Raw genomic sequence first — 139,185 nt, 5'->3', positions numbered from 1 at the left:
GAACTTGGTTCTGCAGGCGTGTGGATTTCTAGATCAGATCAGCTCCAGGTGCTGTGCACAACCTCCGCCTCCTTCCTGTGGGCTCTGCTCGGTCTTCCACCCCGGTGGGGTCATCTTGGGGTGCACACACACACACACACACCCTGCTCCCAGGCTGCCCGCTTCGGGGAGGATGCAGTGAGGTAGGTCATGAGCTCTGGACCTATCAGCCCAGAATGGTGTCCCTCCCCAGCCACTCATTAGCTGGAAAGAAGTGAAACCTCTCTGGGCCTCAGTTTCGCCGTCTGTAAAGTGGGGTTTAGCAGAGAATCCACTCTCTGGCGCGCTAGGAGGCTGCAGTGAGAACCTACTCGGAGGCGTGCCTCTTCCCTTGGCTGCTTGGTTTTCGCCCCTCTGCCCCTGAGCCTGGTCTACACCCGCGCTGAGGCCTCTCCCCGATCCCCCGCTTCCCACCCTCCTACCCACCGAATTGATGGCCAGAGCGACGTCCCGGGTGTCTCCCAGCTGCCTCCCGCGCCCACGGTTTCTCGAAAGCTTTAAAAAATGAGGCTCCCTCCGGGGCGGCGGGAGTGGTCGGGGAGGGGGGTGGCGCCTGCCCGCTGGAGCTTCCCCGGTGGGCGGCGGCGGCAGCTCCTGGCCTTTTCGGAAGATCTGCGGCTGATTATTATGGAAATCGGGCCCCAACAGCACGCCTGGTGGCGCGGGAGCGGGGAGGCGCACGCGGCTCGTCTGCCGGCGGCGCGGCGGCCAAGGGGGAGCTGGGGTGGGCGCGCAGCACCCCCGGCGCTGCCGGCACCAGGCGGCCTATCCGAGCCCCGGAGCCCCGGGGGGCTGTCTGCCCGCGCAGGACTGATGGGCTGAGCTGCAGCTGGAGGGTCTCTGGGGTCGCATTCGGTAGCCTGTACGTGCGAGAGCTTTGAGGCGCTGAGGTCCATTTCCGCTGAGACCTGGGCACTTGGGGCCCACGGGGCTGGGTATTTTCAGTCCAAACAGAGGAAAAGTCTGTGCACTCACATCCCACCCCTTGCCTTGGGAACAGAATTGGGCATAACCACAAAACCCATTTATTGAGCCCCGAACACTTACGTTGCATGGGTTAAGCCCGCTGTGGCTGGTGATCTATTTAAGATTTTCCGCTGATGTGGGCATTATCACTCCCATTCTACAGATGAGAGAATAGAGACGCAGGTGAAGCTCACAGGGCAAACACTTGAGAGATCTGAACAGGAGACTGTCTAAGGCCTTTGGCCAGTTCTTACACCCTTGGTCTTCATGTCTCCAGCTGACGGATGGACCACTTGAATTTCCAGCGGCCGCATCCATCCCTGAACGGCCCCTGCCTCCCTGGAGGGGGGGGGTGGTCTCTGCAGATAGGAGACAGACAACATGGCTGTGTCTGGGGCAGAGCTGAGGGTGTAGAGTGATGGCTAGTGCAGAGAGGCCCTGGGTTCCTTCCTGAATATGCCCTGTACTCCAACCAGAGAGGGTTTGAGGTAAGCCAGGAAGGTATCCTCTCCCCACCCCCGACCCTCGACTGTCAGAGTGCATGAAATTTCATCATTCGAAATCCAATTCCTTTATATTTTTTACATTCTGGAGAAGGGAGACAATCTCAGCTTAAAAGTGATAGAGGAAATAAAAATGGAAAAGTCAGATGGATTTGGCCACTCTGTAAAATGACCAGAAAAATGACCTCAGTAGAAAGGCAAGTAGCAACCTTGGAAAATTTTTTGTAGCAAACAAGACCAGCCATGAGGTCTGTTATCTTTGCTCTGTAATAGGCTCCAGCAGACCATGAGGAAAGACAGAGAAAATCTGCCAGTACGTGGGCAAAGGGCAGGAGCTGACAATTCACACTGAAAGGGAAACAGAAATGCTTTACCACCACATGGAAAAAAAAAATCATTCCCGCTTAGAGACATAAAAGGCAGGAAAACTTTAATAAATGCAATTCTATTCAAATTAACAAATATTTTAAAACATGAAGTTATTTAATCTACCGCTGAATAAATCGATCTGTAACTGAGCTCTTGTGACACACTTTTAAGAGCTCTCCAAATGGGAGCTGTGCTCATCCTCACAATGGCTCCAATTCACAGATGAGGAAACTGAGGCCAAGAGAGGTCAATTACACAATTTGCCCAAGGTTCCACAGCCTGTGAGGAGCTGAGCAGAATGGCTTGTCAGATTTCAAAGCAGGGGTATTTAACTCCTAGGCCAGTGGTTCTCAAAATGTGATCCTGGCCAGGAGCGTCAACTTCTCCTGAGAACTTGTTGGAAACACAAATTCTTGGGCCCACCTCCAGCCCCTTGAATCTGAAACTCTGGGGGTGGGGCCCAGCAGTCTGTTTTAACAAGCCCTGAAGGGGATTGTGTGGCTAAGATTGGAGAATGATTGCTCAGGGCTCCAGGGGAGTGTTCAGAAATGGGCCTTGCTTATGCTGAAGAAGTCCTGTTGTCCCAACTCTTCTGAAATACGAAGGGACTATTCTGAGGCTGCAAAATGGCCAGTAATTACACTTCTGAGAAGCCATGTGGGCCAGGTTTTATTCATGGAGCTATTAAGATAGTGGATTTATAAACGTGTAAAACTGGGAACAATCTGAGTCTCCAACAATAGGGGATTAGGGAGAAAAGCCATGACTCATCTGCTGGATAGACTGTTGTGCAGTCATTGAGAAAGGAGTTTGTGGAGAATATACAAAATGGTACAGGGAGGGTGAACAACTTGTCCTGGTTTGCCCTGGGCTTTCTCAGTTTTAGCTCCGAGAGTCCTGCATTCCAGGAAACCCCTCAGTCCTGACAAATGAGGACAATTGCTCACTCTAGTTATAACTGGCACTACTGCTGCAGCCCTAGTATTTCCCTTCTCCCTTCTTGATGGGCAGGTGGTAGGAGTGTAATTCTCTGGCTCCTTGAAGTTAGATGGTCATGTGACTTGCTTTGGCCAATGAAATGTAAACAGAAGTTATATATCATGCCCAGACAGTGCTCCTGATGGTCTATGTCAGGATGGCACCTCCCCAGTGTGAGTCCTTGAGTGACTGTGATAAGCAGAAGCCTCTGTCCAGCCCCAACTGAGCATATGCTGTAAGCAAGTCATAAACCCTTATGTGTGAGCCACTGAGATTTGGGGGGTTATTTGTTACCACAGCATAACCTAGCCTGTGCTGACTGGTACATATGGGGAAATACTGATTCCATGGTGTTAAGGACTTGTTAGAAACTTGTCTGTGCAGTAGAATCATTATAGAGAAGTAATACATAAAGCATACAGGTATGCTGGAAATAATCTGAAATGTTTATGATACCAGGTAGAAGAATTCTTGATCTAAGTTTTTTTCTTTCTTCATCACTGTATTTTCCAATTTTCCAATAAACCATGAGCATGTTTTATTATTTTTTGATAGGGGACATTTTCTTAAAAAAATTTCTTTGGGTCAAAACTGGGTCCTTTCTGGGCTCTTATTTATTAAGTGAAAATTTTTTGAAGGAGACAGGAAGAGAAGAGAGTTAAGCTTTAGTTTCAAAAGATCACGGGGACTGTAAAGGTCATGGAGTCAATCCTCCATTTCTGCTGGAAACTCCTTGCAGATTCCTGGATCCTCCTGACCTCAACAACTCAATGGAAACAAGTTGATCAGATGCTGCTCCCTGGCAGGCAACTCTGGGCAAGTCACAAACTCACTGAGCTTCCACATTCTCATCTGTTAAATGGGAATAATCCTGTCTACTTTGTGAGCTACCGAGAGGATCAGATGAGATGAAGGATGCTCAATAAATGCTGGTACCTTCTGCTTCTGTCTTCCTCATGGAGTCTCCGTGGTGGGTGACTCCTTTGGACATGTCCCTTTACCTCTGTAAGCCTTGGTTTCATCATGAAGAAGGGGAAGGATGATTTTAATAAGCTAAGGCATCCCTTTGCAGAAGCAGAGAGATGGGGAAAGATAGGGCTTGTGGGTCTTGGAGTCCAGCAGCAGAATCAAATCTTACACCCTCCCTTAAGCCTGGTGCCCCTGGACCACAAAGCTAGCTCTTCAAAAGCCAAAACTGTGAATGCTTAAGATTGGGACAGAAGTAGATGCTGAATGTCTTTTGTCAGTTCTGGGGCCAGCACACCTGATTTCTGAAGCCTCTGGGAGTCTTGAAGGAGCCCTAAAGGCTGGTGTGGTCAAGGAGGACTTTCTGCAGGAGGAGGGCTTCAGCTGGTCCTGGAAGGTTGGGATGGGAAGCCCCTGGCACCTGTGGTGTTTCTGTCCAGAGCCCTTGCTCTCAGCCTTGCAGGAAAGACCCCAGTATCATGCAGTAGTAGCAGCTAATATGTGGAGGGTGTGTGGATGCATTTGTGATCAGTCCACATGACGCCCCTTTGGGGAAGGACTTGGGGAGACTCATAAAGGGGAGGCATTCATTGGAATTGGGCAGTGGTAGAAGCTTGGAGCCCTGCCTGCTCTGGATAAAATAGCTGCCTTTTGCTTCTCCGTGATTAAGCAACCATGGGTCACATCCCTTCCAGCCCACAGGACCACCTAGTGTCCCCACTTCCTTGCTGGCCTCTTGTAGATCTGTCCAATATCTAGGGCAACCATAGGTCTTGGCATCCTGGGGAAGAGCTGGTCGCTCCTGTTGTCCCAGCATCCCCTCTAATCCAGCATTCGAGCCCCTGAGAAGGGATGATTCTGTGGCTACCGTAAGCCTACAGAGGCCTCGAGTCAGACGGCCTTAATTCTATGCTGGCTCAGATCCTTCTAGCCATGTGGCCATGTGGTCCTGTGAGCCTCAGATCCCTTATCTGTGAAGTGGGGATAATAGTGCCTACTTTGGAGAGGGTTGGGAGGTTGGAAGGCAGCACGTTGGCAGAGGACGTGCTGGCACGTTGGTGCTCCGCTATTGGCAGGCTTGGTCATGACATATTGATGCTGGGCATGGCAGTGGTGGTGGTGGGGGGCAGGGGTGTCTGGGTCAAATCTGGAGCATTGGGTTTTTGTGGGCTGGGTTTGAGGGTCATTCACTGCTAAGAACTCACAGGAGAATATAAAGGGAGACCTCCATAGAAACCACCTTGGGGGCAAAGGTGGCAGAGGCCTCTGCCCCTGCCTTGCACAGGTGGGCTTGGGAGGGACAGGGAAATCTGTGACCCATAGAAATTTCCTCCTGCTCTGGGGCTGTCCTGAGGTTTGAGTCAATCCCTGGGCTTCTTTGGTGAACAAACTCCCATCCAGTGCCACACGGCTGGGCCTGGATCTCATCAGATCATCCTGGAGACTCTGGGGACCATGACTGCTGGTGGGGAGCGCCTGGCCTCCAGCTGTAGGAGTTGCTGCCCCCAGTTTTGAGTTGAAAAAAATGAGGTCCAGAGACTGGGGGGTATCCAGTCCAGAGCCACACAGCTGGGCATGAGGGGGCTGGATTTTGAACCCAGATCTGCAGGCAGCCCACGTGCTTGTCAATACAGGTTGCCCAGGACTGGATGAGCCCAGGCTTGGGGCACCAGCAAGCTGGGGATAGAAGGGGGAGGTGGGAGGACTTGGTTCTGAACCCCGGGCCTGAATCTGTGTCCTGAGGTTCCCCATCTGGAGGTCCTACAGGGCCCCCTGCTCAGTGTGACCTCATTCATTGGCCCTCTCCCCGCAAACCTTCACTCCCACCTGCCTATGCTGAGCCCCTGGGGGGCTGCTCTCACTTTCCCACAAGCCTTAACCTTTGGGGCCCATCAAGCCCATCCCCTCTTCCTCCTCCTCGTGCCCACGTCCAGCCCCTGTCCCGTCCCTTACCCATTTCCTCCTGCCCCCTGTGCCTCCATGTGCCTCCCCACTCCATCCCCACCAGCAGCCAGTGGGACCACCTACTAACAGCCTCCAGCCCCGTGTGTCTCCTGCTGCGGCCCCCTCCCCAACTCCTGGTGCCATCCAGATAGACTCACTGTTATCTGGTCAGCCTGGTCTCAGTTTCCACGTAATGATGTTCCGGGCACAGTTCCCCCTCTATGCCCAATGAACAGTTCACTGATTTCCAGCTGTGCCACACTGCTGTGCAAGGCTCTGCATTTCCCTGTGTAGTCCATCACATCAGGAATGTCCCCGCACTGCCTGGCAGATGTCCCTGCTCTCCCCCTAGAGCCCCTCTTCCTTTGGTCCTCCCATGTCCTGCAGGCCCCCTTTCCACACCCTTACTGCAGCCCCCAGCCCTCTGCCCCATGAGGAGGTCATTTCTCCCTCCTCTGTCTGCCCTGCCTACAGCCTCTGACTCTAATTCATTCTTGTTTCTCCCAGAGCCCAGAGCCATTCTGGAACCCGGTACTGGAAGAGTGTGTTCTTCTGAAATGAGGCCCCACGGAATCTGGCTTTTCTCCTGGAGGGAAGTTGGTGGATTTTAGGCAGAGGAGGCTGTGCTCATGGCTGTCTGGAAGAAGCCAAATCAGGTAGGAACGACACTGCCAGACAGGGAGGGGGAGGAAGGACCTTGACTCAGTGGGACTCTGTCCTCCCTGGTGAATGTGGGTCCAGAGAGGGTTAGCCACTTGTCCAAGATCACATAGCAATTTGGGGCCAGGCCAGGACTTTGACTGAGATGTGTCTCATTCTGAGGCTTTGCTCTTCAGACATTCTGGGGAGGTCCGGGATCAAGGCAGGAGATACGTGCTGGAGTGGCTGGGTCTCCGCTTGCCCCCTGAGGACCAGGTTCTCAGGACACTGGGGGTGGTCCTCCTATTGCGGAAGGGTGGCTCCAGGCTGGCAGAGCCCAGGCAGGAGGCCTGTCTTTGATTCTTTGATGCTCACACTTTGTGGACCCCCGGGGAATGCCTGAGTCATCGCTGAGCCGGCAAACATATTTAGCTCCTTTCATAGTCTCTGATAAATCAATTTCTCCAGGTCTCTCACACCTGCTGCTCGACTCCTGGCTGCCTGCCCCCCATCTCCTGCCCCCAGGCATCTGGGTGCAGGGCCCCAGAGCCAGCTCTGGGGTGCTCCTACTCCCCAGGTGCTGAAGGGGTCGTCCTTGCCCTCTCCTACTCCATCCCAGGGCATCCTGTGCCAAACCCTTGTTTTGCAATGGCCTTGTTCAGCAGCCCCGTTACTGGATCCCTAGGCAGAGCTTCATGACAAGGGGCACAATGGCCTCAGAGACGCAAAAGATGACAGCATTGTGCATACAATTCAGCCCCTGCCAGGGTCCAGCCCTCCTCAATCTTTCATCCTCTTGGCTCACTGAGGCTTCTTTTGGGAGTTCAAGGGAGTCCCAGAAATACATTGTCTTGTCACACAGCCTTGTGTTGGCTCCTCCTGGCTAGAAGAGCCAGGCCTCCACTTAGCTTTCATGGACACCTCTTCCAGGAAGCCTTCCCAGATCTTCAACCCCTCCAGCCCCGCATGAATCTTTCCTCTTCCAATGGCCTAGCTGGTTTTGTATCTCCATGAAAACATATATATATGTTTTCTGAGGCTCAGAATGCTTAGGAAACTTGCTTAAGACACAGGGTAATCACTTTGCTGTTCACCTGAAACATTGTAAATCAACTATACTTCAACTTAGAAAAAAGACACAGAGTAAAATTGGGCCTTGGGTGGCTCTACTACTGCCCCCTGTGGCCTATTATGGTAAGTGGCTTTTATGGCACCTTCTCACTTGCCACCCACCCCTGCCACACACAATACTCTCAGTTCACCCCAGGGCAGGGGGCTGCATTGTACCCATGTCCGGGAATCCACAGGGAAGTCCCTGTTAAAGGTTTGTGTCCTGGAGCTCACCTGTATGAACCCTTCAGGGAGGAAGATCACATCTAGAGAGGGTTAGCTGCTAGTTCAGGGTCCCACAGCCAGAACGCCAGAGCTAGGGTATCCTGACTCCTAGGCTGAGCGGGGGGTGACTGTGCCTGGCATGAGGGGAGAGGGGAGGCCTGTGCTCATCTGTTCCCGTGGGTCTCTGTTGGGCTGTTCAAACCTGAAGGTCCTAGTTGACCAGGAGCATCCCTCTCCAGGATGGCAGGGCCAAGGCTGTACTCTGGGCAGAGGCCTCATCCCTGCAAGGGCAGCCGGTCCTATCTCCAGTCTGGCTGCGTAGTAGAACCTCTCATGCACGGGTGGTGGGAGCCCCCTGCTGCCCAGAGTGAGGAGTGGTGGAAGGGTGGGAAGGTGGGCAGAGGCCACCCTTGGGAGGAGCAGGGGGGCCTGGGCCAGCAAGTCAGAGCCGGATCACCCTGCATTCCCAGATTGCGACGTGGCCCTGCCCACCTCTGCAGCCCAGCCGCCACTACCTACCAGCACAACTTTTGGCACAACGCCTTGTGCCTTCAGACATTTGCACCTGTTGATGCTGAGCCCAGAGGGCCTTTTCAGTTGATTTTAGTCTAGCCAAGAGATATTGTGCACCTCCTGTGTGCCAGGCACTGAGCAGTGACTGTTCAGCCTGTGGAGAGTTCGCAGTCAGTGTGTGTGTGATGGTGGGGGGAGCAGACATCAGGTGCCCTCACTGCAGGTGTGTGTCCTTTTCCTCACCTGGCTGCCAACACTCAAGCACAGCTCCTCCGAGAAGCCCCCCAGGGTTGTGCCTCTGCCCAACCCAGCCCAACCCAGCCCAACCCTCCAGTGGCCTGTGTGTTCCACTATATAACAGCATGGGTTGGCTGGGGCTGTCACTGCATGTTTGCACTTGTCTTCCCCAACAGATTTAAGCTCCTTTTGAGGGTAAGGGCTTTACTTTGATCATCTTTGGATCCCTGGTTCTGTGTGTGGAGCCTGGGATATAGCAGGTGCTCTATAAGCCCGGGTCGAATGAAAGTATGTCTGGAGAAGTCAATCAGTTCAGTGCTTTAAAGTCGTCAAAGTCCTGTCTCCAGTCTGTCTGCGTAGTAGAACAGAGTGAATCAATGGTGGAATTTCAGGCAGGGGGCTGGGTTAGGTTGTGGGGGCTGGGTTAGGTTGTGGGGGCCACCTCAGTGCTCTACACATCTGACGGCGCTTTCTGGAGTCCTAGACTTCAGGACCACCAGAATGTAAGCCTATGCGGGCAAGGATTCTGTCTTTTTCCACCAGTGCCTGTACTGTAGGTACTTCATAAATAGTGCAAAAAGTACAAATAAATGAAGACGACCAAATGCAAGCCCCTTTGTAACACCTCAAGTGATCATTGGAGCTAATTGATACTTGCATCCTTCCCCAGACAGGGAGCTCATTACCTGTCTCCTGAGCAGCAGTTCTTTCTCTCTTTAGACAGTGCTGCCTATCTGGAAGTTCTTTTGTGTTTCCCTGGCCCTGGCAGAACAAGTGCATCCCTGCCCCTGCTTTGAGGGATCCCTGAAGCAAATCTAGTGCCTGGGAATGTCTGTCCAGCACAGTGGCCCCCATGCCCGGAGGTGAGGGTCCAGGGCCCTCTGAGTGCCCACTCCTCCCTGTCTGGCCCTTCTGTCCTCCAACTGGGAGAGGGATGAAGGTGAAGGGCCAGGGTGGGGTCAAGGAGGGCAGATGTGGTCATAGGGAGGACAGGGCCCCAATCATGAGCTGAATCATGAGCTTTATTCTTGATTCTGAATAATTCCCAGAACAGCCACTCATGCCCCGAAAATCCCTCATTCCACCCTCTCAAAGATGGGGGAGGAAGCTGAGGACCAGAGAGGGGAAGGGACTGGATTAAGATCATACAGCCAATGTATTCCAGTGGTAGGAGAGGACTTCAGAGCCCATGCCCCCTAGCTGCTCCTTCAGGGGCCAAATGAGGCAGCAGAAGTGGCGCTCAGCTCCCAGGCTGACAAGGGGTCTGGGGAAGACCTCAAAGGTCCTGTCAGTCTTCCTCCTGCAGACACCCAACCAGATCCTCCTCAGTGCAATGTCATCACCAGATACTTGCACACCTGCAGAGACAGGGGTCTCACCACTCTCAAGGCAGCTACTCTATCCTGACCCCCATGGAGGGCATGCATGTGTGTGTGGGGGTGGAGGCAGAGAAGTTGCCTTCCCTCCCCTGGGGAATCCACCTTGCTCCAGCTCACCCACACAGGCTGGCAGTGGGGCAGAGGTAACCTCATATCCTGTATACCTGCCAGGGAACTTCCCTCCAGGGGCTCCCCCAGGGCCTGTGCCAGGGGGTGAGAAGCGCAACTGAGAAGAAACCTGTTTGTGGAATCCTCCTCCAGGCTGGGCCCTCCCAGGAGACAGAGCTGCCCCTGCCTGTAGGCTGGGAAGTCAGCTCCGCTCTTGGTGGTGCTACTGCAGAGGGTCTCAGGATGCTGGGACCCAGCTGGGGCAGCTGCTCACCACCACGGGATCCCTGGTCAGTGGTCCAGCAGGGAAGCTGTAGCTGAGACTCTGTTTCAAGCTTCTGGGTCACTCACTTGTGTGGCTGCTGCCTCCAGGCAGCCCTCCTGGTAACCACAGCTCACAAAACTGTCTTCTTGGCTTCTTGGTTGTACCACCAGTCCTGCGTGAGTACATCTGTCTGGGATGCTCTCCGCCATTTTCTTGAGGAGTCCCACCTGCCTCTCCTCTAAAGTGGACATCCTTGAGGATGGAGCCACTCTGCTCTTGTCAACCCAGCAGACTTCAGTCCAGAGCCCCTCTCCCAGCTCTTTAAACAAGTGCAGACATCTCCAGCCAGAAGCTCCTTGGGAGATGCAGTGCAATCCTGGCCTTCTACCGAGACGAAGCAGTCTGAGAAGAAGGAGGTGGCCAGCTCACGCACTGCTGGGACCTGCACTGGGCTGTCGCCGGCAGGTTGGAGGTTGGGAGGTGGGGGGCACAGACCCAGAGGGCCAAGACATTCCTATCCAAACACCACAGTTTTCTAGGAATCAGAGAGGGAGTGTGACTTGGCAGAGGGCACACAGCAAGTTGGAGACAGAGCTGGGACTGAGACTGTGGCATCTGGGCTCCTGGTCCAGTGCTCTTGGAGTCTTCCAGAGGTCCTGTCTGTGGGTCCTGAGATGCGTATGTGTGTCCCTTGGGCAGGGAGGGCCAAGTCCCAGCTGAGGATGGGGGAGGTACCAGCCGAGAAACCCCCTAAGCAGAAGGAGGCATCGCCCTGGGGGGACGGTTGGAAGCACTCAGGCCCCTGGTGCTTTGAGGTCTGGCAGCATTTTAGAGTGCAAGGAGACATGTGACAGAAGAGGAAATGGAGGCCCAGAGATAGGACGGCGTGCCGGATTGGCCAGTTTCTTTCGGCTGCTTTCCTTACCCCTTACTGCGGTGGGCTTGGGGTGGAGGCGGAGCCTTTCCTGGGTGCCCAGGGCCCTGGGCCTCGTGGTTGGGCTGTGAGCCCTCAGTGGTTCTGACCCATCCTCCTGAGCCCAGCCTCTCTCTCCTGTCAGCTCCGAGTAAAGGGGGAGAAGGAGGATGTCTGCGGCCAGAAAAAGGGTGCCTTGGGCTGGGCAGTACATCTCCAGGGACCATACGTCATGAGGCTCCCAGGACGCCTGGCACCACCTCCCAGAATCTCACTGCTTGCTGGCAATCTTCTTCTTCCGAGCAGAGACCAGGTCGTAGAAGGGGACGCGGGTGATGCTGGCTCTGGAATAGAGCAGGTGCAAAGATTTCAGGGCTGGGAGGGCTGACAAGGGGCACCCATCTCCCAGGGATTGTAACAGGAGTGTGGGTCTCCCAGGGAGGGGTCGCCCTGCCCCACTTGGGGGAAAAGTCCAGATGGCCCCAACAAGAACCAAGCCAGGGGTGTTCAAGCTTTGCTGGCCTAACCCAGAATCCCACGGGCAGGGCCAGAGTAGGTAAAGCTGAAGGCCGAGAGCCTCGGGAATTCTGCCACCAAATGTCTCTGGACCTCTCCCCAGGATCCCATCAGACTCTTGGAAGGAGGTGGTGGGAGCCCAGGTGGAGCCAGCAGACTTGCTTGTGGGTTGCAGCTCTGCCCCTCACTGGCTGTGTGGCCATGGGCAAGGCCCTTCCCTCTCTGGGCCCCAGTTGTCTTCTGTAAAATGGAGGTGAGAGTGGATTTGGCTTGGCAGCCTCACAGGGCTGCAGCAAGACCCTAGGGAAGAGACCCTATACGTCCCTGGGACACGGCCCCCAGCCCATCGACCACTCCCATGTCTTCTTTGGCCAACAGGACCCGCTGTCACTCACGTCTCCCCACTGTCTCAGAGTCAAGGTTGTCATCCTGCCCCTCACCTGGCTCCCCTCCACCTGTCCCTCCACTGCCTACCTTGGCACCTCAAAACCAGCCCCTGTACTGTGACCTTTCTCACCTGGCCACACCCTTTCTCTGTTTACCAGTCAGTGGCTCCCCAGTGCCCCCAGGAGAAATGCAAGCTCACTGCCATGGCCACCAAGGCCTGCCATCCTCTGCAGCCTCATCTCTCACTGCTCAGCCCCGACACTGCACAGCCAGGCCCCTGCACTGCCCGGCACTGCCCAGCCACACACTGCCCAGCACCGGACACCCAGGACTCTGGGGTACTGTCCAGGTAGGCCACACACTGACCTGCCCTCTGGTCTTTGCCTACACTGCTCCTTCCACCTAGAAAGCCCTTCCCTCCAACTCCACCAGTTCTTCAGGGCTACTTTGGATCCTGATGCTAACAAGAGCATCATTCACGAGCACTTACTAAAAGCCAGGCGCTGGGCAAAGAGCTTGACACGCAACATCTCCCGTGAAGTTGGTGCCTTGTTCTCCTGTGTCCCAGGAGCCTGGCACTGAGCCGGCCCGGAGGGGATGCTCACAGGATATGGGGGGAAGGGATTTACATGCCAGAAACAGGAGGGAGATCCTGGAGTTAGCCCTGGAGTTAGGTCCCGAGAGAAGCAGGAGCTTCTGGAAGGTGACAGGAGACCCATCCCCACCGGCCCTACCACCGTTACCGTATGGCCTCGATCCATTGGTCCCGCTCCTCGGCGCTGGAGGCCGAGATCCGGTAAGACTCATGCTTGCCCTCCACCACTTTGCCGTCACCATCTGTCTTGCAGGCCTTTATTTTCTGGCCCCGGGAGCTGGGGTTGTAGAGCTCCAGGCAGAACTGTGGGGAAGTGGCCAGGTGAGGGCAGGGCAGGGGCGGGAGGAGGGCCGCTGTACCGGGCTCTCTGCAAGGCTCAGAGAGGACTAGACACTTGGGTAAGACCAGTGCTTGGACAAGCAGCAGGACACACTCGACCCCCAGGCCTTCCTGTGAGGGGCCAAGGGGCAGGAGCTGCAGCTCCTCATGCCAGGCTCCATCTAAATCCATGATTCTTCTTAAAATCTCCAGTTGACAGAAGGGGAAACTGAGGCTCAGAAAGGAGCAGGGACTTACTGAAGGTTCCTGCACCAGTGTCAGAGGCAGGCTCTGAGAGACAGTGAGACCATATTCTCTTGATGCCATTGACCTGCCCCCGGGGTCCCCACCCCCAGGAGGGAGACTGGGGCAACCCTGAGCCTCCCGGAAGGTGTGATGGGCACAGCCTAGCCTCCCCGAGAGCCCATCCCAGCTGCCTTCTCCTCCCACCCTGTTTCAGAAATTTCCCCAGCTGCTCCGGCCTCAGGCCTCCACCCTGACACCTACTGGCTTCTTGGGGTCGTCCACCTTCTGCACTGAAAGGTTCTCAAGGGGTATGATTCCCCGTGGCTCCTTGTCCTGCAGGGGAATGGGAGGGAAGTTCAGGATCAGCAAATGGAGTGACCTCGGGGGCTCCCCAGAGCCCAAGATGAGTGTGCCCACCTCCCCAGACTCTTTCCAGCCCTGGAGGGGTAGAGGGAGCAGCATGCGAAGAACCCTGGCTGGGAGTTAGGAAGCCCAACTTTAAGCCTTGGCTCTGCCTTGGACCATGGCCCAGCCCCTCCCCTTCTTTGTAGCTCAGTTTGCCCCATCTGTAAAATGGGTGTGGAGAAAGACTGAATGATCTCAAAGGGGCCCCAAGCTCTGTTAGTCGACTGCTTAGTGGGAGTCTGGAAGGGGGCTGAGGGAAGGGCAGGGCAGCATCAGACTCACAGTGGTGAACTCAAAGTAGTAGAGGCAGCTGTCCGTCAGGATGAACCAGCGCCGTTTCCACGTCTTCACGCGGCCCCCTGCAAGAAGTCCGTGGCGGAGTCAGTCAGCCCTCCTCCCTGGGCCACCGACACTTCCCTCCATGGAAGAGCAGGGCCTTGCGTGCTCTCCCCTGGGCTCCCGCCCGAGGCTCCTCATCCCCTACCTGCCACACCTTCCTTCGTATCTGTCCCTTCCCCACTGAAAAACCCAGTGGCTCCCATTACCCCTAGGCTTCCCCTGAGCTGCCTGACCCAGCATTCAAGGCTGCTCCATGATCAGGCCCCGGCGCAGGCTGGCCTCTCCCCGCACTTTCCTGCTGCCCTCACCCCTCATTTCATCCCTTGGCCTCCTCCCTGCCTGGCACTGTGCTGTGCATTTTATATGCCACCCCAGCCCCTCTCTACAGGCCAGAGGCCCTCCCTGCCCCCTAGCCATATTGAGGGGAAGCTCCCTGAGCCACATCCTGTCACACTCCCTCCCCCATCTTTCAGGGACACCCAACCCTCTGCCCACCAAAATCAGCCACTGGCTGGCTGTGTGGCCTTGGGCAGGGGCCCTAACGTCACTGGGCCTGGGTTTCCTCGGCATCACTCCAGGAAGAAAGACAGATCTGCGGTTGAAGTGTTTATCTATGAATCTGTCAGCTTCTGGTCTCCTCTTCCTGCTCATTGTTCCCCTCCCCATCTGTCCCCTCATTCCCGGGACAGACAGATGGAAGGATGCTGTGCTGGGGGTCAGGAGACCTGGGACGACCCGATTCCCCCCAAGAGGCTGCACATCAAGTGTGTGCACGGGTCAGCCGTGTGCTGGTGTGCAGGCACGTTCGCGCGTGTGCGCATGAGCGCGGGTCTCACCCAGCTTGAGCAGCCAGCCCTCGCGGTCAGGGTTGAAGAAGGTATGAGTGAGGTCATTGCCGTCGTCCTCGGGGATGGAGAAAGGCTCGCTCTTGATGCTGTCGAAGAGGTTCTGCCCGGGAGAAGGGAGGGAAAGACCCGCTGTGGCGTTCATCCCAGTCTAGGGCCTCAGTGGCCGTGGCCAGGTCACGTCCCTCTGGGAAAACTCTTTCCCCTCCTGTAGCTCCGCGTTGGGCCTTGGCCTTTCTGTCAAACCCCCCGTCCAGGCCCACTGATGCTCCCCTGTCCCCACCCCCATGTCATGTTTCCCCCTGCCTCCCACCACTTTAGAGCAGAGGGTGGGGTCAGCGCCACAGAGAGACTGTGTTCCGCTGCCTTACACATGGTCCCCATGCTGGCAGTATTTCGATGTCAGTTTGCTTTCTGAGGCTGACCTCCCCAAACAGGTGAGGAATTCTCCCAGGACAAGCCTGGGTGTCCCAACCCGAGAGCCTCCCCCAGGGCCTGGCCTAAAGCAGGTTGGCAACTGTTTGCTGACCGAGTGGTTCCCATCTCCCACCCTCCCACTGGAATTCCAGCCAGTGGCATGGGAATGCCACGGTTTGGTGTCAGGCCGCCTGGGTTAAAATCCCAGCTCGGTCACTGGATGGCTGTGTGACCCTGGGCATATCCCTCAACCTCTCTGAGCTGCTGTGTCTTCATCTGAAAAATAGACAGAACAATGCTGAGTTCCAGGGTCCTAGGGGGAGTAAATGGACTACACTGGGGTCGGAGCCCCTCCCCGCCCCCAAGTCAGGGGAAGATGATAAGGAGGAGAAGTCCCTGCCTTCATCCAGACCACGCAGCGCCGCTCTTACAGGTCAGATGAGTGAGTTGGGGCCATCAACCCCATGTCTGAGAGTGGTGGAGACAAGGAGGCTCAGCTGGGATGTGTACACACACGCACATGTTCACCTGTGCGTGCAGGTGTGCACACACACAGACACAAGCACACACATTCTCTGGGGCACAGCAGTCAGGGGCGGGGCCTCCTTGGGCAGCATCCGGGGGGGAGGGGTCTCCTCTTACGTGCAGTAGCTGAGACTTCCAGGTGTACCCTGGCCAAGGGAACATAGAGGAGCTGCTAGGGAGTTGGAGATTGGCTGCTCATGTTGTGACTCAAGGTGGGATGCTGACCTTGGCTCTTAAAGACCCCTCTCCCAGGCAGAGGGCAGAGCCCTGTTCAGGGGGATGGGAAATCCCCAGGGAGCAGATTCCAGTTCCCCATGGAGGACTTTGTAGCAGTGAGAGTGGCTGAAATAAGGAAGGAGCAACCTTGTAGGGTAATGAGTTCCTTGTCACTAGAGGTATGCAAGCCAGGGCTGAGACCTTCCTGTGGGAGAGTTGTAGATGTTGGCAACAGATCACCTCTGTGTGTTTTGAACCCCCTGCCATGGGGCACCGTGTTCCGTGGACATTCCTGCCCAGATTTCCAAGTGTTTGGAAAAGCATTCTAAATTGTCTATTAAACCAGAGACAATGCCGGGTCTCCACTGTCCAGATAACTATATTACTTCCTTCTGTTGCATTTGTGTGTGCTGCCGTTCAGATGGGTTCTTTGAAATTTTAAATGAAAAATTTCACAAGTACCATTTGATTTCCCAAAGGCGTAGAAATGGTGTGTGCTGGTTTTTAAATGTCTTTTCTGACCCAGGAGCGTAGGGGTGGCCATGGGTACGAGAGCGGGGGAGGAGGGTGGCTACCGGAAGCAGGTTTTCCTGGGTTTGATGAAGGTATCTATCAACCGGTGGACTCCAAGTCCCCGAGCTTAGCTGGCTGTTGGCAGGGGGAGGGGACTATTTCTCTTTTTAGAGCCCGGGCACCCCTAGAGCAGCCAGGAAGTCTGGCCCCGGGAATTCAGAGGCGGCGCTGGCTGGTTGAATGTGGCCTGTGGCAGCAAGGCCTTGTCAGCAAAGCTGGCAGCCTAGACAAATCTTCCGAAGGCCCAAGGAGGCCGGCAGTGGGGGCAGACAGGGCCTCATCCTTTGTGGCACCCACAGGGAGCCCCCGGCAGTTTCTGCCGGTGCCCTACAGACCGCAATTCTGCCCCCAGAAAGAAAACAGCTCAGTGCACCCGTGTTTCCTGTAATTTGTAAACACCAGCCTCCTTCCACCGCCCCCGCCCCCCGTAAGAACACTCCTGCACCCACTGACACCAAACCACTGGGCCAGCCTACCTTCTCCCGGCTGGTTGGATGTGATCAGAAAGATAACCGCCATCTCCCGGTGGTTCTCTAGCCTTGCATCCACCCCTCCCCACCCACTCCATTCTCCCCTGGGGAATCCTGCCCCCACCCCGCTTTCTGTGACCCACACCAGCCAATAAGCCTTAATTCTGGGGCTCTAATTGAAACTGTTAAGCAAGATGGAAGCCGGGAGCTGCCTGGGCCATCTCTGCCACAACCTGGGGAGAGCCCGTTTAAGAGGGAAGTCGACATGGAGGAGAGGATTGCTCAGAGAGGGAGAGACCAGAATGAGCCCTGACCTCACTGGGCACCTAGATCTAGCTGAGCCTGAAGCTGACCATCAATTCCAAATCTTTTCCATTATGAGAGCTGAAATTCCTCCAGCCAGGAAGTAACCAGAAGCTGGGAAACACAGTCAAAACCTCCATCCCTAGAACTTGCCTTCTGGTCTCTGCAGAGGGAAGGGCTCTGGAGTCAGATAGACATGAGTTTGAATCTGGACTCTTCACAAGCTGAGACCCCTGGCCAGCTACCACTGTTGAGCTCAGTTTCCTTTGCTGTAACCTGGAGATGGTACCTACTGCCCAAGGTTGTCAGGATTACTTAATAAAAACAGTCAATGGGCCCAGTACCTGGTCAGTTCTGATGGAGATGCTTGGACAAGAACCCAGGAGGTCCAGCGCTGGGCATAGCAGAAGATGCCCTGAACTGGGAGATTGTTCCCCTGCCTGGACTGCGGTTACTCCACTTGTGACATCAGAGGTTGGAGAGCCCTCCTTCTGTCCTCTTTCCTTCCCCTTCTCTACCCAAGCTCCCTTTTTGGGCAGCTCTGTCAAGGTGAGTGGTGCCAGGCACCTGAAGTGCATTGTCTGCTTCTCAGGAGAATAACGTGACACCAGTGTCATCAGCCCACTTTGCAGATGAAGAAACTTGAGGCACACACTCAAAGGCACACAGCCATAAGGGCAGGGCTGGGATTTGATTTCCCATCCTCCACGTCCACACCCTGAGTCTCTTAGGCGCTCTGCCCCGTCCCCATCAGGATGGTCAGGGCAAGACCAGCTCAAGCTGCCTGAGCCCCAGCTCCCATCATGCACCTCTCTGAAGCCTTCCCTAGCTGTGCACCCTTGTGGTCATGGGGTGACCTCTCTTTAGGTAATGTATCTGTGTCAATTTCATTTCGTAAATCAGGCCACTTAAAAATGTTGTGTCCTCAGCGGGGACCCGGGCTAGAGAAGCTTCATGGAGAATCCTTCTGCAGAGTTGCAAACTGAATCTCTGAAGGTGCTTAAAATCAAGTCCTTGCTTTACACATGGGGAAGATGAGATCCTGAGAAAAGGCGAGAAGACCCCCAGTCCACAGCAGCTACCTGGGAAAGCCTTGAACACGAAGACCAGGCCAGTGTGGCTCACTTTGTGCCCAGGGCGAATTCTGGATTAGTTAGTCCAATGACACTGGTGCTGTGCTAAATACCTTACGTTTCTACACTAATCTTCTAAGCTGGGAGCTCAGAGAGGTCAGGCCACTTACCTGATGTCACACAACTAGAAAATGGGGGAGCCAGGTTTTGGATGTGGCTGTGACTCCAGCGCTCTGTTCTCTGCTCCCCACTCCCCACTCCGTTCAGTGCCTGCCTCTCTTGGCTGCCAAGGAGGATAATAAACCCTTCCCAGACCTCCCAGGCAGAGTTTGAAGCTAAATTGAGATAATAGACCCGAATGCCCTATGAGAAGAAAGTTACAAGCTCTATACAAATGCAGTGCATTGTTATTAACAAAAGGCTTGAATTGGGAAAAATAGCTAAGGAGGGAGATGCTGAAGGAGGCTCTTTGGGGGCTGAAGCAATAAAGTGGCACCTGGGAGATCCAGCAGGACGGGTGCTGGCATGCCATTAACCCATTATCTGCCAGACAAGGTGTGCGCATCTTCCCTCCCTGAGTACCACAGTGAGTTACCAGTTCTCAAATGCCTTTCACATTGCAGGCATTTCACTAAGTGCTGGGGATTTTAAATTATTATTAATTATTCTTAATCATGACGTAAGTCACCATTTAGAGCTTGTGCTATGTACCTGGCATGGACTATGCCCTTTACAGTTTTAAATGTTACTACTCACAGCAGCTCTGTGATGCAGGCATCACCATCCCCGTTCTCCTGGTTGAGGAAATGGTGGCTTGGAGAAGGTGAGTCATTACCCAAGGTCACCCAGCAGGCAAACAGAGAGGCGGGATGTGAGCTCTAACCTACTCTCAAGCCCTCCTTTTATGTTGTCCCTCCACTTCCACGATGAACTTTCTCCTCTGGGGACCAAGGAGGGTGGTGGCCTAAGGGTGTGGCTGTTCTCAAACTCTGAGGGGCACCAGAATCATTCCAGACCCAGGCTCTCCCCTCACCAGGCTTCTGCTGAGGGAGGTTCACAGGGTGCTAAGCTGTGGGGGTGGCGTTCACACCCTCTCCTCCCCTCCTGCAGGGCTCTGACCCAGAGGGAACTGAAGCTCTCTTGAGCTCTGAGGCATCTGTAGCCCTGGAAATGAATTGTTAATTCATTTTTGCGGAGCCAAGCTTTGAATCTCACTCCTGTGTTTATAAAACAGCTCCTGGTTTCACTTTCCCCACAGGAAGCAGGCAAACTCCTGTCATTACAAGCCCTGGACACTCTGGCCCCACCCTGCCGCCATTACTATCTATACATACCCAGCTGACTACTCTGGATGTCCTTTCCTTTCCCAACTAGGCCAGGTTCTGACCCCTTCCTCTTTCTGGAATGTCCTTCCCTTACTTTTCCTTTGGGAAAACTCCCATTCAACCATCAAGGCCCAGTTCAAAAGTCACCTCCTCTGTGGAGTCTTCCAGGATAGCACCCTTCCCCTGCCCCCAGGAGAGTGATAGTAGAGCCCTCTGTGTCTCAATAGCTACGTTACTATGGTCAGCACAGCATGAATCACACAGGGTTATAATTCACACATGTCTCATCATCCCACCAGACCCTGAACTTGGGTTGATTCATCCCTGGGCGCCCCGTGCCAGGCACAGGGCCTGGTGCAGTGTGGGAGGGGTGAGGGCTGTTTGGGGAGGAGATGGGAGGCCTGGGTGCTGCTTGACTTCTCGAGCTGACGTGCGGCAGGTGAAAGATTCATTTCTTCCCCTCTGAAGGGGGGAGGGGCTGGAGCAGAGTGAGGATTTTCAGCTCTGACCCACTGAGAATCAAAGAATCTGAGATTCTAAGAAATAGACCTAGGCTGCGTGAGGAACTTCCTGGAATGTGTGAATGATGGGCTTCTAGAGTTCCCCCAAAGGTTGTTGTGAGTCTGGTAGGACCTCCTGGATGTCCTTGGACCTCCTTCTTGAGATTGGGGCCACTTGGGAAAGCTCATCTTGGGACCAGTCTCTTTTGTGATGGTCCATCTCAAGACAGTTACCAACCTTGGAGGTCCATCTCAGCAGCTCTCCCTCTTGGAGTGGTCTATCTTAGGGGAGGCTCTCTTGGGCCATCCACCCAAGGACAGGTGCCTCTTGGATGCCCGGGGCCAGGGCTGGGTGGGGCTACATCCCTCTTACCCGTAGCTGTTCCTCAGGCAGGTCACTGCCATCATTGATGCCACGATTCATGGACACAAAGCGCTCGAAGGGCGGCCTGTCCCGGACGTTGGGGTTGTGGAGGCTGGTGTTGAGCATGATGATGGAGAAGGACAGGACGTAGCAGGTGTCTGCAGGATGGGACAGCAGGTCATGGTCCTGGTGCTGGTCACTCTCCCCTCCTCTGCCCTAACCCCTTCTAGGGGCCAAGAGTGCTGTCTGTATACCTTGAAGGTCCACCCTGTCCTCCTGCCTTGGCATTCAAGGTCCGGCCTCACCTCCCACTCTTACGGGGCTCCCTGCTCCCAACAGGCTTCAGCTGTCAGCTTCTGAGCCCCTCTGAGTCTTCCTGCCGCGGCACTTCTGCTCCTGCTGGGCCCCCTGCCAGGCACACCCTCCCTTTCCCTTTTCTACCATTTAAACCCTCCTGCTCTTGCGGCTCCAGCTGCAGCCCTCCTCCCTGCCGAGCCCTTCCAGCGCCCCTGCCCACTCTGTTCCCTGCCTCCTCGGAACCCAGAGAAAGCTTATTGTCGGCAACACTGTTCAGGGCTTTGTCACGTGCTGCTTGGTAATCTTGCTGGCATTGTGGGGCTCCCGGCGCCAAGCTCCTGTTCCATTATTCAGACTTTCATGTGCTTGGGAGGGCGGCTGGGCTGAGCAGTTGGGAGGGAGGTGATCACTATTCTGTGGTGTTTTAAAGCCCTGAGTCCAGAGCAAGGGAAGTCCAGCTGTGTCCCCAACTCTCTGGTTGACCTTGGAAAGTACCTGGGCTCCCAGAACCTTAGCTTCCCCATCTGGGACATTAGGAGGTTTAAATTTGCCCAGTAATTTTTTTTTTTTTTGTGGGTGGGGAGGTAATTAGGTTTACTTATTTATTTATTTAATGGAAGTACTGGGGATTGAACCCAGGACCTCATGCATGCTAGGCATGCATTCTACCCCTGAACCATACCCTCCACTCTAGGAGGCTTAATTTGAAGAGTCTTCATGTTCTAGAACGTCGATGATTCTAGCTCTGATGTCAGTGGCACCTAATGTTGTTGGTGTTTGCTCTGTGACACCATGAGGTAGGCCCTGCTCCCACCCCCATTTTACAGACTAGGAAACTGAGGCTCAGGGAGGGTCAGTTACATGTCTAAGGTCACAAAAGTAAGTAGAGAGACTGTGATTCACATCTGGTGCTTTAAAATTCCTTTCTTCCTACAAATATTTATTGAATACCTACTAAGGAATGCAGACTGGGGATTCACAGGTGAAAAAATCTGGACGGTCCCCACCGTAGTTGGGACATTTAGACTTGAGGAGCTGACAGATAATAAATAAGCAAATCCCTAATTTGTCTATAACTACAAGGTAAGACAAATGCTCTGTAGGACTTGCCATAGATACACTGCCAAGAAGCCCCCTTCACTTCTCTTGAGTTTGTGTTCAACATGGGAATGAGAATACTGCTGACCTTGCAGAGTGGATGGAAGGATCACATGGCTTTGCGTGTGTAAAGCACTTAGCACACGGGGAATGCTCAATACATGGACTTGATGATTATTATGGTAACTTCAGATCCAGAGAAGAGGCCAGGACAAGCCTGCGGTGATGACTTCTCGCCCACTGTGTTGGGGGATATGGAGGACTGACCTTTTCTGATGTCCTTCTAACTCCCTTTGGTCCCTCCATCCTGCTCAGGCTGTTTTATACTTCTGTGCCTTTGCTCAAACTAGAACTCCTCCCTAAAAGGCCTTTTTTCCCCTTGACCTCCTGGAGAACTCCTATTCATCCTTCAAAACCCCATTCAGACCTCATTACTTCTGGGAAGCCATCCTGGACATGCTGACTCCCCCACCCCTGCCCTCAGATGGGGTTACTGCTGCCTTAGCACCTTAGTGACATTATTTCCTGCCTCTTCTCCCAAGGATCATGCCCCGAGGCAGCTCTGCTCAACAGGCACCTAGCAGAAGGCCTGACACAGAGCTGGGGCTCAGTGAGTGTTCATGACGGGAATCTGGGCTCCCAGGGTCTGGGTGCTTGGGAGAAATCTGAGGGAGTAGAGAGGCCATGGTGCCTTGGAAGGCAGACTTGGGCAGGCAGGGTTCCCCCAACACTGGCACCTGTGGACTGGAAGACACCTGGGTTGCAGAGGCAGTATCGGGTTGCAAAGGTCTCCATCATGCGGTCGATCTTCTGTGCCTCACCTGGCAGCCTGAAGCTCCATAGGAATTGTCTGGGGGATGAACAGAGCCGTCGGCAGTGAGGGCAGGGGGTGGCTCTCAACGGGTGTATGGGGGGACCTTTCCCCCCATAAGCCCCTCTGCCTCTCCTAGGCTTAAATCTTTATCCTGTTAATGGGAGAGTCTGTACCTGTCATGTAGGCTCATGGGGAGGGGTCCGTGGAATTTGTACTCGTGAGCAACAAGCCTTCAGGAGGGACCCAAGAAATGCCTTTTCTTCTAGAATGCAGGTGCTCCCCTCTGCTCATCTGAGGCCCAGTCCACCTCAGCCCACGAGGGGCGTCTCTGCTGACTCAGTTTCTGAGGCCCCTCCCTGCCTGGCTGTTGGGCTCTGGGCTCTGACTGTGGGACCCTGAGGGAGTGCCTTCCCCTGGCCGGGCCTCCTTTTCTTGGAACTGCATGATTTCCACAGCTTCCAGCTAAGTTCCCCAAGGGCAAGTGCTGTGCCTGCTCCTCTCACATCTCCTGCTGGTTCTCGCACAGGTCAGGGTACCCGGTGACTAGCTGCTCAGTAAAGGCTTGTCAAATGAGTGAAAGAATGAACAAATGAATAAATGAATGAATGAATGTTGGAGACTCCCAACCACCTACCCCTCTCTTTTAAAGAGCATGGGAGTTGGAGGGAGGCCACATTGCCTGGATGGTGGTGGCTTCTTCCTTCTCTGCCTTGCAAACTCCTACTCATTCGTCACAGCCCAGATCAAATGCCCCCACTTGGGAGGTGATTTTCCAGGAATCATCCACAGCAGCAAGACTTACTAAACACTCACTAGGGACCAGTTCTAAGCACTTTCTCATTTCATCTTTACAACCCTATGAGGTTGGTACTGTTACTATCCCCATTTTACAGATGAAGAAACTGAGGCACAGGGAGGTTTTTTTTTTTTTTTTTTTTAATGACTTTCCCAGGGGATGAGCAGCAGAGCTAGGAGAAAAGGGCAGTCTGGCTCCAGAGTCTGTGCTCCTAACCCATATACTGTGACGCCTCCCATGGCTGTAAAAATGAGTAGCAACGGTAATACCCTAATTAGAAAATGAAAAGTAATAATAAATGCAGCACACACTAAGCTGTATTAATAAAATAAATAAAACAAGCACTAATCCAAAAAGCAGTGGGGATGGCAGTAATAATAGTAATAATGATTACAATGATTAAATATTATTATTATAACGGGGCAATATAATGATACTAGTAGTATTAATACTAGTAACCATCCAGGCGCTGGTCCAGGCAGTCCCCACCTAGTACCTCACCTCACCTCGGCTCTATGTGGGGGGGATACTGTCATCAATTAATTTTTGTTCCTGATGCTTTGTTTGTGCTGATAGCCATGGGGATGGTGGTGCTCCCAGTCCCCCAGCCATGCCACCCTCGGGGATCAGGCCCCTGTCCCCTGGACCACTCACCTGAGGGCCTGGACGAGGTTGAGGTTGGCGAACTCGTGGCAGTCCACAAAGGCCTGGAGGACCTGCAGGTTGATAGGGTCCCTGGAGAGGAGGCAGAAGGGAAGGATTTGTTGGCACCCACCTCCTGGAGGGGGTTGAGGTGGGGGCAAAGGAGGGGAGAGACATCCTCTTTCCATATCCAGCCGCCATCTGGTCGCTCACATCTGTCTGAGCCCACATCACCGTCCCCCTGACTTCCACGTGAACACCCATGTCCTACACACAGCTGGCCCGGCGACCACGGCTCACCAGCACTGTTCTCACCCAGGAGGGGAGCTCTGGCTTTGGAGTAGCTTGCCCTGAGTCAAAGCCTTCCTCTTTTACTTCCTGCCTGTGTGACCCCACTCAAGCCACCTGACCTCCCCCAGCCCCAGTGTCCTCATCTGTAACATGGAGAGAACCATGCCTACCCCCATTTCCTCCCTCTTCCCAGATCTTAAATTGGAAAGCACTGCCCATCTTACCACCTGCATCCCCTGCTGGCTTAGGAGGAGTGTGTCCTCTGGGGAGCCTGGAAGAAGGGTTGCTGGCTCCCTAGCCCAGCTCCATGCTTGTCCCCTATAGTCTATCCCCAACTCAGCACCCAGAGGGGTCCCCTCAGACGACTCCTCTGCCCAAAAACCCTCTCTCGGGTGCCACCTTGTTGCCTACTACTTCCTCCCTCCCTTGCTGTCTTCCAGTCTCACTAGCCCCGCTAATTCTTGAGCAGGCTTCTGCCTCAGGGCCTTTGCACATGCCCTTCCTTCTGCCAGGAATGCTCTTCCCCCAGATGTCTACACTGCTCACCTCCTTTAAGTTTCACTCAAAGGTCACCTTCTTTGTGAGAGCTTTCATGTCCACACTATTGAAAGCCACAGCTTTCGACGCCTGATTCCCAGAGCTTCTCCTCCCCCTTCCCTGCTTTATTGGTATTCCAAAGCACTTCTAGTATTCTAACTTACTTAACATATTTTGGGATCTGTCTTCCCCACTAGAATGTACCTCCCCGAGGGCAGTCAGTTTTGTTCACTGGTGTAGATCCAGGGCTTAGAACACTGCCTGGTGCACAATAGATCCTAAAAATATCTACTTGTTTTCTAAATGAAGGAAAGAATGAAGGCAGGCAGGCTTTGGCTCAGAATCTGGAGGGAAGTGATCAGTTGGCCCGCTGAAGCCCCAGAAGTTATGACTTGTCTAATATGATGCATTCCCATAGTTACCTACACATATCTGTGCACACCTGCACACCCTCATTCCCTGCCTCCCTAAGGCCCTGTCCTCCTTACCTCTCCCCCAAGTAGGTACCAATGGCCGTCTTGTTGAGGCCTTCACCCTTGTACAAGAACTGGGCAATGTCTTGGACGTCATGGGTCAGCAGCTTGTGCTCAATGAGATACTGGATGCCCTGGAGGTAGTACACAGAGGCTGTGAGCAGCCCCACTCAACAGGAGGATGGGAGGAGGATGGAAGGGAGTCCCTGTGGCCAGCGCCCTGGGGCCTGGCATTCTGGCATTGGCATAGCTTGTTCTGGGAAGTTCCCTTTGTAAGGTGATGAGTTCCCCATCAGCGGAGGCATGCAAAGAGAGACGGGGTTCCTGCGATGAAGCAGGTTCATGCCAGGTGCTCCCCAGGGTCCCCTTCAGTCTGACACATTTTGATTTTATGCGTCAATGATTCTATGAATTGATAATTTTAAGATGGAATGATTCAGCCATTCATTTTGTCCCCTTAAAATTCATGTTATTTAAAAATAGTATTTCATCTTTTTTTTTCTTACAAGTAATCTATGTCCATTGTATAAAAATTAGCAAAAAGCCAGCTTAATCAAAAGAAGAGGAGATTGCCCGGTCCCACCACTCAGAGGGAGACACTTTCCTGGCGGGGCCTGTCCTCTGCTTTGTGTGTGAAGATGGGAGTGTGCCTCGCCTGATTTCCTGCTCGAAACCTTCTCTTCTGATTTGACAATATCACAGCCATCGCTCCCCACAACCCAGGCACTCAAAGTCTGTCATTCTAATTTTAGGAGTTTGAGGGGCTGGTCTCTGGTTTTCTGTGATGATTCCTTTGTGTCCCTGTTCCTTTTGGAGAAGAGGCTGCTGGAAGATGGGGACAGGCTGTGGAGGGCTCTGAGTGACAGCAGATGGCCCTGGGGACTCCTCAGAGGCCCCTCCCAGGCAGGGGCGTGCGTTAGTGTGTATGTGGGTGTGTTCCACGTGGATGGGGGCATGGGTCCGGTTTCTGTGGCTGTGGGAGGTGGATGGGTGTGTGAAGTTGGTGGCCTATGATGGAGAAGAGAGGCAGCCTTCTAAACCAGAGCAGTAAATTTCCAGGGACCCCTTGGCTGCCCTGACCCCACCTCTGTGTGTCAGCTTGTGGCTTCCTCCTGTCTCTGTTTCTCCCGGAAAGGAGCCCAGCTGCCACCTAGCTGGGCGAGGGGGGTTGCTCTGAGGCCAGTAGGGGGCGGGGCGGAGGATGGGGGTTAGAGCACAGCTCAACCCTGAGCTCCCCGTGCTCTGCTCTCTGTGCCAGCGTCCCAGGGCTGGCTCCCTCTAGCCGAGAGGCTGGAAGACGCTTCTGAAGACTGAGCCCCAGAGTCTAAGGGCCCCACTGTGCAAAGTCCTACTCACAGCGGGGGAGACAGAGGCCCAGAGCCAAGGGACCCCAAGTCTGCAGACATCACAGACCCCACCCCATCCACCTGGCTCCCACCTCAGGCCCTGGGGCTGCTATGCTGAGGGGTTAGCAGGGCCCCAGCCGTGGACAAGATGCTGAGCCCAGCTGGGCCTCAGTTTCCCCATCTGCAGAGTGGGTAGTTGTGTCAGTTGAGGGGAAGAAGAGGGCATTGTGGAGGTGCCCAGCCCACAGCTCCCCCGACCCCCTGACGCGAGCCCCTGCGCTGCCCACCTTCACCGGGTCCATGTTGAACTTCTTGCGCCCGATGCACAGTTCCTTCTCCTTCTGGGCCATCCGGCTGTAGACAGGAAGATGTCAGCTTGGGCAGCCCAGGGCCCCAGGGCACCCCGCCAATCCCGGGGACGCTCTCCTCAGCTAGAGCCAATATTCCCTAAGAGCCTGCGCAGGAATCACCTGGGAGAAGGTGAGAAAGGCAAGCTCTGGGCCCCTCCCTGAGCTATGAAACCAGACTTCCAATGGGCCCAGCACCAGCACTTTAACCAGTTCCTGAGCTGTGGCCTCAGGACCCAGAGTTGCTCTGGGGGGAGGATTTTGAGGGGCCCTGTGCTTGGAGTGGGAGCAAGATACTGGGGAGGCTGGGGGTGAGGGCACAGGCTCTGCAGCCGGACTCCTGGTGCAAATCCCACTCCAGCGTTTGCTGGCTGAGACACTCAGGGCGAGTTGCTTCACCTCTCTGGGACTCAGTTTCCTCATCTGTAAAATGGAAGTGACTCGGGGGGGAGGGTATAGCTCAAGCGGTAGTGATAGAGCTCATGCTTAGCATGCGTGAGGTCCTGGGTTCAATCCCCAGTACCTCCTCCAAATATAAATAAACCTAATTACCTCCCTCCCCCTCCCCCCAAAATAAAATAAATTAATTAAAATAAATAAATAAAATGAGAGGGACTCCATCACCTGCACCCCTGCATTGTTGAGAGGTTAAGGCGTTGGAATAGCTGATGTCAGTTGCTCTGTAAATGTTATGTTGTTGTCATCACTGGGGCTGGAGTAGGGGATCTGGAGTCATGTGGGCCATGTATGTACGTGTGTGAGTGTGTATGCGTGTGCATGTGTGTGCGGGCTAGAGAGGTGGCAATCAGAAGCATCAGAGAATTGAGGGGTGGCAGGGGCAGGGTGGGGATCTCCTGGAACACCATATGTAGCAGACAGTGCCCTGGGGCCCTAGGGGATTATTCAGGGACCAACCTTCTCATTGCACAAAGAGGGAAACTGAGGCCCAGAGAGGCGAGTGGACCAAATCTAGGTCACAGAGTGGGGGGAGTCTTCCCATAGAAGAGGCAGGGTGGATGATGCCCTACGGGTAAGGGAAGGTGGACCAACCTCAGCCTTGCCACGGGCCAGGCTCCTGTCCCTGTATGGCCCTTGGCTTCCTCGTCCTTGTCCTTGGGGCTGAGCTTTCCTTCTCCCTGGCCCCTCCCAGGATGATCCTGGCCAGCCATTGGTCAGAAGTTGGGTCAGAGACTCTGGGTGGAAGTGGTGGGAGGATGGGGTTGTTGCTGAAGAGAGGGGCTGTCTGGAAGCAAGGACCAGACCAGACCACGGGATGGAGTGTCAGGGCCGCCCTGTTCCTCTCTCACTCCCCTGCCTCCCCTTTGGGGGCTGGATCTCAGAGCCCAGGCATGGCCTCTGTTCATTCAGTCACTCGTGGCGTGTGGCAACCTTGGGAAACCACTGTGGCAGCTCCCCAGGCTCCCCTGCCAGGCCCCTCACCTCTCCTCTGCCGTCTCGAAGCAGTCGATTTGGGCAAACACGTCCGCAATCTCGTCCTTGAGTTTCTGTGGGGTGGTAGGGGCATGACGGGGGAGGGAGAGTCAGAGGGTGGAGGGAAGGGGTCCACCACCTTCCGCCCTCCCACACAAGAGCTCCCAACCCTGGGTGTGAATCCCAAACCTGTCTGCCTTGAGCCACTACTGAGGGACCTTCCCCTGGCAGATCCCGTTCCCAGATGTCTTATATCCTCAAAATCCCAAGCCAAACATATAGCCTCTGTTTACATTTAAGTCTCCCAGGGCTCCTGTGGGGTGAGGGAGTCCCCAGTCACCACCCTTTTCCCCACGCTATTTCCCGCCCTCCCATCCCTTGCCTCTGCAGCTGAAAAGTGTCCTGCCCTTGAGCCAAACCTTCCTGACAGGCCCTTCTCCACCCAGCTGCCACTTTTCTGAAGCACAGCTTGGTGCCTGCCTTTCTTCTGCTCAAACTCCGTCCATGGCTCCCTCCTGCCTCCCCAGTCAGGAGGCACAGATTCCTGCCTTCTGATCAGGCCCCGCCTCCTCTCTGGTTTCCCTCCATCCAACCATTTCCCCTGTCCCTCGCCCTAGATCCAGTGCCCACGATGAGCCAGGTACCATGGGTACATGAGGGTGCAAGACAGCCCAGGCCGTCTTCTCAGGGGCTTTGCAATTCCAGTGGAGTTTACAGGAGAGGACACTGATGTGCAGAGAGGTGAAGTGATGTGTCCAACATCTGACTCCAAGCCTGTGCTTTCCCCATGCCCCACCCCCAAGTCTTTATCATCTTGACCTGGCAAGAGGTGCCCAGTGCCAGTGGAGATCCTCAACTCTGCCAACACCAACACCAGGCAGATGGGGAGAGGTGGCAGCTGGCCCAGCATCCCCCCACAGGGCAGCAACATGAGCATCTGGCCGGAGCCCCCAAAGGCACCCCTCTCCTCCTCCAAGATCTTTGGGATGAGGGTAATCCTGGGGGCTTGTCCTGGGACCTACGGACAGGATGGGGCCTGGAGCCTCTATCTGAGCCCAGTCAGCTCCTGTCCATGTGATCTTGGCTGAATCCCTGAGTGTCTTCTCCACAAATAAAATGAGGGCTCACTAGCAAGTGTTAATTGAGCACGTACTATGCTCTGACTATTGGGCTGGGGATACAGTGGTGGGAAACAGACCCAGGCTCTCCTTATGTGGAGCTCACAGGCCTGTGGGGTTGGGATCATGGGGGTCACGGGTCCAGTGAAAGGACCATGCAGAAGCAATCAGAGTAATGATATAGAAAGAGCCTGGCATGTGGTAGGTGTAAATCACATGCTGAGTGAATGACCTTGTGCCTTTGACTTTCCCTAGAATCTTAGGGGTACATGGGGTGGGATGCGGGTGGGGCCCCAGCAACTATAGCCTGGGGGTGGTGAGGGCGGCATCTAGGAGGAGAGACATGTGAGCCCAGAATGAAATAAGGAGAAGGCAGAGCCATGAGGAGGGCTTGAGAGAATCCCAGGTGGAGGGAACCGGGAGTGCAAAGGCCCAGGGGCAGGGCTGAGCACAGCACAGTCTGGGAACAGAAGCAGAGCATGTCTCAGACGGTTGCTGGGAATCAGACGAGCTAACCTCTGAGAAACTGGTGAATTGGCAAGTGCTGGGCACACATTGCTGGTGTGATCTAGAACAAATGGCCTACACTTTAGGGGGGATGAAGCTGAGGCCCAGGGTGGGGATGTGCCACATAGGTGGCAGGAAAACCTGACATACCGTGAGGGGGACAGAGCCCCAGGTGGAGCTTGGCACACAGTAGCTGCTTCATCAGTAGCCCCCTTTCTGTCCCCCACTCTCCTGGCTGTCTCTGGGCCCTGGTGACTGGGCCCAGGAGTGGGGAGGCCCCTGGGAGTTCTGTTCTCTACTCCTGGGGGCGGGGGCGGAGGCTACCTGTGAGCTCTCAGCCCAGGCTGGGTCAGGAGTGAGCGCGGAGGTGCGTGAGTATGTCTGAGTGTTGGCTTGTGGGTGAGTGTGGCTTGAGGGCGTGTCAGCACGAGCCTGTGTGTGGACAAGAGCATGTGTATCTGTGTGTGAGGCGAGCACACCTGGATGTCCTCCAGAAGCTGCTTCCGGTGCCATTTGATCTGCTGCAGCTCCTCTGTCTCCACGCTGCTTAGCTCCCCTGGGTCTGGAGAGAGAAGCACCAGTGGTCACTGGCTCATCCCTGCCCTCCTCCCCATCACTGGGCTCCAGCCACCCCAGTCAGCTCTCACTCCCCCAGGGCCCTCTTCCCTCCAGAAACCCATGCCTTGCTTGCCCTCTTCACTTTGGCCTTGGCCCAGATGTCACCTCCTCCAAGAGGCCTTCCCTGACTGCCCTGTCTAAAGCAGTCCCTCCCCCACCCTCCTCTCCTATCAGCTTTATGTCTCCTCTACCCGTCTGGGTACAGACCCCCTAAGCCATCTTGTTTACTTGCATCTTCTGTGTTCTACTCACTTCGCTCTCAGCCCCAAGAGAACAAACCCTTCAACAATTTTGCTTGCTGCTGCCTCCTCAGCCCCTAGAAAGAGCTTGACACACAGCAGGTACTCAGTACAACACTTGCTGAAGGCGTTTGTCCTTCCCTGGAACTTTAATTTACTCCTTCACTGGATCACACGTCTGTTGGTTATTCACTCATTTATTTGCATGACCAGGAAGTGGCGTCTCATTGTGCTTCACATCCCATTGGCCAGATGCAGTCACATGGCCACGGCTACCTGCAAGGGAGGCTGGGTAATGAGCCTTTAGTGGGGTGGTCCTGACAGCCTTACCCCGTAAGATGGGGAAACTGGATGGGGGGGGAGGGGACATTTCACAGTTCCTGCCCCAGACACTGAGGCTCAGAGAGGCGAGATGACCTGGCCAGGGTCCCGAAGGGATAAGTTGCTGAGCCAGGGTGGGACTTGGATTCAGCTGCCTACAAAGCCTGGGTTCTTCCCTCTTCGCCTGGAAATGAATTACAGGGGACACGGGGGTGCTGGTGTTCTGTGCGAGGTGGTGTTGTGACCATTTCTACAGCTGAGTCAGCTGAGCCACCTCTACCCCACGCCAGGCTTCCTGTCCCATCCATGACATTCTTCTGGTCGAAATCTCCACAGACCTCTTATTCCTTAGAGGGAAAAGCCCTCCTCCTGGTCCTGGGGCCTCTATAGTCTCCCTGGCTTTCCCAGTGAGCCTCGCTCCCCATTCTCAACAAGAGCCGCCAGTCCAGCCTGCCCGCCCCACACTGCCCCCAGTAGTCTAACTCTCAGTCTTACTTCCCCACCTTTGCCTCTACAGCTTCTCCACCCTGGGATGCCTTTTCCTGTCTGCCCACCCAAATCCTCCCGACTCTCAAGTCCTAGCTTTGGGAAGTGCCTAGTCTTGTTTCTTAAAGGTTTTACAAGGACAGATGTGATCCTTCCCAAATGAAAGCAGAGACACTATCGAGGGGTCCCTTTCCCGACTTCCCCCTCCCATGGACTGAGCAGCCATCCCGGGCTTTGAGGTGGAAGCAGGTGCCAAGCTAGGAGGAGCCCGGGCTCCGAGCAACCATGTGGAGAAGAGTCATCATATTCCCCTGGGCCAGCTACCCACTTGGACTTTTCAATGAGAGAGAAATAAGTCCTGAGAATGTCTCAGTCACTGTTTTTCTGAGTCTCTTAGTTACAGCAGCTATACCTGAAACTCAACAAATACAGCGTCCTTGTCTCTGAAACATGGACCATAACCTAGATGGTGGTTGTCTGGATTAAAAAAGCTGAATTTTGCCAACATGCAGCAAGGATCTGACATACGGTCAGGGTGCAACACATGTATAATAGACGCCATCCAGGTCTCCCCTTCGGGACCAAGGCACCCACTCCCTCAGCTGCTGGGGGTGAGTGTGTATCACCTGCTGATGGCCCACAGCTGAGTCCCTGCCCAGGAACTTAGCCCAAATGAGCTGCTTTGCCCAAGGATCTGCCCCTCCCACAGGGCAGTCGCTGCATAAAAGCCAAGACCCCTTGATTGGTTTTTAGATCCAGGCTCTACTGACTGAAGAAGAGACCAGGTCCACAAAAGCAAGGCTCCTGAAACATTTTAGCAAGTATATATGGTAATGATTCCCCTGGTCAAGCAAGCAGGGTGGGTCTGTCTGACTCACCAAGTTATAAAGTCAAATGTGCCCAACAGCAGTCCTTTGTAAGTGGTTCACCCAGAAACAGGTGTAAGCAGAGACAGAAGGCTCCAGTAAGCCCCAGGGATGGGTGACCCAGACCCGTATGTCATCTACTGCTGTTGCAACAGATCCCTCAGCTCACACCGTATCTTCATGGATGGGTCCCTTGTGACCTTCTGATAAAGAAGAAAAATGCCTGGACTTGGTTCCAGGATGGATGGCTGGAACCATGGGTGTGGTTATGAGTTAAACTGGACAGTTACTGAATTACAGTTCTGCTCAAAGTGACCCAGAAAGACAGTGGGGAGAAGTCCTCCCAATGGGCAGAGCATTGGGCAGGGCACCGAGTCATCTGTTTCATGTGGAAAGGGAAGTGGTGTGAGTACGAATACATAAGCATTCATGGGCAGTGGAGGATGGCTTGCCTTATTGGTCAGAAAGAAGGAAAGAAGGAAGACTGGGAACAGAGAGGTCTGGGGAAGAGGCAAGTGGGTGGCCCGATGGGAGTGGGCACAGAGTGGGAAGATGTTTGTAAAGCACACTGATGTTCCCCAGCAAGCACCCACCACAGGGGAGGCGCTAAACCACCAGGCAGACAGAATGATTCAGCCAGTTGACATCAGCCAGTCTCTGACTGACCAGCCCAGTGCTGGTGCAGTGGTACCCAAATGAAGTAACCATTGGCCCCTGTGGAGGCTAGGTGTGAACTCCATCACCCAGGCTCGCCCTGCCACTGGCATCACCCTGCCACTGCTGAGTATCAGACCTGCCAGCAACAAGGACCCATCGTTCCTCCAGAAGACCAACCAGCAACTTGGTGGCAAATCATTTGCATTGGGTCCCTTCCCTTCTGCAAAGGCCAGTGATTCATCTCACCAGGAATCCACACATGTTATGGATATGTGGTGGCCTTTCTCGCCCACAGAGCCTTGGCCACAGGGCAGCGCTGTCCAAGGGTTGGACCTGCTGACTCAGAACACTGCAAAACCTCACATTAGACCCAGGGACCCTCTTTCCAGTAAAGGAGGTGTGGGAAGAGCATGTGGCCGTGGGACCCGCTGGTACTCTCACGCATTTTACCACCAGAAGACACTGGCCTGATCACTGGCCTGACAGGGTGATGGAGCAGCCTACTGAAGGTGCAGCTGAGGTGTCAGTTTGGAGACGTTATAATGCTTGGACAGGGCACCATCCTCCAGGATGCGTCATACACCCTAAGTCAATGACCATTAGATGGTGCTCGGTGCCCAAGAGGCAACCTACACGCATTTAGAAACAAGGAGCAGAAGGGGCTCCACATACCTTCTAGTGACCCCCTTGGGAGTTTTCCTTTCTGTCCCTGTCACTCTGAGCCTGCAGGTCTAGAGATCCTGGTTTCCAGGGGAGTGAGGGGAGGTGGCACTTACCCCAGGGGACAAAGCAAGAGTCTTATTAATCTCTAAGTGCAAAAGCACCTGCTCCATGCCAGCAGTGCCACGTAAATTGTGTCATTTAATCCTCGTAACTCTTTTAAATGGATCTTTTTCAGTTTGAGACATCGAGGCTCAGAGAGGTGAAGTGACTTGCCAAGGGTCACACAGCAGGGAAGTAGCAGTGCTGGGATCAGAACCCCAGTTTGCCAACACCTAAGCAGAGGTAGATTCTGCATGCCATTGGGGACATGCAGGAACGGAAGGCATGAGGGGCCATCCTTGTGGAGACAGGAGCAGGGTCATAGCAGGGGAGGCCGCACCAGAGGTGGGACCTGGAACTCCTCTGTCAGGAGGGGAGGGAGGCTGAGATCCGTGGTGGAAAAATCCAATCACCTCTAGCTGACTTTGGGGTGAAAGATCAGGCTTTTGTGTTTTGTTTGTTTGCTTTTCGTTGTTTTCCTGTTGGCTGGGGCTTCTGTTCTGAAGCCCTGCTTCTGGCCCAGGGCACACCTGCTGGTGGAGGCCACGTGGATTCCAGGCAGGCTGCTTATTGGAGAGAAGCCAGGTGGGAATTTCGTGTTTCTATGGATAATCCCTAATGTGGACGGTCAAGGGGTGAGCTCTGGGGCTCCCCTTGGGTCCCAGGCCAGCTTCTCCTCCCTCCTCAGGAAAGCTCCCCTTTCCCATCCCGGGCCCAGGACTCACACGCATACCCTCAGCCTTAAGCCCCTCCCAGAGCTTCAGACCCTTCCATCCCTCTGTGTCCTGACCATCATTTCACTTGTCACTGGGACTAAAATGGAACTCCTAGAGCTTCCCCTCAACCTGGCCTTCTCCCTGAGTCCTCAAGCTCTGGGAATGGCCCCCCAGGGACTCCAGGAGGCACCTTGACATGCACCTCTCTCACCCTCGTGTCTCCTCCATCACTAAGCCCTGTCCACCTTCTTTCTGTTTCCATGGCCCCCACCCTCACCCAGACCCCCGGCTCCTCTCTCTGGGTGACTGAAGGCCTCCTGATGTCCCTGCCTCCACTCTGCCCTTTCCAGCCAGTCTCCTATGGCGTCCCATTGTCCTGACGATAAGACCCACCAGTCCCCGTGGTGCCCCACCCTCATCTCACAAGGCGCCCACCCCTGCCCCCGACTTGAAGCCTCCTGATCGCCCTTCTTTTGCCCCCATGTGCTCTCTTCCTCCACGGGCCTTCGCACCTGCTGTTCCCTGTGTCTCGATGCCCTTCCCTCTCTTCTCTGCCTAGTGGCTCCTACTCATCCTCTCCATCTCCTCGCAGGGGCCCTTCTGTGCTCCAGCTGGGCTCCCCCTCTCCCTCACCTCCTTCCCATCCCTGCAGCAGATCTGGGATCTTGCCTGATGAATAAGCCAAGCTGTTAGCGAAGGAAAGTCCTGCTGGTTGGGCACCTGCTCTGTTTCAGGCCCCGGGGGCTCCAGGCTTTTGCCGCCCACTAGCTCCTTTGAACCCGACAACAGCTCTGAAGGGAGGGGTTTCCAGTCAGTCTGCAGATGGTGCGCCAGAGGCTCAGACTGGTTAAGTGACCTGCCCAAGGGGGCACAGCTGGGAGGTGGCAGAATGGGACTCACACCCAGGCCCATCTGGGGCTCTGAGGCCACAACCCTGACACTGATCTTCCGAAGCCAGACATCTCCATGCAAATCATCAAAACCCCATCAAGACACTAACCTTGGATATTCTGACACAGAAATGCCGACCATGGCTGATCACCACTGAGAATGAAGATGGAGGCAGGATGACTGATGCTTAACGATCCCAGCCCCTTTCTCTTTTGGGGTAAGAAATAAAACGAGGCCCACATCGTAGAGCTGGGGACACAGTTTTCCCAGGAGAGTGGGGGTGGGCAGCGAGGGCTTGTTTGCCTTTATTCTTCATGCAGTTCCTTTCCTGATTTGACAGGTGCATTCGTGAACCCTCTCAGCCCACTGTCCCCTTCCATCTGGTGACAACTGGCCAAGCGCTTTGAACCCATGAGACAGTGCTGACAGCCCCTGGCCTGCTGCACCCATCGCGTGGTACACGGGGGCCTTGCGACCCTGCACCTATTTGTTTAAAAGTGGGGATTTCGCCCCATTTCAGAGCTGAGGGCGCTGAGGTTCAGGGAGGGTGACAAGGACACAGTCTGAGGGTGCTCACCTCTGATTCCAAGCCTGGTGATGATGGCATTTCAGGCATTGGTGCAGGTTGTGTGAGATGGATTTTAATAATAATAAAGTTAATGATAAAAACACAAAGATATTTAAATGATAGTAACAACCGCTGCCACCACAAACTCCGTGTACTCCGCCCTAGGCTGTGCTGTCCACCTCGCACAAGGGCCTGAACACTGACACCCCCACCCCCAACCACGACTGCGGCCGGGTGCCCTCCGCACCCAGAGCCCCGGCCGGCTGAGTGTGCCCAGGTACCGCCCCAGCCATCTCCCCAGCTCCTCTCTACTTCCCCTTTGTCCTTCCTCTTTCCCGTTGTATTTTTAGAAATCTGCTCACAGCCCCACTTCCAGGACAGCTGGCCGGCCTCGCTTCCCCTTTCCAGGCCAGGAGGAGGGTGCGATCCTGGGGTCCTGAAGGCAGAGGCCCCTCAGAGTCTGGGTGTGAGGGACACTGGGGCAGGGGGCGGCCCTCAGAGCTTGCCCTGCCCCAGCCCTCAAGGCCCTGCGGGGTGCATCGCTGCATGTGGCTTCCTCCCCAAGCCCAGCTGCCTCTATTTTTAACCCGCCGTCTTACTGCACCAGCCCCAGGACTGTCTTTGGTCACGCTGGGGCTTTGTTACCTGGACTTCTCAGCTTTTCAACAGACCCAGGGGGAGGGGACCTGGTTCTGGGTGCGACACCCCCAGATAGAGGAGGGGAGGCAGCTCCCAGGGGCCTTTGGCGCCATCCTGTCCTTCGTACAAGTGGGGAAGCTGAAACCCACAGAAGGAAGAGGACACCAACACTGGTAGGTTGGTGCCAAGCTGGGATCTGAGCCGGGTCAGGCTGACTCTCCATCCCCGTTCTTTCCCCACTTCCCCCCACTACGACCGGGGTGAAGATGCCACTTAAGAGATGACAAATCTGGGCTCAGAGAGGGGAAGTCACCTGGCTGTGGAGGAGTTTTGATTAAGACCGAGTCTGAGGAGCAGAGAAATGACCTTCCCTCCTTCCCTCTACTTCCTCCAGGAAGTCTTCCCATATCTCCCCTGCCCCGGGTGGAAAGAGTCTCTCCATCCCATGCTCCAGGTCTCTGCCGGTTTGCACATCTGCCCTGGGTCACTGTCCTGCAGGGTCTGTCTCTCCCTCCTCCACACCGTGGACCAGCAGCCCCCCACAGGGTTGGGCCCACGGCTGGGTCACTGCTGTCCACAGCACTGCACAACTCAGGGCCTGCACACCAGAGGACTGCTTACAGAATAAGTGAAGGAATGAATGAATAGATGAACCTATCAATGGAGTCCTCCAATCTCCCAAGACGCTGCCTGCAGCGACTCAATTCAACCCCTGTCCTTCCAGGCCAGCCTGAAGAGATGCAGTGACTCACCCTCTGGCCTCCCTCGGATGCCCCGCCCCTCCCCTCCCCAACGGCCCAGGCTAAACTGGGGCTCTCTCTCCTCTTGCCTTCTTGTCCCCATTCTGCCACTCATCAGCTGCCCGACTTTGGGCAATTCCATCCTTTCTTCCAGTTCACCTCTGAGAACCTCAGTTTCCTCATCTGATTATGGGGACAACCATCCTAAGGACTTTAGTATGTGAAGACCCCAAGGAAAGAAGCAGTAATGGTGGAAAGACAGGCAGTCTGTCGGGGGATAACTTCACTGTTTCCTGCCACCCTCGCGTCTGCTGAGTGACCTTGAGCCAGGCACCACTCCTCACTGGGTCTCCTCTTACCTCCCAGCTGCCCCCTAAGATGTCTTCATGGAACCCCTATAGTCCATGAGCCACCTGCCCCCAAGAGCCCACTGGAGAAGTATGGGGTTCAGGGAGACAGCCTGGGACAGGGAGCCAGGAGGTGGGGAGTGGTCCTGCCTCAGCAAGACTGGGCCCCTCTCCAGGCCTCCTTTGTTCCATCTGTAAATGGGGGCTGTTAAAATGGATCGGTGGTTCTCTAACTGTGTTCTCCAGAGCCCGTGGGGCGAGGGTGGGGTCAGACTGCTCTGTATTAGGTTTTGCTTGAAGAAAGGGTTCTGTTGCTAACAGGGTTCATGTTATCTGAACCTGGGGAATGGGATGGCTCCTAGCAGCTCTTGTTTTCTGGAATTTCAGGCCATGCTGGAACATTCTTAGATGCAGGGTGCAGAGACCTGGCCCCTCTCCTCTCTGCCTCACAGAAACACAACACAATCCTGTCCGCTCCTGTCCAAACTGCCAAGAAAAGAACAGCCTTCTTTTTTTTCCCTGCAGACACACGGTCCTGCTCACCTGGCAGGGTCTCATCCATGGTCCCATGTTGCTCAGACTTGGGCCTCTCTACTGGCAAGAAGCAGTGTCTTCAGCCACCCCACAGGCCACTGTCACCACCCCCAGAGGCCAAACAGGGGCTGCAGGGCCCTTGTGCCACCCAGGCAGTTACATCCTCCCCGGCAGCATCAGCTTCAACACAAGCAACCTTTCTCATGTCCGCCTCCGGGCCTTTGCACAGGCTGTTCCTTCTCCAAGAATGTTCTTTCCCCAGATACTCACATGAATCACTCCCTCCCTCCTTCAAGTCTCTGCTCAAATGGTGTCTCCTTTTGAAGCCTTCTTGACCACTCTCTCCCATCTTCCTTATCATCCTTTACTGTTCTTCATTCTGCTTGTCACCACCTGACATGTTATATTCAGACATTGACTGTCTGTCTCCCCGTCTAGAAGGTAAGCTCATGAGGGCAGGGGCAGTGCCTGCTTTGCTCCCTGGACTCCCAGCCCCTAGAACACAGCTTGGCACCGAGCCTGAGCCCACAATCATTCGTTGCCTGCTTCTGCATGTCCCACCTGTGTTTCATCTAGTTACACACCGATGCCTGTGAGGCAGGCACTGTTAACCCCATTCTACAGAACAGGAAACTGAGGCCCAGACAGGTTGGCCCGGGTGCTTACCTGGGTGGCACAGGTCCATTCTGAAGCCCCCGGGGAAGGGTGGCCTGCAGACCAAGCTGCTGCTCAGGCTGCCCGGCCGGGATGTGTCACCTCAGCTACAACAGGCCCCTTCCCGTTGGCCCCGCCCAGCCCAGTGTGGGGAGGAAGTCCTGTCCTGCCGGGGTCTGGTGTGTAGGCTCTTGACGCAGCAGCACTTCCTAAAAACCAGCAGAGGTTTGAGTAGCGGGGACTCTTTGCATTTTGGGTGTGGGCAAGGGAGGGACAGAGGCAACGAGACAGAGAGAAGGATGGAGGGAATTAAAAAAAAAAGACAGTGAGACAGAAACTCACACAGACACATACACACAGAGGAAGATGTTTACTGGAGGACAGAACCTTTTCCAGGGGTCAGTGAGGACTTACTCAGCAACCTCACTGCATATAAGCTGAAGAGTCACTCCACCTGGACAGTCCAAGCTGAGTGAGCCCCATTGATTCCACCCTACAAACTCTCTTTTATCAACTCTCCTTTGAAAAAGAAAAATTAATTCAGTGCAAGGAAAGACTTTATTTCCCTCAGTGAAATGCCTGGCTTTTTCCTGTCTAGTGATCAATTGGGCAATATGTTCAGTTTCTTTTTTCCCCTGGGCTGCTAGGAAGCTCAGTCAAATCTGCAGCTCCTTTTTACAGCTGTTCTGTTGTAGCATTCAGACTTTGAGGCCAGACTCAGCAGTGTGACTCAGGTCTGCCACTCAGAACCTGTGTGAACTTGGGCAAGTCATTTTACTGCCATGAGCCTCAGTTTATTTAACTACAAAAGGGGAATGATAATACCCACCCCCGGAGTTATGGAAAAGATGGAGGGAGACAATAAGATGTAAGATGGAAGAGAATAAGATGGAAGAGTAAGATGCTTGGATATTCAATAAACACCCTCTTTTTTCTCCTTGTGGTTTAAATTTTGGTTTTTGGTTAAAATTCACAATTTTATTGCTTGTGCTTTTTTAGCAGGCTGATTCAAATACTTTATAGAAAAAAGTACAGTGTAAAGGAATATCTATAAAGTAAATGCTCATTCCTTGTAACTTTGTGGCACATGTCGGTTTATTCATCTCTTTCCCCACAAGTCTCGAGGCCCCATGAAGACAAGGTCACCTTTGTGTCCCGTGTCTGGTAAATGCTGGGGACCTAGAGGGTGTTCAAGTGTTCACTGTTCAAGTGTTCATTCATTGTTCAAGTGTGCAATGAATGATGAATGAATGCGGGAAGGGCACACGGGGCAGAAGGCGTGGTTGATGCAAAAGCTGGCTGCAATTTCCACCCTTCCGTGTATCCATGCCCCTTTGTGCTATGAGGCTGCCACTCCTCTCATCAAGAGGTGGAGTCTGTTTCTGCTCCTTTTGCATCTGGACTGGGCTGTGTCCTTCTTTGCCCACCAGATTGTGGCAGTAGTGATGTTACATGACTTTCGAGGTGAGACCTTAAGAAGCCTTGTAGCCCAGCTGCTGGGGCTGGCCTGCTGAGGACGGAGACACGCGGAGAAGAGAACAGAGCCTCCTTTCTGGAACACGCTTGACTAATTTGGAGCTTGAGTGAGTGGCCAGCTCAGGACCCAGAGTCCGGGCCCACTAACTGCTGGCCTGGTGCTCTCAGGACTCTTCAAACCCACCCCCCATCCCCTGCCCACCCCAGTTCTTGTCTAACTCAAGGTTATTTTCTAGGAAACTTGTTTAAATATCTTCACGGTAAATTAGATTTTTTCTCAACAAATCTGGGCCCAAGGCACAAAAAAAACATTTCCTGGGTCACTTAAAATAAGAGAAACAGGGAGAAAGGTGTTATTCCCTGTGCAGAAAATTGTTAACAGCAGATCTGAGACTGCTATCTTTTTATTTTTTCACAAAGATTTTTTTTATTGAAGTATAGTTGATTCACAGTGTTGTGTTAGTTTCTGGTGTACAGCCTAGTGACTCAGTTAGATATATATAATTATTAATTTATATGTATTTATTATATATTTATTTATTATTATTAAATAAATATTTATATTTATTTATAAATATGTTTATATTTATATTCTTTATATATAAATATATATATATTTATATTCTTTTTCATTATAGGTTATCATAAGCTATTGAGTATAGTTCCCTGTGCTGTACAGTAGGACCTTGTTGTTTATCTATTTTGTATATAGTAGTTTGTACCTGCTAATTCCAAATTCTGAATTTATCCCTCCCCTCTCTTTCTGCTTTGGTAAACTTTGACAAGTTTGTTTTCTATGTCTGTGTGAGACTGCTAGCCTTTAAAAAGCCTGCTTGCAAGTTTGGCCCTCGGCTGGCATCTGGGAACTTGGATTTCGGGCAGATTCCTGCCGATCCCCAGTATGAGTGGCTCCTGGTGCCCACACTGTGCAGACACCGTGGCTTATGCTGAACACCGCTTTCCTCCTGGGACTCTGGGATTTGGGTATGTGTTAGGCAGAGTGTGCCTACGTGACCAGTCCCCAGCAAGAACCTCGGGCGCTGAGTCTCTGCTGAGTTCCCTGGCTGACAACACCTCGCGTGTGTTTTCACAGTTTGCTGTTGGAGGAATTAAGTGCCTCCTGTGTGACTCCACTGGGAGAGGACTCTCGGAAGCTTGTGCCTGTATATTCTTTTGCTGTAATAGATCACAGCTGTAGCTAGGACTATATGCTGAGTTCTGTGAATCTTCCTGATGAATCAGTCACTGAACTTGGGGATGGTCTTGGGGACCCCTGACACACGCTCTAATGCTGCAGCCAGGCCCAACAGGTGTGCCTTACCCAGGGCCACAGTTTGGCATCTGGGACTTCCCTTTTTGTCTGAAGGACCGGTTGAATGGTTCAGTTATGATTACCATCTCATTCTCTAAGACTCAACTCAAATATCACCTCCTCTGTGAAGCCTTCGGTGATTACACCTTCCTTTCTTCTTCCCCCACAGTCCCGATCATGACTCACAGCTTATACGCAGGCAGCCTGAAAGGGAAGGTACTCTCACTGTAGGTGGCCAAGAGTTTCATAGAATCAACAGTAGGGGAGCTATGGAGACCTGGAATCAGATCCCGACTCAGCGTCTGCTAGTTGTGTGTATGCCTCCCCTTTGAGCCTTGTTTTTTGTCATCTGCAAAATTGGGGCAGATAAGATTAAGTTTGCTTACATGAAGCAGAAAACCCAAATAACAATAGCTGAAACAAATTAGAGGTATTTTTATCTCTCATGAGAAAGCCCAAGGTAGTTAATACAGGACTACTTCATAGCAACCTGGTTATCAGGGATCCAGGCTCCTTCTGACTGCTTCTAGCCTCAAGTTCTCCTCATAGTCCAAAGTGACTGCCTGATTTCCAGCCATTGCGCCTGAATCTAAGGTAGGAAGAAGGTTGAAGATGGGAAGGGCTCCTCTTGAAGGGCTCCCCTTAAAGGGCTCTTCCTGAAGCTCTTTCTGGCCTGAGGTCAGGGTCTCTGCTTCCTTCATGTACACTAGGTGGAGGTCCATAGTTGATTATGGGACAACACACAACAGTCCTCAAACATGGGGTCTGGGAGTTCCCCAACAACTACCACTGCCATTTATGGAATGCTCACTACCTGCCAGGTATTGTGCTCAGTGCTAGCACATCATCTCATTTAATCCTTTCCACACCCCAGTGAAGTGTATTATAATCCCTGTTTTATAGATGGGGGAACTGAGTTCAGAAAGGTTAAGTCACTTGCCCAAGGTCACACAGCCAGGAAGAGGCAAAGCTCAGATTCAAGCCCTGTGCTGACTTCATTCTCACTCTGAGTTGTGCAAACATCATTTCGAACATTTAGAAAGAAATTCAGTGGCCTGCCTACCCCTTAGGGGAGAGATAAAAAAAAAATCCAGTACTTAAATCGAATTGTAGCAAAAGCACGGACCGACACTTTCTGTTTGTCCCAAAGCTCAGAATTCCTCACCTGGACACAGCTAGCTCGAGAGAAAGAGAACTGGATGGAACTTAGAGGTAGTCTAAATCAATGACCTTGTTTTACATGCAAGATAACTCAGACCTGGAGAGGGAGGGGACTTAGTGTGCATAAGGGACAGAACCTGCCCTTGAACCCCTTTGGGATGCAGAGTTACAGTACTCCATCCATCCATCCATTCACACATCCATGCATCCATCCACACATCCATCCATTCATCCATCCATCCATTCACACATCCATCCATCCATTCACACATCCATTCACACATCCATCCATCCATCCATCCACATATCCATCCACATATCCAACCATCCATTCATCCATCCAACCATCCATTCATCCATCCATCCGTCCATCCACCCACACATCCATTCATCCATCCATCCGTCCATCCGTCCGTCCATCTATCCATTCATTCAGTTGGTGTTCACTGAAGTCCTACTACATGCCATGTGCTGTTTTTGGCATTGGCACATGACAGACAAAAATCCCGACCTTCGTGGGGCACATGGTTAAGTCAGCTGTGTTGGGTGGGACATGGCAGGTGGTGGGCAGGATGAGTGTCTGGGATGAATCATCTCTGAAGTCCTTCCCCTTCATAATTTTCTCTGATTTCTCATTTTTTCTCATGACTCGGAACTGGAGGCAGCCTCTGGTGGATGTGGCATCCTTGCATCTTGGGACTGCTGAGAGTCTGGCCTGTAAGACCAGAGCAACAAGCAGGGCTCCAGAAGCCCAGGGCCTTCCAAACATGCCTGATTTCCATCAGATCTATCACTCCTCATCTGGGTTTGGCCACAGGCCCTTTGGGAGCCTGGAGGACAGAGGGACAGAGGGAAGCCAGACACGGGGAGGCTCCACGACTCAGCCAAAGACAAGGATGAGGGTCAAGGGCAGTGAAGCACACTTTCATCTTCAAGTTCACATTTAGAAATTGTCCTAATGAGATAATGGCACACACGTGGGAAGGGGTGAGCACGTGGACGCTCCTCCCAGCATCACTGATAACTGGGAAATTTGGGAGGAGTCAAGTGCACAGCAGAGGCTAAATGGTTAATAAATTATTTTGTGTCCAGATGATGGGCCAGTGAGTCATCAAAGAGAATGATGATAATGCAGAATTCAAACATCTTTCATTTTTAAGTAAGCATAACTCCACCTAGCTTAAACTGGAATTTATTGGCTCAGTTCCTGGAGAGCCAGGGATGGGGTTGGCCTTGGGCCTTGGGGATATGGATACCAGAGATTCAGAATGTCCTTGTTCTTCTCCTCCCTGCCCCCCCCCCCCGCCCCCGTCTCTCTCATTCTCTGTCTGCCTTAGCTATTTCTGTCTCTGGCTTCAGATGGGATTTTCTCCATAGGGCAGCCAACCTAGCCACAGAAAGCTCCAGGCTCATGTCAAGTTACCTTTGACTTCATAAAGAGGGCCTACCCAGAAACATTCTCAGGGAAAGACTTTGATTGGTTAGGCCTAGGCCATGTGCCCAGCTCTGGACCAATCCCTGCCACATCAACTCAGCGAGGGCCTCCCAGAGCAGGGATGCCTGTTTGGAGTCTTGGATATTTGTACAAGGAAGCAAAGAATCCTCTGGAAGTTCAAGCGGGAGTTTGTGCTTCAGAGAAGGTGAGGGAAGGAAGGGTGTTCCAGGTTGAAGGAACAGCACAAGCAAAGACTCAGAGGCTTGAGATGAAATGGAGAGTGAGACCTGAGATGAATCCAGGCCTGGATCTGCTTCTGCCTGGGGTCTGTCCCTCCCCTGGTCCTCCTCCTGCTGCCAAGCCTCCTCCCTCCAATCAGTGGCTCCCTGACCCCCACTTCCCCTTTCCAACCCAGGCCACAGTAGTTTCGGGACAGTGGTTTCTGCTGGGCACAGGAACACAAGCTTACACATCAATTGCTTGCCACACACACACACACAGGAGGGGACCCAGGCTCCACCCTCCTCCTAAGTTCACTGGAGTAGGGGGTTTGGAGGAAGCAGAAGGTCTCCAGTGGGACCAGGTGGCTGTGTCACAGGGCAGGGCGGGGCTGAGGTCTGAGACAAGCCAGAGGCTGTGTCTCCCTGTGTCCCTCCTCCCTCATGGTCACCAGATGGCTGCAGCAGTTCCTGGCATCTCACATCTACTTGACCCTGCCCTCCGGGACTCCGCTCACCCTGTTTGGCTAGGGTGGATCCATGCTCACGCCTGGATGCAAGGGATCCTGGGAAACAGAGTGCCTGGTGTTTGTGGCATCTAGATGGGTGGTGGGCTTCCCCAGCCAGGGAGGGGGTTGCTAGTAGGAACGAGGGAGATTCCACCACGGGAATGGAGGGGGAGCCAGGAGGAAACCTGGGTGTGGTCAGAAGAGGGCCTTTTAAGAGGTGGTCATCAGTGTCTCCAGCGGGGTTGGGGGGCGGGGAGGAGGCGAAGGTCCCTGAGTGTCCATTGTGTTACTGCTGGGGGGCTAGGGTGGGAGGTGGCCAGGCAGGGGCAACAGGCGGGAACTGAGGAAGTGGAGGCAGTGAAATGGGTGGCGGAGGAGTGAGGGATGAGGTCCGCTGGAGCAGAGCTGGTGGGTGGAGGAGGGCACCTTTAAGAAAGGAGTGGCTTTACTTGAACTGAGCCCCCAGAGACCCGGGGCATTTGTGCCTGGAGAGGGTCCCAGGCAGGGGGAGAGGGTGGCCCAGAGTGGAGGGGAAGCCCAAAGGGGAAGGCCAGAGGAGTCCCCTGGCCCGAGGGCACCAGGAAACCGAGGCTCAGAGAGATACCACTGGTGCTCACTGGCGCAGCCAGCAGTCAGGGATTCGAGCCTGGAGTCTGATTCTGACTTCTGCGTTACTGTGGTTAAGGGCCTGTCATCTTTCTGGGACATCAGTCCTACTTATTTTGGAGGTGGCTTCTCTAGAGTTTTTGCCAGCCTGTTGAAAGATGGGAATCTGATACTTCAGTATGTAAACTTGGGTCAGGTTCATTCTACTGTGGAGTCTCCTTTTTGGCTCAAAAGTGTCATTATTAAAAAAAAAAAAAAAAAAGAAGAAGAAGTAATGGCCTATAATTGGGCCTGCAGAGCTTAACATTTCCTTGTTCAGGTCTCATGCTCCAAGGGCTCTCTTTCTTTTAAAAAAAAAAAGTGTCATTATAGAACTTTAACAAAATGATCTGTTTACACGTGTCCGCGGGGGCCGCCCTCAGTCCCCTTTTCTGCCATCTTGGTCTCATCTATTTGGCTGCTACGCTCACGTCTGTGGGCCCCGTGGCCCCCGCCTGGGAGGAGGCCAGGACTACCCAGCTGCTCATTCTGAGTTCGAGTCCTGGCCTGGGGGGTTGCCACACCATCTGGAATCACCCCCACCCCAGGGCAGAGGGGGCGCTCCCTGGAATCTCCTGCTTTGAAAACCAACTGGTCAGAACCATTTCTGTGAACTCGGAAGTTGGGGTTGGGTGTATTAAAATGTTACCTGGGATTTTGGTTTTATTCAGGTATGGTGAGGCCCACAGAACAGGTGATGAGAAGATATTTTGTCATCTACACAGGTCCCAGGAGGAGGGCACATGGTGGGCCAGGCAGGACCACATGAAGAAGCATCAGGGCCAGTCAGGAGGCAGCAGAGTGAGGGGAAACCGTAGACAAGAGCCTTTACTGTGGTTTTTCAGGGAAGAAATGGGCGAGGCCAGGTGAGGACTGAGCGGGCTTAGGGTTGGCTACGTGGAAAAATTTTGGCAGGCTCTGGGCAGTGGGAGTGGCTCCACCTTCCTGGTACCTGGCCCTGGGATGATTAGGATGGAGGACTCTTGCCTCCTGGAGTATAAAGCCAGACAGAGGAGGCAGATGGGGATATGGACTCAGGATTGGTTGGTTTGCAAGCAGCTGGCAGGGCTGTCATTTACTATCCCTAGAAATTAACTGTGAGAGGGGCTGTCCCTCCCCAGCAGTGAGGCCCCAGCTGCCAGAGCATCAAGAATGCAGAGAATAAGGAAATGTGATGAGTATATAAGTTCACCCACTGGGTTAGTTTGGTTCTCTGCTGCTTCCAAGGCACTTAGAACAGACTTGGTACATAATAGGTGTTCAATGGATGCTTTTTGAAGGAATGAATGCCACACTATCCTCAGGGAGGCTCAGGCTGTCTATGAAGGGCTGATGTGTGTCGCAGCTGGGAGTTCTGGCCTCCTCCTGGTGTTAGCCTGTAGCTCAGTGGGCTCTGGCTTTGAACCTCAATGCCTCCGCCTATGAGCTGTGGCAGCATCTTCCTGGCTTCAGCATTCTCATCCGTAAAATGGGGATTCTGCAGAATGTCCTACCAGAGGGTGTGATGGTAAAGTGTCTCGCCTGGAGAGGACCTCAGTGGAGGCAGCCACTGGTCACTTGTCAGTCCCGCGTCAGTCCCTCCAAGGCTTGTCTGGTTTCCAAGGTGATCCTGGGCCCTGGCAGACAGTAGGGCCTTGCTTTATTGTGTGTTTTCCCGAGATTTAGGAAAGATTCTCTTAGGCAGGGGACCCCAAACCTGGATTTGACCCTCTGGGATCCTTTTAGGATACAAACTGCCAGGCCACCGACTCCTGAGTCTATCCTCTGATGGAGGGTCCTGAAATTGTTATTTAAACATATTCTCAGAAGTTTGTGACCCCATCAAGGGAGCTGTTGTCCTCCTATCCCTGTAATAAAGTCAGGGTACACTCTGGGCACCAGAGCTCTGGGGTCAGCCCTTAGCAAGGAAGTTATTACAAGAAATAAGGAAACCACTCCTGTGTTTGCTGTTGAAGGTATGATGTCACCGAGCACTTCTTACATCATGAACTCAGTGGGTTCTGGAGCTTTATTCTAGTGTGGTTTAGAAAAATGCAATTCACCAGGGGACTGGCCTATTTCCCCTTTTCCAGTAAGGAGAGCTGAGTAACTTGTCTTGTTTCCCTTTTTACTCCAGCTGCCAGGAAACTCAGGCAAATCTAAAGCACAATTGCAGCATCATTTGACATATTTTCCTTCTCCTTTTCCCTAGTCCTGATTTTCTACTTTCATATTCCTAGCTTTTTGTATATATGGGAGATAGTCTGGGAGATACAGATTCTCAATATAAAAGAAAAGAAGGAAAGGAAGAAAGAAGGAAGGAAGGAAGGAAGGAAAAGAGACTAAAAATCTCAGGCAAAATCCAAGGAGAGTGGTCAGGGAAAACCAGACAAAGTGTTGGCCTCCAGTCTGCTGTGTGCCCTGGGGTCGCTCACTCACACTCTCTGATTCCTTCTGACCTCCTGACCCCTTCTCAGTCTCCTCTGCAGGCTCCTCTTTCTCTGCATGTCCTGAAGTGCCAGTCTGTTCTGCTACATAACAACTTCTTAGTTTATCTAAACAATATTTATTTTGCTCACGAATCTGCAATCTAGGCAAACTCAGTAGGGACAGCTGGTCTCGGTTCTACTTAGTGTTACCTGGGGCGGCCCAAGTTTGGGCCTGGGATATCCAAAGGCTGGCTGTCTTGCAAGTTTGGTGGCGGGTCTGGGGGCTCAAACATCTGGAACTCCTCGGCATCTCTCTTGCTCTCTGTGGCCTCTCCACGTGGTCCCCCCCACCCCAGCACGGCAGTTCCAGGGTACCCTTGGGAGCCAAGGTGCACAGCCCAAAAGAGAAAGCCAGGTGGAAAAGTATGCCTTTTATGATCTGACCTCAGAAATCTCTTAGTATCACTTCCACTGTAGTCACAGGGTCACATTGTAAGAAGAGCACGTGGGATGGGAGATGTTGGTGCCGCCATCTTTTGAAACTACCACCTGCCACTCTTCCTCACACCAAGAGACCTGCCGGGCCCTGGGGACGCGGACACAGCGGTGTGTAGGGTGCCAGGGTTCCCCCAGGGCTTGTCCCAGCACCTCTCTATTGTACAAGCCCACATCCCCCACCAACGTTTCCGCCCTGTGCTCTATTCTGATCCTTACCTACATATCCAGTTTCCTACCTAACAAGTCCATCTAGGTGTTTCCTCAGCTTAGTGTGTCCCAAAGTGATCCCTCAGGTGTCTTCCAGCTCAACCAGTGGCAGCACTGTCCCCCGAGTCACCCAGACGGGACCAGTTTAGATCCCTTCTTCTGCCTCCTCCCCGCCAGCGTAATCAATGTCCCTTAGAGTCTGATGTCCCAAGTGACTCTCAGTGCCATGCATGGACTCCTCAGGCAACCTCAATTCCACCTCCTTATTTGGGGTCCTATCACCTTTCCTTTTGTGACAACCCTGTGGGTCCTTTGGCCTCCAGCCTTGCCCCGCCCCCAACCCTGACTTTCTGCCCTCATGGTTTCCAGGCTGATTTTTCTAAGACATGAATCTGGTCATATCACTCTTCTGCTTAAAAACCTTCAGTGGCTCCCGACTGCCTTCAGGATGGCATTGAGACGCCACAGCATGACCCACAAGACCCTCTGGAGTCTGACTGCTACCTGCCGCTCTGCCTTCTCCCCTCCACTCTGCCCTGCAGCCTATGGGCCATCTAGCTTTATCTTGACCAGATCATATATGCTCATGCCCCAGGGCCTTTGCACATGCTCCTCCTGCCACCTGATGTGCTCTGTCTCCTTTCCATCTCTGGCCAACCCCTCAAGCTTCAGGTTTTGGCTTACTGTGTTTCCTTTGGGCAGTTTTTCCTAACCCATATGCTCGTGGCTCTCAGCACACCCTACTGGAATCCTAAGACCCATTACCATAATTACTTGCTCAATATTGTTTTCATTGCTGGATCATAAACTCTGTGAGGGGTGGGGCTGGATTTATCTGCTTAGCCTGTGGCACATGGTGATGCTAAGCCAGTATTTGTTGAATTAATAAATGGCTCGGATGGGGTGGGTGTCAGAGTTTGACCAAATTAACTCTAAGGGTCTTTTGATCTCTGACCTTCTACATTCTACCACTGTAAAGTTTCATCTAACCGAAAGGCAGATGGCCAGCCGGCACCTTTCCTCCATCTGCTAACCATGGTTTGGAAGTGGTAACGCTCCCAATGGGGCCCTGGGGTGAGATAAGCTGAGTCTATTGGCCATTTCCACCCATTTTCTGGCGTTAAGCTTGAACTCCTCGCCCTCACTTTGAGACTGGTCATCCTCATACGAGCATAGCAACTGTGTTAACCAGAACCTTCAGCTCTCAGGCAGCCGGGTCCCTTGGCCAGGCTGGGCCGTGGGAGTCACGGCCAGGGATGTTGAAATAGACCAGCCTGTGACTGTGATGAGCTGGCATCCCTGCATCTTAGAATGTTTTGCTGGAAGGTCCCTTAGGGTGTCTGAGATCTCCCCCTTATGGTTCCAGAAGAGACAACAGTGGCTCAGGACTTGGGGCCTCGCAGGTGGGGGTCACACTGCTGGGGTGAGGGCACCGGATGGTGCTGGGCAGACCCACGTTCCCCTGCTCTCTCTGTCCCTCCTGGCTGTGTGACACCACGCGAGCCTTGGTCTCCAACCCTGCAGAATGGGCCTATTTGCTCATTGATTCCCAAGAGCTGCCCACAGTGCCCTCCGCAAGGCACAGTGCCCTGGGCACCCAGTGAATGCTTAGCGCAGGCCCAGGAGCCCAGCAGACATGGCCAGGTCCCCCCATCCCCTCCAGCTGCCGCCCACAGGTACTTTCCCTCTCTGGGCCTCTGCTTCCTTTTCTGGAAAATCGGGGATGATCACAGCAGCTCCCATGAGGGCAGGTGAGAGGGATTTCATGAAGAATCCACATAAGGCAGCCGGCACCCAGCGTGGCTGTGGGAGACCCAGGAGGGTCTGACTCCTTCCTTTCCCTTGTCCTCTTCCTTTGTTTCCTTGGAGACCCAAAGCAGCCCACGAGCTCCACCCTGTGGTGGCCGGGGGGATGCTACCCAGAGGAGCCAGGGCCTGGGGCTCCCCTGTGTGTGTGTGGGGGGGTGCCTGTGGGCAGTGACTGTAGGCGGGACCAGGACTGGGCACAGGCAAGAGCAGTGGCAGCACCCCCGCCCCCCCCCCCCGACTCCCGCCTTCGCTTTCATTTCCCATCGCACCCCTCCCCAGCTCTCCGCTGCGGGCCTCAGTGTAGGGGTGGGGGTGGTTGTGAAGTGATGGGTTAGAGGCAGAGGGTGGGGGTTAGGGAGGTTCTGGGGGGTAGGTAAGGCCTGGACTGTGGGAGGCAAATGAGGTTGTGTGAGTGCTGGGTCAGATCTGATCTTTATTTAAGTTTTAAAAATTTAACTTTATTTTGATATCTTTTCATGGCTTTTTTTTTTTTTTGGCATTGATTTTGATTTATAAAGATATCACTTCAGGGATTATTTCTCTTGATTAATGACTACCTTCCCCTTAGATTCTGCGCCCCAGGTGAGTGCCCCACGTATATCCCCCTAGCCCTGCCCTCTTTTGGGGAGTAGGTGGGAGGTGGCTGGACTACAGCTGGGAAAGCCTCACAAGGAATCCTCCTGACTCTGTCCAGTGACTGGTCCACCCTCCCAGCCTCCCTCCATCACTCACCATCCATTCTTCCAAGCATCCCTCCACCATCTGTCCGTCTGTCTGTCTGCCACAATGATTAAGAACTTGCATTCTGTACAAACTTGTAGTTGCCGGGGGTGAGGGGATAAGACTGGGAATTCAAAATTTGTAGATACTGACAGGCATATGTAGAATAGATAAACAAGAATATACTGTATAGCACAGGGAAATATATACAAAACCTTGTGGTAGCTCACAGTGAAAAAAATGTGACAGTGAATATACATATGTTCATGTATAACTGAAAAATTGGGCTCTACACTGGAATTTGACACAACATTGTAAAATGACTATAACTCAATAAAAAAAAAAGTTGAAAAAAAAGAAAGAACTAGCATTCTGCATTTCCATGGCTTGAGTCTGCATCCTGGCTGCCTGTCCTGGGTGACCCATGGCATCCACTCAGCACCTATACTTCCCATTTGTTATAGTTTTACATGAAAAAATGAACCATGTAGTAGTTGAATCCATTGTTTAAAAAATCCACTGAGCTCTAATCTTCACAAACATTCGGTGAAATATATATGTTTATCCCCAGTTTTACAGATGAGGAACTGAGGCGGGGAGTGCAAAGTGTCTTGTCCAGGGTCCCATGGTCTGTAAGTGGTAGAGATTTGAGACGCCACAAGCCTGAGTCACAAGGCCGTGTCCATCTTTTCACATCACTGCCTCTTCTCAGGATGGAGAGAGATCCAGCCCTGCCCAGGCGAGAGTGTCCGATGGGGCAGACCATCCTTGTATGACTCTATGGGCACGTGATGAGTTCTCAGAACAGGTATGCAGGTAATGATGGATTCCGGGTGGGAAGAACCAGCACAGAGACCACAGAGGAGGAGGTTAGGCAAACTGGCTTAGAAGAGAGACTGCAGAAGAAGGAAGGGCATCGAGTGGTGGGAACAGCATTGCAAACTGCAGAGGTGGAGGCTGAGCAGGCGACTTCTAGGCACATCCATCGGCCACGGCACATGCTGTTAGGGACGTAGTTTGTGTGTGTGGCTTTCGTAGGGGGTGAGGGGGTGAGCCTCAAAAAAAAAATGGGGACCAGACTGTGAGAGGTTTTGCATTCCAGAACACAGCTGACACCTCTTGTCTTACCTGACTGGTAATAGGTAAGAAAGGACCCACCTTCGGTAGGAAGTCTCTCTTGTGCCAGACGCCATAAAGTCGTGTTCACACCTCTTGTCTCAAGTGCCCCTCGCCGCATCCTTCTGAGACGGCGTTGTGATCCTGTGTCATGGATGCTTGAGGCGGAGACTCAGAGTCTCCGTAACTCCCCGTGGGTCACACAGCCAGATGTGGGGAGCCAGGAGCCAACCCAACTTCCGATTTGCAATTTAGAAAGATTGCCCTGACTGTTGTGTGAAAAAAGGATTTGATAAGACAGATTAAAAGCAGACAGACACAAACGTTTTTTGACAAAGGGGCCAAGACCATTCAGTGGAAGGAAAGACAGTGTTTCCAACAAACAGTGCTGGGAAAACTGGATCTCCATGAACAAAAAAATGAAGTGGGTCCCTTACCTAACACCACATACAAAAAATAACTCAAAATGGATCAAGGACCTAAAGGTAAGACCTAAAGCAATAAAATTCTTGGAAGAAAACGTAGGACAAAATCTTCACGCCATTGGATTTGGCAATGATATCTTGGGTAAGACAGCACAAAGACACAAGTAACAAAAGAAAAAATACACAAATTGGAGTCCATGAAAATTAAAAAAATTTGTGCCTCAAAAAACACTATCAACAGAGTAAAAAGTCAACCCACAGAATGGGAGAAAAAAATTGCAAATTATATATCTGATGAGGGATTAATATCCAGAATGCACAGAGAACTCCTAAAACTAAACACAGAAAACAAAAAACAAAACCCCACACAACCCAATTCAAAAATGGGCAAATGACTTGAATAGACATTTTCTCAACGAAGATAGACAAATGGCCAGTAAGCACAGGAAAAGATGCTCAACATCACTGATCATGAGGGAAATGCAAAACCACAGTGAGATCCCAGCGCACACCCATTAAGATGGCTGTTATTTTAAAAAGCATGCAAACAAAATAACAAGCGTTGGCAAGGACGTGGAGAAATTGCAGCCCTTGTGCACTGTTGGTGGGAATGTAAAATGGTACAGCTGCTGTGGACAACTGTATGGGTTTCCTCAAAAAGTTAAAAACAGAATTACCATAAGACCGAGCAATCCTACTTCTGATATATACTCCAAAGAACTGGAAACAGAATCTCAAAGAGATATTTGTATACGCATGTTAATAGCAGCATTATTCACCATAGCTAAAACGTGAAAGGAACACAAGTGCCCACTGATGGATGCACGGATAAGCAAACTGTAGTGCATGCGCACAACGGAATATTATTCCGTCTTAAAAAGGAAGGAAATTCTGCAATGTGCTGTAATACAGATGAAACTTGAGGACATTAAATTAAGTGAAAAAAGCCCCAACAGGACAAATACTGTATGATTCCACTTAGATGAGTTACTTTGCGTTGTCAAAATCACAGAGACAGAAAGTAGAATGGTGGTTGCCAGGGGCTATGGAGGGGGGGGGGTCCATTGTTTAGTGCGGACAGAGCTGCAGTTTTACAAGATGAAAAGAGCTATGGGTGGTGGTGCTGGGTGCACAATATTGTCCATGCGTTTAATGCACTGAACGGTACACTTAAAATGGTTAAGGTGGTAAATTTTATGTTACCGGTGTTTGTTATATATATTTGTGTACAACAAATTTATGTGTGTGCTATAGGTGTTTACACATAGCGTGGTGTCATGGATTTTCAGATCTGGAACTCCACAGCAAGGTCCAGTTTGGAGAAAAGCACCTGGGCGTTATCACCGTGCAGGCGACCACAAGGTCATGGGACAGTGTGAGCTCGTTCACGGAGGCTTTGGAGTGAGAAAAGAATTGCTCTCAGATCCCAGCAGAGCGCAGTATTATGAGGTCCAAGCTGCAAGAAGGGTCCAGGGATGAGGATGAGGTCAGAGAGGCAGAAGGACTGGAGGAGAGCCAGTTTCAGGGAGGGTGAGGGCAAGATCTAGAGACATCTGCTGTTTGTGCTTATCTGGCATCTGCTCTACCTTATCCAGAGAGGGTCTTTCCTTTCTCTGGGGGAATCTCACACCTCCACTTTCAGCCCATGTGATTTATGAGGCTGACCGCATCCCTAGTTCCAGGAAAGGGGTGGAGAAGACATGACCTAGGTCCAGTTAATAATATTCCATCTCCTGACTGCGCTGATTGGTTCAACAGTGGCCCCAGGAGTGAGTAGGGCCAATGTCTCCCAGCTCACCAGGTCTGGCTGTGTGATCCGGGGGGACAATATGGAGGTTCCTTAACCAACAAAAAATAGACTTAAAACAGAGAAGGAGCCCTCCATGGAGGCTGCAGGGCGCTGGCTCCGTCCTGCCTGTCTAGAGCAGCATTCTTTCCCTGGGGGACCTCTTGCTTTAAGTACCGTCTGCACCTGGACAGCTCCATGCTTACGTCTCTAGTCAGATCCTTCAATAGACACATCATCCAACCCCACGCTTGGCATCCCCACGTCAGGCAGGCTTCTCAACTGAAATTTCCAAAATGGAAGCATCAATTCCCAATCCTGCAAACCCTTTCCTCCCAATCACTCCCTCCTGGTTAGACTGAACTTCCACCTGCCAAGTTGCTAAGGATGAAAATGCCACCATCCTTGACTCCACCAGCAAATCCTGTAGACTCTGCAAAATATATCCTGGGTCCAGTCCCTTCGCACATCCCCCACCACTACCTCCCTGGTCCAAGCCTCCCTCCCTGCTCTTGCCTGGACACCTCAGTGACCACAGGGTCTCCTAGCTTCTGCCCTTGTCCGGTCTATTCCTCACATGACCATCAGAGGGCGCCATCTAGTGTCAGATCCCACACTTCCCGGGCTCACAGAATGAATGCAAAGCTTTACCAGTGCCTCACAGGCCTTGCTGCCCAAGATTACTCGGAGCTCCTCCCCACCTTCGCCCTTAGCAGGTCCCTCTTGCAGTGCTCCTCCCCAGATCTTTGAGAGCTCAGTCTGGTTCCTAATCAAGTCGGCCTCTTCCTTTCTGTGTCATTCTGTCCTCCCGGGACTCCTTTGTTATTTTTCCATGGCACTTCCCCACCTGTGCTGTCATTATATTTATTCTCTTGTTTATAGTCTGTGTTCGTGCTGGGCTGTGATGTCTCCCTAGCAGGGACTTGGCTTTGTCTATTGCCGTGTCCCCAGCATGTGGCAGCCAGGACGGGTTATTAAATATGTGTTGAGCAGTGCCATCAGCCTAGCGGGGCACAGGGGACCTGCAGGCAGGGAGCATCGTCCCCATCCCCTGGGCTGGGGCCCACTGAAGGTGTCTTCCTTCCTCCTCCTGGCTCAGCATCAGAGCCCCCTATCCTCTCCGCATGGAAGCAGGCAGAGCTGGACAACCTACACCCATGGCCAAGGAGAAAGGCAAGAACGAAGGAGTTAAATGGTCTGGACGTCCACGTGGGAGGGAGGGGACACGGAGAGTCAAAACCCAAGACCCTCTGTTGGAGGAGATAGGGGAACACATCGGATGGAGTGGAGAAGTTGCCCCAAGACTCCTCTGTCCACTGGAGCAAAGGTGTGTTGTACATTGTCTTGTTCTGTGCAGCTCGTGTGGGTGCCTGGGGGCTGGCAGGTGGGCTGGGTGGGGGTCTCTGCTCCTCCCTGTCCATGATAAGGTGGAGGGGCTCTGCTGAGGAGTGGGGAGGTAAGTGATGGGGGCCAGGGGCCCACGGGGACACCCAATGTGGAGTCTTGGGGTGAAATAGGATCTTGCCAGGCCGGAAGAGGAGGACAGACTTCAGGGAGATAGAGTGGGCAGTGGAGGACCTTCGAGGGGTCTGGCCTGGCAGCAGCAGAGGGGTAAGGTGGGCAGGGACGGTCAAGGAGATGGGAGTGGGCCTTCTCTGGGGAAACAGGATCCCGTGGACATCTCAGAAAGCTCAGGGACACTGACATATCAGGATGCCCCTGGGGAAACAGGCTGAATTCTAAACCAAGCCGTGGACATGAGAGAAGGAGGCCGATTCAGGGACTACTCAGGAGGGAGGACCCCCGGGCCCTGGATGCAGGGACTCTGGGGTAGGAAAGCCTAAGGGTGCTGCCTGGTCACATGGGCGAACGTGGCATGAGATGAAGGCCACTCTCAGTCAGCGGGGAGAAAAATACGCTTTTGGTCAGTGGGTAGACATCTGGAAAAAATAAGGTCAGCGCGGTACCTCACATGGTACAGCGGGATAACGTGAGATGTATCAGATAGTTGAGTCTAAAAAGCTAGACCACGACAGCAAGAAGAAACTGTAGAAGGATGTTTTCTTTTTTTTAATTTAATTTTTTTATTGAAGTGTAGTTGATTTACAATGTTAGTTTCAAGTGTACAGCAAAGCTATTCAGTTACACATATACACACATATATACATATATTTTTAGATTCTTTTCCATTATAGCTTATTACAAGAGACTGAATATAGTTCCCTGTGCTATACAGTAGACCTTGTTGTGTATCTATTTTATATATAGTAGTGTGTATCTGTTAATCCCAAACTCCTAATTTATCCCTCCCGCACTGTCCCCTTTGGTAACCACAGTTTATTTTCTGTGTCTGTGGGTCTATTTCTGGTTTGTAAATAGTATTTGTATCTTTTTCTAGATTTCACATGTAAGTGATACCATATGATATTTGTCTTTATCTGACTTACTTCACTTAATATGATCATCTCTAGGTCCATCCATGTTGCTGCAAATGGTATTATTTCATTCTTTTTTATGGCTGAGTAATATTCCATTATATACACCACATCTTCTTTGTCCAGTTATCTGTTGATAGACATTTAGGTTGCTTCCATATCTTGACTACTGTAAATAGTGCTGCTATGAACACTGGGGTGCATGGGCCTTTTTTTTTCATTCTTAATTCTTTTTTTTAAATTGAGTTATAGTCAGTTTACAATGCTGTGTTAGTTTCTGGCATACAGCACAGTTTTTCAGTCATACCTGAATATACATATATTCATTTTCGTATTCTTTTTCCCCATGAGCTACTACAAGATCTTGACTATATTTCCCTGTGCTATATAGTATAAACTTGTTTATCTATTCTATATATACTTGTCAGTATCTACCAGTTTCAGGCTCCCAGTCTGTCCCTTCCCACCCACCTCCCCACTGGCAACCACAAGTTTGTATTCTATGTCTATGAGCCTGTTTCTGTTTTATATTTAAGTTCATTTTTCTTCTTTTTTCTTTTAGATTCCACATATGAGTGATATCATATGGCATTTTTCTTTATCTTTCTGGCTTACTTCACTTAGAATGACATTCTCCAGGGACATCCATGTTGCTGCAAATGGCATTATGTTGTCTTTTTATGGCTGAATAGTATTCCATTGTATAAATATACCACAATTTCTTTATCCAGTCATCTGTTGATAAACATTTAAGTTGTTTCCATGTCTTGGCTATTATAAATAGTGCTGCTATGAACATTGGGGTGCAGGTGTTTTTTTGAATTAGGGTTCCTTCTGGATATATGCCCAGGAGTGGGATTGTGGGGTCATATGGTAAGTCTATTTTTAGTTCTTTAAGGACCCTCCATACTGCCCTCCATAGTGGCAGCACCAATGCACATTCCTGCCAACAGTGTAGGAGGGTTCCTTTTTCCCTCTCCAGCATTTATTATTTTGTAGACTTTTTAATGATGGCCATTCTGACTGCTGTGAGGTGATACCTTATTGTAGTTTTGATTTGCATTTCTCTAATAATTTGTGATACTGAACAAAGAAGAATGTTTTAGAAATGTAATTTCAGGTTGTAACTCATATGACCAAGAGCTAATTTCCCTAAAATGGAAATCAGTTTAAAAAAAAGACCAACCCCAAATAAGAAAATGAGCAAAGAGTATGAACACAGTTCACAGAAAAGGGAAATGCAAATGGTTTTCAACGCTCTGGAAAAAATGCTTGCTTATGTTAAAAGAAATGCAAATTAAGCCTCCATTGCTCTGTTTTGACCTCTTGGAATATTAAACATAAGAAAGTTGTCTAAAAGACTGTTCGTGAGAACATGGAGAAACAAGCTTTACTTTCCTGCGTTGCTGGTGGGAGGATGCTCAGGTCCAGCCCCGGAGGAGGGGATTTGACACAAATGACACAGTCTATCACCTGGCAACCCTCCCACTAGGAAGGCAGCCTTCAGACACTGGCATCTGGCAAAGCAGCGTTTGCACATCGTTACACAGGGCAGCAGAGCTGGAGGAGTGGCAGGAGGAGGAAACCTAACCATCCTTCAGTAGGAACTGATCAGATTACTTCCAGCTTGCCGAAACAGTGGAATTCTGTTCAGCTGCAAAGATGAATGAGCGAGCTCTTTGTGAGCAAATATGGAACAACCTTCAAGGTAAATAGTAAATGGAAACCAGCAACATACAGGACACCAGGCATCATGTGCTCCCTTTTGGGGTGAGATAAAGGAAATTAAGCAGCTTTTTTTTCCTGCTGGGATATCTCTGGAAGGACACACAAAATAATCAGCAATGGAGGTGGCCTTCTGGGAGGGGACTGTGTGGCTGGGAGGTGGGCTGGAAGATGGGCATGTCATGACTTTTCATGGTAAGCGCTTGTGTGCCTTTTGAGTTTTGGACCATGTGAATGTTTTACTCATTCAAAGGTAATATGAAAATATTACAAGAACCAAAACTTTATTTTTAAACTTCAAAATGACGCTTGCTGCCTAGGCCCCCAGTTTAGGGGACTGGGATGGTTGTGTTGTACTGGGAGATGGGGAAGACTGTTGGAGTTCTGGGGGCCGATGGGGCATGTGGGGTTGGGGTGAGGGGCATCTCCAGCAGGCAGTGGAGATGGTTTCTATGGATCTAGAAGCTGTACTTTGGGGACCACGATGGAAGCCATGGCGTGGCTGAGATGGCCCCAGAGGGGTGTAAACAGAAAAGCCCAGGCAGTGCGCTGGGGAACAGGTGTGGGAAATAGAGGCGGAGGAGGGTGCACCTGCTTGGAGACCAAAGGAGCAGCTCTCGGTAACCTGTCAGTCGGAGGGTGGCCTGTGGGGAACGCGGGGAGGGCTCTCGGGGTCTGAGGGCTGAGGGTCAGTAGGGCCAGGCTGTGCTCAGTCTCTGGGTGCGTCTGGGGCACAGAACCTGATCTAGGGACAGAAGGAGAGCCCCTGATGAAGAGAGGGGCCCACACTCCACATCCAGGGCTTCACGGGGATCTCCTGGGAGAAAATCCCCTCCCTGTGCCCTGGACTTGCCCCCATGGAGGCTTCTGAGCCTGAATTTGGCTCTTCCAGCAGGATGGAGGGAAGTGACTGGAACTGAAGCATGGCCCGAGGTGGTGGGCGGAGGCAGCTGTGCTGGGAGCCGGGGCTGGGGAACAGTCATCAGCGTCTGTCTGAACTAGCCCCTGAGAATTTGACCCCAGAGCCCAGTCATTCTGGAAGGACCGTGCCAGGCTGGGGACCAGACTCTAGTCACCAGAGACTGTCCGGAGCTGGCCACCCCTCTTCTGACAGCCCTAGGGTGTACTGCTGAGCCTGGGGCTGACCCAACGCAGGCTCCAGGGGCTCCCGGCGCCGCCTTCAGGGGGACTGCTAGGACACCCAGGGCACCCACTTTCACGGGTTTCTTTTTTTTTTCAATTTAAAATTTAATTAAAAATTCTTATTTCTGTAACAATTTATGAAGTGCTAAATCTGTGCCAGATCTTAGACTACAAGCAAAGACTTAGAAAATGTTGCCTATTATTTTAATAAAAGGTTAAAATTGTTATGAAGACATATTAATTCTGAAGTTATAGGCATTTGATGATATAGCCCAAAGATTCATAAAGCAAAAATCAAAAGCGACAATTATAAGGAGAACTGACATGTTCACCATCATCGTGGGAGAGTTAACATACCTTTCTCAGGAGCTGACAGATCAAGTGAGACAAATAAAAACAATCTGTAATGATATAAAAGATTTAAGCAGCAAAGTTAACATCTTTGATTCATCAGACATGCGTGGAATTCCGAATATCTGCACATTTATGAAAACAACGAACCTCGTGCTAGGTTCTGCATAAAGCAAGAATCAGCAAATGTAAACGAATCAGTTTGATGCAATCCATGTGCTTTGATGAAAATACCATTAAGAAAATAGTAAAAAAAAAAAGATAACGATCTTTTCCCCCAGCATTTGGAAATTAATAGCACACTTTCAAATAACTCGTTGATCAAAAACACTAATGAAAATCTTAAGATGCTTAGAACTAAAGCATGATAAAATATCACGTATCAAAATTGTAAGCTGGGGTAAATGTTATGTATACTTTACCACAATTAAAAAAAAAACTATAAGTTGCAGCTAAACTAATATTTGAGGAAAATTTATTGCCTTAAAAGCTAATATTAGTAATAAAACAAGGCTGAAAATTCATGAACAAAGCACTCAAAACTGAGCAGTAAAATCAGAATGATAGAATAAACCCTAAGGAAAAAAGAAAATAAGTAATAAAGATAATAACAGAAATTAAGTGGAAAGATTATACAGGAGAAAGGATAAATAAAGCCCAAAGTTGGTTCTTTGAAAAGATTAATAAAATTAACAGACTTGGGGGTCGGTTAAGAACAAAGATTGGAGGCAAAAATAATCAATATAAGATGAAAGGAAGAGATATAACAGAAATTTTAAAGCAGAGATTAAAAAGATATAAAGTAATACTAGAGTAGCTTTATATCAGTAAATTTGAAAAACCAAGCAAAATAGAAAAATGCATTAAATATTTTTATAAAAATATATAAAAGGTGACTCAAGAAGTAATAGAAATTCCAAATAGTCTTATATGCATTAAAGAAATTGGTTTAGTAGTTTAAAGTCTACCATTGCTTCCTCCCACATAATCCAAAACCAAGCCCAGATGGCTTTACAAATATTACAAAATATTCAAGGAGGAGATAATTCCACATTATCCAAACTTCTCTAAAAATAGGAAAAAGTTACATCAACTCATTTAATGAAACTAGTCTAACTTTGACCCCCCCAAAAGACAAAGACAAGGTGAGAAAGGAAAATTACTAGCCAGTCTCACTGATGAACATGGGGACCCCTGCATCAATACTGGTGATTTGAAGCCAGCAGTGTATAAAAGGCAATCACCGTGACTGCGTTTGTCAGGGTATCATTTAAGCTGCTGTAACAAAAAGGCCCCAAAACTCAGTGGCTTAAAGAAGACAATGTGTATTTCTCTCTCACATCTAGAGGTGAGTGGATCCCCCAACATCCAGGATCGCACCAGAATTTCTACTTCCTAACTAGTGGGGAGGGAAAAAGATGTACAGGACATGGGGCATAAGCCTTCAAGGAGATGACAATGGAAGTTGCACTCACCACTTCCATTCTTTCTCCCCGTGTAATCATGGGGCCACACCTTGCTGCCAGGGACACCGAGAGATGTGGTCTTCAGCTGGGTGAGTGTGGGGCTGGCTGCTAGTCTTGGAGCTCTGTTCTTAAAAAAAAGAAGTGGAGAATGGCTGCTAGGGGACAATCAGCAGCATTCCCCACAATGACTAAGTTAGGTTTACGCAGGAACACACTGGTAAGTGAACATTAGGGAATGTATTAATGTTGTTCACAGCATCTCCATAGATACAGGAAAAAAAAGCATTTAATAAAATCAAACACTTATGATCAAAACAGAACTGTTGTTACTAAAAACAGCATGGAACCTTCTTTAATTGATAATAATATCTGCCAAGAGTCTATATTATATTAGATGTTAAAACACTGGAAGCATTCTTTTTAAAATCAGAAATATGCAAAGATGCTCGCCATCACTGATTCTATTCCACCCAAGGAAGTACATTATAAAGTATGTTATAAACAAGCCAAAGAAGGAAGAAATAAAACTGTCATTTTCCACAGATAAGAGTGTCTACAAAGACAGTCTTAGACTTGTTAGTAGCGAACTCTCTAGATAAGTTATAATTAGAATTTCCATCCAGGTGGCCATATTTTTAAGTCCAATCTGCAACGTTTGACATTTTCCTAAATTTAAGCAACAGAAAATGCAGTTTAAGAAGGTGTTAGTTACAGTGGCACTGAAAGTAATAAGGTATCAAGGAATAAATCTTATGAAAAATGTACATGACCTTTCTTGGGGGAAATTATAAAGTTTTATTGAAAGATAGAAGAAATATGACATATTAAGGGGTAGGAAGACTGAATATTACAGTGATGTCAATTCTCCCCAAATTTGTCCATAAATTGAACAGAATTCTAATCAGAATTCTGACAGGGTTTTTCTTGGAACTTGACAAGCTGATTCTAAAACTGATACGAAAGAGAAAATGGTCTGTGACAATTGTAACAGTCGTGAAAAAGTTCAAGAGAGGAGCATTTGCCCTGTAGGATGTAGACACCTGACATGGAATTTTGGTAATTAAGGCGGCATTGTGCAGGCTCAGGGTGGACAAATAGACCGATAGACAGAGGAGAAGCTGAGAATAGACTCCCACACGTATAGACACACTTGCCGTGAGACAGCTTGGCTCAGTGGGGAAAAGGCAGGCAGCGCTCCTCATTCAATGGTGCTGGAAAAATTGGTCATGGAGACGATAAAATTAAATGTTGAATCTCACAAAAATGGAAGAACTCCTATCTTACCATGCCTTAAAATCCAACCCAAGTGTGTAAAGACCTGAATATTATGGAAAACAAAACTTTAAAAGCCTTAGAAGAAAATGGAGTAACACATCTTTATGAATTTGGGAGTAGGGAACGATTTCTTTCGTAAGCAAGACTCATTCCAGAAGCACAGGCCATTAGGGGATAAATTTAAATTAGATGACGTTCAAATGAGAATTCTGTGTACTAAAAGTCACAGTTGATTAAAAGACATCCCAAAGACTGGAAAAAAAGATTTGTAACACATATGACAAATTTGAGTTTGGAAATCAGAATATAAAAAGAACTTCTCCAAAGAGGTATCAGACAGGAGAGAAATGAACAAAAGAGACAATTTATGGAACAGGAAACACAAACATGCAATAGATACTTGCAAAGCTACTCGACATCACCAGAAAGAAGTTAATGTAAATGAAAATCACGAGATGCCAATTCAAGCAAGTATAAAGCCTTATGAGGCCAAGCGCGGGCGAGGGTATGGACCGCGAGGACCCCTGAAGAATGACTTCTCAGTCTATATTCAGGTGCAAGATGTGAGTGTCCTACAGCTCTGCTGTCCCACTTCTAGAGAAACCTCACCTGCTCCAGGAGTCCACAAATATTTGCAACAGAACTGTTTGTAAAGCAAACATCGCCAGCCTCATGCATATCCATCAACAGGAGATTGGATAAATGCATTTTGGTATATTCATATCAAGTGATATTACACACAAGCAAAAATAACTGAACTGGAGCTGTCAGTTAAACATTTACCAGCACACTCCTTGGTGGAGCCTGTGCTTCTGAACCCTGAGGCCCGTGGGGGGAAGGTGGGGGCTGACTGATCTGAGTGGCCCCTGGATGAGAAGTAAGACCTCTGTGGGCACAGTCTAGGGAGGCAGATTGGGCTGAAAATGAGGAAGGGTGTTCCAACAGGCCCAGCTGCCCAAGGATGGAAGAGACTGTCTCCTAAGGGAATGATTTCCCCGTCATTGGAGATATGTGAGCAAGGGCTGGGCGGCTGCTTTGTGGGCAGTGAACCGAGAACCGAGTGTTGGATACCAATGGTACAAAGGCAGGGTTGGATAACGATGGCCTTTATGATCCTTCCACGCATGCCCAGAGGCCCCGTGCTTCTGTGATTCAGTGAGTTGGCAAAGTGTGGTTAAAGGAAGATAGGACTGGATGAATAACCAAACTGTGACACATCCCTGGATGGAACGCTGCTCACTAATGAAAGGGGATGGACCACGGCACATGCAACAGCACAGAGGGACCTCAAAAACGTGCCGAGTGCAAGAGGCTGCATGCTGTGTGATTCCATTTATGTGAAATTTCAGAAGATGCAAAGTCATCTGTCATGACGGAAAGCAGACCAGAGCTGCTGTGTGCGGGGGTGGGGGTGGGGGGCTGGGCTGAGCAGGGGTGTGAGGAAACTTTCCATGGCAATGGGAATGTTCTGGAATGTTCTGCATCTTGACAGTGGTGGAGGTTTCATGGGTGTGTATTTCTGTGCAAACAAATGAAACTGTACACTTTAAATGGATTCATTTATTGTATATAAACTATATCATAATACAGATATTTTTTAAGAAGAAGAAAAAGAAACAGTGAAGAGGACTGGACAGGAGGCCAGGGCTGTTGCATCTTGGCTTTGGTCTCAGAGACATGGGCCTCAGTTTCCCCATCTGTGAAATGAGGGTATTGAATAAGGAAACCTATATTTACTTCCAGTGTGGTGGCTACAAGTGTGTCATCTGGACAAGTCCATGAGCCTCTCTGGGCCTCGGTTTCCTCATCTGTAAAATGGGGGAATAATAGAGCCATGGTGCACGGCTTGGCCCCGTTCAAGATGCTGACAAACTTCAGGGCTGGCGCTTGAAAGAAGCTTTTCAAGAAGATAAGGTGTGTTTGAACATGTGACGATTGACATATACAGAATAGAGGTTTTGGCTTTCTTTGCCCCTTTCATGGCGGTAGCAGGGGTGAACTTTTGAAAAGATGCCAAATATCTGTAACAGCATATATCTGCCCCATAAAAAATGTCTGTAGAATTCAATTCTATCATTTAAAATCGTTTTTCTTCCAACCAGCCCCAGCCTGAAGCTTGACACAGTAACTGGATTGATGTAGTCTACAACTACCGTAAGACAACTTTGTTGATCACTTTAATTTTAAGTCCCATTTCTTTTGACTGTTTTAAAAATTATATGTTCCAAGGAATCCTTTTAAAAACTTTATGTGCTTACAGTTTTTTTCTATAATAGATCATTCTAATGATTAAATTTGGTCCCTTTGACAAATCTATGGATTCCTAAGGATCACGGAGTTTATTTGCAAAGGGCTTGGGGGACTTTTGAAGAACTGTTCAATACTTTGATTATGGTGGTGATTGCATGTGTCAAATTTTGGGGTGAATTTTACTGAACGTAAGTTCTACTTCAATAAATGACTTTTAAAACTTAAAAAAAAGAAAACAGAGCCACCACTGACCAGGGCTGAGAGCAGCGGTCGCTGTGCTGGAAGCACCCTGAGATTGCTACTATCCTTCCAGCCCTGAGGCCACCGGCTGCTGTCATCCAGCCTCCCTCCCCATCTTGTTCCCCTCCTGACCCTGGCCTCTCCTCACAGCCTGAGGGCCACCTGCAGATCCCAAGATGTCCTGTGAGCCCACAGGCCCTTATGTAGCTCTCCTTACAGGTCACGAGTTCTTCAGGGGCAGCTTCTGGTCTCCTTGTTTTGTAACCACTGCAGTGCCAAGCCCAGAGCTAGATATTCAAGTGGTGCATAATCAGTGCATGCAGAATGAAGGAAGGAGTCTGGTGGCTGTAAGTCAGCGAGAATTTTTCTTGGGCTGTCCTGGAAGTGGCCTTCTCAAGATGGAGGGCAGGTGCAATTCTAAGGCTGTCGTGGCTGTGTACGGTTGGGTAGGTTGTTTACTGCACAAGGAATCTCCACCCCAGGCGGCTAATGGGGAATAAAATCCAGTACATATATCCCTTAGCAAGTCATGTGACCATATTCATTGGCTGTATCTTCCCAAAGAGGTGCATTATTCTTTTTTTCTTTTCCTTTTTTTTTAATGAACACCTTATTTTGGAATAGTTTTATATTTACAGAAAAATTTCAAGGACAATAAGAGAGCTCATGATATCCTTCACCCAGTTTCCCCTATATTCACAGCATTTACATAACCAGAGTGCATTTGTCAAAACGAAGGCATTAACCTTGGTACAATACCGTTCTCTAATTTTAGATTTGTCTTGGACTTCACTACTTTTCTCACTGACTCCTGCTCCAGGATCCAATCCTGGATCCCACATTGCACTTAGTATATTGTTTTTGTTAGATTAACACAGAGGTTGCCCTTATGGGATCACAGCGGTTGGAAAAAAGAATGTGGATGCAGGGGGAGTAGCCAGAACAAGACCTTAGGTGGCCTGTGAGGCGCCCAGGTGGGTCACCAGGGGGACACTTGGCCTCCTGACCCTGGCCAGGCGCTGTGAAGTGCTCTCCACTATTTCTGCTCAGCCCATGCAAAGCTCAGAGCAAACACATCAAAATTATTGGCAGATCTTAATCACTGGCTAGCCAAAGGTTGGAGCAGGTCCTTGGGGAGGCAGCATTTCCCTTTCTGCAAACCCTGCAGCTTGTGTGGAAGCTCTGGGAAGGCTGGGCTTGGGTGCTCCCACCATGGGGAGTGGGAGGGGCACTGGGCGCCCAGCACACCCAGCACTCCGCACTCTCCTGCCAGTGTCCCAGTTTGTCCTGAGGGAGTCTGGGGTGGGTGACCAGCGGCTCTGCCCATCCCCTCCTCACCCCTCATCCTTGAAGCCGGAAGGGTGCTGGGCATGGGGGAGCCATGGCAGCGAAGAGTAAGAGCTAGGTGAACTTGGAGCCCCCTGCAGAGACACAGTGCCTGCTCAGATCCGGAGTCTCCCTGTGGCTGAAGAGGGGCACTCGCCCTCCCCACCTGACTGCAGAACTCAGGCTTTGTCCCCCAAATGGCAGCTGGGGTGACAGAAGAGTTGGGAGTCACTTGGCCCCGGAGTTGATTTCAGCCTGGGCAAGTCTAGTGAATCAACTGACTTCTCAGATCCCGTTTTAGCATTGTTAAAATGGACATGGTTCCTGAGCAAGTGTGCCCGGTCCCCAGGGCTGCCTCCAGTGGAGGGCCGGGCTGGCATGGGGCACTGCCTGCCACTTCCCTTCTATTTCCCCTTCTCCATCAGTGCACACAACCCCCCACTCAGTCCCTTCCTGCCTCATCACCCTCCCCCTGTGTCTCTCCCATCCTTCCACACTCGGGGGACCCACACTGACCCCTCTGTGACTTGCTCAGAATCCCTTCTGGAGTGCCCTCTCTCTGACCCCAGCTTTCAAGTGCTGGCTTAAATGCCACCTCGCAGGCCCCAGCTCACCCTCTGTGTAACTCTGAGGTCTCCTCCCTGTCAGTCCTCCGTGGTCCCCCATCACTTCCTGCCTTGTTTTGTGGACACCTGTGATGAGCCTGTATCTTCCCAAGGGACCGGCTATAATTCCTGCATCCTGGACTCATCGGCACCTGATACCGTGCCTGGCACACAGTAGGTGCTCATTAAATGCTTATTGCTTAGAACTAAATTCTCGGAAGCCTCAAGTTCTTGGAGAACAACTCTGGCCCCGTCCATGGAAGTGAGTCTCCCGCTGGTGCTCCAGAGCCAGGATGTCTGTAGGGGTGGCCCAGCCCAGCCCAGCACCTGAGGGCCACCCCACCCTTGAGCTGTTCTGCCAGACCACATGCTCCGCCTTCTGCAAACGGCCGTGGGGGCAGCAGCTTGGGTAAGTTCCCCTTCCGCTTCCTCCTGACTTCTGTCTCGCTGCTGCTGCTCCTCGGTCAGGGTGCCTGTCCAGGCTCTCATCACCCCCGGTGCCTGCAGAAACGCTCCGTGCCCTGAACTGTCACCACCACCGCCCCTCAGGCCTCGGACACGATGCAGGCCATCAAGTGTGTGGTGGTGGGAGATGGGTAGGTACCTGGCTGGACTTGCACACAGCTCCCTCCTGGGGTAACCCTGAGACCCCCGCCCCGGGCAACTCTGGGGAAGCCCCCTGCCCTGCAGATATAGGAGTCCCTGGGAGGCAGCCGGAGGAAGGGCTCCCTTTTTCTCTCAGGGCCCAGAGAGAACCCCGGGGGTGAGCTGAGAACAGCTCCACTGTTGCTGCCTATCTCACCCCAGAAACTGCCAGGTGGAGGGTACAAGGACTGTGGTTGAGGGTGCCTGGGGCCGCTCTCTTCTGGATCCTCAAGTCTTCTACTCTGTGGATGCTAGTGAGGGTGGGTCCCCAGGCTGACCTGGGCTTTAGTTACTGGCTTTAGTTACTGACTTGCACTGCTGTGTGGCCTTGGGCAAGTCACACTGCCTCTCTGAACCTCAGCTTGGCAGTCTGGGAAGAGGTCCACGCTCTCAGGGTTGATGTGGTGTCACTTGAGATGTTTGGAGCGGCTGTCCTGCATGTACACACATACTCAATAAAGGTAGCCTCCTAACGTCAGCCTGCCTGGTTGGGGAGGATGTGTGGGGGATGAGGAGCAGAAGGGGGAGGGGCATGGGACACAGAGCTAAGAAGGAGGGAGGGGGCGGGAGGGTGACTGTGGGGGTCAGTGCGGGCCAGGCTGGGCTGAGGGGCCTACTCAGCTGTCAGATCTCAGGGACAACCTCAGGTTGTTGTGTCCCACTACAGACCTCAGTTTCCTCATCTGTAAAATGCCAGGTTCAATATGCTAATCTCTCCAGCCTCTCCAGCCTGGCCAGCAACGCTGTCTTGGGGTCCAGCCCCCAGGTACCTCCTGGGGTTTCCTGTAGGTGCAGCCCTGGCACCCCAGCGTGTTCCAGCTGGGCAGGCCTCTTATCCAGCCCTCTCATCCTACAGAGGGGCAGCCTGAGGCCTTGAGACTCGATTTTCCTGTCCTGGGGCGGGCTGGTTTATCAGGCAGGCCTCAGCTGATTCTGATGCATGGCTGCCCGTTATCGGCCCGCCTGCCCAGCCCCGCTCACTTCTGCTTTGTATCTGATCTGAAGAGGGGAGGGCGGAAGCCAAGGGCAACGTTCCAGTTGTTCAAAGTTACCTTGGTGGCAGGCCCTGGGGAGGGGTGAGGAGGAGAGGGGGCCAGCCCCCTCTGAGCAGGAAGTGACAAAACCTGGTGGAGCAGGGGAAGGCCCAGAGCTACCTGCACCCCCTCCCAGCCCAGCAGGCTGAGGGTGAAGACAGCGCAGATAATGGCGGCCATCCCTAATTTAGTACTATGTGTCAGACCCTGGGCTGAGTCACATTTTCTCTTCCCACCAAGCCCAATATTAGACCCATTTTACAGGTGGAAAAACTGAGGCTCAAAGAAGTTAAGCAATTTGCCAAGACTTCACGGGATTTGAACCCTGGTCTCTCTGATTCCTGAGGCATAGGGAGGTTAAGTGACTTGCCTAAGGTTGTACCACTACTGGGTAGGTGGTGAAACAGGAATCTGAATCCCAGGGGAGTGATGGCAGCACCCTGGTCAGGCACCAGGGGCCTGCGGCCTGGTCCATTTCAGCTGGCCTCCTGGGTACCTCATGCTCTTAACCCTCTGGCCCACATCCATGTCACCTGGGGACAGCCTATTAAAAATACAGATTCCCAGCTCCACCCCACACCCATGATCCAGAATCTTGGTGGTAGGACCCCAAAGTCTGCCCTTTAGTGAGCACCCCAGAGAAGTCTTCTGACTCCCAGGTGTGAGAAGACGGATACAGGGAGTCTCAGATGGGGACACAGAGGCCCAGAGGGGTGGACTTGGGTCTTCCCTGAGGACCGGGCTAGGGAACCCAGCAGGTGCCCAGAAATCTCGTGATGTCTCAGGCAGGGCCCATGACAACTGGCCTCTCGAATTTCCTGTCTTTCAGAGCCGTGGGCAAGACGTGCCTGCTCATCAGCTACACCACCAACGCCTTCCCGGGAGAGTACATCCCCACTGTGTGAGTTCTGAGGGCGGGCTGGCTGCTCAGAGGACGGGGGGTGGGGGGGACATGCATCACCAAGCCCACCCTTTTCAGGCACTTCCTGTGTGCCAGGCGTGCGTGCGTGGGCACTTGGGGTCGTGCCACAACCAGTCTGTGCCCGGCACAGCTGCCTGCTGATCCAGTAACCAAAGCCAGGATGGTCGCCGAGGGCTCCCAGGGGAGCAGAGCGCTGGCCTGAGGCAGCGCAGGGTAGAAGAGGGGCTGGGTCGGAGGAGTGGCAGGATAGGGGTGGGGTGGGTGGAGGAGGAGGTAATTGAGGGCCTTGACACAGAGAACCGAAGTGGGGCACACGCGTGTCCCGGGGGGAAAGGGCAGTGCCTCCTGGCGGCCAATCGGAGGCCTGCCCTCGTGTTGGGTGTGGAGGCAGGGCTGTCACCTGACGAGTCTGTTCATAGGAGAACGTGGGTGTCAGACTCAGGGAAGGGTAAACCGCAAGCACCAGTCCCTCCCTCACCAATGCTCAGCGGGCCCCCATCCCTCTCAGGACAGCCCCCCAGCTCCGTAGCTCGGCGTTCAAGGCTCTATGGGACCTTCTCTGGCTTCAGGGCTCAGCACTTCACTTCCTGTTCTGTCTGCTTCCCGCCCCCTGGTCACCAAACGCTCCCTGGGCATTTCTACCTCAGGGCCTTTGCTCCAGCTGTTCCCTCTGCCTGGAGGGCCTTTCCTTCCCGCGTCCACATGTCTAAGAGCTCATGTGCCCCCTCCTCCAGGAAGCCTTTCTGACCCAGCTGGAGGGAGTCTCATTCCCCAGAGTGACTTTGTCTGATCTTTCCCAAGACCATGAGCTGATGGAAGGCAGGGGCCGTGCTTGGTTCTTTTCAGGTCTTCCCACTGTCTTAGGAGAGTGTCTTATGCACAGTGTAATCTACACTTTGTCTTATACACGATACACGTGTTTTGAGTTAACCTGAATTGAACATCATGGGGAGGCCCTAGAAGGATGGATCACAGCTACCATCTATTGAGTGCCTACTGTGCATGGGCCCTGGATGAAATGTCACACACGGGTCACCTCGTTTGACCTCACGGGAGGTGGGTGTTTTTATACCCAGGGTGCCCATCGGGGAAGCTGAGGTTCACAGCAGCTTGGGGGCCTGTCCCCTAGGTGGGCTGGGCTCCCTCTACTTACAAATCTTCCCGGGACACTGATCCAGGCTTCAGTTGCCTCAGGGACCCCAGCCTGAGGAAGGAGAACGGCAGGCAGCCAGGAAGGGGGCAGAGAAACCTGAGTAGGAAGCCTGGGAAAACTGATTCCTGCCCCAGTTCAGTTCCCAGCTTCCCAAGAGGCCTGGCGCCAGGGACCCCCCACCCCCCGCCCTTATCTGCACACTCACCATCAGCCATCAAACATTTCTCAGCACCTTCCAGGGCCGAGGGAAGGGAGGCAGGTCCTGCAGAAGGTCATCGTCACCAGGGCTGTGCTGGCACTGCCCGTGCTCCTGTCTCTGCCTGTCACAGCAGGGCTGGAGACCCCCCTGACTCAAAAACCTTAGACCAATCGCTTCCCTTCTCTGAGCCTCAGTTTCCCTTTCTTTAAGAGGCGGTGTTGGGCTGAGAGACGCTACGCTCATTGCCTGGGCGCCTTCTCTGTGCAGGGAGAGGGGAGGCGAGTTCTCTGGGTGCAAGATGGCAGGACTAGAGGGGCCGGGGTAGGGCCAGTCGCTCTCAGCAACCTGGAGAGACTGGCCCCTGGTGGCCCCGAGTGGATTTGGTTTTCCTGGGCAACCCTGCAGACGGACAGAGAGGACTCTAAGGAGTTGAGTCGGGGAGAGGGCTGGCTTCTGGGTGGGCACAGCACCCCACATTCTGAAGGGTCCTGCACTTGGTTTAATGCTCTAATGTCCCCATCCTGAAATTCTCTTTTGTTGGTGTTGTTTTTTATTTGTTTGCTTTTTTTTACTGAAGTATAGTTGATGTACAATGTTGTGTTAGTTTCTGGTGTACAGCACAGTGATTCAGCTATACGTATATATATATTCTTTCTCATTATTAATTATTACAAGATATTGAATATAGTTCTCTGTGCTATCCAGTAGGACCTCATTGTTTATCTATTTTGTACGTACTGAAATTCTTTTTTTAATAAGGTTTTTTTAATTAAAGTATAGTCAGTTTACCATATACTGAAATTCTTAATGTTTGAACACGGGGCCCTGCATTTTTGTTTTGCATCGGGCCCTGCCCAGTACGTGGCCAGCCCTGCACCCCACCCTCTTTGCCTTCCCTACAGAGTTGCTCAGTTCTGTACCAGCTGCTGCAGGGCCTGCACCCCTGTGACAGGGAGGGGAAATAAGTCACACTGAGCCCTCGGCACTGGAGGGTGGGGGCAGCCGGGCAGAGTAGAGTTGGGGAAAGCAGGCAGCTCGTGATCTCTGGCACAGAGATAAAGGTCCAGAGAGCGCTGGGGCCGGGGATGGGACGGTTTGGTGGGGCCAGGAGATGCGGGCTGGAACAGATAAGAGGGAGAGCTGGACTCAGCTTGCTGCGAGGGTTGGGGGATAACAGCCCGTCTCACAGGCGGGGAGACCGAAGCCTGCTCTGTGGATGGTCCTGTGCTGGGTGTTGGGGATACAAAGACCTGGCAGGAGACCCTGCTCTCCGGTGCCTGTGACATTGGGGGGGAGGTCCTCCCTGACCTGCCCTCCTTTCTTACCATCATTCTCAAACGGAAGCCCAGCTTTCAAATCAAAAATTAGATGGAGCCACATGTTGACCCAAATTCCTCCCTTAAAAGCCATCTCTTAGCCATTCCACTCTGGACTCCCGGCTTCCTCAGGGACCAGACCTGACAGCCTCCCCTAGGCCGCTGCGCTCCCCACTTCTCCACCTAGTGCCCTGCTCAGATATCCCCTCCCTGACCCCCACCTCTGAAGCCGCTCCACCCTCTCCCTGGGCCCTGTCCATCCCTCCCCCCTCCTGAGGGTCTGCATAGCCAGTCCTGATCTGACTTCCCCTGCTGGGATGGGAGCTCCATGAGGACAGAGCCCTGGTCTGTCTAGTCCACTAGATCAGCGCCGAGCACACTGAGGGGGCTCCGAAGTGACCCGACCACCTGAGCATGCTCCAGCCTGCCCTGAGAAGGTGCTGGAACCCAGCCACCAGCAGGGGCTCAGCTCTGTGGGGCTTCTCTCTGGGAAGGAAGGACACATGTGGTTAATTTAGGTCAGATCAGCTGGTACTTAGTTTTCACCTTCCTTTGTAAACTGGCAAAGCAAGCAATTCCCATAGACAGGGTGCCCTCCAGCCTCTCGAGCTGGACGCACCAGGGGTCCTGCCGAGCTGCCCTGCTGGCCTCCCGACTCCCCTGACCCTGTACTCCTGCCACCAGGCATGCTGGCCCCGCACTGTGTCCAGCTGGCTCAAGACTCCCCGCTGCTCATACACCCTTTCTGTCCCCTCGAGCCCTATCTGGGGCCCCTCTTCGCTTCCCCCATCTCCTCTCTGTAGGAGCCTCCCATGGCTCTCCCGGCTTCCCCTCTCACCCTTCTCCAAGACTTCTCCGGCCACCGGCCAAGAGGGCCTTTTCCTAAATGCAGAGCTAATCATGTCACCTCCCTGCCTGGGTGGATCCCCACTGTCTGGAGAACCATGACCTTGAGACAACAGTGGTCCACGCCCCACCTGACCTGTCAATCCTCCCTGGCCCCCAAGTCACCAGACAGGCACACCCCCTGGTCTCTGTGGTCTGTGAGTGCCTTGGCGGGGGTCAGGTGATGTCTGGTGCTGAGCCCCCTTTCATGTCCCCCATCCCCCTCCTCCACTCCATGCCAGGCCTGCAGCCCTGGTGGGGGGAGGGGGTGCAGAAAGAGGCCACACGGACTCTGGGTGAGAGCACTCCAGCCGTGTGGCCATGAGCACTCTCATGCCAAGCGTCTCTCTCAGGCACTGGATCTTAGTTTCCTCATATGTAAAACGGGCACAATGATAGCATCCTCTTCCTGAGCCCACTGAAACCATCTCAGTTTAAGAAAATCATTGAGCTCCCTGCCCTCTCCATGGCTCAGGGTCAGCCCCCACACCCTGGCTCAAATGCCACTCAGTCCCCAGCCAGGAACTGGGAGTGATGCTTCCACCGTGGGCTTTTCTGAACTGGGTAACAAGATCGAGCCCTGGCTCTGCCACCAACTGATTATGAGATCTTGGGCAAGTCCCTTCCTGTCCGCGAGCCTCGGTTTCTCATCTGGAAAATGGAAGTAAGGGTTAGCCATGGTGGTGGTGTCAGGTTCCTCTGGTCCTGGCTGCCAGAGGGTCTCCGAAGTAAGGGGGACACCGGGAGTTTTAGATCATTGTCCCTGCAGTGACCACTCAGGCTCTGGCAGCTCGTCCCCTGGGGAGGGGCCAGGGATGGGATGTTTAGGGATGAGAATGCTCAGCTTCTCAGCATCTCCCCATGGGGTGGCTTGAACATCCTCTGTCCCTGGATCCTCCTAATGACCCCAAAAGATAGGGCATTTTTCACAGTGAAGAAAGCGAAGCTCAGAGAAGCTGGGTTGCTCACCCAGAGTCACACAGCCAAGATGAGGCTTCACAAGGAATTCTCTGCTCTCTCCCAGCTCTGGGTGGCTAACCCCAGGTGAATGAACCCTCCTGCAGTGCATTTGTCTACTTGCTCTCTCACAAATGAGTGTGCAGAAGGAGCCAGGCTCAAATCCTAGCTCCTCTCCTTATGAGCTGGCTGGCTTTGGACAAGTTATTTGACCTCTGGGGGCCTAGGTTTTCTCAACTGTCTAATGGGAATAACTTGAAGTTCTTTTGTCTTGGGTCACATGGTCCCTAATGTATGTATGAAGGTCCCTGGACCTCTGCCCAGCCCCAGAGTAGGTGCTCAGTGTTGCTATACCTCCCAGAAATCAGCTCTTTCCCCATTGCTACTGGAGGTGGCTTGGAGAAGACAGATGCTTTTGGCTCAAGGAATCTTGGGGGGCTTTTTGGCGCTAGAATTTCAAACTGGACATTAGAGGAAAATGTTTCTACATCCTGAGCTCATCCCAGAGGAGTGTTTCTGGCCAAAGCCAAAAAAAACCTCAGGCACTTCTTTTCCCATCATGCCCAGTGGTGTCTCCCTGGACAGCTCCTTCTATCTGAAATCCCACGGCGATATGAGTGGTACCCAGAGTAGGTACACAGAGCACCTACTATGTGCCCAATGCCATGCTGGCCTCCAGGGGCAGTGAGGAACAAGCCAGGCTTGATGTCTGCCATTTGGGTGCTGAATTTACCAAAGATTTCTGAGTTGGGATTGGGTGGGGGCCCCGAACAGGCTGGGACTCAGATCAGTCTTCCTGGAAGAGGTGACCTTGAAGTGGGCTAGACTGGGGATGAGTAAGAGTCAGCCTAGCACGGCGAAAGAAGAAGAGTGGGAAGTCAGGCGTTTGCAGGAGCTTTCCAGGCAGGAGGGAGCAGGGCCATCTGCGGAACCAGGGCTGAACGGGCACAGTGTGTTAAACACGTCAGACTGCCCACTCTTTTTAGGGGTGGGTGCCTGTCTCAGGACAGATGTCTTTGGAGTTGCTCTGAAATATTAGGGCTTCTGCAGCCTGTCACTGAGCAGCATTCTGTGAGGGCTTCGTGGAGAAGGTGGCACCCCAAGGGCTTCAGTTCGGTTTGGTTTGACTCCGATCCACCTACCCTCACTAGGTGCCAGTCCTGAGACATCAGAGGTGAAGCAGACATGGGCCCCGCCCCCACAGAGCCCACAGCCTGTGGCAGGAAGGAGACACACTAAATGTTGGCTCATAGTTGAGTCAAAGCAGTTGCCTGAGGGTGGGGACGACAAGCTCTTTCCAGGTGGGGGACAGGGAAGGAGGTGGCCGGGAGTTTTCCCCACAAAGGAGGGACTGCTTGGGCAGGGTTTTGAAGCATGAATAGGAGACAAAGGTGACAAGGGGGTGAAAGGGTGTTCCTGAGAGGGGCACAGACAATAGCAAAGGCTGGAGAGTGCGGAGGACCACGTGGTCTGGGTACAGGCAGGGGGCACATGGTGAACAAGCTCAGGGAGGCAGGAGGGGTGAGCCTTACCTGGAAATGGAATGGCTTGGCTGGTGTGTGAGGGGAGGACTAGGAGGAGAAGGTGGAGGAGCCTGAGGTCTCAGTGGCCCAGCTTAGAGGACGAGGAGCAGGGCCTCCGTGGGTGACCTCAGTGAGGAGAGAGAAGGTGGTGGTCCCCAGCCCATCTGTGGCAGCGCAGCTGTGGCAAGGGGCAGGGAGCACTGGATGTGGAATCAGATGAAACTGGCTCCTCACTTAGTTTGGTTGCTCACTGGCTGTATGGCCTTGGGCCAGTCACTCTACCTCTCTGATCCCAGTTTGCTCTTCCAGAGTATGAACCAGCTTCTCCCTCTTAGGGATGTGTGCAGTGAGAAAACTACTGGACTGAATTCAAAAAATCTGGAAGCTCGTTTGATTGCCGCGGAGGCCTCTCTGGTACCAGCAGGGAGATTTTAGCATCTGCCCCACCCTATCCCTTAGCAAGAGTCTTTCCAGTATGTGCCAGTGATATTTCCCGAAATCTTCCATGACTGACAGCTTTTGGCACGTGCTCGGGGTGGGCTGGAAGGCCAGGGGAATTAACACCCCAGGACATCCCTCTGTCAGTGCGTGGTGGAGATGGTGGGTGAATACCCTGGCTCCCTCCTGCATCCTCTGGGGGACGCCCTGAGCACAGTGGCACCAGCAAAACCTAGTTCGAGTCCCTCCATGCTCTCCCCCACCCCCGCCAGTAACAGCTCAATAGCATGTTCTATATTGGCTGCTGTCCCTTCCTCTTCCCCACTCCCTTTCCTCGGCTGCCCGGGGTCACTTCCAAATAAACCACTTGTACTGCTTCCTCATCGCTGGGTTTGCTTCTGGGTGACCCCAACCTAAGATGGGGATGAACACTCATTCAACAAATACTGGGTGACTAGCCACAGCGTCCAGCCTAGGAGGCAGGTAAAGTTTATTCTCATCATGCCTTGGTGGGAAAGTTGTACAGCCTCGAAAAATCATCTCTCCCAAGGATGAGTAAGGGCAGAAAATAGCTGATGCTTGCTTAGCTGTGTGTAAAATTATTTAATGCAATGAATCAGTATTTCAAAAAAAGAAAAAAGAAAACCCAACTGCATAATGCTGTGTGACTTGGGTCCTGTTGTAGCCCTTCTCTGGGTCTTGGCCTCTGCTGTAGGACCGTGGACTGCAAGTCCTCAGACTCTGGGACTGGAGACTGACCCTTCTGCCTTGCCTGCTCCCACAGGTTTGACAACTATTCAGCCAATGTGATGGTGGACAGCAAGCCCGTGAACCTGGGGCTCTGGGACACGGCTGGACAGGAGGACTATGACCGCCTCCGGCCGCTCTCCTACCCGCAGACGGTATGTTGCCCCACCCCGTCTTTGTGGTCTTGGCCTTTGCATTCCTGTTCCCTCTGCCTGGGATGTCCTTTGCCCAGCTCCCAGCTCGGCCTGGTGAACCCTGACCCTCTCCTTAAGGATGAGCTGGAGGAATCCCTGCACTCCCTCCCAGCCCTCCATCAGCCCCTGTCATCATTCTGCCCATCTGTCCTCCCAGCCCCTCTGCTTTAGGGGCTCTGGCACCACCTGGTTCTCAGTGAGTAGGGGAGGCAGATCCTGGACAGGGACCCACTAGGGAACTCAGGATGGTGAGCCCTGGGGGTGCTGGGGTGGGGAGGAGAGAGGTGGGTACACCTACAGTTGGCTCTGTGGCTGCTAGGTTCTCCCTTTGGGATAGGGAAAGGGCTGGGGCTGGTGATCAGACGACAGGGTAGTGAATGTCTGGTGAGGAGTGTGGATTCCGGAGTTCCAGATAGCAGACCCTTTAATCCTTATAAGCCTCACTTTTCCCATCTGTAGAATGGGGCTTTAGCAGTGCTGCTACAGCGGTGTGTGAGGGTAAACTGCTTAGAACAAGCCCTGGCTTTTAGGAAGGATTGTTCCTTCCTAACAAGCAGCAGCCTGGTAGCAGAGGCAGGAAAGGAGTCCCTTCTCCAGTGGATCCTCAGTACCCAGCATCCCCCGGGCTATTCCAGCCCTCAGTGGCTGCCCAGGTGTGGGAGGGCCCAAGGGGGATGCCTCCAGACCTCCCTTTAGGAATGACCCTTGCCTGATCCCCCAGGATGTCTTCCTCATCTGCTTCTCCCTCGTCAGCCCAGCCTCCTACGAGAATGTCCGTGCCAAGGTGAGTGGGACGGAGCAGGAGCTTGGGGTGATGGAGCAGGTGACCCTGAGGGAAGGAGCATGGGAGGGAGGGACCGGAGCAGCGATGGTATGGGCAGAGAGGGTCCTCCGTGCCAACAAGGGCTGGTGTGGGGCAGGGGGACTCAGGGGATGAGACTCAGAGTCTCAGCGGGGGCTGATACATTGCACTTTGCTTTCTAACTGTGTCTCCTCCCCTCCTCCCACATCCTCATGCCTGCCTCTTTTCTCTGCACAAAATCTGGCCTCCTCTTTTCCTGCAACCACATGTCCTGGGCCTTGCACACGTCTCTTCTCACACCCTCACACCCCCCCCCCATCTTTTTCCAACTTGGTGCCCCTCTTCTCCCCCACTCTCCCGCTCCCCTGCTCCCTGCATGAACCCCGCACCCCACTCCCCGGCCCAGTGGTTTCCTGAGGTGCGGCACCACTGCCCCAGCACACCCATCATCCTGGTGGGCACAAAGCTGGACCTGCGGGACGACAAGGACACCATCGAGAAGCTGAAGGAGAAGAAGCTGGCGCCTATTACCTACCCGCAGGGCCTGGCACTGGCCAAGGAGATTGGTACGAGGCTCGGGCTCAAAGAGGGGAGCTGGGTGCAGGGGGAGCCCCGACTCTGCCTGGTGGTGATGGCAAACACAGGCTTCAGGGCCAGGCTGTGAGCTTCCCACCCTGGCCCTGCTGTGGAGTAGCTGTGGGACCTGGGCGGGTCACTTAGCCTCTCTGTGCCTGTATTTCCTCAACAGTGTCAGTTCTGGGTGGTTGGGAACATTAAATGAATTCGTACCCAGGAGGTTCCTAGAGCAGCACCACCCATGGGAAGCACTCTGAGTTAATTATTATTAGCAGTATAATCCATAAGCAGGTGTTGAGATGAGTGCCTTTTGACAGACAGAAGCAGGGGTGTGCTGTGGTTGCACAGAGCACCGGGGAGGCTTCCTGGAGGAGGTGCTTCTGCTTGGGTTTGAAGGGTAATGCCTTTTCTTCTGCCTCCTTCTCGTCTTCCTTTCCCAACTCCCACCATCCCCCAGCCCCCGCCCCAGCTTCTCAACCCAACTCCTCTTTGCTTCTTGATCACTGGGCCACAGAAGTGTAGTGGCTTCTCAGGGTCACGCAGCTGGTAGGTGGCAGAATCAGGATCTGAACACAGGACAACAAACTACTGGCTTGGGGGCCTCCTCGTGGTGGCTCAGGGCTGCCTGCACCATGGAGGTGATGACCGATGGGTCTGGCCTCTTCCATGGCGTACAGGCCTGCTGTCCTTGGTCAGGCCCTAACCTGCCTACAGCCCAGGGATGGGACACTTGTCCAAGAGCCTGGGACCACCAGCTGGATTTGGCCACTCTGAGCAGCGACCTGCCTGCCCAGGATACTCTGTCTCACCACAGGGTCCCGCAGGCCCAGGGTTTGGCCCCTGAACTAGTTGGGCCTTCCCCAACCCATCCCTGCCCCAGCCTTACCCTTCTTCCTTCCGCCGGAACTGGGAGGGCCCTGGGGACTCACATCTCTTCACAGGAAGAGAAACCGCAGCCGTCACCTCCCCCTTCACATGACTAGCCCAGTGACATGGCCATCTGTCCCAGGAGCCCCCACTGCTGCTTAAACCCCGGCCCTAGGCCCCATTTTAGGGGCTCTGGCTCGCAGCCCCGCTGGTCTTTCCTCATTAATGCTGGGGACTGCACGCCTGCCTGCTCATCTTTCTGACCAGCCTGTCCTCTCTGGACTCTTTCCACCCAAGACAGTGACTCTCCAGCTGCATCTGACCCTTCCTTTTTAAAGCACAGGATTTGGTATAAGACAGGTCCTGGAAGCCTGGATTCTGCTCCCAGCTCTGGCACTGACTGTCTGTGTGACTTCGAGCCAGTGGCTCTCCCTCTCTGGACTTCAGTTTCCCCATTGACACAAGCCAGCCTACACACTCCCCAAAGGTCCCTTCTCTTCCGTGAGGAGATGACTGGGGGGTCCTGCCTTGGCCCCCAGCCAATCCTTCCTGCAGCTGATCCCAGGTGGGGATGGGGCAGGGGAAGTGACCTTGAACTTGCCTCAGACCAGCCCAGGCCAAGGGGGAGCCTGAGGGACCTGCGGGCTGATGAGCAGGACAGCTGCTTCCTCTGCCCACCAGCCCAGGACGATGATAAGTTGTGGGGCAGCTCTGATCCCAGCTGCTAATCATGGGCGGCATAGATTGAGCACTTCCTGGGTGCTGGGCCCGTGCATTCTCCCACTTCACTGTCATAGCAACTATGAAGGAGGGACTCTCACCACCTCACTTTACAGGGGAGGAAACTGAGGCTTAGGGAGGAGAAGTTACTGTCTTAATGCCATCCAGCCAGGATGTGGCAGAGTCTAGACTCGAACTCGGGCTGCCTGGCTCCCTCAGTCATGACTGAAATCATCTGTTGCCCCCACAGATGAGAGACTGAGGCCCAGAGAAGGGGACTGGCCAAAGTCCTGGAGTGGCCAGGCCCCCAGTCAGGACCCTTTCTCTGGACACCACTGAGTCAAGAAGCAAGAGGGTGGCAGGTGCCAAGGAGTACGCAGTTGGTGGGTGTGGAAGGAACAAGTGGTCACTGGCTAGGGTCCCTTGCAGGGAGACAGTGGCCAAATGCCCAGTGACACCCTTCTGGGCACAGAGGGTAATAGTGACGAGACTCCTGGCCCCAGCTGGGGATGCTCCGCTCCTGCCAAATGAGCCCTGAGACCACTGCCCGTGCTCCCCGGTGGGAGAATGTTCCCACAGGCAAGGGGGACATCCAGTGTGGGACGCTGGACAAGTGACATCTCCTCTGAGTCTCAGTGTCCTCTTCCTTGCCCCACCCTTTCCTTCTCCCAGCCCCAGGCATTGGCGGGCTTCCCTGGTCCCCAGGCTGCCCCTCCCTAGAGCCTGGCTCCCCTCTCCCAGCTGTGTGTCTCTGGGTCCAGGGCTTCCCCTCTCTGGGCCTGTTTCCTCACCTGGGACGTGGGGAATCATAGTATCTCTTCACAGGGTTGTTGGAGGCGCCCAGCTCAGTGCCTGGCAGGGAGCAGGTGCTGATCACCGTCCATCTGCTTCCTTCTCCCCAGCGAGGAGACATAGTTTCCCCCTCTCCCCTGGCCCTCTCCTTCCTCTTATTTCTGAAATCAGCCCCCAGGCCTCTCTCAGGGGGATTTTTTTGTTGCTCACTTCAGGGAAACTGCTTGGGTTGTAGTGAACACAGGAACTCACACAGATTCCTTCCAGAAGGCCATGGAACACTGGCCCTGGGAGTCAGGGCTCAGCTTGCCTTTCTCGCTGGCTGTGCCCCAGGCTCCAGCCTTGAATGGTCACATGGGAGAAGTCTTGTCCCCTCCTGGGGGAAGGGGGGCTCCCTAGTCCCCATTCTTCTTGCTGAGGGCCCCCAGCCACCTCTAGGGGGAGGGGACATGTCTAGCGCGTGACTTTGGACAAGCGACTTCTGAGCCTCAGTTTTCTCATCTGTAAAATGGGGTGATGCTAAGGACCAATTAGGTGACATTTGGAAGGGCCTGGTGCGTGAGCCGTGGGTTCCTCAGGCCTCCCAGGGGAAGCGTGGAGGTAGGTATGTGGCGATGTTCTTGAAGAAAGTGAGGTGCCCATAGGTTTAGTCACTGTAGCTTGAGCTCCTTTCTTGCCAGGAAAGTATCAGAATTCCTGCTGCCTTCTGCAAACTGAGGGCTTCCCTGCCCAAGAAAGACACACACCTGCTCTCATGGGTCTTAACTTCTCCCTCTGAATTCAAACTCCCCATTTCAGACATGAGGAAGCTGGGCCCGAGGGGTGAATACCCTGCCCTGAGTGACACTGCCCAGGTGGGCCCCACAGCCTGGCGCAGTGATGTGGCTTGGGAGGGGGCTCTGCCCGGCCCTGACCCAGGCCCCTACCCTCTTTCTGCCCTGACCCAGACTCGGTGAAGTACCTGGAGTGCTCCGCCCTCACCCAGCGAGGCCTGAAGACCGTCTTTGACGAGGCGATCCGCGCTGTCCTGTGCCCCCAGCCCACACGGCCGCAGAAGCGGCCCTGCAGCATCCTCTAGGGGTGAGAACCCCTCCCCTTCAGCTTCAGGACCCTCTGTCCCCTCCCCCGCTCCCCACACCACTTCCCACACAGAGCGGGCTCCAGCTGGGAGGGAGGCCCCTGCTCAGGGGCCCTAAGTTTCACTGGGATGGCATTTAAACCAGGACAGATGAGGGAGCATCAAAGAGGCGTCAGTTTCCCCATTTCTCGGATCCAGTCCCGCTCTGTGAGCCCAATTCCCAGAAGGAAGGTCCAGGGTCTCAGAAAATGCCAGGAAACCTGAGCCAAGGCGTGGGGTCAGTGAGTTCCCACTCCGCGTCCCTGCAGGAGGGCGGGAGGACCAGGGTGCAGATACCTTGGCCCCTGCCCTTCAGGAGACCTGAGCTGAGCCAGGAAGGCCTGACACCCATATATAGGGGTGAAGCAGGGCAGCCTGAGCTATGATGCTGCTGGGGGCAGAAGATGGGTGGGTGTGGGTTGGAGGCAGCCACAAGGCTTCCTGGAGGGGGGACAAGAAGAATGGAAAGGACTTGGCAGACCTTGAGCAAAAGCTGGGTGTGGGCTGTGGATTCTGCTTGTCCCCAGATTCTTACTGCCTGCCTATCTTCCTTCCAGGACGTACCCAGCCCTCCCAGCCATGGGAGGTGCTTCTGACCCTTCAGGGCCCCCAGCAAAAGCCTGACGGCACCCCGACTGGCCATGCTGTCCCCTCCCTGTGGCGTCTCTTAGCAGATGGCTTCAGAGCTTGGTTGATCGTCTTCTCTGTGCTGGAGGCCCTCTGGGGCCCGAAGGGTATGAATTTGTAGGCGCTGCATCCCCATCCCCTCATGCTCCTGCACTCCCAGGGGCCAGAGGGGAGCCCCAGGACCCAATAAACCACCCCTGCGTTGCTGCGGTCAGACGCCCCCACATAGCATCATCTACCTGTATATGCCTTCCATCCAATGCCTGAATCCCCTCTGGAAACGTCGGGCCAGATGGTTGCCAGCCACCACTTGTGTATGTTCAGGGACAAGTCTCTCCCTCCTGAGGCAGTTTACCCCAATATCGATGGTTTTTCTTGTCTGAAAGTTCTCCTACTGAGCTAAAATGTCTCAGCAGTTTACTTCTCTGGTCTTAGTCCTCTTTTGGGACAACATAAAACATTCATATTTTCTAAAATGTCTGCGGGCATCTGCCCAGCCAGTCAAGAGGCTGGGTCCGGCTGACTCCTGCCATCTCAAGCCTTTCTGCTCCACTCACAGGATCCTGAGCTGCATTTACTTGTGAGAGTCTTAAGACTTTCAGACCCTGCCAGTCAGGACTTTTGCCATTGCAAATAGAAACCCAGTTCAACCTGCTTAAGCAGAAAATAAATCTATTGATTCAAGGTTGGAAATATCATGACTTCAGTTATAGCTTGATCAAGGGGACTCAATGGTGTCATCAGGGCTCACTTTCCTGTACCTCTTTGCTCTACCTTCTGCTGTCTGGTTCATTCTTAGGCAGGTGACTCTTAAGGCTTCATCCTTCCAGGTTCAAGTTCAGTTTAAAAAAAAAAAGCAAGTGTCTGCCGCAGGCTAAGTTCTGATTCAGGCTCACTCTGATTGGACTAGCATAGGTCTTGGGCTGTCCCTTCAACCAATTATATTTGTTAGGAAGATGCTGTGGTCCGATTGGTCAAGTCTGGGCTACATGCTGCACAGAGCAAGGAGTGGAGGCAGCCCCGCGCCAAACCACACACTCTAGGTGAAGGGGGGGGGGGCGCTGGGTCTGAAATGGAGACTGAGAACCTTACCGGAATTTGGGAATCTGGGTGTCAAGCAACCAGAAACCCCCAGTCGCCACTATTGGAGGTCCCAGGAAACTGTCTGAACGGTGTAAAGACGCAATGCCGGCCCCAGCAGGCCCTAAGCACAGGCAAGTTTCTTTAAAAGAGAGATGAGGCTGCGGTAAGGACTTAAGAAGTTCATCCGAAAGGGTCATGGTACCAGGTGTGGAGCCTGTCCCACCTCAGTGTTCACTAATTCATGAGTGCCAGACTTTCCCATCCTGAAGACGATTACGCTTCTCTGTCTGAGCTTCATCCATTCATTCAACACAGGTTTACTGAGCACCTGCTCCTTGCCAGGCACTCTTCTAGGTGCAGGGGGCCAGCGGTGCACCTGAACTCTTGCCCTCAGGGGCTGCCACTCTAGAGAAGCTAAAAGAAAGGAATGAAAACAGAGATCTAAGACCCCGTTCCTGACAACACAGAAGTCCCCCAATTCCCAGCCAGGGAAACACTGTGGGCTTCCATTCCCCACTCTCCCAGAGCTCCCGGCCACCTCCACTGCCCTCCTAAGTCCTGAAGTTCCAAGGCAAGACCTCAGCTTATTTGCCTCCCAGGAGACCCACCCTCTTGAAAGGGACAGGGTGCAGGGGGAAACCCCAGGGCCTTTCCTGGTCTCAGCTCAGACAAGATCGTTGTGTTTTTAAAGTTACTTCTCCTCTGAAACAAACCAAAAATCCACTAACTCTCCCCATTCCCACCCCCATACACACACACGACACATGACACAGACACAGATGTGTAGGGGTCAGACCCCATACATTAATATGTTCAGTGTTTAAAAGCCCCAAGAAACCCCTTCCAGTGGGCCAGAATAGAGGAGAGCCTCTCTGCTCCCTGCTCTTCTGGGGCCTTGAGATAAATTGAGGACCCTCCTGGTGGCCCTGAGGCCTGGCCACACCCCACCTCCCTCTCTCCTGTGCTCACACCTGCTCTGCCATGTGTTTCTTCCACTGAGCCCACCCCAATGGACACAGTCCTTGCTCTATACCAATAATAATGTCAGTAAATAAATTCTCTCACCATTGCGTGGTCTCACTGAGCACACACGATCTCATTTAATTCTAATGTAGGTACGAGCTGGTCTGGTTTGTAAAGAAAGAAATAGAGGCACAGGAGTTAGAGCTCGGCTCAGTAAAGCAGACACTGTACTTTTCCACCCACTACCACTACTCCCATCCTCCTTGCTAACAGGACCCTAGTTTTGTGCAGAGCAGCAATCTATCTAGCCCCAGACACAAATATTTGTTTTCCCAGGCTGCTTTGCAGCTGAAGTTCCAAGTTTGCACAGTTCTGGCCAACAAGACCAGAAAATCAGCTGGAATCAAAAAAAGTTTTTGTTTTTTTTCCCATAAAAAACGATAGAGCCAGCCAATGCTACCTTTTGTCCTGTCCCCTTCCCTGATGAACACTGATGAGATGTCTGGAGCTGCAGCAGCCACATTATGAACCTGAAGCCACAAACTTGAAAATACAGCCTAACATGTTAAGAATAGAAGAGCAGAAAGATAAAAAAGCCTGGATCCTTCCCAACTTTGGTCGATAGCTGAACAAATGCCAATGGCTGCCTTGTTAAGGCAATAGAGTGAAAATGAAACCACCTATCTCTTTATGTCACTGTTAGTCAAGCTTTCTGTTACTGTTAGTTGACAGCAATTATAACTGAGATTTTAGGACTCCTGGCCTAGTGCTCATTCCATTGTATCATTGTGTCCAGAACTCACTGGACATGGGGTGAGTAACTCGTTTCTGCTCTGAAAATTGGCTGAGGACCAGATCCCCTTTAGGTAAGAAAGAAAAACCTTGAAGGAAGTGGGTGAGGGGTTTTGAAACAGGAAGAAATGTTAGTTGTGGGCAGGAGCTGACAACATGATGATGCTCACTCATTCGACAACAGCCACTCCCCAAGCACCCACCTAGTGCCAGTCCTGGGCTGGGTGGCAGGGCTTGGGTGTATTAGATTTGGCCCCTTGCAATAACATCACTGCCTGATGGGTGAGGAAAGCACCTGCCAGATAAGCCTACTTCATTTGGGGCTCTCTGTCTGGCTTCTCCATGGGCCTTCTCCCAAAGCAGAGGCCTGGGGTCCCCCTGACTTCTCCCATTCTGTCACCCAGCATTCATTGGTCACCAAGCCTGGAAAATTCAGTCTCCCAATATCTGTTAAACCCAACCCCTCATCTGCCACTGCTGCTCCTGGCTCTAAGCCTTGCAACCATCCCCTGGACAGTAGCTACAGTCTCCTCACTGGCCTCCCTGCCTCCACTCTCCCTGCCTATACTTCAGCCTCCTACCAGGCAGCCTGGGGGGTCTTCTTCATTTAGAAACATAATTATGCCACTCAGATGCTATAGTGTAGGGCCACCATGATCCACTAGTACCTGCGCCTAGTGGACGCTGGGATAAATGTTTGTTGTTTATATAATTGAATAAGCAGATGAAAGAATGGACTTTAATGGAGAGAGAGACCCAACCAGTCTAGTGACCCAGCTGAGCCCAGCCTTCCAGCATTCTCACCCAGGCACCAGTCATATGCATGAGCCATCTTGGATGTGCCAGTGCAGTTGAGTCCCCAGATGACTGCAGCCCCAGCCAACAGCAGGTGGAGCAGAAGAGCCACCCAACTGAGCCCAGCTAACTCACAGAATCATGAGAGATGATACAGGGCTACACTGAAACAATGACTTTTCTGGGGCCAAAGTCTCTGCTGTCTCTTCCTTTGACCTCTTACCCCTCCTCCCTACACTCTTAACTCCCTCATTGCCCAAGAAATAGTCATCCCTGGGGACATCTGACTATCTAGGCCTTGTGGGATGTGGGTGGCAGGGCAAGGTAGGCTCTGGGGAGGGTGACAGATCTAGGATAGTTCTAGAGACTTCTGAAGCCTTTGAAGAAGTGAAAGGATGAGCAGTCATCCATATAATCTAAAGTTCAGTTCAATTCAGTTCCCATGTATTAACAATACACTCTATGCCAAGTGGTGCTTGGAGGCAGGGGTGAGACCCAGCCGTCTGCTCCCCAGGGGCTCAGAGGCTAGTGGGAGAAACAGACGTGTAAATCAACACCTGCCATGGGGTTTGATCAACATACCACAGAAGTGCATTCAACAGAAAAAGGAAGAGATGCTGGCCTCAAGGTGCCAGGTAGAGATGTTTCCACCCCCTCACCCCTGGCTGAAAAGCAGCCCAACAAGAAGAAGAACATGAAACAGAAACACAGACTCTCGTCTTCAAAGAAAGCCGGAGACACCTGTGACCCCAAACCACAGCACAGAAGCAGGAAGAGCAGATGGAGGGGTGGTAAATGATTTAACAGAGCCTAGGAAAGACAAACCTAAGTGTCTGCTGTTCTGTGGTGGATGGGGTGGGGGCTTGGAGATGGGAGAGATGCAAACCTACTGGCCTTATGGAATCCTGGGGGGCTCTAAAGTAGGGGATCCAGACACAACAGATGGTGAGGCAGTAGCCTGGAAACAGAGGGGTTGTTTGGAAATCTATTTAAGGAGTACTTAGACTCCCCGGGTCCTCCCCACTATGCTAAGCAGCCAGGCAACCACCCCTTCCTAATGGGGGTAGGGAAGTCCAACCAGAGAGTTCTGGACCCAAGGACATTAGCTACACATCAGGTTGGGGTGAGGCCCCAGACTGATTCTTGGGGATGTGGTAGACTTAATTATGCTTAGCAGGTAATCACTCTCTCCATCCCCTACCTCCAGGGAGGAGGGTACTTTCCCACTCCAGTGAGGCTGTCTTGGCCATGTGACTTGCTTTTGGCCAATGGGATGTTAGCATATGCACCACAAGGACAGACTTGATGCACTTGCACCATGTTCTCTTGTGCTGACAAAAGAACAAGCCTTGGTAAACCTGCTGGTTCCAAGAGTACAAAAGAAATAGGGAGCAGAGGTATCCAGCTGACCTGAAGACCTGCAGCTCAAAGGAGATCAGCCTAGCTAAGCCCAGCCTAGATCAACCAATTCCAGCTGACCTGAAGTTGTGTAGTGAAATAAATGCTTATTATTGTGCACCACAGAGATTTTTGTGGTTGTTTGTTACACAGTAGTAGCTGACTGATACAGGGGGGGTTCAGTGAAAATCTGAATACTTAACAGACTGTCTTCAGAGCCTTTCCCTGGCCCAGTTTAGGAATGCTACCACCCAGGAATACACTCATCCCAGACAGGAAACTGGGGACAAGATCCAACCACTCCAGTGAAAAGTTTTACAGATGCTGACATCTGGTGACACCTGGATGTCCTTGACAAAACATCCAGCTGTACCTACAGAGATGTCCACTATTTTGCAAGCCCTGCCTTCCTACATGGAGTTTCCAGTCTGATTTTTAATGCTTCATTCTGAAAAATGAATGGAAGGCAAAAGATGGCTAGTTAATTGAGGAAAGCCCTAACATGAAAGAGACCCAGTCAAACGAAGAACAAAAGGAACTAGCAAGAAATAGAGACAAGGCAGTAATCAGAAAAAAAATTTTTAAAGAAATCATTATTGCTATCCTTACAGATATAAGGAAACGTATTATATCCACAAATAAATACAAAATGCCATACTGGAGGAATAATCAGGAAACAGAGAAGAGCTCTTAGAAATTAAAAATATATTGATTAATTTTTTTAAAAATGGAAGAGTTGGAAGATAATAAGAATAAATTTCATCTCAGAAGAAAATAATTCTATCTCAGAAGCTAGAAAAAGAGTAAAATTAAACAACAAGAAAATTAAAGGATTAGTCTAGGAGGCTAGTAGTAAAATAATAAAAGTTCCAGAAGGAAATAATAAAAAAAATCTTCTCCAGAACTGAAGAACACATCTCTTCAGCTTCAAATAGTTCACTGAGTTCCCCAAACACTTGGTGTTGGTGAGCGGAACATGACCCAGGCATTATAAAATGTCAGAAATGTAAGGATAAAGCAAAGATTCTAGAAGCTTCCAGAATAATGAAAAAAGCTATCTAGAGTTACACACAAAGGATTGAAACTAAGAATAGGGCTAGAAACCAGAGACATGGATGGATGTCTTCCACCCTCTAAATCAAAGTCTAGCTTCTCAACCTGGAATTCTACACCCAGCCAGGCCATCCACAAGGGTGAGAGGAGAATGAATTTCAAACATGCATAATCGCTCAGGAAGTTACTGAGGATGCACGCCAACAAAATAAGGGAATAAACCATTAAAGAGGAAGACGTGGGATTCAGGAAACTGGATGTAACACAGAAAACACTGAAGGGAATCCCTGAACTAATGGTGGAGAGAGAATCCCAGGGTGTCAGCTGTGCCCAGGCAGCGGGGGACTGCGGGGACAGACAGGAGGAGTTTAGAAGTCTCCAAGAAAAAATTATCCCTGAGGTTAGCCCCCGGAAATGCCACTGTGAAGTTTTTATGAAGCCGTAGGTGTGTATGGAAGTAGTCCAAGAAAACGAAGGTATTTTTTTAAAAATCTAAGCAAATGAAGAAATGAGGCAATTATTAACCCCTGGCTGAGCAGGAGATAATATCTACATTGCATTAATAATGGAAACATTGAATATGCATTTAACAGAAAATTTGTTATTTTGAGAGGAAGAGGAAAAGGGACCAGAGTGTGTAAGAAATCTAAAATCCTCATCTACCATAACAGGAAGTTAGTAGATGATGGGTAAAATTGAGGATATGAGAGACAGAGAAACAAACCCGATTTAGCAAAATGGAGATAAATACAAGGAGAAGTAGCTAAGAGGGTGAATATGCCTCTGGGACACGGGGTGGGCCAGGGCCTTGGGAGGACTCCTGTTTTTTTGCTCTTCTAAGTCTTTTTAGCACTATTGGTTTTTAAAGCTTATTTGCAAAGAGTACTTTGAGAAAAGCAAATCAAAAATAATTTCATTACAGATAGAAAGGAAGCCCAGAGGAGGGAGTGGCAGAGAATGAAAAGGCTTCAGAGAAGGCTTCCCTGAGCAACTGATGCCTAAAACTATTGAAGGATGAAGAGAGGGCCAAGGGACAGCCTGTGCAAAGGGCCTGGGGCATGTGTGAAGTTCAGCCTGAAGGCCAAGGCAATTAGAAAGAGATGAAGGGTGAGTGTAAAGAGAAGCAGGCAAAGGCAGCTTACATGGGTACCCAGCCATGGGAGGGATTGTGGATTTCATTCTACAGCAACGGGTGGCCCTAGGATGGTCTCAAGGAGGAAGCAACTGGTGTGACTTATTCTTAACAGACTCTTCCTACTTGCTGAGGAGGGGGTGAGGGCAGAAGCAGGAGGACCAACAAGAGGTGATGGTGGTTTGGCCCAGAAAGGAGGCTCCAGGGATGGAGAGCAGTGGACAGGTTAGAAAGAAGATTTTGAAGTAACAGCAATGAGGCTTAATGCAGAGAGAGGCGGGGACCAGCTGACAGGAGTTTCCTTCGTTTGACCTTCACATGAAACTTGGGGGCTGGGTGGGAATGGGGGCACATTATACTGAAGAAGAAAGTCTGCAGAGGAGTTTCACAAAGTCGTGCTGCTTGACTGAAGCAGAACTGGGGCTCAGACTCACCTTTCCAGTCTGCTAACCCACCTCTGTCGAATGCAGGAGGTGTCCCTGGGAACTGCTGCTGGGAAAAGGGGTTAACTAATTCTAATTCCCAGCAATCCTATGCAGTAGGTGTTGAGGATGAGGGATGGAGGCTCAGAGAGGTTAAGTCACATATCTAAGATCACACAGCCAGTAAATGGCAAAGCTGAGATTCAACCCCAGCAGGTGCCAGCAGGGGCTGATGAACCAGAGGACGTCCTTAACAGGGGCTCCAGTGACGGAGCCCCAGAGGCTGGGCATGGAAGGCTTTTTGGCTCTTCTCATCTTATTTGAGAAGAAAGACCTCAGCCTCACTAGCTGAGCCCCCAACCCTGCCCTCCAGCCTAGGCATTGTTGGGGCCGGGAGAGGTGGGAGGAAGTTTGGCCCTGGCTCTCGGGATGGGAGGAGGCTGAGCTGCAGCTCCTGGAAAGCCACCAGTCTGATGGCAGAGGCACAGTTGTTGATCTGGGGAAGCCCTCCAATCTGAGTGTAGAGACACAGCCCTAGTCTTGAGGAGGCCAAGGTGTGATGGGGGAGACATAGCATTGTTCTGAGTTGGGGAGGTGGGCCAGCAGCCCCTCCAGGACACTAGGCAGAGGTTACAGACTGAGGGGCCAGGTCCAGGCCTGAGAGTAGAGGCTCTCACTCCAGGACCTCAACGCCAGGCAGGGCGGGACCACCCCACAGCTCCCAGACACCCAGCGACACAGCACCCCAGAGTTCACAGGTATGAAGCTGCCTTTCCTCTTTCTGCCCCGCCATCCCCAGGAGGAGGGCTGATCAGGGGCCCCAGGGTCACTTCTGCTGGGCCAGGTCCCTGGGGCGGGGGCTGGTGTCTGACTCAGATCACACCTCCCCCAGCCTGATGCCCAGGACCCATCACCATCTCTCCAGCCTCCAGATGACATTCAGCAGATCACAGCCTCCCCTCCTTTGCCACCTGGCAGCTGACCATCCATCCACCCTCTTCTCCTCATTAAATGTGCGGTGCCGTGCTGGTGCCAGGCCTGGGGACACGGAGGGGAGACCCACACAGAGTCTGCTGTTCCGGAGCCCACAGCCTAGCAGAGGACACGGCTGAGTCTTGCTGAGCCTGGATTAGAGGCCGTGTGGGGCTCGGGGCTGGGGGGGTGGGTATCCTGGAGGTCCAGGGGAGAGGCCTAACTAGTCCAGGGCAGGGGAATTTTCCAGCAGGAGGCTCTCTGAAGGAGGACTCCTCACGGATGGGGATGGAATGGGGTGAGAAGAGTGTCCCAGGCAGGGGACACAGACTGTGCAAAGGTCCTGAGGAGAAGCAACACTTTCTCACCAGTTCCTGACTGGTGAGCCTTTGAAAAACAAATCAGGTCACGAAACTCCTCTGCTTGCACCCGGAGGGGCTCCCAACACTCTGAGCCTAAGACAACAAGGCCCTCCATGGCCTCGGTGGTCTCCCCACCTCCCTCCTCTCTCCTGGTCTCCTCCTCGTCCCTCAGATGCACACTGGTCATCACCTCAGTGCCCAGCACGGCCCTTCCCGATCTTCCCAGATATTTGCTCCGTCTCTCTGACCTCCTCAGAGAGGCCTTCTGAGGTCATCCGGCTGATGAATGAATGATAGATGAAACAAATGAATGAATGAGTGAGGCTGGGTGTGCCTGGAACACAGACAGGTGAAGAAAATGAGCAGAGGAGGAGACATGAGCAGGTGGTGAGGCTGGGAAGGTGTGAAACCCCTGGGAATGCTTCAGGGGGGGGACTTTACTCTGAGCTGCTGAGAAGCCCTGGAGGGTTGGGCCGGAGAGGGACAGTGCCCCTGATAGCCCCCTCACTCCCAGGAGCTGCCTCAGAGCCCAATTACTCCTCGCAAACTTGTGCAGACAGAACCCTGACGCCTGGAGGCAGGGCCTTGCCAGAGAGATGGACGGGGAAGTGGGGAGGCAGGGAGGGGGGCTCCAGGTGGAAGTGGTGTGTCCCTCCCTAGTCCTACTGTGTGCTGCAGCAGCCAGAGCACCCCCTCCGGAAAAGCTGGATTCCCTGCTCTCTGAGGGCCTACCACATGGCAGCCCTGGGGACCTACTGACACAGTAGGTCCAGCTCTGGTCCTAAAAAATGGCTCAGTACAGAAAGGGGCTTGGATGGTGCCTGGCACACAGTAGGTGCTCAACAAAGACTCATTTCTTTTTTCCCTCTGTTCTCTGATTGTTACCTCCTTTGCCTTTCTGTGGGCAAGGTGCTTCAGAGCACACCTTTGGCACAAAGCCGTCCCACCTCTCCACTCACTAGCTGTGTGATCTGAGTAAACTGCTTGCCCTCTCTGAGCCCCAGCTTTCCCATCTGAAAACCGGATACACTAACTCTGCTGATCATAGGTGGTGTGGTGGCCATGAGGCACAGTGATGTCCTTGAAGCAGCCGGCTCCGGGGGAGAAGGCTTCATAAAAAGGCTGCCATTACTAATTGACTCTTAGGCGCTTATAATGCTCATATTGAAAGAACTTAGGAGTGATCTAGTCGACCTCCCAAAGATCCAGATGGGGTAACTGAGGCTCCGAGAGGAGACAACTTACCCACAGTCACACAGCTAGCTGGTCAGCACAAGCTAGGGCACGGCGTCCAGGGGCAGCCAGGCCTGTGCTCAGGCCCCAGGCAAGGGATTTTAAACCAGGGGTCTACCAACCTGGCCAGTCTACCGCACTGCCTGGTTTTGGACAGTCTGCCAGCTAAGGCTGTTTTTTTTACAGAAGACTATTTGCAACTGATTTGATGAAAGGAAATACTAACTTTGAACTCCAATTAAGCAAAATGTTACCCCATTCAAAAAAAAAAAAAGAATTCTACTCTTCTCAGTAGTAGATCAGATTACCAAAAAAGTCCTCAATTATTAGTATTAGGTTTGAAATTTGGTCAATTTATAAATATTGGAAATTTGTTTCCTCCTGTATAATAGCTTTGATTTTGCCTCTTGGCCCCCGAAGTCTGAAATAGTTCTTTTCCCTGTTCTAGTCTTCACCCTTCCGGGGGCTCTCCAGACCCATCTAGACTGATAACCCCCGCCTGGCTTTCCTCTGTGGCTGACATCCAGCCCCTGGGCGAGGAACCTAGACTGCGGAACTGCGGACTCCCTGCCCAGTGCTCGTCCGATGCTCCCAGCCCTCCTCGCAGCACTGGCCTTGGGACCCAGCTGTTGCTCTGGGGGATGTGTGCCCACGGTGGCCTGGGAGGCGTCTGGCCACTGGCTCTCAGCCCCCAGCAACCCTGAACACCACACTCTCATTTCCAAGCCCCTGCGGAAGCCAAGGCCAGCGTGGGTGGCTGAAATCTCCCCGGTAACAGGGTCTGCCCCCCTTCCAGCCTCCTCCCCTAACCTGCCGCCCCTCCCCGCACCGCCCCCCCCCCCCGCCCCCCCCCGCCGCACCTGCGCTCCGGCCCCTCCTCCTGGCCCCTCCTCTCAGCCCTTCCCGCACCCCCACTCCTGCTCCCTCCTTCCCTGGCTCTCCATGTCACCATCTGTGGCACAATCCCTCTCTGTCACTCTCCCTGCCACCCCCTCCTTCTCCTTTCTTCCCTGTGCTCTTTCCCTGCATCTCCCTCTGCATTCCTCTCTCTTGCCCCTTCTCTCACTCTTTCCTCCTCTTTCTCTTCTCCTGTCAGGCAGGCATTTCTCATCACTCCCCCTCATTCTGGCTTTCCACCCACTCACCGTCTTCTCTCTCTGGCTCTTCCTTTCTCTGGCTCTTCCTCTCTCTCCACCTTCAACCGACCCCGCTTTTCCCTCTATTTCTATTGGTTTCTTAGAGTCCCCTCTTCCCCATTTCTCTTCTTTCCCTTAGGAAGCTTCTCCCTCCACCCCCACCCCAGGCTCCTGCCTGCAGACCCCCTCATCTCTGCCCCTACCCTCCCACCCAAGGACGTGTCCTGGAGATGGGGGGGTGATGCACCAGGCGCCGGTGGGAAGTCAGGGCTGGAGACCAGATGGGAGCGGCTTTGTGGGCAGACGTGGCTGCCGCAGGCCTAGGAGGGGGCCCAGTTCCTCAAGCAGTGTAGAAGTGGGCACTGTGTGGGGACCCCGGCTAAGCGGTGCTCAGTGGGGCCTGGGGACTGGACAGGGAGAGGGGGCAGCAGAATGATAACCAGCTTGGCAGCAAGGAGGGGAGCCCTCAGCCTGTGGGCAGGTAAGGAGGCTGGGGCCCTGATGGGGTCCCAGAGGGTGGGGTGCTGGAGCCCACCCTCTGCCCAGGATAAACTTGGGAGGCTGGAGCTGGGGGCTGGGAGAGGGTGGGTGGTCCCAGGGAGGAAGAAGGGCTTCCTGTGACCTCTTGGTGGATGGCGGGGGCTTGGGGAGTGGACATTAATCTCGGAATCTCATGCCAGGATTCTAGAATCTAGAAGTCACGTAACAGCAGAATGTCGGAGCGGGACGAAACCAGATGCTCATGGCATGGCATGTGGCCTCCTTGGTTCAAGTGCCAGCTTTCCTGAGCCCCTCTCTGTGCTGGGCTGTGCTCAGCATGCTCCCCTTTAATCTTTACAGCAACCCTGGGAGGCGGGTATGCTTGTCTTCATTTTCATAAGAAGAAACTCAGGTCTAGAGATGTGAAGTGAGTTGCCCGAGGTCACACAGCAGTTTGGCATCATTGCTCTGTGGCAGAGCCCCAGCCCCCAGCCTAGGATTTGTGGGCTTGCGGGCTGTGTTTCTGGGGGTCAGACCCCGGGTCTGAGGTGGGAGTGAGGCAGCTGGCACTGATCAGCACAATCTGGGCCTCGGCCCTGGGGGCCGGCCCAGGGGAGCAACAAGGAGCAGAATGCACAGTCAGCCAGGGAGATCAGGGGCTGTTCCAGTCGTCATTTTCTTTTAGTCTGAGGCCCTCAGGGAAGCCCACAGGGCCAGGAGGTACTGATAGTTTAAGAATGGACAGGACTGGGTTCGAATTCTGACCTCCTACTCATCAGCTGAGTGACCTTGTATAATTTACTGAGCCTCTCTGAGCCTCAAATTGCTCCTCTCTAAAAAGCCTCCCTCTTGGGCTTGGTGAGGATCTCATGGATGTGAGTCCGAGGCCTCTGCCCAGGAGCGCCCTCCCACCTGGCTGGGGCTTCTTCTCGCTGAACTTCTTGGTCTGCTCCCATTTGCAGATGTCCTGGGTGCCGTGTTAGGCGCTGGGGTTACAGAAATAAATAACTCAGGGTCCTGCACCCAAGAACCGACACTCTAGAGGGGAAAGGGTGGGAGACAGACAAACGGAGAATGACTGGGGTGTCTCGCATCCCTGAGGGGCCGTCCTGAATTGCTGTGGGGCTCAAGACAGCCATTCACCCTCTCTGGACCTCTGTTCCCTCTGGAACAGTCCTCTGAAGAGTCCGCCCCCGGCTTCCAGGCAACCTTGTGCCAAAGATAAACCAGACAGGGAGAAAAAAGCCCTCCTCCCCAAAGGATGAACTAAATCATGCACAGTGTTCCGGCTCCTTAAAGAAAAGACGGCATCTAAATTGCGGGACTGACCTACGCCCATGGAAAGCTGTAATTTCCTCGCTTCTGGCACTCCGACCCGTTAAACTTTGATGGGGAAGATGAGCCCAGATAAGGGTGCAGGAAGGGAGTCTTCCAGGGGGGCCAGGGGCTCTGGAGGGGCTATTTCATTCTTCTGAACAAAGGCAGGGCCTGGCTGGTACACTGCGTTCCCATGGCCATGAGTGTTAGCACGTGTTCGTGTGAGTGGGTACACACGTGTGTGCCTGGGCTGGAGGGGCTGTGCTCAGAGCTTACCCTCAGGCTTTGCCGGGGGGCATCTGTCCCTGCAGCCTGGAAATTAGGTTTGCCTGGCTCACTGCTCCTCTCCGGGGAGCCTGGTGCTCCCCTCCCTCCTCCAGCCCTGGGTTGTGATTGGCCGCCTGGCGAGGATGCTATAAAGGGGATCTGCACACAGGGAGGCGAATCAGATGGATGGGTGACGTAGGGCTCCCTGGCTGAGGAGGTCTGGACTGTAAGGTCCCAGGTTCACAATTCCAGGTCTAAAGAAGGCTGATTCCAGCATGCTGGAATTCTGACCTTTTCCAATTCAAAGACACAGAGTCTAAAAATCTATGACTCTACAACTCAGTTCTAAGATTCTAAAATTCTATTTTTAGGTCTCTAAGTGTCTAGGGATTTGGGTCCATGATCTTAATAGTTCAAGAGTCTGAGAAGCAGTGAGGAGAGCTCTGAATAGACTGGTGGGAGGGGTGGATGCCAGCTGGGGGCCCTGACCAGCTATGACACTTAGATGAGTGCCTTCTTCAGGACTGGCCTCAATCCACCCACCTGTGAAGTGGAGGGGTGGGGGATGGTCTTAAGAATCCTCGCAGCTTTGCCCCCTCCTAGCTGTGTGACCAGAGTGCATGGCCTCAACTCTGTTCTTTGTCTGTATTGTGGGGACAACACTAGTGCCTCATGAAACCCTGTAGGACGGTGCACATCACTCCTTAGCCTGGAACCTGACAGTCAGGGCTCAGTGACAAGGGGCTGGCAGCACTGTTGGGATCCTATGAGTGCACTGTCGACTGCTCCTCCCTTAGTGCCTGGGGTGAGGGTGGGTTGAGGGCTCTCATCAGGCATGGAAGAGCCCGGAGGGGATGCTCTGAGCCTGGCCAGCCTGCGGAACCATCAGGAGGAGCCAGGGCCAAGGGGTTCTTTGCCACTCTTGGCGTTGCCTCTCCTGGCTCTTGAAGCCCCTGGAAGCCCCAGGTCATTGCGCAGGATCAACCAGGCACGCTCACTTACTAGAAGCGTTTCCTCTGAGTTGGGGCACCTCCCCTTTCCAGGAGGTTCACATCTGAAAAGTGATGTCCAAACAGGGCAATGTGGACCACAGGTCCCACTGGAGGCACTTCAGATCCAGTGTTGGGGCAGGAGGATGTTGGAGAAAGGAGCCTCTGAGAGCCTTCTTTTTCCTTTGGAGTCTCTGTAGGAAGAGTCAGGGCAGCCAGCCTGCAGGAGACTGGTGACGAGGGGGTCACTGGAAAGAGGGGAGGAGGTCTAGGCCCCAGAGGAGGCTCCATCTTTTAGCCTCGGCCTCTAACTGGGTTTCCTGAGGTTCTGCTGAGGGAGGCTAGCAAATCCTGAGGTAGGGAACCTCTCGTAGCAGGGCATGAATTTCCACAGTCAGCAATCCATCCTCCCTTTGCAACCAGATTTGTCCACCCAGGTTCCTCTGATTCCCTCAATGCCTCAAACACGGATGCAGAGCTTGTGCTTGCGTGAAAGGGATGAGGAAAAGGGCCAGAACTGAATCCTGGCATCTCCACACTTGAGGAGAGTCAAGTCCAGCAGGGGAGCCAGGAGGAGTCCCAGCTCCTCATCACACACGGGAAGTGTGGTAAGAAGATGCCCTCAAGGGAATGAGGGCTCGGGTTCCCATCGAGCTGCTGGGCATGCTCTTACTTTCAAGATCCACTTGAAGGGTCCTCTCCTGGGAGGAGCTGCCCCACCAGCGCGGGGGGATGTGGTTGTTCTTGTACTTACCTCCTGCGTGTTGTGAATTTCACCAGTCGTCCTCTGGGGCAGAAGGGGTCCCAGCCGCCCACCCCCCAGGTTCACAGCCAGTCATCCTGGGCAGGGCCTTTGTGGGGACGCTGTGGGACGGCCGGGCCTGAGAGCAGGCCCTCAAGGGCTTTGATTCCCAGGGGAGGGCACACCTCTGAGCCAGTGGTTCTAAACTCCATGCAGAATCTGAGGAATGTGATGAACACACATGAAAAAAACAAGGACACATTAACTTGCACGTGAGTTTGGGGGGTTTGTGGATCCTCTGATGCTCATATAGGGACTGGGTTCAAGGTTAAGGACCTGTGATATGCAGCAGAGTTTTCAAATGTGAGAGCTGAGACCTGTAGGGGGGTGACCTGTTGGAGCATGTCAGTCTGTTTCAGTTGCTGTAACAGACTACCACAGATTGGATGGCTTATAAACAACAGAAATTTATTCCTGACTGTTGTGGAGGCTGGAAAGTCGAAGGTTGAAGTGTCAGCAGATTCAGTGTCTGGTGGGAGCCTGCTTTCTGGTTCATGAATGCCTGTTTCCTTGCTGTTTCCTTGCTTGGTGGAAGGGACAAGGGAGCTCTCTGGGGTCCCCCTTAGAAGGGCACGAATCCCATTCATGAAGTCTCCACTCTCATGACCTAATCACCCCCAAAGGTCCCACCTCCTAATACCATCACACTGGGGGTTAGGATTTTAACGTATCAGTTTGGAGTAGGGGAGGACACATTCGGTCTATAACAGTGGGTGATCCACTTGGGGCTATGCCAGCTGGGCAATCATATGTAGAAAGGCAAGGATCATTTTATGAAGCAATGTGACCTCACCGGGTTGCAAAGTAAAATGCAATGGTGTCCAAAACGTTTAAAAAGTGCTGCTGTAGAAGAAAGGGCTCATGTTGTCGTCAGCTGATTGGATGCTCCACTCAGCCGTTTACTGGACATTTGTGGAGCCCTCTTCCTGTGCACAGGCGAAGGGACACAGTGCGGCACCGGCCAGGGCTGGTTCCTGCCCTTTGGAGCCAGGCAAGCCCGAGTCTCACGCCATAGCCCTGCTATGTGGTACAGGGCGGCCACTTCACCTCTCTGAGACTCAGCTTCCTCATCTGAGAAGTGGGGATAACTTGCAGGCCACCCTTACTGTTCTGTGCAGAGTGGATGCGCTGTGACAGGTCAAACTCTGGCCAGGTGCCCAATAAGTCTCCAAGTTCAGTGTGATGGGGGAGGGGCTGTGGAGAGAACGCCATTCCTTGCCATGACCAAGCTGTGTCCTCCCTCCTCCAGGCCAGTAGCTGACTGCTGACCACCCTCCCTTGGCCATGGACACCCCTGGCTCTCCTTCTCTGGTACCCACGACCTCGGACCCTGGGAACACCTCCTCGGCCTGGTCCCTGGATGCCGTCCTTGGAAACGCATCTGCAGTGCCGAGCGCAGCAGGGCTGGCTGTCAGCGGCATTCTGATCCCATTGGTCTACTTGGTGGTGTGCGTGGTGGGCCTGCTGGGTAACTCACTGGTCATCTACGTGGTCCTGCGCCAGACGGCCAGCCCGTCCGTCACCAGCATCTACATCCTCAACCTGGCGCTGGCTGACGAGCTCTTCATGCTGGGGCTGCCTTTCCTGGCTGCTCAGAATGCCCTGTCCTACTGGCCCTTTGGCTCCCTCATGTGCCGCCTGGTCATGGCAGTGGACGGCATCAACCAGTTCACCAGCATCTTCTGCCTCACCGTCATGAGCGTGGACCGCTACCTGGCGGTGGTGCATCCTACCCGCTCAGCCCGCTGGCGCACGGCGCCTGTGGCCCGCACGGTCAGTGCGGCTGTCTGGGTGGCTTCGGCCGTGGTGGTGCTACCCGTGGTGGTCTTCTCTGGTGTGCCCCGTGGCATGAGCACCTGCCACATGCAGTGGCCCGAGCCAGCAGCAGCCTGGAGGGCTGGCTTCATCATCTACACAGCCGCACTGGGCTTCTTTGGGCCACTGCTGGTCATCTGCCTCTGCTACCTGCTCATTGTGGTCAAGGTGCGCTCAGCTGGGCGGCGGGTGCGGGCACCTTCGTGCCAGCGGCGGCGGCACTCGGAACGCAGGGTCACACGCATGGTGGTGGCCGTGGTGGCGCTCTTCGTCCTCTGCTGGATGCCCTTCTATGTGCTCAATATCATCAACGTGGTGTGCCCACTGCCCGAGGAGCCCGCCTTCTTTGGCCTCTACTTCCTGGTGGTGGCACTGCCCTATGCTAACAGCTGCGCCAACCCCATCCTTTACGGCTTCCTCTCCTACCGCTTCAAGCAGGGCTTCCGCAGGGTCCTGCTGCGGCCTTCCCGCCGTGTGCGCAACCAGGAACCTCCTGTGGGGCCTCCAGAGAAGACTGAGGAGGAGGACCATGAGGAAGAGGATGGGAGTGGTGATAGGAAGGAGGGGGCAGGGAAGCAGGGGGAGAAGGAGATGAATGGCCGGGTCAGCCAGATCACACAGCCTGGTTCCAGTGGGCAGGAGCAGCCACCCAGCGGCACCGCCAGCAAGGAGCATCAATTCCTCCCCCAGGAGCCCTCAGCTGGGGAAAAGTCGGGCACACTGCACATCAGCTATCTGTAGGGGACTGAGGAGGGCCAGGGTAGCCCGAGGACAGGGCAAATGTGGGTGCGCTAGGGCATGCTGCCCAAGGTGCCAGGGGCCCGTGATGGGATGTTTGGAGGCCTGGGCTCTGATCCCATTGCTGCCGAGACTTGCTGTGTGACCTCAGATAGGTCACTTTCCCTCTCTGGGCCACATGTTCTCTGTGACTCAGGGATGGGCGATATCCTCCTGGACGAGCTTTATCAGATGAGAAGTCTGGAGGGGCACCCCTGCTGGGCTGATCTTTCTGAGTAGGGCCAGGTTAAAGGGGTAAGTGCAGACTGGCCTTCCCCTTCGGAGACAGAGCATCCTGGTGCAGCAGCCTGAATCTTGGCCCTCAGAGGGATAAACCAAGGCCTGGATTTCCTGGGCTCAGAGTCAAGTTCACAAAGGAGGGATTGGGGCCCCAGGTTCATGGGGAGATTCACTGCAGCCCCGAATAGGAGAAAGTATTTCCTGGCAGGAAGGAGGGGCTGCTCAGGCCCCACATCTGCCCTCCTCCTCTTGCTGCAAGGCTGTGGGCCGGCTCTTCTCCTCTCTGGGCCTCTGGCCTTACCCGCTGACCAACCCAGCAACCCCCAGGCCCTCTTGGTCCAGATGGTCAGTGCCAGGACTCCTGCGTTCCTGGACAGGAGGAGAAGAAGTAGATCTTCCAGGAAGCTAATTAAGCCCAGCTTCAAGGTTCCTGACTGCGTGGGCCCCTCTGGGGCCCTGAGTTGAATTTTGTACTTGTAAATTTGTATCCCATTTCTCAAAGAGGGACCTCAACTTGCTCAAACTTAGGCCACCCAAAGCCTAGCTCAAGCCCTGTTGGGGGCAGCTGACCAATTCTCAAAGCAGCTCGCTCTGTGTCCTGTGGCTTGAGAGGGTCTCTGGGTCTTTGAGGGCTGCAGGATCCTCCTCATAGGAAAATCCTCCCTGTCCCTCCCTCCCAGTTACGAAGGCAGGGACCTGGCCCAAGCAGGCTGGCATGGAAAGGCAGAGTGTCTAAACAGGGCTGAGAGGATAAGGCAGATGATGGCGAAGGGAGAGAAGGGAGAAGAAGGAGGACAAGAAGGAGGTGGAGACCAGATCTGTCCCATGACCTTGGAGCCGACCTTGGCCCCTCTGGGCAGAGCTCAGTTGCAGCATCCATGAAACTGGATCGCTGGTGCCTGACCTGATCTGATCAGCCTCAAGGAAAAGATGCCATCAGGGTGGAACAGCAAATGCTCTGAAAGGTATGGGGCCAGGCCCGTTGGGGGCCCTCAGTGCTGGTAAGAAGGGCTGGGTGTTGATGGAAGCCTGGGGGCAGAGCTGGGAAGCAGGGCCTGGCTCCCTGGAGAGGTTAGGAGGAGTGGTGTGGCCCCAGCAGGCTTCTGTATTCCCTAGGGCGACAGGTCGGGAAGGCCCAAGGAAGACAAGACTAGAGGAGTCTGGAGGGAGACCATAGGGAGAGGCCACTGTGCAAGGCTGGGCCTGGACTCCCTCCCAGCGGCGACCCCTTAGAGCCCCAGCAAGACTGGTCTTGGGGACGGTGGTACCTCTGGCTAAATCCCTCAACCCGCGGCCCCACAGAGGGTAGGGTGTCCTCAGGGAACGCGTGTGAACCACACGTTGGGGGACCTAGATCTTTAGCTCACCTCTGGATCCTGTCTAGCCTTGACCTCTCTGGGCTTCAGTTTCCCCAACATAAAATGGAAGTGGTTGTCCCAGCTTGCCTGCCTCCTGGGATTTGGGAAGAAAATGAGTCATTTGGGGGCACTGCCAGGCTCACTACAATGGGTGGGGGTAGGGCATAGCAGATTACAAAGTGGAAGCAGCCCCCTGCCAGGCATGGCCTTCACCTCCTTCTCCTTCAACAAGTGGCCTCTCTGTCTCCAGCTCTTGCGGGTGAGGACACAGCAGGACATGAGAAAGGGGGAGTTGGGGGTCAGAGACCAAGGATCAGGGAGGCAGGGCGTGGGGTAGAGTGAGGGCCTCTCAGGGGGAAGGAAGTTTACAAAATCGAGCTTGTGTGGCGGTTGGAGGCTGGAGGCCCAGTCCTCAGTCTGGGGTTCCCCTCAGGAGGATCTGGGGGTCTGACGGAAGAGGGCCCCTGGCATTCCAGCATGCCCTGCTTTCCTGATTCCTAGGGCAAGTGAGCCTGTTCCACAAGGGTGGCTGGGAGGCCCCTTAGGGAAATCCTTTGCTGTTTCTGACCCCAGCTTTTGTCAATAAAGATGGTAACACATGACAACTGGCCTGGGCCAATTTCTCTGCCAGGCGCTGTGTGTTAGATCAGTGTGCGTGAGTAGGGGTGTGTACAGGCACCCATCTTCATCAGGATGCTCCTAACTGTCTCTCATCGCTGCATGACCAGACCTCCTTGTATATAGCCTTCCATAGTCCTGGCCTCCAGGGATCGTGGAAGATGCTCCTGACAAGCCCCAGACTACATCCTTACAGATCTGGATCCCAGAGCGTAGATATTCTCTCTTCCTGTGTCCAAATATTAGATCTCATGGAAGAGAGTTGATTGGCTCCAACTGGGTCACATGATGGCCCCTTGGGCCAATCACCAAAGACAAGGTGATAGAATGCCATGATTAGCCAGGTGTGGGTCATGTGCCCATCTTTCCAGTCAGAGAGAAGGTGGGACACTGTGATGGACAGTTTGGCCTTACCAGTGGGGTAGGGGTTGGGTCAGGGACAGACTCCCAATGGCAAGGAGAGATGAGCCAGGAAGCAATGAGAGTAGGATTGGGGAGAGGGGGTCTCAGCACAGTGCAGGGCACATAGTAGGTGTGCAGGGCATCTCAGACATACCCGTGAGTGAACGTGTACTGGCGTGTAACACCTAGGGCCTGCTGTGTGTGTGACAGGTATGCACCGAGTGGGAGCAGAGAGACTGCTGGCAGCCGAGGTGGCGTGGGAGCCATGCCTGGGCCAAGGTCCCCTCTCTGGATCCCACGGCCCGCCCGCTTCCCCACCTCACCGTGTGTCACTGCCTGTGCACACTCATGTGCCTGTGTGTGGGGGTGTCCCACGAGACTTGTCCTTCCAGGCAAGGACTGCGCCCAATGCATCTGGGTTCCCAGGGCCTGGCAGTGCTGGGGACTCTTCATATGAGTATTTGGAATAAATGAACGAATGGGGGAAATTCCATTTCACAATTCCAGGGGGAGATTTTCACACTGTGACTCTAACCTTTGGATTTGTGCAATGTAGTGACCCTGAATACTTGGGGGAGGATCGGGGAGTGGAAGGAGTTAGATGGGGGTTTGGGGTTGGAATATGTGGATTATGGGAGCCGAAGGGGCTGTGAGGTGAGGGGAGGCTCTGGGGCTGTGAGCCTGAGCAGGCAGGAAGGGGTGGTGATGACCCTTCTTGACTGACTCCTTCTCTCCAGACATCTGAGTTGCTCAGACCCAACACCTTCCCTTGAACTTGTCTCTCAGAGGCTGTTGCCAGGCAACAGCCCATGGCCACCAGGCCCTGGACCAGGACTTAATGCATCTGCTTCAGCATTAGCGGAAAGGAGCTGGGAGTCTGTATGGCCTGGGTTAGGAGAAGCCAAGGTCCCAGGGCTTCAGGCCTACCTCATCTCCAGAGAGTGGGGGAGACAGGCCATTGTCCCATGGGGAGGTGACAGCCTGGGCTCCACAGGACTCCAGACACAGAAGAAAGCATCTAAAGGCAGGGAGGACCCCGGGCTGTAATGAAAGGGGCTCTCCCTGGACTCTTGCAAGGCACGGTCTCACCAAGATCTCAGGATGCCCCCCGTGCCACCGTCACTGGCAGGCCCTGGTGAGACTCTTGGCGAATCAACTGGAAGGCCATGGGGCAAACGCATCCCCTAAAAGTCACGAGAGCTAAACTCAGGAGGCCTGGGACCTACGCCATCTCTATCATGAAACTACCGCACGGCCTTGACCATTCACTTGACCTCTCTGGGCAAATTTCATTAAGACAGCAAGGATATGACCGAGCATCCACTGTGCGCAAGGCCCTGACACTGGGCTGGGAGCACAGTGGACGGAAACAGACACAGTTCCCATGCTTCTGATGCTCACAGGCAGCCCCACAAGTAAAATGTATCACTATCTGGCGGGGACAGAGGTGCAGTGCGCTCTGAGGGGAGCACAGCGTTGGGGAGGGGCCATGGTGGGAGTGGTACCAAAAGCAGAGTGAGCCTGGGAGTGCCTGGCAAAGGGGCTATATGTGCTATGGCCCTGTGGCTGGAGGAAGGCGGGGAAGGAAAGGGAGAAAGGCAGAGGGGAGGCCCAGTTTGAGGACAGAAGCTGTGTCAGACAGGACCTCCTAGGAGGTTAATTCCTGCTGTGCATTGGATTGTGTGCCCCTCAAATTCATAGGTTGAAGTCCTAACATAGGTTGAAGTACCTCCGGATGTGATCTTATCTGAAAATAGAGTCCTTGCAGTTGGAAGTAGTTAAGACGAGGTCACCCTGGAGTATGTAGGGTGGGCCACTTTTCTGGTGTGACTGGTGTTCTTAAGAAAAGATTTGGACACAGACATGGACACAGAGAAAACGCTGGGGTGATGCTTCCAGCCAAGGGATGCTAAGGATGGCCAGCAAGCCATCCCAAACTGGGAGAGAGGCCTGAAACTGACCCTTCCTCACAGCCCTCAGAAAGAAGCAACCTTGCCTGACACCTTGATCTTGGACTTCCAGCCTCCAGCACTATGAGCAAATTAATTTCTCTTGTTTAAACAGTCTAGTTTGTTGCACTTTGTTCGGGCAGCCCTAGCAAACGCATACAATTCCCACCTGCAAAATGAAGCCAACAGCCCCTCCTCTCTTAGGTCTCCAGAGGACCTTGGACAAATTCATTCATTCTTTCATTCAACAAGTGTTTCCTGAACAGCTGCCAAATGCAAAAAGAGGAAGGCAGAGAAGTACCAGGCCTGTCTTCAGGGGTGAAGGAAGTCACATTGAAGATAAGCGATAAAGAGGTGGTTCTTTAGCCCCTGGAATCTGGGACTTCCTGGGTTTGAATCCTGGCTCATCCATTCTCTAGCTGTTTGATCTTGAGCCAGTTCATTAACCTTTCTGTTCCTGTTTCCTCCTCTTGAGATGAAGATGAGAGCAGATGTCTATTGTTAAGAGGTTTAAATGAGTTGATACTTCTAAAGAGCTTAGAACAGTGCCCTGTGCATCGTAGCTGCTGTATGTTAAATAAACATTTAACAGAAGCAAGAATCCATCCATGGGTAGGGGTGGAGGTCTCCCTGGGAGAGGTGACGGCCCAGCTGAGTGCCAAGAGGAAACTGGAGTTGTGCACCAGAAAGGAGGCGTGAGAGATGTTCAAGCTACTAAGAACAGCTCTGATACCCATTTTACAGCTGAAGACAGTGAGGCCTGGGTTGGTCATGTGATTTTCCCAGAGTCACAGCACCAGAGGCAAGGCCAAGAGCCCCATTTTCCTAGCCCCCAGTCCAACGTTTATAGTTTTTAAAAAGTACAAAGATGAGGGCCAGGGTGGAAGGAGTTATTCTGGAAGTGGGAAGAGCTTAGAGGCCACTGGTGCCAGCTCCTTGGTGGCCACTGAAGGTGACAGATGATGCCCTTGGGCAAAATTCCACAGGCATGAGAGGCAGCCCAGACCCCATGGGGACCTCAGTTGTTTCCTAGAGGCCCCGCCACCCTCCAGCGAGCCCTGCAGCCTCGGCACAGGCTTTCCTGGCAGGCTAAGGTGGTGTGCACACTGAGGTGAATGACAGTGACACACTCGTGCCTACATGCGTTCATGGAGGGCAGGCCAGCCTCCACTGTTTCACAGGCTCAAAGAAAGGGCCCGGGGTCACGCTTTGCCTCCTCCAGGGTCCCAGACACCTCAGGTCCTGGCTCGCATACCCTAGGAACACAGCCTATAGACAGCCAGGAGCTCCTGCCTTCTATGGCCATATTGCTAACAGATAGGAAAATGACCCTGCAGTAGCACATGGCCTCTCCATTCTGCCATCTGCTTTAATGACCAGGAAATATGTCAATATTTGCACATGGGAATTGCAGGCCCTGCCGCCCTTGGTCAACGTGTCCAGAGTCTGCTTGGTTTCACTGTCTGGAGGAGGGGTTATCTCTGTGCTCCGGAGCGGGCGGCTCTTCAGACAGGGCGGGTCCCTCCTCCTCTCTGGACATAATAAATGGCAGCAATTATGGGGAAAACAAAGCAAAAACACAATGTCCATTGACGTGCGTGGCAGTAGCATGTGAGCTCTCTGCCACACAATCAGTTTCGAACCCCACAGCCACCACTTCTTAGCTCTGGGCCAGTCTCGAAACCTCTTGAAGCCTCAGTTTTCTCATCCATAAAATGGGCTCCGTAGCCCTCTCTCACAGGACTGTCGCAGGTCGGGGAGGCGGTGGGTTGGTTCTGGCCGAGGCCAGCGCGGTGCTCTGTGTCCGGCAGGGGGCGCCGCGGGACCTCCCCCTTTCCGCTTGGCGCCCTCCCGCAGCTCCGCTCGGGCCAGACTCAGCTCTATTCGGCCCCACTCGGATCAAACTCGGTCAGACCCGGCTATGGTCGGCCCTACACTCTGGGCTCTGCCGGACTCGGCTCTGCTCGGCTACCCTCGGCATGACTCGGCTCTCCTCGGCCAAGTTCGGCCTTGTTCGCTTCTGCTCGGCTCTGCGGAGAGCCGGACTCGCAGAGGCCCCGCCCCGGCGCCGCAGCGGTTCCTCCCGCCCCTCTAGCGTTCGGCTTCCGGGATAGAGGCGCGGAGGACCGAGCCGAGCAACCCCCTCCGCCCCGACACCGGCAGGTTTCCCCGCGGCGGAGGTTTGGTCTAGTTAGGCCCTGGCTCGTGCCAAGAGTGGCCGCGGCTGGGCGGCAGACTTTTTCCAGGGCTTGAGGCCGAAACGGGTGGGGATGGAGGGGCTCCCCGGCCTTGGGGGTGGGAGAGTCGCTCCCCTTTCTCTGCCTAGAGAAGCGGAGAGGATGGCTGTGGCATCCCGCGTGCCTTGGACCCTGTCGTCTGGCTCTGCCACTAGTCGACCATGGCGAGGGAGCCAGTTGCTGCACCTGTTTTCCCTGAGCCTCAGTTTCCCACTCTGTAACAACAGGGTCATCGTCAGAGTCCGGGGGAACTGTGATGGCCCTGGTTCTTTCCTTCTCTGGGCCTCTTGGGGATTCAACTTTCTCTTCTGTAAAGTGGGATTAAACTCGCCCAACTTGCATACTCGCCCAACTTGCATTAGCACTTTAGGAACAGACATGGGTTGCAGAAAGACCAGGAAGGAGAAATTGAGCCCAGAGAGCGAAGGTCACCCAGGGTCACCTAGCTAGTGGAAGGGAGGGGCTCCGCAGAATTAGGAAGCCAAATGAGCTAGCTCCTTGGGAAAGGGAGAGTTCTGTTGGACCCTCTGCCCTCTTTGCCGGGAGTGGGGTTTGGAGAAAGCAGTGAGAGAATGGGCGCTCCAGCCAGCCCGTGGCGCGTCTCAGTGGGCCCTTCAGCCTCCTCCTCCTCCTTTCCCTACCTGCTTAGTTCCCTAAGAAGGGGGGGGGGGGAGGCGGGAGCATCACAAGCTGCGGGTGGGATGGGGTGGGTGCCAGGCGCGAAGGCTCTCCCCAGTAGGTGGCGCTCACTGTTTCCTTTGTTTAGTGTCTTAGTTGGTGACTGTCCTTGAACAATTAGATCTGTGACTTGCTGTTCACAGCTTGCATCTCTGACTCCGGAATCATGTTTTCTGTTCTGTCTCACTTTTTGACAGGCACACATTTTACTTTTTAAACACACGAAGGGTTCTTGGCTCTTTGTAAGCACTGACTAAATGTCATTATCTTCATACCTTCTTCCCAGCCCTGGGTGGGAAGGTGGATGTGGCTACGAGCTTGGTTCTGGGAGTCAGTGAATCTATGCATCTTCATCATCTGTGTGCAGGAGGAGAATGAGCTCGTATTCATCACCGTGTTCAGGGTTTAGCCAGGGAGAAGCACTGATTAGCGGCCAGTGTAGAGTACCAACACTGGATATCGCACCAGGCCGCTCGGATGGTCTTGTCCTCCGCATGTCCCTCTGCCCAGGGACACCAAAGCTCAGAGGTAGGGAGACTTGCCCAAGGTCACACAGCTAGAAGGAGGTGGAACTGAGACGTAACCCAGTTTTGTCTGCCCCAAGCCTAGGGCTCTGTCTCCAAGCTACCTGGCAGGCCTGCTGGGGAGATCCTCAGAATGGCTGGGAGACCAAGGGATGATGTACAAATGATGCACCAGTGGAGGAGCTTTGGTATGGTGAGGAGAGTGGGAGGGAAACTATTAAAGTACTGTATAATATTCCTGAGCCCGGCTCTCTTGTCTGGCCTTTCCCGTCAGCTGCCTTGGACCAAGGCGGGAAGGGGGCCCTTTCCTGGGGGATTGATGTGGCTGGAAATCAAAGGAGCTGCTGGCTTTAGAACCTGGTGAGAATCGTGTGCTTTCCAGGTCTCAGCCTCCTCACTTGCTAAGTGGTCTGAGTGGCCTTCTCTGCAGAGGGGCTGTTGAACGTGGAGCACGTTGCCGGCACACAGTAAGCCTTGGACCAAACCATTCCTGTGTCCCCACCCTGCTTCTCCTATTCCCCCACCCATATTCCCTTCCCTTCCCTTTTTCTCCAATGCTAGGCTTACTAAGCCAGATGGCTCAAATACAGCCAGGAGCTGTGTCCCCTCCGATGCTGCTGACTCAGCCCTTTTCCCTCTGGTGGCAGCAGCCAGGGGAGGGTGGGGAAGGTGGCTCCCCTTGCCTCCCTCCCTCTGCTGGCGCTGTGCCCTGGGAATGCTGCCTGGGGCCAGGCCACAGAGAGGGCACAGCCAGTGTGGACCTGAGAGTTTTCCCAGCGACCATGGTCCTTTCAGCTGCTTTCCTCTGGGACTCCTAAAATAGGCCTCGGGGAATCTCAGTGGGCTTGGGAAGCAGAAACAACACAAAGCAAGAAGTTGGGAGATCCTGGCTCTCATCCCAGCTTGGACTCCAGGTTGCTGTGTGACCTGGGGCCAAAGATTTGCCCTCCTGGATCACAGCGTCCCTGTGGGACAGATTAAGGAATTGGATTAGATCATCTCGAAGGGATTTTCCAGGTCTGGATATTCTGCTGTATGATTATCCCCCAAACTAAAAGGAAAACAGAAGTGCAGAGAGGAGAGCTGGTCAAGGTCACACAGCCAGGGCTGTTACACCCTCCGCACTTGGCCCAGCTGTGAGTTAGGACTGGGGTTTAATGCCCAAAGACCCAGATTTCAATAAATCCCCCTGAGGTCTCTGCACTCCTGTGCCTCCGGAGGGTGAAAATGTCACCACCTCTTGTTGCCCAGGGGATGGACCCTGAACTGCAGCCTTTGCCCCGAACCATGCCCAGTTGTGCCATCGTGGGAACTCTGCTGGGGTGGAGGGCACTTCCGTTCTGTAGGGTCGTGGTTCCTCTTCACTGTGTGACCCTGGGCAAGTCACATCAGCTCCACCCTAGCTTCCTTTCCCAAGGCGGGGGTAAGATTAGTAGAAATAAAGGATATAGATACCCTTGGGGTACCAGAAGCCCCTGCAAAGATAAAGCCTGAGCTGGGTGGTAAATGTGCAACAAATGCAGAAAGAGAGGGGGCTGGAGGGTGAGGGACATTTGAAAGAGCCTCTGCCCAGAGGTCTCTGACCCCAGGGAACCCGGGCTGCCGCCTTTGCAAAACTTCCTGCAGCCTAACCAGAAGGAGACTAAGGCAGCACCCTGCCCTGGGCCCCGGGGGCATCTGTATGGGCTGCTCTCCTGTGAACTTCTTGGGGGTCATTTCTGCAGGGGGATTGGCTCTAGAAGGCTAGGAAGATGGTTCATCCTGGCAAAATCCCAGGCAGAGGAGGAGGAGGACTTTGGTGTCCCTTGGGGGTGGAAGTGTTGCCCAGGCCGCCACCCTTACGTAACAGATACCCGAGAAGATAATGCCCTCACTCAACACACATTTACTAAGCCTCCCCTTGTGCATGGATGGGGCTGGAGGCTGGAGTTGTATAGACAACTAGGGTCTGAAGGAGAAGGGACAGAGAAGGGACAGGCCAGTGGGTGCCAGTGCCAGGATTTGAACCTCAGGCTACTGGGCTTGGTGTTCTGCAGCTTAGGCTGGAGGCCACCCCCCCCCCCCCAGCACTGCCTCCTTCCTGAGCAACTTACGGGGCTCCTGCTCTTCTCCCTTCTTGGCTCAATTTCCCAGCCCCCACATCAGCCTCAGACCTCTTCCTGACTTGATTGGGTCTCTATTAAACAGGACCCTCTTGGACCACCAAAGAGTTAAGCAAAGGAAATCCATAGTTCCCTTTATCTCCGAAGAACCCAGAGGCTGGAGGGGAGGGAGCAGGGAGGAGGGGAAGCGGGAAGCCAGCTCAGCCCGCTCCCTCCGCCCTCCCTACCTCCCTCCCTCCACTCTGTCTCCATCCCTCTCTCTGTCCCTCCTCAGCCAGCTAGACAGCCGGGCCTGGGGGTCTGGGCCAGCAACAAGTTATTATTGCAGACATGGACCAAGGAACCAGAGGCCGCCCAGAGGCCCGGGGTCCATGAGCTGCTGTTGGAGGCTGCAGGACACTGGGTGAGTGATGCGAGGTCCTGCAACATTTTCCAGCAGGGCCGAGGGGGTTGGGGTCAGAGCCTGGAATTCTTCTCCTTCGCCCTCTCTTCCTGGATACATCTTGGACCCCACTCTCTCCCTTTGACCTCGGTCAGCCCCTCTAGGCTCTCCCCTCCCAATTCCCTCCTGTGGCTGGGACCTTAGCCCTGGTGAAGGGCTGCCCTCCGCTGCTCCCGGCTTGTGCCCACCCCTGCCTGGACACAAACCAACTCAGCTCAGCAGCGCCTGGCTCTCCCCCCACCCCACAGAGGTCCCAGCTCCCTAGTGGAGGCAGGCGGGACCCCCAAATCACCCCCGTTGTGGCATGGTCCTGCACACTTGATCTCTGCCCGACACACATCCCCCCCCCCCATCCCCAGAGGCCAGTCAGTGACCCGTGGCTGTGGTTATTATTACTTTTGTTAAAGGCTGCTTTGCTTCCTGCTTCCTGCACTCCCCTTCCCCCAACCCACCAGCCCCAGGTCACAGTTCTGTGTCATAGATCTTTTGATTCCCAGCAGGCTGGGCCGAAAGAAATGTCCCCAAACCATGCCAGTGCTCTGGGAGAAGTCCTCCTATCTCAGGCAGGCCCTGGGAAGAGGTCAAGTTGGGCAGCAGAGAAAGGAACAAACTTTTTATTGAGTCTTTTACAAGTCAGGCATTTCCCCTGCATTTAAATCCTCCCAAACAGCTTGGTTGGGAGACGGTGTTGTCTCCTTCCAGTAAGTGTCACGGAGCAGGAAGCTCAGAGAGGTTAAGCCACTAGCCTTAAGTCACACAGCTTGTAAACTCTGCTGGGATCTCAGGTCTAACTCTAAAGCCTCACCTTTTCCCATGAGGTCACATCTACGGCCAGGAAAAAGAGGGCATTTTGCTCTTCCAAAAACCACTGGGATGTGTAATTTACAAATAAAAGTTAAGGGTGATCATTTCTGACAGAGGGGAGTTGACCTCTGAGGATTTGACCTGCTTTATTGAGCAGAACTAGGAAACCAGACCGGTGCAGGGTGTGTGTGTGGGGAAGGGGCATAGAGGAGCTTGGGACCGGTCACCTCCAGGAGAGGGGTGATGGCTCTGCAGGCTGCCCGCCCACCCCTCCCTTCTCCTGCTGCTACCGCAGCCTCAGGGAGTGGGGAGGAAGGAGGGTGTTGGGGGAGGGCTCCTGCCCCTTAAAAACTCAGCGCTTAACCCCAGTGCTCAGGTTAGGATAGAATGGCATTTAAAAAAAAATAATTTTACCTTATCTACCTGTATTAACCACAGAAAAATATTTTTGAATTGTACTAAATGTTAAAGGAGAACAAAAAGGAAATAAACAGAAGAAACGCCAGAAGTGTAAAACCCAGTCTGGTTTCAAGAGCCGAGTTTCTGATCCTGCGATAACTCAGGTGCCAGCCCCCAAAGACTGCCACCACCTCAAAGGCTCTTTGCCTGGCTTCCTGCCCACCCAGCCCGGCCTGTCTCCAGTTGCTGCTGTCCAGTCTACTTCCTGCCCTTCTTCTGGAACTCTGGATCCCTTCTTGGCCAAGGCCAAAGACAGATCCTCAGAGACTCTTGGCCTTCCCTGTTTCTTTTGAATTTTCCCCGACCTCCTGGATCTGGCCCCTTAGTTCCAATTTACCACCTTGGCAGCTGATTGGCAGGCCTAGGATGATTGACATAACCACCTTCCAATGACTTGACGCTCTCCTGCTCGGTCCCTGAAGGGCTTCCTGTGTAAGGCTGAGTTGTGTAGGTTGTTGACTGCCCAAATATGCTGGACGAGGAGGTGCCCTGACCCCAGTTACACACCTTCAGTGTTGCATTCCTGCAGGGACTTCTTTTGTTTGTTTCTATCTTGTCCAGCCCAAGTTAGTGCCGCCTTCTACCTTGCACTCCAGGGACACTGGATGGAGTCAATGGCAAGCAAACAAGCCAGAGGGAGGTTGGGAGGGTGAGAAGAGCATTTTATAGTCTCATTGGCAGCTGGGCATCTTCCTCACCCGCCCCAGCAACGGCCTCTTGGGATGCTCATCTGCGTCTGGCTGCCGCTCTCCTCGGTGGGTGGTGGTGGTCAGGAGGGGATCCTCCTTCACGGGCCCACATGTGGCAGAAACTCCCAGGGTCTGGATTCCAGGAGACAGCCTCCAGGTCCTGCACTACAGTAAGTCTCTTTGTGACCTTGGAGAACTTGCTTCCCTGGGTAAGCCTCAGTCTTCCTGTCTATTAAATGGGGCTCAAGTGCTCCCTCCCCAAGCTATGTCAGGAATGCACTTGTGCTGCGGGTTGCGTCATCTACCGTCGGCATCGGGCATCGGCAGAGTGTAGTTGTTAAGTTCAATGTATTTCTGTCCCTCCTTCCCTGCCAGGTCGCCATGGGGATAGCTGCCCTGGGCCTCCTCTGGGCACTGCTCCTGCTCCCTCCCTCAGTGTCTGGGATCCCCACTGAGGAGCCCACTGCTGGGGAAGCCGTGGCCTTGAGTTCCTCTGGGAACTGTCGACGGTGCTGTGACTCTGAGGACCCCCTGGTCCTCGCTGATGCTGCAGATGCATCCTCGGCATCTCCATCCACCCTTCAGTACGTGTTGCCTGAGGTCAGGCCCTACATTAACATCACCATCCTGAAGGGTGAGGACCCATCCGGGGCTCAGGCTGGACTGGCCTGGCCTGGCCAGGGACCGGGAGGGTATGGGGATCTCTTCCTGGGCTGGGGGAGGTGAGGTGGAGGGAGCAGGAGAAACCAGGACAGAAGACTGTCCCAGACCCTTTCTTTCATTCACACATTTAGTGAGTCCCCACTGTGGGCCAGGACTGTTCTGAATTCTGGGATGGAGCGTGGACAAACTAGATAGAGATGTTCTAGTCAGAGAGGCAAACAGTAAGCGATAAACATACTACCCAAGTTAATGAGATGGATTGTTGGATGGTGATAAATGCTATGGAAGTGAGGAGGTGGAGCAGGGTAAGGGGCGTTGGGAAGGTGGGTGTGTGGGGGTCAGGTTGCCTATTAAATGGGGTGGTCAGTGTAGGCCTCACTGAGAAAGTGGGGGAGAAGCCACATGGATATCTGGGGAAGAGCATTCCAGGCAGAGTGAAGAGCAAGTGCAAAGGCCCTGGGGCAGGAGTGGATCTGATCTGTTGAAGGAGCAGGGGGCAAGGGGAGGAGCTGAAGTTAAAGACAAAACAGGGGCCAGATCAGACTTGGGCTTCTCCTCTGAGTGAGATGGGGAGCAGGGAAGGATTTGAGCAGAGGCGGGACCTGACCCAACTTAGATTTCAAATGGATCCCTCTAATTTCTCATGGTAGGTGATGGGGGACAAGAGTGAAGTAGGGAGACATGCGGGGGCCTCTTGGACTATCCAGGTGAGAGCGGGGTCCCTGTCATCTAAAACCAGACCTGAAGGAAGCTACTTCTGCTGTCAGGGGCTGTGAATGGCTGGCTGGTCCTGGAGCCAGGCCTGTGACATCCTTAACCTCCATCTTTGCTCAGAACAACCCTGTAACGTTGGTACGTCATTCCTCCCACTTTGCCGATGGGGAAACTGAGCCTCTGAGAGGTGGGGAGCTCTCCTGGAGTCACATGGCTGTCAGGGGCAGAGCTAGGATTTGTCCCTGAGGTCCTCATCCCACAACCAGGGGTCAGCTGGCATCTGAGACCCTCCAGCCTTTGGATTTTGTGGGTGAGGACACCTCCCTTCCTCTCCCCATCTTTCCCCACTGCCTCACATATCACAGCTTCCCTGAGGCCAGAAGAACCCCCATGTGAGGTTGATCAGGTGCCTGGATGCTGACAGTGTTTCCCACTCACAATCCTCCTTAAAACTCCCTGTCACCTTTCCTGGACCAGGCTAGCTGCCTGCCGGGCGAGCGGGCAGTCTGTAGGGGCAGAAGACACCTGGATGGCGTCAGGAGTCCCAGGTCCCAGCCCAGCTCTTCAGCTCCCTTGCTGTGTGAGGCTGGCTGGTCTCTCCCTCCCTGGGCCCACTGACTGACTCATTTGTAAAAAGGAGAAGGGAACCCCCTCCTACACCCCCCTTTACCCCCTCCCTCAGGGCTGGGGCAAAGCAAATGCTCTGCAGACTGTGAAGTGCAATGCATGTGATGCGTTTGTTAGTTGGCCCATGAGGCCACTGAGGAAGACCTCCCCAGAGCCATGGACTCCCTCCTCCCTGCTTCCCTCCAGGCTTCTCCTCCGAGGGCCTGCGCCCTCCTGCCTGCCCTTTCCTCCCCTCTTCCCAGCACTATTGCCATGGTCATAGGGGACCTCAGGAAAACACAAGGCCGTCCAGTTTGTTCAAAGGGACCTGGCTGAGGGTATGATTTCGGGCACTGTGACAGGCAGCAGGGGACTATTTGGGATCTGGTCCCTCAAGAAGTCGGTGGTCACCTGCTTGTCTTGCGTTCAAGGTCAGCCTGGAACAGGGGCTAGGCAGAGGTGTGCCTGCCTGGGGATGAGGGCAGATGCTGCCATAGCCAAGGGCCCATGGAGCCAGGCTGGGCAGTGCTGAGCGAACCAGCCCACCTCCTATCTTCAGAGTAGGCTGAGAGCTTTCCCATAGGGCTCGTGAACGCCCCCGTGAGGTGGACATTATCCTCTTCAAGATACAGACCCAAAAATCCCAAGACCCCAACCACGAATGCCCCTGGTCATAGAGAGGCAGTAACACCCACCAAGGGCTGCCTGGCTCCAAATCTGGACGATTCTGTCCAGGTGATTCCTTCTCTGGGCTGGAGACGCCAGGTGCGTCCACACCACATCCTCCTGGAGCCCTGTTGGGTGCAGTGACCCCCCCAGAGCCGGGTCTGGTCTCAGAAGGGAGGAAGCAGGCCGGTGTGGCGACAGACTGCAATTGGAGTCCTGCCTCCCCTGCTTCTGAGCTGTGTGACCCGGGCGAGTCCCTTCACATCTCTGTGAGTGGAGGTGGACACGGAGTGTCCTTCAGAGGGGCGTCCAGGCAGCGTTGCCTGGCATGTAGTCAGTGCTCAGTGAGTGCTGGCTCCTCCTCTAGCCTGCCTTCTCTGGGAGGGGGCAGAGCCTTCTGCAAACACGCGCAGGAGCCTCCTCAGTGCAGGCCTGGGTGGCTGTCCTGACGTCTCTCCTTCTTTTACCCACAGGTGACAAAGGGGACCGAGGCCTGCTGGGTACGCCTGGGAAGCTGGGCAGGGAGGGCCCCCGGGGGGAGCGCGGCCCCCAGGGCACCAAGGGCGCCAAGGGGCAGGCGGGCAGCCCCGGTGGCCCATGCCAGAGGCGCTTCTCGGCCTTCTCCGTGGGCCGCAAGACGGCCCTGCACAGCAGTGAGGGCTTCCAGCCGCTGCTCTTCGACACGGTCTTCGTGAACCCAGACGGGCACTTCGACCTGGCTGCTGGCCACTTCATCGCCCCCCTGCGTGGCCTCTACTTCTTCAGCCTCAATGTGCACAGCTGGAACTTCAAGGAGACCTACGTGCACGTCGTGCACAACGAGGAGGCGGCCGTCATCTTGTACGCACAGCCCAGCGACCGCAGCATCATGCAGAGCCAGAGCGTGATGCTGGCCCTGGCGCCCGGCGACCGCGTCTGGGCGCGGCTCTTCAAGCGCGAGCGTGAGAACGCCGTCTACAGCGACGACATTGACACCTACATCACCTTCAGCGGCCACCTCATCAAGCCCGAGGACGATTAGTGCCTCCAGCGGGGCAGCTCGGGTTGGGGGTGGCTGCGGGCAGGTCTGTCCCCTGCAGGGCCTCAGTTTGCACATCTGTAAAGTGGGCCGCAGGACCTGACATTCTGGGCAGCCTTCCTCTTCTTTCCTTCCCTCCATCACCCCTCTCAGGCTGTTTCTGCCTCTCTCCTCTCTTGGATGAATTTTAAGAAACCTCCTAACCTAATTCTTCTAGAACTTTCCCAACCCTTTAGACCAGCACCTCTCAAACTCGAATGTGCGTATGCATCACCCAGGGACTGTGCTAAAATGCAGATTCGACTCAGCAAGCATGCAGTGGGCCCAGGGTTCTGCATTTCTAATTTCCGGGGTGACGCTGGTGCTGCTGGTCACCCGACACCACTCGAGTAACCAAGTCCTATAACTTTCACAACATTCTAGTACTTTCTGAACATTCTGGAATCTTCCAAACACCCTGAAATTCTCTCATCCCTCTGGGACACCCCCTCCTCTGGTCTCTTGCCCCTTCCCCCTTCTCGTCTCACTCCCGTCTGCACCCTCACTTGTGTAGTCATGGTTCATTTATTCAGTCGTCAGACACTCACCGAGCCCTCACTCGGTGCCAGGTTCCGGGAAGGCTGAGGTGAATCCGTCACAGGCCCTGCCGTCAGTGGGCACCCAGTCCAGCCAGGGTGGGGACGCACAGAGGATTCTGAAACTAGACCCAAGGAAACACGTGGGGCTCTGATCACATAAGTCTGTGTTCTGGGCTCTCAGGCACTGTGGCCACTCGTTACCCACCAGTCCCCAAGGCTGGTGGCATAGGGTACCCGAGGTGGGGGATGGTACCCCCTGCCCATTCCTTGCTTTTCTGCCCAATGCCTGTCATTAAAGCAAACCCAGAGGGGCCTCAGTCAGGGCAAGGGTGTTGTGAGGAGAGGACCCAGGGGCTTGGGGACATTTTGAGGTAGGGGGCCCCTGGAGAAGGGAGCCTAGACCCGTTTCTCCCCACCTGGCTCCTACCCTCCTCAGCACATGCCCTCCCTGCCCCGCTCCCTGGACGCCATCAGGGCAGTGCTCAGCCCACCCTGCCAAAGTTGCTTGGGCCTCAGTTCTCCCAGGCTCCTGGCCAGTGTCAGACACTGACGTCTGTCCCCAGGTGCTCTGACCTCCGTGGCCCCTCTCGCCAGCCCGGTGCCCCCGGCTCTCTGGGCTCTATTAAGGTGCTGAGGCCCTGGTGGGCAACTCCTGCCCAGCAGAACCTCCTCTGGCCTCTGCTGTTGTGACAGACGCTGCTGGGCAATGAGCCAGGACGGGAGGCCCCGGGCTTTGGACCCCCAGCAGGTCTGGGGAACCAAAGTGAGCAATGTTCTGGGTCAGTCAGGGGGCTTCTCCTCTGAGCCATGATGCCAAGGGAGGTAGGTGCTGGGAGAGGCTGAGGCAGAATGAGGGACATCAGGGCTTCTGTCCCCTCCCCCTCTCAGGGAGGACAGCCTGGTGGCCCCCAGCCTTTCTCTCCCCCGACCCCAGGTGGCCTGAACCTCTCCGCAGAGGGAAATGGCCTCGGCCCATTGGTGCTTGTGCGGACTCCGGGGCACAGCTGGCCCGGGTGATGGTCTCTGGTGCTTAGAGCCAAGGGAGCCGTGGCCACGTGGCTGGGCGATGGCGGCGGGGCCTGACCCAGTGCCGTCAAGGCTGGTGCTATACGGCCACCCGCAGCCCAGTTTGCCCCTGCCCTGCTTGTCCAGCGTGATTAAATGTGTGTCTTCTTAGCAGTTCAGGCTGGTTCTTTCTGCTGGGTTTTCTTTGCCCACCTTGGGAGAGCAGCCAGTCCTGGTTCTGCTGGGGCCTGAGCCCAGGGCTCCCTTCTATGTGCTCCTCACCCACAAAGAGACCAGCTCCCTCGGTCACTCACTAAGGAGTGTGCCTTGGAGGTAGTGGAACCAGTCAGAGTCTGCTGTGCCAAGCCCTGGCTGTGACCTCAGGAAAAGTCCCTGCATCTCTGAGTCTCAGTTTCCTTGTCGGTAAAATGGGAATGATGATGATCTAGCTTACGGAGTAGCCATGAGGGTTAGAAGAAAGGTTGCCTGGTGTGCTGTGTCCATCCTTTGAACTGCACCTTTTGAGCATCTACTGTGTACCACCCCACTAGGCTCAGAGGCTGTAATGAGAGGCGTATCCATTACCTCGCCCTGGAGAACACCCCTGGAGTTTATGCTCCAGTGAGGCCCTTGGATGTGCTGAATAACCACAGCCCCGCAGCCTGGGCTCTGATCTCACGTTTTGTGTGTAGTATTTACCAGGGAACCACTGGGCATTGTCTGGAGGAAAGTGCTTTTCACCTCCAGTAGGCAGACTTGGCAGGTTCTGACTTTCTAAGCTAGCAAGGTAGCTACTCACCTACAGATACTTAAAAGGATCTGCGTCCACTCCCCTTCCCGGCTTGCTGGGCTGGGTGCCTCCTGCACTGCCTGCGGCTGTGTTTGCTGGCTCTCTGGGTACCACGTGGAAGAGGATGCTATAAAGACAGACCCACTAGAACTGCCCCAGGAGTCACCTGGACCTGCAGCCCAGGCAGGGGGAGACACAAGTCTCAGTTTCCTTGGGCTCCCTCTGGCCCCTGAGGGAGACTTGCAGCTCTCACCCAAGAGGCCCTAAGAGGTCAGAGGCTGCTCAGGGGAGCCATCTCATGGCATGCTTGTGGTCCACGTGCTGTTGAAGCCTCACTGGCCTAAACAGCAGCCCTGCTCCAACCCTGGTGGCAAAGGTTATCCCCAGTGCCAGGCAGAGCTTTTGGTCCCTGACATCACGAGGACTAGGTTTGCAGGTTACTGAGGCAGACAGGCTTTGGACACTTCTTGTCAAGCCCCTGTAGGAGGACTGAAGTTTGTCCTTTACAAACTGAGGCCAAAGGCCCCAGACGTTTCCAGGCCGTTAGTTCAGGGGTCCAAGACCGGCAGCCTCTGGGTCGTCTCATCTGACCTGCAAATACTTCTGTTCATGCTTCAAAGGCGCCCTCTGGTCTGTCCAGGCCAGTTGTTCCCACGAGGTCCCAGTCCCTGACTTGGTGGCTTATCATCCATGGGGGGTAAGGGCCACTAGATCTTTGTTGTGGACACTCTCCCCACAGGTAAGTTTTAGGTGGGGGTTGGGCAAGGGCCCTGGAAAACTGGAGCCCCGCCAGGCCCATGCCAGGTCCATGGGGATGACATCCTCGAGAGATGTGCAGTGCTTCATCCTGGTGACCCCAGCGAGCTGGCGAGATGCCCTTGCCACCTCCCCACGCCAGGGGGTGGGGTCAGTCCCTTTCTTGTCCCTAATGAGGACCGAATGTGATGGTGTTCGGTGCATTAGCAGTGGCTGGTGTGTCATCATGCAACCCTCCTGCTCCCTCCTGCCAGCTCCGCGGGCCTGTCCCAGTAGCCACGTAGTGCCACGTGTACATCTGGAGGAAGGGAAAAGCACGGGCAGAAACTCAACATGACCAGAAACAGATGTTGAGAACATTATGGGTGGGGCCGAGCCAGGGAGAGTCGGGGCCAGCCGGCAGCAGCGGGAGCCAGAAAGGAAGGAGGGATTTCCATGACACGAGTCAAGAGTGCACCAGGCTAAGCCGGCATGGCTGAGAGCAGCTGATCTGCAAACCCAGGAGGCTGGGAGGCTGGCGTGGCCAGGAACCAGGCTAGGGGTTGTAGCGCAGGGTCAGGATGAGGTGTGAGGTCGCCTGGAGGTGGTGGCGTGGGCTGGAGGAAATAGTAATTGGTGAGGGGCACACAGAGGAAACAGTGCACCCACTGCGGAGCAGCAGCAGGGTAGGGGGTTGCTCGATGACTGGCCTTCATCACTGCGGGGGACGAGCTGATGCTGCAAACTCAGATGTACGCAAAATAGAAATTGCTTTATTTCTGCACGACTAAACTTAATTTCTCTCCTGCTGACGTCGAAGAGATGTGATTTTGGCCAGTTGGGGTTCCTCCCCCACCACATTTCCCAGGGGGTTGCATCCAGGTGCCCCATCCTGGCAGTGGGAGGGGTCACCTGGCATGGCACGGCCACAGCACAGTGTCAGTATCCCCCCTGCTCTGGGCTCCTGGTTGTGCTCACATACCCGTTGAACCACCCGCATTCCTGCAGAGCCTCCTGGGTCCTCACCCGTCTTGGGATGTCCGGTTCCTCTCCGCACACATGCTTGTCTCAAAAATTCTGTATCCCTCAGAGGGCTGGCTAAGCCTGGCCCCATCTGCTGGGATGTACCATCAGACCATTTCTTCCCTGGGGTCTCAGTCACTTCCCCAGGGTTCTGCCCTGGGAGAGAGGAAAGGCTTCTCTCAGTCTCAGATGTCCCAGAGCTACTAGGGGTCTTTCCTGTGGCCCCTGACCAGGCTCAGCTGGGAAGGAAGGGCCAGAATCTACTTTAACCAGGAACCCCAGCACTGACACATCCTTGCTTCCCCTCTGCCTGCCTTCTGCCACCACCCCGGGGCATCTTGGGTGTTGGGGGGAGAGGGGACTGTGTGTCTATTCAGCACATCCTTTCCCAAAGCTCTTGGCTGGGAGTGTAGGCTCTTTCCTTCTTGTTTTGAGACTTAAATACCTGGAAAAGATGCCTTTCCTCTCTCTGCTTTTTGTTAGATATCCTTTCTATATTTGTCAGGATGATTTGGGTGCAAGGAACACATATCGAACATAAAGCATCAAAAGGGAAAAATCACCCTAAATCCCAGGTGGGGCATTCAGCACACTTACTGCAACAGCTTTGTTCCTAAGCTGGCCTCCCTCAGGGCCACAGGACAGCAGCCACAGGATGGTGGCCACAGGATTGCTGTGCCGGCTCCAGGTGTCACATCAGGAACTGGGCATACTCTATGTCTTTGACATTCATTATTATCACATCTTCTAGACAAAATTGCCTAGATTGTCCAAAATTTTTTTCCTTCTCTCTTGTTACTTTATTTAAATAAAGCCTTAAAAAGCTTAGAATCACATCTCATGTACTTTTATCTGATACTAGGACTGCCCTGAAAATTCAACCCTTGTGCTGACACGCTCCCTTAATTACAACTATCTGCGTATTTGTCCTACCCCCATAGTAAGAGACGCTTCCTTGAGTTAGACAGACTTCACGTCCCACACATCCCGTAACTCCCAAAGTGCCCAGCACAGGGCTGCCAGGAAGTGCTCAGTAAATCCCTGTGGGATTAATGAAGGGCTAAATAGACACCTTCTCAACTCCATGCCAAGACTTTCCTTCTTTCTATCCTTCCCTCTACTCATCCCTCCCTCCATCCATTCCTCCCTCCATCTACCCCTCCATCCATTCTTTCAATATTTGTCATTTGTGGATTTTTGAATGATGGCCATTCTGACTGGTGTGAGGTGATACCTCATTGTAGTTTTGATTTGCATTTCTCTGATAATTAGTGATATTGAACATTTTTTCATGTGCCTGTTGATCATTTGTATGTCTTCCTTGGAGAACTGCTTGTTTAGGTCTTCTGCCCATTTTTGGATTGGGTTGTTTGTTTCTTATTAAGTCGTATGAGCTGCTTATATATTCTGGAGATACAAGCCTTTGTCGGTTTCATTTGCAAAGATTTTCTCCCATTCTGTGGGTTGTCTTTTTGTTTTACTTATGGTTTCCTTCTCTGTGCAGAAGCTTGTAAGTTTCATTAGGTCCCATTTGTTATTCTTGCTTTTATTTCTAATGCTTGAGTAGACTGTTCTCGGAGAACATTTTTGAGATGGATGTGAGATAATGTTTTGCCTATATTTTCTTCTAGGAGGTTTATTGTATATCGTCTTATGTTTAAGTCTTTGATCCATTTTGAGTTGATTTTTGTGTATGGTGTAAGGGAGTGTTCTAGCTTCATTGTTTTACATGCTGCTGTCCAGTTTTCCCAGCACCATTTGCTGAAGAGACTGTCTTTATTCCATTGTACATTCTTGCCTCCTTTGTCGAAGATTAGTTGACCAAAAGTTTGTGGGTTCATTTCTGGGCTCTCTATTCTGTTCCATTGGTCTATATGTCTGTTTTGGTACCAATACCATGCTGTCTTGATGACTGTAGCTCTGTAGTATTGTCTGAAGTCTGGGAGAGTTATTCCTCCAGCCTCTGTCTTTCTCTTCAGTAGTGGTTTGGCAATTCTAGGTCTTTGATGGTTCCATATAAATTTTATTATGATTTGTTCTAGTTCTGTGAAATATGTCCTGGGTAATTTGATAGGCATTGCATTAAATCTGTAGATTGCCTTGGGTAGTGTGACCATTTTAACAATATTGATTCTTCCACTCCAAGAGCATGGGATATCTTTCCATTTTTTAAAGTCTTCTTTAATTCCCTTCATCAATGGTTTATAGTTTTCTGTGTATAAGTCTTTCACCTCCTTGGTTAGATTTATTCCCAGGTATTTTATTACTCTGGGTGCTATTTTAAAGGGGATTGTTTCTTTACTTTCTTTTTCTGTTGATTCATCGTTAGTGTAAAGAAATGCAACTGATTTTTGAACGTTAATCTTGTAACCTGCTATCTTACTGAATTCTTTGATCAGCTCTAGTAGTTTTTGTGTGGTCCTTTTAGGGTTTTCTATATATAAATACAATTTGAACACCTACCCTGAGCCACCCATGGTTTTAGATGCCATAGAAGCCATGGGACTCCGTGGACTTGACCTGTGACTTTGAGGAGCCACAGTCCAGCCAGGAAGAGAGACCCCAAGCAAATCTTTCATCAATGCCCAACCAATTACAAAGGAGAGCAAATGCTCATGGGAGAAAGGCAGGTGCTGGGACCGAACAGGTCCGTGTCTGTTTTAGATGGGTTGGAGCGGGCCAGGGAAGGCCTCCCTGAGAGAATGACTCCAGGCCTCAGGGAGAGCTCAGTGGGAGCCTGGGTGAGGGCGAAGGCTGGGAAGAGCTCAGAGCCTTCCAGGAGCAGACGGGCAGCCAGAGGCAGGGGCGGCAGGCCTGAGGCTTTCAGGGCGAGGAGTGAGGTTGTTTCATAAGTGCAGCGGGAAGCCTTTGAGGGGTTTTAAGCAGGGATAGAACATTATCTGATTTTCATTTTAACAGGACAGCAGCTGGGGCCAGGGGTGGGACGGTGGTACTTGGGAGGCAGAGTGATGGCCGGACGAGCAGGGCAAGGGAGATGGAGAGCTGAGACAAGGGTCAGGGCTGGAGAAACCAGACTGTGAGTCCTTAGCACTCAGGGGTAGTTAGGGTTGGAGGTGGGGGTGTTGGCCATCACCAGGGCTAAGGGAAGGAGATGCAGGGGGAGCAGAGGGCCAGGGCCTGGGGCTGTCTCAAGAATCCATTTCTGATCTGCACCAACTAGAGGAAGATGAGGAACCCCCTGGGTAAAGCTCCCAGCTCTGAATCTGGGGGTTCAGTGGGATGAAGGCATCTGGGTGGCTGGAGGCCAGGGTTCAAACCTCTACTCTGCTGTGTGATCTAAGACTGATGGCTGCCCCTTTTTGGATCCAGACTGTACAGACCTAAAGAGCCTCCAAGATCCCTTGCAGGTTGTTGGTCTTGGCTTTCTCGTTCTTTGAGCTCCCCTCTGGGAGTCGAGGGTCCCTGCTTGCCTCCCCCTCTTGTCCTGTGGGCACCTGGAGCCCCCAGGGAGGAAGCAGCTGCTGTCCACTTTGGACCACTCTCCTCACCTTCACCTCAGCTCCCTCCTGCAGAACAAGCCCTGTGTAGAGTCTGGGGAGAGGCAAGCATTGCCCTCTGGTGGCAACTTCTGGGCCCATATGTCACTGTGCCCTGCAGTGTTTTAACTAAAGTATTCTGAAAGCAATTCTTGAGCACCCTTTGTGTGCCAAGTCCCGGGGTAGGCATGGAGAGGTGGGCAGTGAGAAGATGCAGGGAAGGAACCCTGCACATGGGGCTCTAGAGTCTCTGGCCGGTGCTCAGATCCCGATTACAAGGGAGTCCTGGGTGTCCTCATCGCTATGTGGAAGTCATGGTGAGGGAGGTCCAGTGGTTACAATGAACAGCATCCTGCATGGAGTGCGTGTCAGCCTGTCTTCTGGCCCCGGACATGCAGGCTGTGTTAATTACACGCACATGCTCAGTGCCTTCAAGAGAGACCGCCATCCATAGGGATGCGCTGCTGTGTGCGTGGATGCAAGAGCTTTGGGGTTCCTCCAGGCAGGTGGAGCTCTGCTGCTGTGGGGCCCTTTTCCAGTGCTCCAGTGGAGGGTCCCCCCAGAAGCTGCTCTGGGAAGGGAGCCTAGGCTGTGCAGGTCCCCGGACAGATACACTCCTGATTAATGGTGGTATTTCTAAGGTGCAGGGACTTCAAGGGCCTAAGGGTGTGGGGGCCTTTCAAGGCATCTCTCACTCCCCACGTAGCAGTGGGACCAGCTGGATCTGCACGGCTCAGGTGTGCTTGAAGGAGGCTCACCTGTACACAGGTGAACTGGCTAGAATGAACACACCTATGTACACCCCAGAGATGGCCTGGGCTTCCTCCTGAGGGAAGGAGGAAGTGTCCGGGCTCGCTCTGAGCTTCACAGCCGAAACCACACACCTCACAGCCTCCCCCGTCCCCTCCGCTCCTGCCGCCCCTGCTTCCTGCGGGAAGGGCACAGGTGACTTCAGCCAGGGGCCAGAAGCGCTTCTAGGTGAGAACCGCAGGCCTGAAGCTCTCAGCCACATCCTTCTGCTGGAAGTGTCCCTTGGCGCCCTCTTAGCCCTTCCCCCTTGCCCCCGGGCTCTGGTGCACTGGCTTGGCCTGGTTGGTTCCTGAGCCCTGGCTTTGGCAGGGGTGAGCTGGGGTTTCCAGGGGTCCCCTCTGGCAACCTGTGAAAAGTGGGTACACAAATTGCCTTCATCAGGCAGGAGCGGGCGAGGGCCTCCCTGGGGGTACAGCCGGTTGCTGCCTGAGTTCCAGTATAGATCATTTCCCGGAGAGCAGCTCTGGGCCCCGAAGAATGAGCCAGTCTCAGCGTCCCTCCGGTCCTGCCCCAAGAGAGGGTGACACAGCCTGGGGCCCTTCACCCTCTGCTGCTTTCAGGTTGGCTCATGAGCTCCCTGGGGCCCATGAGATCAAGACCTCTGGTTCAAGCTCCACGTGGGGGATGGAGGTCAGCTTCCCTCCTTTCCACTCAGGTGGCAGCCCTGACCCTACCTGGTTCTTTCCTAAGTGGGGGGCTTCAGGGTGGGTGTGCAAAGCATCCTTGTGCCAGGAGCCCCTCCAGAGGGCTGGGAAGACCCCACCCCTGCTCCCAGGGAAGCAAAGTGCCTACTTTGGATTCCTCTAATCAGAGGAGGGCTTTCCCAGAACTTTCACGATCATCTGACCTGATCCCATCCTTGTAGGGCTGAGAGGCTGGGAAGATGGGCCCAAAGAGAGGAGGCCTGGAACCTTGGTTCTTGCTTGCTCAGCATTGTCTGGTCCCCTGTTTCTGGTAGGAGCACCCATTTTTCTTTGGAGATTACCCTCCTGCATTAGGTGAGGTCTTGGTCAACTTGTCAATCAAAGTACCTCATCCATCCCCTCCAGCCAAGGAGTGGGCATTTGACTCCATCACAGCCAATGACACTCTTTGAATTCTACTGAAATGAGGCCAGTAAACAGCTGGAGGTTGGTGCCTTGAGGGCATCTCCTTGCAGCCAGGCCCCTGCAGCTGCTCCCCTAAGGCCTGGGTCTTTAGCTATCTCCAGAATCTGTGAACCACTCCAGATCCTTCTATTTCTGTTTGGCTCTTGGCTCAAGTTAGCCACAGCCTGTTTCTGTGGTCTGTAGCCCCAGAATGGTGATTACCGCAAGGAGGGCCATGTGGCGTGGGGGCTGGGGGCACTGCTGGGACCAAACCCTGGTCTCTAGTTTCCCAGCTGGTGTTCGTGTCCCCTGGGAGGAGCCCCTGGCCTGGGAGGAGTGGCAGGACTGAAATGAAGCAGAATCGAAGAGAAAACATGTGTGTTCTCAGCTACGGCTGGGTGATGGGTGGGGGTGTTAGTGGTTGATGGCTGGGGTGTGAGGAGACGCGTGGGGGTGGGAAGCTGTCAGCCCGCGCGGGAAGCTCCTTGCCGCCCTCACGTATGCCCCAGCCCCTGCCCAGCACCCTTGGCAAGTGGGAGAAACTCTGCTCCAGGTGGAGATGCCCCAAGGAAGGAGGATTTGGTGGTGCATGTGCTGACCTGGTTCAGACAGGCCAGGGTGGGTTTCTCACCAGGTGGAGTGGGCGGACTCACAAGGGGCCCTGTCTAACTCACTCTGAAAGCGAAACCAGCTACCCACCAAACACGGGGGCCTCTGCTAGTTCTGAAACCTCCGGCAGCCTGTCTCTGTATGAACCAGCACCCAAAGTGGAAAGCAGTCAGCAAGAGAGCCAAGGCCAGCCAGCCAGCCAACTGGGCTGTGCGTGGGCCTCCCAGGCCTTGGAAGTCAGACAGTTAACCACAGAGCTGGCCAGGAAGACATCTTTAGAGCCACCTACCCCTCAAGAACTCAAGGCAGCAGGAAGTTTTTGTCTCAGAGCCTCCTGTGTTGCCCCCTAAGATCCAGTGCTCACGCCTGGCCATCAGGCCTGCATTATGACTCGGACCCTATTCCAAGCGCCCCAGCAGAGAAGAAAGCACAGGCAGGCACACTTCTCTTGTGCCCCTTCCCTGCATTCCCACCTCACCATCACCGAGGCTGGTCAGCCCTAGCGGAACGGTGGGGTGGGGAGCTGCTAATTAAAGACAATTTCAAGTCGTGATCTGCATGCTTAGTGACTGTTCCTGCCTGCTTGGCCAAGGCACGTGTGTTGGCCAGGAATCTCAGGTGCAAACCACAGAACCCAGCCTGGCCACTTTTATTAGAAACGGAACTGATTCAGGATGTTCTGCAGGTCAGGAGTGTCTGGCAGGACATGCAGCCCAGGCTTGGAGGGGTGCAGCATCCGAGATGTGACTGTAATGCCACCCTCAGCAGCCTCCTTGAGTTCTCTGTCTCCTAACCTGCATCCCTGGCTCCCACCCTGAGGTCTGCAGCGAAGACTCCTGATTGGGCAAGTCCAGTCACGTGCTCACTGCCCTTGCTGCAAGGGAGGCTGGGAAAGTAAAGTTTGGGCTTGTTGCTTGGGACCCAGGACTCCTAAAGAGGTAAATACCACAAACACAGGAAAGGTTTGCAAAGCTACAATGTGACCACAATATAAAATAAATATCCGGCCAGCACCTGAGAATAAACAAATCCCCAGCAGAGGGTCCTTGTCAGCCCACAGCCCCACCCCTCCCTCCAAAAGTCCCCTTCCTCGCACCTGCGGTCAGCAGCGTGTTCTTTTTGCAGCTGGCTTTGTCATGGTGTTTTGCTGTGGGTTGAAGTTAGAATTAATGACCACTACCTTAAGTGAGAGAATTTCAAATTAAAAAAAAAAATCTCGATTTTCTGCATTTTTTGAAAATTCAGAATTTCTTGGCAGTATTGAGCCAACATTCCCATCTGCCATCTCCCCTATAGATGGGGCCCTCAGTTCGCCATGGTCCTTGCTGCTGGCCTCAGACTTCCTTCCTGGCCCCTGTGTCATCTGAGTTGGGGTCTCCCACCCAAACCCATCATGAAGGAGAGACGAGGCCAAAAGTCCCTGATACTGGGAGCCCAGAGAGTCAGGTGGATTTTAGTTAATCACTTTGTCCCTGCTGTCTATACTGTGCAGATGGGGTGGCCCTCCAGTGAACCTGTGAACTTGTAGAAATAGAAACAATGTCAAGAGAAGCCTGTTTTAAACTTGGCGGAGCCCTTGTGTGAGCATACGGTGGGGAAGGCTTTGAACTACAGATGCCGGTGCTGTGGGAGTAATGACAGGGCCCCCCCACCTCCATGCTTCCCTGAGTGCCACCCAAGGGGCCCTTCTCCACGAATCCTCGACACTGGCCCAGCACCTTCTGAGTCTTTGCTCTTGCCCAGAACTCCTCTTCCTTGGGCTCACTTTGGCACAGTAGTTCTGTGATTTGGGGGGGGGGAGAGGGGAGGTAATTAGGTTAATTTATTTATATTTAATGGAGGTACTGGGGATTGAACCCAGGACCTCGATCATGCTAAGCACATGCTCTACCACTGAGCTATACACTCCCCCTCTGCTCAGTTGTTCTGAAGGAGACTCGTGGTCTTTTTTGCATCCTCACTGTGGCTGTTATGGGATCTGCCAAAATATAGTCACTTCTCTTCTCTCAGCTGTGCCTTACTTAGATACTGGAGGTGGCACTGAGATGGACATGCCAGGATGCCAAGAGTCAGGGACCAGGAGGAGATTTCACAGTCTCTCTATATGATGCTGGGCCAGGCGGTACCCAGATCTGGCCCACCTTGCACCTGCCCACAGCCTGAAGTGGGCATCTTCACTGCTCAGGGGAGTTCAGGGTTCCCTGTTCTCTGGGAGGCCAGGGTCCCTGGCCCTGGAGCTAGGATTTGACTGAAGGCATCATTCCAGGGCTGGGGAGGATTTCTGACCCCATTTACTGCTTCTCTCTAAGCAGACACTGTAGGCAGTGCTGACAGCCAGGCACAATCTCCATAAAGGGACATTTAAATTTTTTCCGATTCCTTAATAAAAACACTAAAAAAAAAAAAAAAAAAGCAAGCAAGCATAACTTCTAGATAGAGAGGAACTTCTCACAGACACTTTGCAAACATCACACGTCCTCTTCCCTTGCTGCAACACCTAAATTGTCTTCTGAGAAAGATCACAGATCTTGGTGAAACCTACTTAAGAATAAGAACAAGTGAAAAGAACCTTTTCTACCTGTCTCTCACACGAAAGGGGGAAACCATTGCAGGCGCTGTCAGAGGGTCTTCGGAGCTTTCCTGAGTGTCCCTGTGACTCTGGCCTGGCAGTCAGGGGACGGGGGTTACAAGTTGGTGTGACTGTCGACAAAACGCTTCGCTCCCTGGGTGCCATCGGCACAGGGAGGTGGTCCCCGTGCCTGGGGATTCAAGGCCATTTTCAGGTTCCTTGGGAAAGCTCGGAAATAGAGGTGGTAGGAAGCCTGGTGTCTGGGGAGCCCTTAGTGTATTTCCATCCCCCACCAAGGGTCCCACAATTTTTCATTTCGATTTTGGTTCCAATTTTATTTATTTTCTTAAGTAGATATTATGTTCCTATGAAACAAACTTCAAAAGGTGCAAAAGGTTATTTAGGAAAATTCCTCCCCGCCTCGCTTGCTGGGTCTCCCAGTTTCCTTCCCTGAAGGAAGATGCAGCTACCAGTCCCTAAGGATTCCTTCCAGAATGATTCGGAGCACGTACATGCCAGGTCACAGACACAGTCACTTCCACGAGACGTGCTCTCTTGCACGCACATTTCCATCAATGCACAACGCACACACACACACCTCGGCTCCCCCTCACACGTGCACACACCTTCACACACAGACAGGCTCACTCTCACACCTATCATGAACTTGCACCTTCTCACCCCCTCCCACTAACACGCACGCTTACAAATGCACACACGCACACACACGCACGCCAGCAATAGAGAGCTGTCCCTTCCTCTTGTCACAACGACCTTGTATTCCACCAGGTGGACGTTCCCTAACTTACTCGCCAGCAGTCCTCTGGGGCTGCACTGTGAGGCTGCCTCCAGGCTCCTGACCGTGTGAATCCCTTGGCGCCCACGTTTCCCACGTGGCATCGTCTCTCTGTAGGATGTCTGCTGCGTCATGTGCTGGAGATGCTGGTAGATGTCGTTGTCAACCTGCCTCCCAGAGGGGTGGTCCCACTTTGAGGAATGGCAGCAAGGCGACCCACCCATGTGACTGCTTTTCCTGGCAAACCATTGAAACTTCAAATATCATTTCAAGCGTTATTTTTAATTTGCAGCTGCTGGACCCTTAGGGGTATTAGAGTTTTGGAGACTTCAGTTCCTTTTCTTTTCCTTTTTTTCCTCCCTTCCCTGCCTCTTGACACGTCTGTTTGTCAGGTAGTTTTCTAGGCTCTGGGGCAATCTGGATGGACCAGACACGGTTCCTGTTCTCAGGGAGCTCCCAGTGTAGACACATGAGCAGAAGTCATGGCACAAGATGAGGTACCTGGATGTGCACAGAATCTGACCTGGCTGGGATGGGGGATCAGGGAAGGACTAGTTTTAAATTAAGGACCTGAGTTAGTCTGGAAGAATGGGGCGGGAATAGGGTGGCCAAACTTATCCCAGGTTTAGCACTGAAAGTCCATGTCTGGAAGCCCCCTCAGGCCCCGGCAAAGTGGGACAGCTGCTTCCCCCAGGGCAGTCCTGGTGAGGAACTGGAAGAGGGGATGACTTTCTATGTGAATGACAATGGTTTGCATGAGAACTGAGTTGCTGTGGGCTCTGGTGTTGGAGGGGCCGATGAACCAGGCCACACACAGAGGAACCCAGAAGAACAGGGATATTGAGTTCTGGAGACTGGGAGGCCGGTGAGGAGTGATTCTGTGGCAAAGCAGAGACAGTAAGGGCGATAGCTCGGAAGTGGGAGTGAGAAAGAAGGAACCATGGACGATGGCCACATTCTGGCTCGGGACATTTGGGTGGCATGACCCAATGAAGTGAGGTTGTCTGCAGAGCGGGTGGCTGGGAGGAGTACCCTCAGGGTGGTCAGCCACCAGACTGCCCTTTCTCCTTCTTGTCCTGCTCTGATCACCCTGAGGTTCCGTTCTACATTGTGCTTTCCATTTGATGGGGGGACCAGGCTGAGAGTTGGATGCAAAATCATACGTGTCATTGCCTCCTGGCCAGGGACTAGCATTAGTGTCTGGTGACCAGTGAAGCCTGGCTCTGTGGCGGTAGGATACTCTCCAGCTGAGGACCCGGCCACCTGCTGACTTTGGACCCCCTAAGAGGGGTGGGGATGTCAGGACTCGAGGGTGGGTGTGAGAGTGTCAACTGAATGAGCAGCTGTGCAGTCTGGGCTGAGCAAGAGGGAGGGGGTGGGGTGGGTGGTCTGTGAGATACTGGAGGTCTTCATGGCAGAGGACAGTCACAGCTGGGAGTTAATGGTCTCTCCAGACCTGCTCTCCCCTGTCTGGGTTCCCTCTAGTTATAGCTAGGCACATTTCCCAGCATCCTTTGCAGCTAGACTGGTCACATGACTCAGTAGCCAATAGGATGTAAGTTAGAAGTGTGCAGGCAACTTTGGGGAAGGGTCCTTAACAGGCAGAGGGTGCCCTTCTCTGCTCCTTCCTGCAATAGCTGCAGGAATCACATGAGATGGATGGCGCTTGGACAGCTCTCTTGGTCCATGAAGTAAAAGAAAGGTATTGAGGATGCCCCAGGAGCAGCACAGATTTAGCTCAGGATCACGATGACATCATAAAGCCCCTCCACCAGCCCTGGGCTGCCTGCCTCTGGGCAGCTTTTATGTGAGAGAGAAATAAACTCCTCTCTTAACCTTAGGGCACTGTTATCCTCTTCAATTCTCTTTTGATACATGTAGCTGGACTCAACCCTAACTGGGACACTGTTGTAGAGTGGGAGGGGTGGTGGCTGCAAGGGGGGTGAGGTGGCAGTGGAGGTCTGGGGAGGCATAAGTCCGAGTGGCAACAGGGTCCCAGGTGGGCCTGGGCAAAGACCATGATGTGGAGTCAGACAGAGGGTCCCTGGGGAGAAGATGGGGCAGGAGTCTGAAGGCAACTTCAGGAACCCTGAAGTCTCCTGGCAGTCGGAGTTCAGAGGAGGGGGGAGGGGCCAGAGCTGAGGCGGGCGCAGGGTCCGGCAGCCTGGCTTGGTCCGCGAGAGAGGGAGTCCTGTGATGGTCAAGTGGAAATGTCCTGGTCAGGAAGGGACACGGGAGCCAGAAGAACCCAAATACACTTGCCCTATGGTTCCTGTGGAAGTGAGGTCTCAGCAGGGTTGGGGCTGTGTCCTCAAAAGCTGAGGGTGCAGGGAGGTTGGTTCACAGTGAGACAGTGAGGACAGAGCATGGATGGAATGGGAAAGGCAGTTACAGGAACGAGGATTTGATGTGCTTGGTGGTTTGGGTGCTGGGAGGGGAGGCTGGGTCCAATCCCCAGAGCTCCTGAGACAAAGGTCTGGGCAGGCCGGGGTGGGCTCTGTGAGGCCCCTGACATCAGAGAAGCTTCTGGATTCCTCTTCAGGTTACCTCAGGGAGAATCTCACGTCCTCCATTCTAATCCTGGCTGATTCTAATCCTGGCTTGGCCACCTTCTGGTCGAGTGACCCATGAGCCTCAGTTTCCTTGCCTGTAAAATAGGAAAGCAGGTGCTAGCTCTGTAGAGAGCAGGGGAGCAGTCTATGCGGGGCTCAGTGTGATCACGGGGCTGGGGTGGGGGAGCTTGGCATGTCTGCTGACCGGCAGTAATGCCCAAGCTGGAGGGAGGTTCAGAGATGAGCACAGGACTTTGAGGCCACGATTAAGAGCCTGGATTTTATTTTTAATTCACTGGAAACTGCTGGAAAGTTTTAAAGGGGGTGGTGCAGTGAAATGACCTGATTTGAGTTTGGGAAAGATTATTCTGGCTGCTGAGTGGAGAACAGACTGGAGGGGTCAGGAGTGGGAACAGGGAGGCCAGTAAGGGGGCTGCCATGGAACTGGCCGGTGTTGTGGGGCAGGTGGCCGTGGGACTGGGGTGGGGGCTGAATAATGTACTTGACAAGCCCTGGGGCCTGTCCCTGGCTGGCCCTTTCCACCCTTCCTCACCTGGCTTTAACATTCAGCTCAGGTACCTGTGGACACTTTCCAAATTAGGGTAAAGCCCACTAACTGAGGAAACAAGAACTTCCAAATCTCAGAGACCCCATGCAATAAAAGCATATTTCTTGCTCATGTGACAGTCCGGTGTGGGTTGTCTAGGGAATGAGGGGTTGAAGATCTGTCCTTCACATGGCTCCCCCAGCTCCTAGGTCTTCACATCTCTCCAGTGGGTTCTTGCAGGGGAAGAGAAGGGGAAGGGAGGAAGGGAAGAGGAAGGAGAAAGGAGGGGAGGAAGAGGGAGGGAGTGAGGGAGGGACACAGAGGAGGATCAATGGTGAGGTTTTTTTCGGCCTGGAAGCAAACTATATCACTTCCACCCACATCCCACTGGCCAGACTCAGTCACATGGCTGCACCTGACAGCAGGGAGGTTGGCATAAGGTGTCTAGCTGATGCCCAGGAGGGAGGGCACAGCAGGGTAAGGGGACACATTCCCGTGCTCCCTCATACCACGCTGCACCCCCTCCAACATGCTCCACAGCTGTGAGGTTGCAGGTGGGGGATGCGAAGAATGTGCAGGACTGTTTTTCTGGCTGTGTGGCCCACCCCCTGCCTCTCCACCTGGACTGAGTTCTTTGGCAAAAGCAGAGCCCCAGACCCCGGGGCCTGAAGCAGGGGATGCCGAGTCTGGGGGCTGCCCCTGCACATGCCACACCCCCACGCCCAGGGCACGTGGCTGGTTACAGCCGCCTCCCCTGGTCCCACCTGAGCCTGCCTGTGTGCCGCTCATAACAGCAGGGCTGGCGTCATCGGTCACCTCAGGCTCCTCCTTGCCTGACCTGGCCGCTGGGGCATCCTGGGTGCTCAGGAAATGTTTGCGGAATGAATGAAAGAAGGGCAGAGGGATGGAGGACCAGGAGGACATGCAGGGCAGGCCAAGGCCAACCCCATGGACAGAACCGTTGCAAGCTGGGCCCACGATGTCTGTCTTCACCTGGGGGATGTATTTCTTCTTTATATGTGTTTTTTAAAATTTTAACTGAATTCACATGTTTTCGGGCAGGAAATACCTACATGCAGTATAAAAGGGTCTATAGCAAAACAAAAACAAAAACAAAAACAAACAAAAACCAAAATGGTCTTCCTACCCTTTCCTTACCTGGTTTTCCTCCCTGGGAGAACCAGCATTTCTTGTTTCTTGAGAAGCTTCCAGAATGATTCTAGGCTTAATAACTCACAGCTATTATCCTCATCTTTGGGGTGCTTGCGTTTGCTACCCTCTCCTGCAGTCAGAAAGCCTTGCTGCGGAGGGGGTGGGGGGGGCGGTATTGCGAGCCTACTGCGCATGCGTGTTCCCCAGGCGAGGCACTTTCCACCTGTAAGGCTGTTTGCTCCTCCGAACATCCCAACAGGAGCTGTTGCCCCTCATTCTACAGGCGTGGACACTGAAGCACAGGGAGGCTTGTCACTCAGCTTTCAAACGGCCTCGAATCAGATCTGTCTTTTCTTGGCAACACTGCCCTCCCGCTCAGAAGGGGGTGGCCTGATTCTCCCCTCGAGGTCTTCAATTCTGTTTTCTCACTTCTCTGCGGACAAAAAGTTCTGCGGAGCGGCTCTTCCTGCGGCCCCTCCTGCTCGCCCCATTCTCTTCTTTGAAAGAGACAGCTGCTCACAAGGACCCCCCAACCCTGCCACCCCCTCCGCCCCGGAGCAGAGAGTTTAAAATGGGGAGACAGCAGAGCTGCTGCTTCTGACACTAATTTCAGAGTTCCTGGGTCTGTGACACTGAGCATGAATAGACGTGCATCTTTCCAAGAGGGTTCTGTAACGTTTCATCATTTAAAAAAAAGTCGGGGGAGAATACAGCTCAGTGGTAGAGTGTGTGCTCAGCATGCACAAGGTCCTGTGTTCAATCCCCAGTACTTCCATCAAAAAAAAAAAAAAAAAAACGTAATTACCTCCCCCTCCAAAAGCCCTGAACCTATCTCCCCTCCCCAGCACGGAGGAAAAAAGGAATTATAAACCATGGCTTGAGGGGAAGAGGAGGGTTCTAGAATGTTCAATAAGTGGCCATCAAATTGTTTGCAAAGCCCCTCAAAATTGTTACCTCTTAGTGCTAAACTGAGTAAGGGGCATCCTGGAAGGCTGGATGAAAAGGGAAGTCTCAGAGAGATGGGGTGTCTTATCCCATGACTGGGGTACACCTAAAGAGAAACGTTTGTGGGAGGCCTGCATGTTCCTGGGTGTGTGTGTGTGACCGATGAAGGTGTCAGAGGTTTGAGGTGGCCTGTGAGCTGGGGTGGGAGTAAGGTGGGAGGAAAAAGTAGGGGCCTTGCCATGATGGGCTCCTGTGTGCAGCAAAGCATCTATTTGGGAGTGATGGCATGTGTGTGAGTGTGTACACGTGCGCCCGCTGCCGCCACACCCACGGTGCTCCCCCCCGACCCGCCTGAACCCCCCAGCGGAGGAGGGAGATCTTTATCTGGGCCCTGGTGCTACGGGAGTTTCAGGCTTTCTAACCAGCCAGATCTCCCCCGCCTCCCCAGCCCAGGCCTTGCCCCTCCATCCTCTACACAGGAAGTAGGCTGGCCCTGGGGTTTTAGTCTTTACCGTCTGGCCCCATCAGCCGTCTACTATCTGGGCCGAGGGAGCCAGAGCTGGGCCCTGGGGAGATGGCTGAGGTCCCAGCAGCAGAGAGAAGCAGGAAGAGTGCCCCGCAGCCCCATGTCTCAGCCAGGTAACGTCCCACCTTGCCCTCCCGCTGCCCCTGCCGGCTCCCATGGTTCCCCCAGGGCTCCGTCCTGGCCCTTGCTACCAGCCACAGGGCTGGAAGTGAAGGTCACGGGGATGATTTTCAGCTCTGACTCAGATGCTCCAGCAGTTTCTGCCTGAACTCCCATCTCCTGGCCTCACTCTCAAGTTTATATTAGAATCCCCCCCCCCCCCCCAGGGGCGAGGAAGGCTCTGCTCTCATGACTGCTTGAGAAAAAGCTGGTCCCTGGTCCTAAGCCTCCCTTCTTTCCCAGCTCTCCCCATGGGAGGCTGGGGGCTGCTCTGGGATGAGGGGCTTCCCCAGGCCCTTTGCTGGGCCTCCCAGCCCAGGAGGGGAGAAGGAGGTGGGAGGACTGGGAGGCGGAAGGCCAGCTGAGCCTTAAATGAGCTGAGTGCCCAGAGAGGGCGCTGGGATGTGGGTGGGAAAGATGCGGGCAACCTCCTGATGTCTGCAGAGTGTACACCCTGTGGAAAGTACACTTAGGGGGCTGTGGGGTGAGGGAGGAGAGAGGGGCTCCTCTGAGACCTGGCTATGAAGTGGGTGGGCTGGGAGGTTTCTGGGAGCCCTTGGCTGGAGGTCACACCCCTGGGTTCAAGTCCAGCTTTGTCCTGTACTTGGCTGTGTGACTGGGCAGGTCAGTAGCATCTCCAGGTGCTGCTGGAGGGGATGGGACTCCATCTCTGGGGCTGCCCCCAGGTCAGGCTCTCCCTCCATTCCTGGGGATGGGGGGCCTCCAGCCTTAACTGGGTTTGGAAGACCTAAGAGGTGGAGCCATCCCCAAAGGTCTCCTTCCCTTCCCCACAACCAACATCCCATGCCCAGCTAGGGAGATGCCCCCAGACTTGAACAGCAAGAGGGAGCCCATTGTGTGTGTGTTGGCGGGGGGATGGTCGAAGAGGACGAGGGGAGATGGGATCAAGGTCAAGTCATGTGGGATGTGTCTCAGGCTACAACTGAGCCCCTGCTTCACATCCTCCCAATCCCGTGTACCCCACATCGCACGACGTCAGCCTCGGCAGGGCCTCAGGCTACAACTGACTGGGTTCAGATCTTAGCTCTACTCAAGATGCTTACGTGTGCTTCAGTTTTCTCATCTGAGAAAAGAAGTCATAATAGTACCTACTCATAGGGTGGCTGTGAACATTAAATGAGGTAATATCTGCAAAATGCTAATGACAGTGCCGGGCAGAATGAGAGATTAGTCATCATCACCACCATCGTCTTCACCACCATCACCATCATCACCATCACCACCATCATCACCATCACCATCCTCTTTTTCTAACTTGACATCAGATGACCTGGGGAGTTCAGCCCCTTGGGCAGCTCTGAGTGTCAGTCTTGGCATCTATCAAATGGGGATGATAACACACACTCCTAGGGCTGCTGTGGGGATGTAATGAGTCAATGAGTGTGCACGGGTCTGCAGTCGTGAAGGGCAGGGCACACACTCATGGGTGTGTATGAGAACGCAGTATCGAGGGTGCTGGGGACTCAAAGGTCCGACTTGCCCTCTCTGGGGCTGGGCCTCTTCCTTGTTCTGTGACCTTGAGCAGGTTCCTTAACCGACCTGAGACTCAGTTTCCTCCTCTGCAGGAGGGTGCAGCCTCAGAGACTGCCAGCAGCCCTCCTGCCCTGCCCCCCGCATCCTCTGTGCTCTTGGTCCTCTTGGTGTAGGGTGCTGCTCCCTTCTGGCTCTGGGTGGCGGGGAACTCTTTCTAAACAATGCAGCTTCTCCTGCCCAACTTGCTGGCTGGGACTATACTTTGGCTCTGACTTTCCTGTGATCTTGCACACCCATGCCCCCAGCCTTATTCCTCTCACCCCGAGGCTCTGGGCCAGGTCCTGTCCTGGGCATGGTGTGGCCCAGCTGGCTGGGGTCTGGATCAACAGTAGGCCTGCCCCAGGGCCATGATGGAGAAGGTAAGAGGCATAGGGGGTTTTCTGGGAGCCCCTTTCCTGGGCTTTGCACCATTTGGGGTCTCAGTCCTGTGCTCTGTGCTATAGAGGGTTGGAGGGTCCAAAGAAAGATGCAGCCAGCCCTGCCCTGGGTGTGTACCCTCCTGTGGGGATGGTGGCCTGGGCAAGGAGGAGCCCCCACCCAGGAACCTCTCTGGGCTCCTTTCCACACCCAGGTCAGGTACCCACCAGTTGGCCTGTGCTCCTCCTGGGCCCTGACTCCTCAGGGCAAAGAGGCTGTGGGCCTTACCTCTGGGACCAGTGCCTGGGACAGGGTCTGGGCAGGGTAGAGTGATGTAAGGAAACAGCCTTGGAGTGGAGCCCGGGGATGGAATCCCATCTCTGCCTCTTCTGCCATGTGACTTTGGGCAGGTTAACGGCAGGAGCCTTGGTCTCCTCATCTGTGTAAGGGGACGGTACAAGTGCCCACCCCCAGCTGCTGGGCAGATTAGATGAGCTCATAGACGTGATGTGTTTGGCCCAGCATGAGTGCTCAGTACCCCCCACGAGTATTGTTACGAGGTAATCAACACATGT

The 139,185-nt window shown here is 53.3% G+C and overlaps 5 protein-coding genes across 17 annotated transcripts in view; 4 read left to right on the top strand and 1 right to left on the bottom strand.

The window, feature by feature from the left end:
• Positions 1-9,492: 9,492 nt before the first annotated feature.
• On the bottom strand, positions 9,493-39,467 carry CYTH4 (cytohesin 4). Of its 6 annotated transcripts, none has more exons than XM_074375505.1 (14): positions 39,319-39,433; positions 38,923-39,045; positions 30,748-30,830; positions 28,653-28,717; positions 27,153-27,335; positions 25,535-25,653; positions 24,231-24,311; positions 22,704-22,816; positions 20,581-20,729; positions 14,797-14,908; positions 13,904-13,980; positions 13,478-13,549; positions 12,801-12,955; positions 9,493-11,498 (listed from the first exon to the last, which is right to left on the bottom strand). In XM_074375505.1, the coding sequence occupies exons 5-14, from the start codon at positions 27,213-27,215 to the stop codon at positions 11,426-11,428; spliced, it is 1,014 nt and encodes a 337-aa protein (XP_074231606.1). In that variant the 5' UTR covers positions 27,216-27,335; positions 28,653-28,717; positions 30,748-30,830; positions 38,923-39,045; positions 39,319-39,433; the 3' UTR covers positions 9,493-11,425. The 6 variants fall into 6 exon arrangements, with proteins under 6 accessions (XP_074231606.1, XP_074231603.1, XP_010958648.1 ...); XM_074375502.1 differs by having other exon boundaries at positions 27,153-27,219; XM_010960346.3 differs by lacking the exon at positions 38,923-39,045 and having other exon boundaries at positions 27,153-27,219; positions 39,319-39,467.
• Positions 39,468-68,266: 28,799 nt separating this feature from the next.
• On the top strand, positions 68,267-83,575 carry RAC2 (Rac family small GTPase 2). 3 transcript variants are annotated; one of them, XM_010960347.3, is made up of 7 exons: positions 68,275-68,443; positions 70,356-70,427; positions 77,704-77,821; positions 78,582-78,644; positions 79,069-79,228; positions 82,565-82,697; positions 83,292-83,575. In XM_010960347.3, the coding sequence occupies exons 1-6, from the start codon at positions 68,409-68,411 to the stop codon at positions 82,693-82,695; spliced, it is 579 nt and encodes a 192-aa protein (XP_010958649.1). In that variant the 5' UTR covers positions 68,275-68,408; the 3' UTR covers positions 82,696-82,697; positions 83,292-83,575. The 3 variants fall into 3 exon arrangements, with proteins under 3 accessions (XP_074231602.1, XP_010958649.1, XP_074231601.1); XM_074375501.1 differs by lacking the exon at positions 83,292-83,575 and having other exon boundaries at positions 68,267-68,443; positions 79,069-79,241; positions 82,565-82,644; XM_074375500.1 differs by lacking the exons at positions 68,275-68,443; positions 70,356-70,427 and adding an exon at positions 73,914-74,050.
• Positions 83,576-99,830: 16,255 nt separating this feature from the next.
• Positions 99,831-103,338, top strand: SSTR3 (somatostatin receptor 3). The gene has a single exon (XM_010960348.3). It carries the CDS (start codon positions 99,842-99,844, stop codon positions 101,111-101,113), a length of 1,272 nt encoding a protein of 423 aa, XP_010958650.1. The 5' UTR covers positions 99,831-99,841; the 3' UTR covers positions 101,114-103,338.
• A 4,462-nt stretch (positions 103,339-107,800) lies between these two features.
• C1QTNF6 (C1q and TNF related 6) lies at positions 107,801-119,075 on the top strand. 5 transcript variants are annotated; one of them, XM_045520685.1, is made up of 4 exons: positions 107,801-107,896; positions 111,532-111,660; positions 114,027-114,285; positions 116,774-119,075. In XM_045520685.1, the coding sequence occupies exons 3-4, from the start codon at positions 114,033-114,035 to the stop codon at positions 117,319-117,321; spliced, it is 801 nt and encodes a 266-aa protein (XP_045376641.1). In that variant the 5' UTR covers positions 107,801-107,896; positions 111,532-111,660; positions 114,027-114,032; the 3' UTR covers positions 117,322-119,075. The 5 variants fall into 5 exon arrangements, with proteins under 5 accessions (XP_045376641.1, XP_074231599.1, XP_074231600.1 ...); XM_074375498.1 differs by having other exon boundaries at positions 107,813-107,879; positions 111,536-111,660; XM_045520686.2 differs by lacking the exon at positions 107,801-107,896 and adding an exon at positions 108,656-110,172.
• Positions 119,076-136,459: 17,384 nt separating this feature from the next.
• Positions 136,460-139,185, top strand: part of IL2RB (interleukin 2 receptor subunit beta) — a 17,962-nt gene continuing 15,236 nt past the window's right edge. The window contains exon 1 of one of the 2 annotated variants that reach the window (XM_045520688.2): positions 136,460-136,653. The gene's annotated coding sequence lies outside the window, so the exon portion shown is untranslated. The remainder of the gene's footprint in view (positions 136,654-139,185) is intronic. The other variant, XM_010960352.3, reaches the window with a different exon arrangement.

The sequence above is a fragment of the Camelus bactrianus genome, chromosome 12 (genome assembly GCF_048773025.1).
Source record: "Camelus bactrianus isolate YW-2024 breed Bactrian camel chromosome 12, ASM4877302v1, whole genome shotgun sequence".
NCBI lineage: Eukaryota > Metazoa > Chordata > Mammalia > Artiodactyla > Camelidae > Camelus > Camelus bactrianus.
This window is presented reverse-complemented; position numbering and strand designations above follow the sequence as displayed.

Bases quoted from the DNA above. Each gene is read 5' to 3' on its own strand.
- RAC2 (XM_074375500.1), top strand. From the start codon at position 73,929: ATGGCTCTCCCGGCTTCCCCTCTCACCCTTCTCCAAGACTTCTCCGGC. The intron at 74,051-77,703 runs CTGGAGAACCAT...CTGCTCCCACAG, and splicing joins CCTGGGTGGATCCCCACTGT to GTTTGACAACTATTCAGCCA. The intron at 77,822-78,581 runs GTATGTTGCCCC...CTGATCCCCCAG, and splicing joins CGCTCTCCTACCCGCAGACG to GATGTCTTCCTCATCTGCTT.
- C1QTNF6 (XM_045520685.1), top strand. From the start codon at position 114,033: ATGGGGATAGCTGCCCTGGGCCTCCTCTGGGCACTGCTCCTGCTCCCT. The intron at 114,286-116,773 runs GTGAGGACCCAT...TTTTACCCACAG, and splicing joins TAACATCACCATCCTGAAGG to GTGACAAAGGGGACCGAGGC.
- CYTH4 (XM_074375502.1), bottom strand. From the start codon at position 39,013: ATGATAAGGAAGATGGGAGAGAGTGGTCAAGAAGGCTTCAAAAGGAGA. The intron at 13,550-13,903 runs GTGAGTCTGATG...ATTCCCCTGCAG, and splicing joins ACTACTTTGAGTTCACCACT to GACAAGGAGCCACGGGGAAT. The intron at 11,499-12,800 runs GTAACGGTGGTA...GCTCTATTCCAG, and splicing joins CAATGGATCGAGGCCATACG to AGCCAGCATCACCCGCGTCC.
- SSTR3 (XM_010960348.3), top strand. From the start codon at position 99,842: ATGGACACCCCTGGCTCTCCTTCTCTGGTACCCACGACCTCGGACCCT.